The sequence below is a fragment of the Silurus meridionalis genome, chromosome 6, assembly GCF_014805685.1.
Source record: "Silurus meridionalis isolate SWU-2019-XX chromosome 6, ASM1480568v1, whole genome shotgun sequence".
In the NCBI taxonomy this organism is placed as follows: domain Eukaryota; kingdom Metazoa; phylum Chordata; class Actinopteri; order Siluriformes; family Siluridae; genus Silurus; species Silurus meridionalis.
Window position 1 is genome coordinate 3,058,903 of NC_060889.1, and position 144,179 is coordinate 3,203,081.

At 40.0% G+C, this 144,179-nt stretch overlaps 2 protein-coding genes across 3 annotated transcripts in view; both read right to left on the bottom strand.

The window, feature by feature from the left end:
- The window catches only part of uggt1 (UDP-glucose glycoprotein glucosyltransferase 1), a 17,809-nt gene extending 16,714 nt beyond the window's left edge, over positions 1 to 1,095 (bottom strand). For both annotated transcript variants that reach the window (XM_046851730.1, XM_046851729.1), the window contains exon 1: positions 988 to 1,095. In XM_046851730.1, coding sequence (XP_046707686.1) covers positions 988 to 1,024 — 37 coding nt within the window. In that variant the 5' untranslated portion in view covers positions 1,025 to 1,095. The remainder of the gene's footprint in view (positions 1 to 987) is intronic.
- A 5,223-nt stretch (positions 1,096 to 6,318) lies between these two features.
- On the bottom strand, positions 6,319 to 99,299 carry hs6st1a (heparan sulfate 6-O-sulfotransferase 1a). The gene is made up of 2 exons (XM_046851625.1): positions 98,418 to 99,299; positions 6,319 to 9,317 (listed from the first exon to the last, which is right to left on the bottom strand). The coding sequence occupies exons 1-2, from the start codon at positions 98,927 to 98,929 to the stop codon at positions 8,606 to 8,608; spliced, it is 1,224 nt and encodes a 407-aa protein (XP_046707581.1). The 5' UTR covers positions 98,930 to 99,299; the 3' UTR covers positions 6,319 to 8,605.
- Between the last annotated feature and the right edge of the window lie 44,880 nt (positions 99,300 to 144,179).

The following is a 144,179-nucleotide window of genomic DNA, read 5'->3' on the forward strand; positions in this document are numbered from 1 at the left end:
ACTTTTTGGTCTGAAGAGTGCAAATTTAAGAGGTTTGGTTCTCCGCCATGTTCTTGAATTTGTGCTTCCCAGTGTAAATCATGAAGGAGAAGGAGGTGTGATGGTGTAGATGTTTTTTTTGCTGGTGACACTGTTGGTATCATATCAGGTTCGCACAACAGGACAACAACCCCAAACACCTCTGGGCCCTGTAACAGCTGTTCGTCCATGAAGGAGTGTAATAACGTGCTAGGCCTCCACGATCACCCAATCTAAATCCAGCTGAAATGGTTGGAATGAGTTGAACTGGAAAGTTAAGGAAAAGCTGCAAACACGTACTCATCTCCTCTGGGAACTGCTCAATAAATATAAAACCTATTCTGGGTTATTTTTAACACGTTTTAACTACCCGGATGTCTTCAATGTTCATTTCAGAAAGTAGGGAAAATAAAGAACCACTGGAGGAGACGGTGTGTCCAGATGTTTGACTATGTTGAAACACAATACAGAAACCCAGCTACTGTCATTTTCGAGAAGAAGAAGAAAGAGGAGGAGGGAAGCACGAGTCTGACGGCTCAGCCAATCGCGCGCCTCGGCGTGGCCCCTCGGACAGCCAATCATCATCAAGAACACGCACACTTCCGGGTTTGTTAACCAATCATCCGGGACTCAACCAGGATGCTAGCCTAGCCGCTGCCATGCAACCCAATTCTATCGAAACATTTCGGAAAATAATAAAAATGACTCGAGAAATACAAAACAAAAAGTATTTCTCATGCTAATATAATTGTTTATAAACCGCGTTTTATTCTAAACCTAGATAGATAGATACCCGTATTAGCCTGCAATTGCTAATTAATTATATTAAAAAATATATATATATATATATATATAATCCGAGTAAAACGTAAACACATGGCATTCCCTGCACCATAATATAATAACGCAGCCGAGTTTGTGTTTGTGTTCATATGCAAGCGAGCAAGAAGCGAAAACACCAGCTCATACCTCCACCGGCTTCTGAACTTCCTGCTAAAGCAGCCATGGTTCAATCCCAAATAGCATCTTCACTACCTCAATAAGTTCACTACGTAGGCAGCAAAACCGCGCCTTCTAAACCTATTATAGTGCACTCGGTTATCTGTTTGGAACTCCGCCCGAGTTTGGATGGGCTTCTCCGTTTAATAGGGCGTCCTTTGTTTTGCCGATTCAAAAATGCCACATTAGCTGTCAAATTGCTGTGAGAACTAAATAGGTATTTTGAAAGAAATTATATCTCTCAAATATATTTTACCTGTTAAGGTTTTAAAATAGAAAAGGATAATTTTTATTTTTAATCAGGCAGTTGTTCAGCCTAATAAAATATAGCCCTGTGCTTTAAAATAGTGTAGTCCCAGGCTGTAATTATTGAATTAGTACTAAATTATAATAAGTATAATAATTCTTATTATAAATAGTAATACAATGACAAAGTGACGTTCTTTTTAACTCCCAGTTTGTCAGGACCATCGTTAGGTAAAGGGGTTAAAGGCCTTCCGTAAGAGCCCAAAAGAACCAGGTTAGGCCTTGAACCCAAAACCCTTAAGCGTTAAGCCATGCCTTGTATCAAAATCTATGATATGAGACAGTATTTGCTGTAAATACCACCTTTAGAAGGTGTTATCAAATAGTTTCGAGACTAAATTTGTAACACACCAACAGATGGCAGCACCAGGCTGCACTCACAGTTACAGGGAGCACCGAACTTGTGCCAAAAGACATTGTCCTGTGTACATCTGGAGCTGTGCAACTGGTGATGAGTGACACTGACCGTTTCAAAAAGGCTGACAAAAAAGTGGCAACAAGGTACACTTGGCTGGCAGATTTGAATCCTGGCTGGTTGTGGAATCTGGCCCAAGGCCCTTCCTCTTAGCAGCTTGCTGGCCATCAACACCCAGATCTGGCGATGGCCAACAAGCCCAGCCAAAAGCCTGGAAAATCATTTGAAGGAGCGTATAGACAAATAAACGACTTGGCAGTGCACACCAAAGGGGCATATCACTTGTTATATAGTGAGTACTTTACTGGCCCAGGGCCTTTCATGTAAAAAAAAAGGACACCAATTTCAGGTCGATTTTTGACAAGAGAGGCTTTCTAAAGACTGCAGCGTTTCTAGGCATAGGTAAACTAGACGATTGCCTAGGGCGCAACCAGCTCAGGGATGCCAGTGGGTACCTCCTGCCCTGCCACCACCATAAGACAGTTAAATAGTGTACCTGTTTTTCTGCTGAAGTTTGGTGAAGCCATTGGGGGAAGCCATTATGGGGTGGCAATAGGAATTTTACCTGTAGTTCCAGCCATGCTTCAGGGCTGTTTAAGTCCTAATTTTTGTTTTAATTACCTGAGAATACACTTGTTTCTTATGGATGTCCCTCTACCAAGAACCAAAGGTACCCGTGGATGTCTGTGCTGCATGGGAATCAGGGAAGTGGTAGCTTAATAGTTAAGGCTCTTGGTTACTGTTTGGATGGACAGGAGTTCAAGCCCCAGTACTACCAAGGTGCCTCTTGAGCAAGGCCCTTAACCCACTTTGCTCCAGTGGTGCTGTATCATGGATACATGTGCATATACCCTGTGTTTTGACCACAGCTTCCTAATAAGCTGGGAAATGTGAAGTAAGAATTTCACTGCGATTTTTGCCCATGAAGGTCGTCTGTTTCTAAAATACAATAAAACTCTGCAGCAGTGCAAGGATTTCTTTCCGTTCAGGACCAGTGTTGCCTTGGTAAGTAGGTCTTTGGGAATCAGATTTTGCCCCAACACGGGTAGTTGTAAGTATTCCAGCCCTATTGCACAAGAACATTGGTTCTATTTCAGAGGGATGCAGTGCAGCTGCAATAAAGAAAGTAGCTGAGTCTGGTGATTGTACTTTAGATGTGCTGGGTCTTACAATGTCTTATGATTTCCCAAAGGTCCTGTAATGCCATAATGCAGCTGTACTTGCAAGAAGATGGAAAAGCACACCATGCAGCCCAAACCAGATATTTTGCACCGAGTTTAGGGGTTCTGCAAATGGAAATAAAGAACAGTCTATGTCATTTATAACTGCCACTTTGCACAGATGCACTGGTCAAAAATTAACTGATGCCCTTCTAACAAAACCATAGATCATGTAGTCCCTACAAGTATCCCCATACTCTTACTATTTCTTTTTTAAGGGAAACTTATTATCACCGTTAAAATTTCCAATTTCTTTTCAATTTTATCTCCAAGCCATAAAACACCAACGTCAAAGCATACATATAAGGTATGTATGACTCTTTCTGTATTCTCAAGGTTGTTCAAAATATAAAAAATTGTTATGTTTCCTCATCGGTTGTAATCCACGTACCACTGATGATAGGAAGCACAACTAGGCACCCAGGATCTATCTTGGATCTTACGACCCCCAACTTGAACCTAAAGGAGCATGGTGGATGTTTATACCTACCTGTGCAGGCCAGCTAGGGATGGCTAGGACACAAATTGCATGCTCAAGGATTAAATTAAAACGGTATATCAAGCATGACAGCACAGCCTATACTGGTTTATAGCATCCTGCTTTCATTTGTTTCGGGGATATAACCTCTGGGAAAGGTCTGAGGTAACAATTATCTGTCTTTGAGGAATTTGTTCCTTTTGTGTTAATTTAGCAATTCGTTTGAGTTTGACTTCCAAAAGAAGTAAGTTTGACTTACTATACAATCCATGATCAAGCCTGAGCTCATGTCCGAGTAATAAAATCAATGTCCGAAGTTAGGAGTTAATTTTAAGAGCACAATGCGGGGAAACATCAGCTTAGCTTCAAAACCACACAAATTGTCCAAGACATCATTAAATATTGTTTCTGTGAGTTCATTGTGTAACTTCAAAATGGTCTTCAGCTTGATTTAGCCGTTACAGGGAATTTGGTTTCATGGAATATCAAACAGTTCCGGGCCAATTCCAGCTTTTTATCCCATAGTGTTGGTTAATTACTAGATTGTAATCATGCCATCCAGAACAGAACAAATCCTCAGGAGAACTCATTTGCAGAATTGCAGGTTTGTGTCTGTATTTGTGGGCAAATTGTGTGATGGGCTACGTTAGGTAAAGGAAGAGGGTCCAAGCTCAATCCATATTGAAGATCAGTTCTAGTTGTACTTATTGGCCAAAGTATTATCTATTTATTGATTTACTTCAAGATTCTAGAAAAATATCGTCCTCAAAAGAAAGAGGCTTGTAATGGTCTGAATACAGTGAAATTCTTTCTTAACCTTTCCCAGCTTATTAAGAACCTGGGGTCAGAGTATATGTTCAGCCATGATACAGCACCCTTGAATCAAGGACAGTTCTCAAGGGCCCAACAGTAGCAGGTAGGCGATGCTGGAACCCTCGATCTTCCAATCAGTAATCCTTAACCACAGAGATACCACTGTTCCAATCAAGGTACTGACCGTAACTCTGAAAATAATTGTTGATGCTTTTCCTATACCCCAATCTCCCAAGTGTTTTGTTTAGCCATAGCCGTATCCAAACTAATTACTCTTGCTGGTAATCAATATTGTTTGATCTCCTAGTATGAGTACAGTAGCTTTTAATTAAATGCAAAAAACAGCAAGATCAATTGAAAAATAAATGACTGATTTAATATCTATCCTTATTACCCATCATCCATTTTATTTGGAAGCCATTATTTTGCAGATTCATTTATATTGACAACAGTATCGACTGGAAAATACTCTGCTTTCCTTAGAGATTTGCAATTACTTGGCGATCAAATTTCTCTTCCTTGTCCTTGCAGTTATTCAACTACTTCAGCTCAGTGTACCATTTGCTTTTTGTTCGATGTATAGCAATGCTCATTCTCACCGTACCTGCTTTATCTTCTCTGCTCGATGCTATTGGGCATACCGTTCTAATCACATGGGACTAAACTTATAAGCCCGAGTCTTGCTTCCTGTTGTCCAGGGAGAAATTAGAACGATGGCCCTCCTCTGCTTCTCTGCTGATGCTGGACTTTTCTCGGCCTTCCACTTCAACAGGATAAAAAAAAATATATAAGAGTGAGGATCCATTTTGTAATTACAGCGGAGAGTGCACTTGTCTGAGTCAGCCGCATTTGTGGCTTCGGGCTTGGTTCCAGATTCTGCTGGTGGGAGATGTGTGTGAAAATCTCCGGTAATGTGTCTGTCCCAATGTGCTTTCTGGTTACTCAACAAATGAGTTCAGTTGTACAGTGTATGTATAGACAGAGGGAGAATATGCATAATATTAAAATGTTATGCTCGCTTACGTTATTCCCACAGAGGGAAAGTCAGAGGGGGACATTGCTGGGGCATTTATTTATAGCTTAATAATGTGTCGGTCCCCCTTTTGCTACCAAAACAGTCCTGACTCGTTGAGCATCAACAACATTACCTTCTTTAGCAATTTGAGCTACAGGAGCTCGTCTGTTGGATTGGACCACAAGGGCCAGCCGTCGCTCCCCACGTGCATCAATGAGCCTTGGCTGCCCACTATCCTGTCACCGGTTCACCACCGTTACTTCTTTGGACCACTTTTAATATATACTGACCACTGCATACCAGGAACAGCCCACAAGAGCTGCAGTTTTGGAGATGCTCTTACTCAGTTAGACTCAGTGTCCAGCTATCATAATTTGGCCCTTTGTCAAATCCTTTATGCTTGCCCATTCTTTTCTGCTTCTAACACATCAACTTTGAAGACAAAATGTTCACTTGCTGCCGAATATATCGCACCCACTGACAGGTGCCATGATCGGGGTATATTAAAAAATCGTTATATATATATATATATATATCAGTGTTTCCCTGCACTCTTGTTTTACCTGTTAATATTAATGCAGACAAATAGGGTCCCAAGTGGTCCAGCGTGAGTATTCGGTCTACCGTCCAGACTTCAAATGCCAATGATACCATCCATGGCTGGTAGACAAAAGAGTTGTGTTGTTTAAGTTATACTCTTTCTCCCCCTGCCAATCCCAGCAAGTCTGGCCAATCCCAGGTGTCTGTAAACTCATGTAGGAGAAATAGTGGATAGTTCTGAGAGACCTGCCCCCCTTGATGCTTCTATGCATCTATGAATAAAATGAACGTAATAATTCATAAGCCCTAATTTAGTGCTGGTGCCAACAGTAATTACATATTAAGGTATATGGAGCCAATTTCAATGGAATACACATGTATAATTAATGTGATATGTGCTATTAATAGAAATACAACCGTTCCCAAGAGTTTGTTCCTCTTTCAAGGACTGTGTGGAATGTGAATTTTGTATGATTCAGACTTTTGTAGGACACAGACAACGAACTTATTTATATATAAAAAAATGGAATTTATTGAATTTGTGGCTTTCAGTGAAACATTTGTGCAATGCGAAAAACCAAAAGATTTCAGCCAATGGAATGCGATCAACAAAACAACCCGGAAACGAATGTTAACGTTCAGTGCCATCGTAGGGGACATTTTTAAGAAGGTGTGTAATTAGTCTTCATTTTTGACTTTAATATATGGGCTGTGGACCCCAGATTGCCAGACTTTAAAAGTAAAAGACATTAATCAAGAGAATGACTTAAAAAAAAGTTACTTTCCGAACACTCCACGCCAAGCTTCTTTTGCAGGATAAAGTATTATGCGTTTGGTTAAATATGCATTTTTGTCAAAGCAGTAGTTTTTATTGTCGGGCGGAATAACCAGACATACAGTTGTGGTTTTTTTTCCTAGCTTGACGATGGTTAGATTTCCAGTGTGCCAGCTTACATTTCTTTGTCGTTTTTTTTATCATTCCTCAAGCTTGGTTGGGTTTAGTTGTCAAGTGCAGTTGTTGATAGAATGAGAGCATTTAGCAGGGGTGGGAGGAGGAGATTATTTGATACTGATTTCAGTTTCAGTCCCCACAGACTATGGCAAAGACATGACACAAACAAAAGAAAATCCACAGTGTGCACATTTGAACTATATAGAATGTATAAATAACAGACACATCCGTACTGTTACCCATACGAAAACAGGTAGTCAAGGGGAACTGAGAGCAATAATGACATTTTGAATGGTTTTGTCCTCTTTTTCACTTCCCTGACACAGTCTGCAGTGCTACCATAAAGCCTAAGATGATGTGTTGACATTCTGTTCCGTTTCCACTCTACATGCAAACCATATTACTGGTTAAAATCAGATCACGCATACAGATTTCCTTTTTAAATCTATTTTAAGTCTGTATAGGCATTAGCCCGTATCCATGAACCCTGCATTCACACTGTCCATTTCACTAGTAGGTTCACATCCTGAGTTACTGACAATTGCTATGTTTTCCCTGCTATTGCCTAGCTAGTGTGCGCTATGACTTACACAAACTACATCAATAGTTACAAAAAGTATGCAAAAAAACTACTCATTTAGAGACAAAAAAGAAATCTGAAGGACTCTTCTGGACTCCACCAAATTGTCTGGGGGTCACCCAGAAGAGCCTGGGTTCCCTTTCAAGAATTGTTCCTTGTTAAAGGTGGTCTTACTGAGTTGTTCTTGACACATTCACCTCTGCTCTGCCCTGTCTATAGATCCAGAGCAAAATTTCTACCTGTTCAAAGCACTACACTAATAAAATGTAAGTGAGCATCACTGGCTAGTTCACGAACTGGAACCCAATCTCTGTAACCACAAAACGTGGATAACTGTGGGGCATATATAGATCGATCCCCTGATCCCATCGCTGCTTTGCCTCCTACTTGCATAATATTTTGCGCTGCTTGCTCCTCCTCGCCCCACTCCAATCTGAAAGTGGTCGCTTAATTTTCTTGCTACTATAATTGCTATCTGTCATTGAAAATGATGACTGCTTTAGTAAGGCATTCTGTGGCCAGTGTGAACACAGGGTAGTACTTGGAACTGTGCTGTTCTTACCTTACACCCACATTTTCCCTGGTTGTTATAAAATGATATAAGACATTTGACAACCTGAAAGACCAGATTTAGCTCTCAACTTTAACTTTATACACATTGATGTAGGTTTAAATAAATGGCTATGGTCCACACATACCTGGTCATAAAAATGAACATAATGACAAAAATAAAATTCAACAATTCTCGATTTTTTGAAACAATGACAAAGCAGAGAAATTGCATACAATAGACTTTAGGCAGCATAGTTGGTCTCAGTGCTTTCAAAACACCTCTTGTGGGAGGTGGGAACAAAATCATTTAAAAGAACCCTAAAAAAAAAAAAACGAAACTAAAAACCCAAAAATATGATATGGAACATAGTTGATTTAAATCCATGGCTGAAATGGCAGCAGACATTTAGGCAAATTATTATACAACGTTGAATTGATCATTCTTGTAAAGTATTCCTTGCACAGAATTTCTATAGTCTTTAGCATTGGAGTTTTTTTACCCACAGAACTCAATTCTGTTTAGACTGAGTGCATTGAGTCATTAAAGTTTTCAGCCTCATATCATTCTAGGCATGATAGAGACAGAAAGAGCTTACTGGTAGTCTTCCAGGTGAGGTTCAGTAGCTCAGAATCTAGGGGGCTGAGAATACCAGTCACCGACTCAGAGGTAGGCACTACCTTTCTCATTTCTCCACTCCTATTTTATCCTTAATTCTGCTACCAGCGATTAATAATATGGTTCATGTAGTCTTCTGTGGACAGCCGTGAGGACTCAGAGTCTCCTGCCTCATCCCGGGACTGGGGAAAAGCTATGGAGCCAGATGAGCGGCGAAGGTTTTTTAGCCTCTGTTCACGCCTTTCCAATTGCCTTTTATACATATATCGCTGCTGAAATAGGTCTCGGGCATAGTCGTAGAGCTGCATGTCCAGCTCATTAAGTTCCTCAATGCGCTGGATGGTGTCGTTGTCAAGGTCGACACCGGCCGCACGCGTGCTGTTGTACTGCACAAATGGTCGGATGAACTTGAGGTGGAATGTACGCTCAAAAAGGTACTGCGTTTTGCGTTGAAACTCGGTCAACCCGAAGAAGGCCATGTCACGCAAGTTTTTCTTGGCTGACTCCAGGAGGATCTGAGCACGTTTCTTCTCTGGGATGAAAGACATGTTGTAGCAGCCCACCAGGCTAAGGTCGGCCAGCATGCGCACTTGCCGGTTGTTGGCCAGGTTGTAGGGGCACTCCATAAACTGCTCCAAGGTACAGCCTGACCAGTCTGTGCCTTCGTAACAGGGTGGGAGCTCCTCCGGGGTTGGCGTTCGTCCATCACACATGTGCAAAGAAGTCTTCCAGGTGGCACCCCGCTGGACATGTCGCCACTCGCTGAGGTAGCGTGACACAGGGTCCCTCAGTAGGGTGATGTAGTAAAACTTCCTGTAAGAAGAAAAGAAAGAAAGGGGTCAGTGGGGACTATTTTTAAAACATTCATTAGCAAACTCATTACTAATTTAATACTAAAATTTGTTGCTAAGTTGCAACATTTTCTTTTAAGAGTCACATTGAAATAGAACCAATGAGAATTAGGTTTAAAGAGTAGCTCTTTGTTCCTATCTTGTGCCATTTTCAGTTTTTTATTCACCACACAAACTGACGAGGGCCACTCAGCCTACATTCTTCTGCAGTCTCCCATTATTAAATTAACCACAGAAACCACTCCATTTGGCAAGGCCTTGCATGAGAAAGCCAGCTCCGCACTGACAGGATACTTTTTTCCCCCCAAATTATTTCCGAAAGTAATTATACTGCTAACAATGTGAAGCTAATACAGACTATTATCGTAGTACTTTCTAATAAGTGCCTACACACTGCTGAATTCTTAAATCTGATCGGTCAGGAGGTTTACTTCTAGGTAGAGGAAAAATCAGTCCGCAGGTCCAGTCCGCATGTTTACGGGGAATCCAGATTCCATTTGGAAACTCGGATTTGTTTTATGCGTTCTTGAGTAATACGAATCAGAAATAGCTACTGGTTGGTTCCTTTAAAGTAACACAACGTACAAATTCCATCTTCATTCAGAAATAAGAAACCGCCTCAAGATTAGCGATTTTCTGCTTTTTTTTCCATGTTACGAGCAACAGAGCCACGGCTTTTGCGCAGTCCCTGGCCGGGTCGTCCTGTGACGATAATCGCAATAAAACCGAGTCTCAGTTGTGCTAGCGCTTTATTAGAGGTGGGCTTTAGGGCATACTAGATGAACAGACAAACTGACAGCAGCCAGCCTGCCGCCAGCTCCCTTGACACACACATAGACAAACTACAAAGATCAAAAGATAGACACTCGGGTCCACCGAGGAAAACAAAGGCAACACCTCGGAAAGTAATCTCTTTCTCTGATTTTACAAACATCCTCAGAGTCAGGCCTGACTTTAATACCATAAATATTACAAAAAAGGTTTTTTGTTATTTTAGATTCTAAAATTGAGAAAGCGCCTCCAAGGGCCTGGTTGAAAGAAAGGTAAAGACATTTTTGTTTGACTTGTTAATTGTTTTGTGTTGATATGCTTCAGCCTTCCTCATGCATGACATAGAGCTAGGGGGTGATGGTTAAAGGGGACACAACAAACAACTTGTTCTGAGAATAGTCATTAAAATCACCAGCATGTCCTTCAACATCACTGTTTACATTCATTGTATTTTGTTTCTATATTTAATTTGGATTCATGAACATTTGTTTTTCTAAATTTCCTGAGGTAAAATCTAAGCAGAAACAAATAAAAAATTAATACACTATATTGACAAAGTTTTGTGGACAGCTTAAGAATGGTGTGTGTGTGTTTTTTTTTTGAGGGTCCTATTCCACCACAAGTCCCACATTTGCTGTTGTAATACATCCACTCTTTTGGGAAGATTTTCCACTATTTTTTGTAGTATGTTCATTAAGATTTAGCCAAAAGATTAAGTAAAGTCCGGGATTGATGTAGGTGAGGTCAGGAGGCCTGGGGTGCAGTCAGTTTTCCAATTCATCACAAAGGTGTTTAATAGGTTTTGATATACAGGCATGTCTGTTCCAGCATGATATATTCATGTCATGCTGGAACAGGTTTGGGTCTCCTAGTTCACGTGAAGGGAAAATTTCATGCTACCGCATACAAAGAAATCCTATACAACGTTGTGCCTCCAACTTTGTGGTAAAATTTTGCAGAAGAACCACAAATTGCTGGAAAAATCAGGTGTCCTGATATTTTTCTCCATATACAGTAGGGTATAAAAAAAGAAAAAAAAAGAAAAATCGATACAAAGGAGTCTGTAGAAACACACACACTTACACATATACTTTCCTTGTGAGGGCCTTTGATTGAATAAATGATAAATATAAAAACTACTACAGCTAATTCATTATATCCTACCCCTTATTTGTACCTCTGTCCTTAACTTCAGTGACCAATGGCTCTTTTTATGTCCTCACAATGTCAGAACTGGCATTTATATATTTTCTGTCTTTGTGGGGACTCGTAGTCCAGAGAAAGATATAATAAGAAAGCACTCTCTTTCTTTCTCTCTCTCTCTCTCTCTCTCTCTCTCTCTCTCTCTCACACACACACACACACACACACACACACACACACACACACACACAAAACCACAATGCCGTGATCAAAGATTTGCAGAGCATGATGGATTTAGGCAGATAAAGCGTGCTGCAGTTAATGTTCTCCAAGCCCCGGCCCAGCAGCGACAAGGAGAGGCTGGTTAATGTCACACACACACACACACACACACACACACACACACACACACACACACACACACATGCAGAACTTTGACTGATGACTCTTATCAAAGCCCATATGATGAGAGCAGCTCTGATATACACCAGCACCCCGAGTACAGACAGCCCGCTGATCGTTAATCTGCTAATGACAGTACACGTGATTGAGAACGTTCTCTCAGTCACTACACCCTCAATCTCGCTCTCTCCCTCTTTCTCTCTCTCTTTCCTAAACGATTTTTTCCGTGTATGAATTCTCATCCTGCGTTATTAGATGCTTAATGGCATCCGACGAAACGAGCTTTCGGATCTGACCATGTGGCGGCGCTATATACTTACAGAACAGACAGGTATGTCGCTCCTGAGCTGCACTTAGACACTACAGTCGAAACACAGAGAGAAGTACACATGGCCTGTAACGTGGGTACGATGCGCAGTGTGTGGGCGTGGTTAAGTGAAGAAATATAGGATGGCGTGATGAGAGGAAGAAATGAAGGTATGAGAATCGTTTTGCTGGGTGGCGTACTCACACACACACACACACACACACACACACACACACACACGCACACTATTTTGCAAGCATTTTTAGGTATTCGGGAACCGCTTGTTATGCCTGTGTATGAGAGCATTGTGGGTAATAAAAAAAAAAATTTGAGCCAGCAGTTTGTGCGTGCATTAAAGGAAAACTTTAAAACCGACATATAAAATATTGAACACATTGCTATATTTCTTTAGCGATTCTGCAGCAAATCTCTTTTTTTGCATAATAGGGTTGACTTGATTCAGATCAAAGTTGAAACCTTAGACTTCTGAGTACAGATGAAAGCGAGCTGGACAACTAAATCTGCATCGCATCGCAAAGTATTGCCAAATAATGCCTTCGTCGATAGGTCAGGAAATTGTTAACCGAAGCCCCCTTGGATATCTCCATTACCACGTTCATTGGAGGACTAGTGTAACTGCCAAAAAGGGCCTTACTCAGGGGCCCAGGATTGTCAGCTTGGTGTGGCTGATATTTGAATTCCAATGTCTTAACCACTAAGCTATCACCTTTTTTATTATGTTATACTTTATTACTATATTATACTATAATAAATATACATATATAATAAAATTGTACCATAACATTTCAGGCAATATCTATTGTCCGAAACACCATACAACTCTAAAAGGACCTGACAACCCATGGGCATTTTTTTTTTTTTTTTTTTTATGTGTTTGTTTGGGTTCAACTTTCTTTTCAGCACCTTTTAAAAACAATCCTTCAGCTCCATATACAGTTCACTAACTCCCCTGTCTGGCACTTGGCCCGAAGATGATTCTGCAGGTCTTAAACAGAAGTACATTCGGAGGCTCTTATTGGGATAAACAGCCTGAGCACACAGGCATGTCTGTAATTACATTAAGCGAAGAGACAGGCTGAAGAATTGCATGGCTTGCACTGCATTAGGAAATGGAACGGCGCATTAGCATTAGCTCAGGGATGAACGAGTCCCGCTCCGGTTAATGGTCAGCGTCAGTCAAATGGAAGTATCCTGCAGGGGGCAAAAGGGGTAGCGGGCGATTCACTTGTTACTGATGTGCCTGCCGTTCTTCACTCAGACTCATATAAACCTCTTTCCAGGCCATGGTTAGGGGGTATTCTTCCTCAAAAGTGTTATGCCAAAAAAAAAAAAAAAAAATTCTTGACTTCAACAGAAAAGCTTCCTGATTTTATTATCTTAGAACAACAGATTTGAGTAAAAATAACAATTTCTACTCTTTTCACCTTGGAGGACCATAACCTTTAGAGATCTGTTCTTTTTGCTGTGATACTGACTGACAAGGTCACTTTTTTACTGTTTTATTGATTGAAAGCTAATTAAAACATCTGTAATGTTTATTATAGAATAGAATAATATAATAAATGTCTATAATATAAAGTTATTCCCATTTCAACCCATTTTAAAATCAAAATTTTGCCATTATCAGCAAAGAAACCTTTGAAAAACAAATTGATGTTGTTTGTGGTTGGTTAAATTCTTCAAGTTGGTAATTGAATGCTCACAATGGCTAATCTAAGAACAATAAAAAGAATCATTAAAATAGAAAATTTACTCTAAATCTAGTAGGATGTTTTTCCTACAGCATGTCTGATCGAATTAGCTATGTACAAAATTATAACATACACCGGCTGATCTACTACTACTACCACTATCTTCTACTACATTCAATCATAATTTAAAGCTAAGGTCTCCCTATAGACATTTCTAACAGACTTTAATGAAATATAAACCATTTGGGAAAGGTGGATTCCACAGAATTAGCAAAAAAAAAAAAACTGGTTATAAATGTGAACATCACAGGTAGAATAATAAGGAGAAAGCTAGTCACACTAATGAGACTCCTAGTGAACATTTCTAAAGTGAAATATTAAGTACAATTAATTGGACTATTATAACATGTATGCTCAAAAGTAAACAGAATTATCGTGTGTCCAAGCTAAGTCGCTTGCTAGCTTTAAGCCTTGATGTCAGTCGCTTAAGCTAGCTCGCCTGCCATTACATTCGGATCAGGATTTATAACTAAGGTCTCCATGCAGACCTTGTCAGTTCTTTATGAAATTAAAACCATTTGTAGCTTACCTAAAATTAGTAAAAAAAAAAATCATTCAATAGTACACAAATAAAACAATTCAGAGCAAATCCACATTTATAAAGTAACAATTATAACCATTTGTAAAAGCGGTTCTCATAAACTTAGGGAAAAAACATTCATTATAACACTTAGAAAACAATACTGAGTGAAAACGTGGTCAAAATACACAGATCCAAACATGCTAACAACATGGATATAGAATTATCAAGAAGCTAATAATTCTACCGAAGCTTCCTAGTTCAAATTCAGTCAAATCAGCTGATTTCTGAGGTAAAGTATAACCTTAACAAGTACGGTACTTGCTGAGGTAAGACTTCACCTCAGAAATCAGCTTACTTGGCTAAATCCAAACAGAACACTTCAAGTATTCAAGTGTGTCCTGGCTAAGTCACTTGCTAAAGAAACCTCCTGCTAACATTGCTGTCGAAAGCTGAAGTAAGCTCAACTGGCACTGTGCTTTGAAACGGTGCTTGATGGAAGAACTCTGAGAGAAGGTAGGCTTTAAAAACTCTTAATGAAACCTGTGGCACTCGATTTGCAGGGGGGGACACTTGTCTCCAGAGACGAACGTCGGGTAATCAATTTCAACCCGATGGGAGTTTCATCTACATAACAAAAGCTAATTACTGCAGCCTAATCAATCACCACATCCTAATTAGCTCTGGGCTCTGAGCTTGCGATGAAGCGCCTCGGAGAGATGCAACATGAACGCAACCGTGCGCACGCACACACACAAACACCCTACAGCATAGACGAACACACACACATTCACACCTGGTATTGTTTACACATCTAAACACGCCTGAGGTATTACAAGCATTAATATGATTACTTATACCCAGTACTCCTATCCTTACTCAGACTTCCCACATAGCCTGCCATAACTTTACCATGAAGTATAATCATTCAAAAACTTCAATAATGTGATTTATTGAATCCTTTTAATAAGCAATCCTTTATTTTTCGGAAACAAATCAAACTTTCTGACTGAATACAACCTTCAGCAGTTCCCTCGTCACATTCTCACCTTCTACAACAGAAAGTTGAATCCTTCAAATGTTCTGAGGATTACTGGAAGAAGAAAAGTTCATTTCAAATCATTCACTTTATTATTCTATTGTCCTTATCTGTCTCTATGTGATTAGCATCAAATAAGTTTAGCATATTTGTTTATTTTGTGTTGCTACGAGTGCTAAGTGTGCTAACTGACTTTTCCGGCCATGGAGTGCAAATTAGAACAAAGAACAAATGTGGAATTCTGCCTGAAACCAGGGCAATCTGCCACAGATACGTTAGAGATATGGCGATCCTGTGATGAGTCGTTTGAGGTGTTTCGAGTGGCACGTGCCACATCACCAGAAGACGACGAGAGTTCAGGAAGACCTTCAACGAGCTTAGCCCCTGAAAATGTCGAAACCATTCGGCAACTTGTGCATGATGATCGTCAGAGAACAATCTCACTTTTGCACCCACCCTACTCACCAGATTTGCCTTTTGCCGACTTCCCCGTCTTCCCGAAGATGAAGATCCAGCTCGAAGGTTGGCGTTTTGACACTATTCCAAGATCCAGTGTGAATCGCAGAAGGTGCTTGACACGCTTCGAAAAGAAGACTTTCAGGACATATTCCAGAAGTGGTAGGAACACTGGGGGCGCTGTATTGTTGGGTAAGGGGACTATTGGAACGTGATAGTGTGTAAACGTCCACAACATCCGAAGGATTCGACCATTTCTGTCCATACAGGCTGCCCAGTTGCTTGTTCAGTCTCTTGTCATTTCAAGACTGGACTACTGCAACTCTCTGCTGGCAGGTCTTCCCCTGAACGCTATTCGTCCACTGCAAATGATCCAAAACGCAGCTGCACGACTTGTGTTCAATCAGCCCAAGTTTTCCCACACCACCCCACTGCTGCGCTCCCTTCACTGGCTTCCAGTAGCTGCACGTATCAGATTCAAAACACTGATGCTTGCCTACAAGGCCAAAAATGGACCAGCACCATCTTACCTCAGTGACCTCATCACATCTCGCACTGCACCACGCTGTCTGAGATCCTCCAGCACTGCTCGACTGGTACCACCTTCTCTCAGAATGAGAGGTAAGTACAATTCAAGGCTCTTCTCTGTTCTGGCACCGAGGTGGTGGAATGATTTTCCCCTAGATGTCCGTACAGCAGAGTCCCTGATTATCTTTAAGCGACGACTGAAGACCTACCTCTTCCTGAAATACCTAAATTAGCACTTTCCAAGTTTGTAGAATTCGAGTTATATTTATATTGAGTTTGTATTCTTGCGTACCAGTGTAGATTTATTCACTACTAGAGATTTAAAGCACGTTTGTACGTCGCTCTGGATAAGGGCGTCTGCTAAATGCCGCAAATGTAAATGTAAATGTAAATGTAAACGTAGATAAAGTACTTTCTTGGAAACAGGGCTAGTCTGAAAAGTTTTTGATACCACCTCGTTAATCCATCTTGCTCAAGTTGCTATGGTAACAAAGTAGCTAAGTTGCCACAAAAAAGACTACAATGCATTCTAAACATGGAATCAGAAACTACTTCTGGGATTTTTGTCCATCTTCAAGTACAGCGTTTTCTAAGACAACGCCTCTTTTTTTGTGACCCCCTGACACACTCAACCTCCCATGATTAATCAGCGTATTTTTCTTTTTGGTGGGGATTTGGTGAGGATGTTTCACTAGGTAACACCTGCCTGACTCTAATCAGCAACTATTCCCACTCATTTACAGCTTGAAAATCTGTTCTGGGTTGACTGATGCAAGGCTGTTTTATATCGGATATAAATATGTTTTGTTTGCGGAGAGGAAAACTATTAATCATTACCCCTGCTTGTTTGCGTTCTACTTTCAAGGGCATCATTCAGTGCTGGAAGACTGCCCCCCCAAAAAAATAGTAATTTGCTCTGAATATGACTTGAATTCTAAGTGCATCCCTGCACACGATTAAAACCACTATAATAAACATGAACAGGCAGTATGCATAGGACACCTCCAAGACACGTCCCCCCTCCCCTCGCCGTTCTCGAAGCATCACAACGTCTAACTATGGTATCATCATTACCCACACGCGTTATTGATAGCGCAATGATGGCAGCGGTCCGCCAATCCTCCGTTCCTCTGCACAATAACAAGCTCCATCCAGTTCATAAATAACTTTAACGATGGTATTCGGGAAAGGCGAGCTTTTGACAGCTAGCGTGTTAGCTGTGGGAGGATGATGGAACCTGCAGGTCTTTTGGCCCCTCCAGCAGGTGTCTTATTAAAGTGAAAGCTGAAATGCCTGCTGCTAAGATGCCCACTGCTGCCTCTTTAGAGTAATTGGCTGGGCCAGCACAGGGCATGTCAGCGCCTCATCGGAGCAGGTAAATATCCCACTCATTTTTTTTCTCCTCCTTGCACCACACACATGCCCGCAGCTCGCCAGACGGCACTGAAGCACATAATGAGAAGAGATAATGAACCAAGGAGGAGGAATGTTATGTAAGCTTAAAGGTACACACAGACACACACATGTACAGTGTATACCATATACACAGACAGGTCTTGAGAGTCAAATAAGTTCAGCAGATGGTGACCCGACAATGCTGATCTTTCTAAATTAAGTGAAAAACACAAACACATTTTTCCAAGGGTCAAGTGGCCTCCAACTAACACCTTCAGAATGTTTTTTTTACTGCTGCAATACTTTCAATTGGAAAAATTTGTACCCACCTTCAACTGGAAGGTACGTCCTTCGTTTTTGCACTCTCACTCTTAGCCAAATGTCGTCAACCAATTAAAATAGTGCTCCAAAATAATTTCAACTCTATGAAGACTCTCTCCAATGAAAACGACCTTTAACATAAAAATTGTGCATACTGGTATTTAGGCTATGGACAATGATACTATCAGGAATTCCTTCCTGTGACGGAAGCTTGCCATATTCCTGCCATTTTCAGTTTTCTATCCCCTGATGTGTTTAAAATTGTGGTCTAGGGGCTACTGACAAACCATCTTTGATTTAAAAAAAAAATCTGCCAACCTCAAAAGCAGGTAATTTGCATACTCTGAACGAGATGTTGAAAAAATCAAGTCGAGCAGGTGTGCAAGCCCATTCTGTATACACACAAATTTCCCTTGAGGAAATATTGATGTAACTTATTTTGACTAGCGAAACTGTTTTATGGTCTCTGTACTCGCAAAGTTTGGCAGAAATATTACATCATATAAAGCAAATTGAGCTTCTGCTCAGAGCTTTCTGCATGTGCAACTCATGCTCAGCTGCTGTAGCTGATCTTGCAAAAAACATTTTTATGTCAGAAACTGATCCTTCATTTTGAGGCTTCTTTCCCTTATCGTCCCTTGCCACTGTTGCCTCTGGCTCAGGGATCTACATCTGAATTTCTGCAAAACTGCTTTGTTCCAATGTCTATTGGGGAAAGTGCTGCATGAACAAAATTGGACTGTAGAAGAGGACGTCGGAGTTTGAAAGCATAGATGGTGGTCTTCCTCACTTAGTCTCTGCTTCCTCTCCTCTCCTGCTGTTTCACCCACTGCCTCTAAGACTTTTACCCCAAGCTACTATTTTCTGCACATGCCACAAGCAACAGACCAAACCCCCTGGCTGTGTATTAGTCACCTTTAATGGCTAACAAGGTCTCTTAAAAGCCTGTCCATTGTGGCCTCTGAAAAGTGATGTGGACCATTTGCTCAAAGTCTGGCTGTTTTGAGGTCGAAAAGAATGGGTAAAGTGCTGCCCCACACAGATCCCATTTTCGAAAATGAGCCTGCAGTCAATAGCCCCTTTGCCATTGTGGGCCAAACCTAGTGCTTGAACCCTCTTACAGGGATACCGGTCCCTTTCCGTTTGGCTATTACATGCTTGATATACTTTTCAATCAGGATTGAGCCACAGTACAAGCCTTCGACAAACGTTAAGATGAAATCTGTAATTCTGTATGCTTACAGGTACATGCATACATAATGGCTATTAGGATGAAGTATATACCTTTATATGATATAGCATATAACTTTAATGATATAGCAGAATATTTAACCAGACTTTGCATTATCCTAATTTTCCCTCCTGGAAATCATCACACTACACCTAAACTCTGACCCTCTAGGACAAGACTGACTTCTCAAATTTCCACAATCAGGAATTTGCAATATTTGCTATAATGATACCATCAAGCATACGGAAAAATAGATCGTTCAATAGATTACATGTCTCAACTGATTTCTCAGCTACAGTAGCTAACCATGCCAGCTAATGCAAAATGCGAAATGAACGGTGCGCTAGTTTGGCATGCTAATACCAGATCGGGAAAGCAACGAGTGTACAAGAGAATAAGATACCAAAAAAGAAAAAAATGCCAAGGTTGGGAGCTGAGCTTTGTTAGCTTTCACATCAAACACCAGAAAAAGTTTATTCTGGCAAGCGCTGCTTATTTCCACTCACTGCTCCAGGCTAATGATTTGTCCAAACCTACTACAGTTCGTTTGTAATTAATGTTTTGAGGAATAGGTAATACTTCTTTCTTCCTCAAGTGGTACCTCCTGCAGGATTTGACATAACTTTTATGAATTTGCCCTGAATGGACAGAACACTGCTTCAATGCTTTACAGACTTATAAACGGGTATCTTTACAAGAAGCAGAAGCCTTTATGACGGCTATACAGGGAGCACTCGCCCTCGCAGTACCTGATTCACTGTTCTTGTGTACATTTTTATACATATATTTTCCTTTGCTAAAGACAAAATGACACCAGATTGTTTCTAGGCATTTGACGTACAAAAAACAATTGACATTACTCTTATCGTGTACTCGTATATTTTCAATAATCCTGAATCCAGGGTGGATCTGGAGCCTCTGCTCAGAATTCTGTAAATATAACTCAACGATATTAGGTGTGTTATTACAGATGCTGACATTTTTTACACTTCCCGCTGATGGACTGCCCGGTTTGTTCACTTTGTCTATTGATTTTCCTCCTAATCTAATTGATCTAATGGGTAAATAGATCAGAAATTTGGCGGAAGAAATCGAGTAAAAGCCCTTAGGAAAAAGCAGAGTGAGGCTCAAAACAGAAACCAACACAGCCATGAACACACTGAATGGCCAAGTTCTTGACAGGAAGGGAACTCTACACTCTTTACAAATGTGGTGACCAGAAAAGTAGCTCCGGTTGCGCAAGTTGCTTCTTAGACACTACGATGCACAACCACAACCCGGCATCCATTTTTGGCAACACAGGGGGTGTTCTGAATTTTCTGCTTTTCCTCCAAAAGGCAGGATGACATGGTATCACATCTGAGATCTGATCTATTAGTCAAAAAGTGTATGTTTCCTGTCTCGCTGACAGCAAAGAGCATCCCGTAAACATGCACGTGAAGAAGCACAAACACATGCCGACGTGCGAGGAAATCATTTTAAGGTGTGAAAATGACGTATTGTCAACCTTGAACACAAGGACAGACGTTTCTCTCCCTCTCTTTTTCTGTCTCACCTTTGCATACATGGCTGGGTTTGCCTGCCTATTCTCATTTTTCAGTCTTCCAGAGTTAAATAAATAAAAAAATCATGGGATAAGTTTGTGGACACCTGACCATAAGATTAATATGTGCTTTTTAAACATCCCGTTCCACATTTAGTTCCCAAGATGTTTCACTAGATTTTTGAGTGGGCTTGTAGAGATTTGTAATATTTTATTCAGCCACAAGGGTGTTAGTAAAGTCAGGTACTGATATGATTGTGTGCCTCCAACTTTGTGGTATCAGTTTGGGAAGAAGCAAATATGGCTGCTTTCTTTTTGTTGCACTATTAACAATAAAGATGAGTTCAAGAGTGTATCATATCAGAGTAATTGAGGGTTTGTGGCATTGAATCATATATCTCTCCATTGACTTTCCTTGTTTGAATGGAGAATGCCACATGTACAGCAGTGTATAGGAGGTTTTAGCAGGAAGATAATGAAGACAATGCACGGTTGGCAGGCTCCAACCAGTGGCATTGTTCAGAAAATAATGTGTTGTTTGTTTGTTTTTTATTTAGCTTTAGCAAAAGACAATTAAATGTCAAGCAAATTATTTGTAGGAAGTGATAGCCTACTGGTTGAGACAGTGGACTGATCAGAAGAACATGAAATCTATTTATACCACCACCAATCTGCCACTGCTGGGCCCTTGAGCAAGGACCTTAACCTTCAACTGCCCAGTTGTATAAGTCGCTCTGGATAAGATTTTTGCCAAATGCCATAAATGCAACTGCACTACAGAAACCCAGATGTAGCTGTTGATGGTTTTTACACTAGGAATGTGCTCCAAATGGGAGTACAGTTGTTTTTCACACCCCCAGCAGAGTTGCCCTGGTTTCAGACTTAATTCTATCAAATTATATATATTTATTAGTATAATATTTGGATTGGATTGCATTGAGAAGCCACTCAGAAACAGTTAGAATGCAGCCGATTGCAATGAATTCATGGTATACATGCAACTAATGGTTTCGTCATAAGCAGAAACACGTGTAAGTTACTTTACCACCTGAACAAGTGTGCATCTGGGTCCGAGTTGTGTTTGCATTTATGGGAATTGTTTCACAGAGGAAGAAGAGCATTTATTTGTTACATACATTACAGCAATTTGAAATTCTCCACATATTCTAGCCATTTTATTATGCTGGTGTTACAGTGAAGGGTCAACTCTGATACTGGGCTCCTGAAGCATGTAGGGCTAAGGGCCTTGCTCAAGAGCCCAAGAGTGGCAGCTTAACAATACTGAGGTTTAAACCCCTGACCTTCTAACTAGTATGCCAGAGCCTTAACCACTGAGCAACCACCTCCCAAATCCAGTGCCGCGGTTACTTCCTGGTCCGCATGACCGTACTGATGTTACCAATTTCTCATGCGCACCATGGTTGGTTTTGTGCAGTATAAAAGCCTCGTGTGATGAATCTAATGAACAAGCCAGAAAAGCAAGTACTCCCTGGCACCATATCAGGAAAAAACCTTGAAGCTATCAATCCTCTTTTCTATCTGCCCCAGTGGGTGTATCCTTTCCCTAATCTATGCAAACCCTTGGTATACACATGGTCTACACTAGTGGTACCCAACCCCCGGCTGGGGATCAGCACCAGTCCGTGGGTCAGTTGGTACCGGGCCGCACAGAAAGAATACATAACTTACATTATTTCAGTTTTATTTATTATCGGATTCTATTATCTGATGAACGGTGTTTTATTTTGGAAAATTACCGGATTCTCTCCGCCACATCTGTCTATGACTCACTCTTGATGCAAGTCAAGATGTCTCGGTCACATGTCGTACCTCCATCCGCTACCTTCTTAAAGGGGCTGCTCCGCCCACTAAAACATAATACATTACCGCAAAATTCAAACCCCCAAGCTAGCGAAATGAACAAAAAACATCACAGTGGATTCACATTTATTATTATATTTAGAAAATACCAGTTTTTATGGTCGTATCTTTTTATTTTGTTGTATTTATCCGCCACACCTTAAAGGCCGGTCCGTGAAAAAATTGTCCGCCATTAAACCGGTCCTTGGCGCAAAAAAGGTTGGGGACCGCTGGTCTATGCTATGGCCTTGATTGCAATGATAGGCCTTTGTTGCCATGAAGGTGTGAGCGATACAACACTGTCAATCTAATAACGACCTGCTAAATCGTTCACGTTTTGTCTCCCCTGCACAGCCTCACGTGTACAAACACATGAATGCACACAGGAATTTCCATGGTTAGATCACTTAACTCAGTTAGATCACTTTATTCAGCAGGAATGGCAAACAGCACAGCAGTAGGCAGCAAATTCATGGAGAGAAGCATCGAGTGAGGAAGAGAACGACAGAGAGAGAAAGAGAGAGAGATTTCAATGAGCTTTTGTAATAACAGAAAGGGCGGGCTGGCAGCCGGAATGATTTATCAAAGTTATTGCTTCTCCTAATGAGAAAACATGTCACACTCCCGGCTTTATAGAAATGACAAGCAAAAACAAAACTGAACGTGTATAGGGAAAAGAGAGGAGAGAGAGAGAGAGAGAGAGAGAGAGCCTTTGTCTCGTGGGCGAAAAAGAAAACAAGCTGCCGGCTGAAACTTTATTGTAATAAAATGCCTCGAGGCAAAACTAAACATCGTCTCGGCCCGCTCAATCTTCACTTCGGGCACGCATTTTCATAATTCACCTGACACTTCGAATAGGGATATTAAAAGTGCTTTAAACGTATTCGGCTCGCGTTGGAATAGTGCTCGGCTCAAGCCTACAACATCCCTGTTGACTTGCATGGGGGTGGAATACTTTTTTTTTTAGAAACGAAATAAATAAAATGAATCTAAAATTCGCTATGCAAAAGGGACGTTTTCAATAGACGTAAATATGCAATTATTCTGCATCTTCATGGTTCCATTTGAACCAACCTACTGAGAGTCCTGACTTTTCAAGCCATATGTGGTTCTTTCTAAAACAAAAATTTAAGGCACACAATTGTAGAAGACGTCTTTGGATGCTACAGACTCAGTAGCTGACTTTACTTATGCCCTTGTGGCTGAATGGAATATCGCAAATCTTCACAAAAATCTTGAGGAACATCAACAGAAAAGTGGACTGTGTTGAGTAACAGTTGTACTGCTGCAGGAATTAAGTTGTCTGAAGAGTCAGTGCTCTAGAAAGTTCTAAAGAGAAAGTCTTCAAAAGTTGTATGGTTTAGAGACAGTGGCAATGAGTAAAGGCAGGAGGTGGAGCTGGAGGTAGCAGAGCTGAATATGTTGAGGTTTTCGTTGGGAGTGACGACGATGGACAGGATTAGAAATGAGTTTATTAGAGGGACAGCTCATGTAGGACGTTTTGGAGACAAGGTGAGGGAGGTGAGATTGAGATGGTTTGGACATGTGCAGAGGAGAAACATGGGGTATATCGGTGGGAGAATGCTGAGTTTAAATCCACCAGGAAGGAGGAAAAGAGGAAGACCAAGGAGGAGGTTTATGGATGTGGTGAGGGAAGACATGCAGGTGGTCGGGGTGAAAGAGGCAGATATAGAGAACAGGGGGGTATGGAGACGGATGATCTGCTGTGGCACCCCCTAATGGGAGAAGGCGAAAGAAGAAGAAGAAGAAGAGAAAGTCTTCCAAAGTAATGAATGCATAGTTTGTTTTTAGGCTCCGAGTAATAAAAATAAATAAATAGACGTTCCTGAATCATAAATAGATAAAAACGATGTCGTCGTGTAATAAATAAAAACTATAATTGTTTTAGAATGACTAAGGATTAAAAATGAATCTCAAAGACAGTAAACATTTCGCCTGGCCTGCTAATCGCTAAAGACTTGCTCTGCGTGAACAATGCAACGAAGTTACAGGTGCAATTACTGCTCCTGTCAATAACTGGACTCATGAAAGAACCGAGGAGCTAAAAGCAATCTTCCTCTGTAAACCTGGGCGAATATGAATTAGGAAACCTGTTTGCTCCTGTTGTTTTGATCCTATTATTGTGTTGCACCTAGCATTGTCAGCTTTCCATTCCTTATATTATTTATTTATTATTGTTATCATAAAAACACCAAGAAATTATTGCTTGGAAAGATTTTTTTTCTTCCCCTTTCCATATTTCAGCGGATAAAAAGTCCTCCCTGGTCAGCCAAGCATCTGACGAGCATACGACTGAGTGATGAAGTCTGGACGAGGTATTTAACATGCCACGGACAATAACGTCTTCATGCTTCATTACATTACATAGTGAGAACAAAAGCTGGTAAAACAGCACCTGAGCGGCTCTGCATTTCCAAATCCTTTCCTCCCGACTGCCCTTACCTCATGTCTTTTGCTCACATGCGGACTATGCCGGAGCGGACAGAAGCCTTGCCCCGGCTTGGGTATTGATTTCCAGACAGGCTTGTGGAGACTTGCCTGCCCTGGTACCCCCCGAGGCCCTCAACATGCACAGAGAGCCCGTCATGCCCCCTTGTTAGCATCTCGAAACAACAATGCAGGATAAAAAAGATAAAAACATGGCAGAATACTGCAGTATGTGGTTTTCTTGATTACTGAGGTGTTACTGCGAGAAAGGTAAAGCACTGATGGGAATACCTGACAGAAGTACAGTGTTGTTGTTGTTTTTTGTTACAGTTTCTGCCATAAAATATTTCCAATTTATGTCAAAATGTATTGTCTACTTATGTCTTTACAATCTAGTTCTAATACAATGGATCCATGGTATTAAATGATACAGATACATAGATAGCATACATTAATATGAAATGCATTCTGCGGGGTTAATAATTAGGTATATTTCAAATATTTATATATTTCAAAATGATATTTCAAAATGATATTCAAATATTCATGCATTTGGAGACAAAGAAATGAAATAAAATTATTACTATTTTACATATTATTTATTACTATACCTCAACATTATAATTCAATTGTATTAAAAATTTTATGTATTCAGACGAAAAAAATCAAAGTCGAAATGAATGGATTTATAGAATTCAGGCTACACACTCTGACACTTGCCCATCTTACCGATTTTATTTCCATTCAACATCACAAATAGCCTATAGTTAACTATCCCTTGTATACAAACAAAAACAACTGGTGTTTTCAGTTGCTGGACCGAGGGTCTTGAACGAGTTGATGTACCACATCAAGTCCTCATTGAATCTCACTGAAATCACATCTTAAAACATATTTATTAATTGTTGTTTATACTTTTTTCAGCACTTTGACCAACAGTTGCTGTTTTTTTTATTTTTAAATGTACGTAATAAATCAATTTTTTAAAAAAGTGTTATTGAGACCAACTTAAAGTCATTTAGTAATAAAGATATTAACGACTTAAGACAGTTCAATCTTATATGAAACTAGCATTTTGGGGGAAAATTCGGAAGGTTGTGAGTTCAAATTGTAGTTCTATGAAGCCCCAATTTGAAAAAAAATAAAAATAAAAAATCAATCATGATTAATACAATAGATACCAAATATACTTCACATGATAATGATAATGACATTTCAATTAGGTTCTAATATACAATTTTACCACCAGTGAATGGAAGTCGACAATCTAAATATTTGAAGACCACCCTGAACCTTTCATCAAGCTCACTGCCCTTCTTGGTCGAGTGTCCAGGAGTCCCCATGTCCCTTCCTGGCCTATGCCTCTGGGTTTATTGATGGATCTGTCAGACTCTGCTTAATCAAGTGTTGAAACGCAGTGGAGCTCAGAACACAGCGTTTGACTTGGTGAAGCAGAAAAGAATTGCCTGGCCTGAGCTGTAGCACAGTACTTTTACTCTTTACTTCTTAGATTCCTGTTGCTTCTCAGTCCTTTGCATCGCTCTCATATTTGGTTTGAACAGATAAATTGAAAATTTACTACACTTCTTATCAATGTTCTCTTCCCATTATAGTACTGTTTGATGCACAAATCAAGATTCATATTAAAAGGTACAAAGGCTGTTTGGTCCCCATAAGTATATTACCCCAGTTACAAGGAAACGCTATTTGTACGCCGTATTCCGAGAGTCTTCTGCTTTCGCAATTTATCAGAAAAGGGCATGAACTTATATTTTCAGCCAGACTAATTTGTAATTTCCTTATCTGGGGTGACTAAGGCATTGGACTGTGGATCGGAAGTTCACAAGTTCAAACACAAGCACCACTAAGTTGTAACTGCTGAGCCCTTGAGTAAGGACCCATGAGTCCTTAATCCTCAACTGCTAAGTTGTAAGTCGCTTTGGATAAGTGCATCTGCCAAATCCCATAAATATAAATGTAATGGGACACTGTACTGGTGAGAACTTTTCACTGATGTTTCACCATCAAATTTATAAAGTTGAGCAGAAGAGTGGAACTGTAGGTAGCTGAAAAGTTCAAGGGTCTAGAGTTATTGTGCATCAATAGTTGTTTAGTGACCTAAAGAACTTGTCTGTTTTCAGCAAGCTTTTAACCTTAGAGGTCTGCAAGCCATGATATCTTTACCAGCAAATGTTTCACAGACGGCATGATGTAGATGTAGATGCCTCAAGACCTTGAGTCATTGCCGATATTTTCACACTGCATATTGCGAATACCTGCAAGCACCTGGGCATGGGGACAGCGGGAGGCCAGAGCAATTTTAACAGAGACCTTAATGACAGATTGTGTGTGTGTGTGCCCGCCTTAATAAGAAAGCAGCTTATTGCTGCGTGACTCATGCTAGGCAACATGTCCGACTGATGAAGGAACAAAATGAAAACGGCTCTGAAATCCCGCTGGAGAATCGTCATTTCTAGTCGAATAAAAAAAAAAAAAAAAAGAGAGAGAAAAAGGAAGAAGAAATAATAGAAGAAACATGCTGTCATTCCTGAAATGAAATAGAAAACTTTGTATCAAGTCAGACTTGCAAGAAAGAAAAGAACAAGCATGAAATCATTAGATAATAGTTTGTGTGTGTGTGTGTGTGGTGGTGGTGGTGGTGGTGGTGGTGGTGGTGGGGGGGAGTATTGAAGCAGTATGATAAGAAACGACATTGCAGTGCAAGGAACTGGCTGCGGCAACCCATGGCTGGCAAAGCAATCAGGGCGAGAGCGCATGAGCAACTGAAGCAAAGGAAATCAGGCTTTCAATTCTGTTTCAATTCTGTGTCTAAATGACTTCCACACTAGCGCTGTTGAATAAGAGCCATAGCAACAAAAATGTACATTTGAGCAAACATAAGCAGGGCTAAAACCATTTTAGTTTGATGCTAATAAAGTGATCTTTTGCTGGTGCGCTCACGGAGTGATCGCATAACCTTGGGCTAGTAAGATAATCTGACCCATGTCAGGGTCACTCAAGAGCTGAGAGACTGTAATAAACACCAAATCAAAAATATTTAAAGAACATGATGATAAGGAGACATGCTAAGATATGGTAAGAAGGAAAAGAACAGGCAGACAGAACCCTAAAACGGGGAAAATATATTTCCCTATGGAAAGATAATTGATAACAAAAGGGAGCAGGTTAACCAGGGAAGAACGGGGGGGAGGTCGGATTTTTGATGCTGACAGAAACATCACCTTCTGTTGCTCGAGGAGGTGACAGCTGTGACCTATATTCTGTGTTTAATCCTAGCATAGCACTATAAGCCTACCTTACCAAAACTCATTTCACACTGAGACAAGAGATGCATAGTATTTGCACCTTCTCTGTGCATAATTTGACGGTCTGATGAACTGTACCCCAAAGGGTCCATTACTTGAAAGTGTCCTCAAAAACCCTAATAACCTAATGGCACCACGACTCTGGCCTGAAAGACTCCCCAATGCTCCCCAATTAAGCCATTCCCAGATGCAACAATGGCTTGGAGATCTTGAAGAAGCTAGCCCTAAAAAGTCCACAACTCATAAGTCAAAGAGCAAATCTCCAAGTAACAAAAGGGTGTATGATTTCTCAAAAAAAACCCTAACGGAACCATGACTCAGTGGTCTGGAAATAATTGCCCAAAGCTTGCAAGTCTCCCCAAAAAATCCATGCCTCAAGAAAACCAAGATCCAACACTTCATGGAACATTTAGAAAGAAAATATGACTCGATATCCAAGGAAAGTTGCCCCAAAGGAACCATGACTTGGCAACTTGTGGCACTTAACAATCCTAGCAAAAAGCTGTAAGAGATGTCCATGGTTCTACGATAAAATTGCAGAAGAATCTACATATCTTTTGTAGTTTTGTGACATTTTAAGCAGATAAAATCAATTCCAAGACACAAATCTTTGAATGTAAAATGCTTCTTCTGCCTAAGGACCCTCCTAATTGCCTCTCCTATGCTAAGCAACAGAGCAAAATAGGTGCGAGAGAAAATAGACAAGTTTATACTTGTGGACTGAGAACTCCATCAGAAGGTCAAAGACTCGTTATTTTTCCCATTAGTCTTGACTGCTGTCAGTTTCCACGGCAATAAACAACCTCCGTCCACCCCGCACACGGGTAGAAAGCCGCACAAGTTGGACTTTAAAAGAGCACAAAGCCTTGTAAAAGGGCAAGATGACAAAACCAGATCCTCATATCTCCAGGGGCAACGTAATTTTCCTAAAAATTCCGTAACTTGACCCATTCTCCTTGCTCTCTCTAAGTAATTACACCTTTTCTTTCATTCTGGGTTAAAGCCGCTATTCTCAACTGCAAATGGCCCTCTTAAAACTTGCATTCCTGCAATTTACCAGCGGTAAACGTGTTGTGGGTTGCACTTTCCTTAAATGTTTTATCACCTGCTTGTCAAAAAAAAAATAGACACGTCCCTCTGATGGATTAAAAGAGAGAAAAAAAAATGCTTTCCCCTTTTACGGGACGAGAATTGCTTTTGGCTGCATGGTCCCGGTTTTCTCTTTCAATCCCTTCATTTGTCATTGGCTTATCGTTCTCAAGGTATGGGACGGTGCGTCATGTTCACTAAATCCACAGCGGAGGATGGAAAAACACACACACACACACACACACACACACACACACACACACACACACACACACACAGCCATACGGACACACTGTTGAGTAAGTGATGTAATTAGTGAAGGTCCCCCTGAGCGGCAGGTGGCCTGGGTTCCTCCTGCCGAGCGATTAGATAATTGGTCTCCAGGAACTCATCAGGAGAGCCTCAAGCCGTAGGCTTTAATAATCAAATCCTGGTCTCTTTATGCTGACGTCCCCAGGCTTTATTACTCTAAAATCCAAGGAAACATAAAAACTAAAGGGAATTAATGCCAAAATGTCCTCTCTAGTTCGTAAATGGATTTTAAAGCTAGAGGGCTGACTGAGACAAATCTGCCATCTCTCGATGATAAGTAACATGACCACTGCCAGTGGGAAATAAAGGCAGACTAATAGGAGACACCCGTTTTCTATAACGTAGGGTCTGAGATGGAGCTACTTCAAACCAAATAAGCGAATTGGATAGTGGGCATTGGGAAACGACCCACATGTGCAGATGAACAGGGCTAAGTGGTGTTTTCCTGCCCCTTAGTGTTTGCAAGGAACAAAAAGGTAGACACAGGCGGGCCACACACATGCTGCTTTTCAGACCCCATCAATCTCGCCATCTCGTGTGACAGACCGTGAGATGATTAATCGGCTACAGGACTTGTCCCGGATGTGCAAATGCACATATTTTCAGTTGGTGTGACGTCTAAACAGCTATTAGACTATATATATTTGACCATAGCTGGGACCACTGTATTGCTGTGTAAGGGGACTATTTTGAAGGTGACAGTGTGTAAACCTGGATAAAGTACTTTCTTGTAAACAGAGAGTGATATCTTTTTTGATACCACCTCGTATACTACGCTGAAGTAGTATTTTGTTTTGCAATGTGGTCTATTTCATTTGAAGATGATGTCAAGTTATGTAGAGTAATGACAAGAATTACCTGAAAGAAAAGATCTCAGTGGTGCCAACACTTTGAATAGGAACCTTCTAGAAACATAATTTTACCACATACACTGTGTTGGTTGTGCTTTTTATGCAAAAGCAACAGTTTTAGGTGTCAAAGCTAAAACTCCCGGCGATCCTCAAGCACTTTTTGACGCAGAAAAACAATTCCCATTCATATTCGTTATGTGAAATTATATCCGTTTCTCATAAACTGAATGAAGATACATTTGAACCAAATATCCAAACAAAGCAGCTCCTTTAGAGGAAACTGGTGGTATGTAACAAAAAAATATTTTCCGAAGCAGAAACTTAATCAAATTCAGACACAACACAAAGTGACACACAGCGATTTATCTACAAGGACAGAGACGACTGACTATTTATCTTTCTTAGAGTCTGGTCTCTAATATTACATTGCCATCGTTCATACTGAAAGTCAAGCTGTGTGGTGTGAACGAGATAATTCGTCTTACATGAAGGAGGTGGATGGAGCGGTGCAAGACAATAATGGGTGGAATTTGTAGAAAGGTGTAACGTGTATGGGATAAAACACTACAGGGAGTTAGGCAAGGACGGTGTTTACATTTACATTTATAGCATTTGGCAGATGCCCTTTATCCAGAGCGACCTTACATTCATCTCATTCAACTGAGCAGCTATGGGTCCTTGCCCAAAATGTCTGACTCAGATTAGAGACCCCTGCCAATGTACAGAACGATACTATATTGTAGTATGTAAATAGTCTAATGTACATGTATATATTTATATTTACTGTATATATTTTAGCTATTCTTTCTAGCAACACTAGTTTCTGCTTTAGCACCAGGCAATGGTTTGAGATCCCCAATCCTTTAACATCCAAAGAAGTGAGTTCCAGATAGACCTTGTCTGTGAAAAAGATGATGATATTTCAAAGGCAGAGTAGGCTGGATTAAAAGTAAGATTTCTCTTTTTTCATTTTTTTTTTTATCCAAAATGATGAAAATGTCACCCATGTCTGCCTGGCTTGCTCTCATAAAGCTATCTCCAGACACAGCCAGATGGAGGTACTCGTTCTGCCCACACCCTGGTGTCAAGCACCCTTCAGGGAACCATGTGGCGTCCACCAACATGCCTGTTTCAAACCAATTAATGGCAAATTATTTACCCCTGAGACTGGTGTGCCAAAGCGGTGCCTCGCTCGCTCTGATATGCGACAGCTCCGATATCAACATTTAAGCAGACGCGCAACAAATGTCACCTTTGTCCCTTCCTGCAAGGAGTGGCAGGAACTCTCTGCATGTTTCTCTCTCTCACACACACACAAACTACACTAACACACACTTACATTAGTCCCGTTAAGCCGCTTATTCATTTGGCAGAAGCGATAAGCTAATCCGAAAACCATATTTACACATGTGGAAGAGAGAAAGTAAAGTTAAACACAGAGAATCTTCTTCGGGGGGGGGGGACTCCCTGTAAAATATCGCAAATCTGTCCCACTGCGCTGTTCTGCTGTCGCATTATCTTCACATAACCCGAACGGACTGCCAATCTGCCAATTAATGTCCTGAAAGAACCTGAACCTAAATCGTTTCCCATCTCTGCCTCCGTGTCTCACTGAGTCTTATCAGGAAGAAAGTGGATGTAGCACTGATGTCAGCGTACAATGCTGACAGGATCTGATTCGAATCTCCTTTCGGAAGGTGGTAAACAGGTGCACTGTGGGAAGGTGAGTTCTTCATTCCAAGGGTGAGCATTATGGCTGCATTCCCATTTTTTTTTTAATTTTATATCTAATATCTGATTTTGAAGCATCATTCCTTTTTATCGCTTTGTGATTACGTTGGAGCTTACAAAAGAGTGACGTCAGGCTCGGTTTGAACTTCTGACACATCAGGTCGCACCGTAAGGGGCCAAGCAAGAAATAAACTAAATTGATGAGTGTCGGTTGAAAAAGAATGAGCCCTACTTGCTGGGGTAATAACATATATTTGGTTAGATTATAAACTGTTTGCTCATCACCTTGTTTTTATACACAACAAAACACTAAAACAGAGAACTCGTTTCCACGTGGAAAACGTAGAAGACTAAACCATACCAATGATTACACAGTCATTAAGGGGCTGCCAAGCAAGTCAGGCTAGGTAAAGTAAAACAGTGGTCCCCAACCCCCGGACTGGCACCGGTCTGTGGGTCAATTGGTACCGGGCCACACAGAAAGAATACATACTGTAACTTACATTATTTCCATTTTATTAATTATCTGATTCTGAACGTTGTTTTATTTTGGAAAATTACCGGGTTCTCTCCACCACATTTGTCTATGATTCTCTCTTGATGCATGTCAAGATGCCTTGCCTTAGTCACGTCTTACCTCCATCCGCTACCTTCTTAAAGCGGCTCCTCCGGCCGCTAACACATAATACATTACCGTTAAATTAAGACCATCAAGCTAGCAAAATGAACAAACAACAACACAGTGGATTCACGATTATTATTATATTTATAAAATATCAGTTTTTATGCCGGTCGTATCATTTTAATTTGTTGTATTTATAACCTTCCCCCAACCCCAGTCCGTGAAAAAGGTTGGGGACTACTGACTTAAAACACTGGACTTCTAAGTAATGGTGTGAAATAGTGTGAGTTCAAAAACCAAACTGCCTCTTCTGGGCCACTGAGCGAGGTCCTTAAGCCTCAACTGGTCAGTGCCATAAATCTTAAAGTAAATGTCCCTATGTAAGTATATAATATATCAGTGATATTATAGAACTAGGACATTGATAAAAAATAAAAAAAAACACCAATTAATCAATCAATACCATACAATGCAAATATCTAAACCTTTTGACTAAACCAGTTAGTTGTATAAAAATGGGGCAAATTCAAATCCAAACATCTGGTCAAATATGTTTTTATAATGTTTATTATAGCAGCTCAAGACCCATAGACAACTAGCCACTTAGTTGTAAAAACTTTGTCTGGTAAATTCCCTGTAATTTAGGCCTCGATGTCCTGGGCAAAGCAAACCAAGCATCCTTGTCTTGTGAAAAAAAATGCACCATTGAGTGGAATAGAATGCGTTCATAAAAAACAATATAACCAAGCATGCCTGGCATACTACATCACACAAAAACAGTTTCCAATGACAGTTTGCCCAGTTTGAACCTCAACAATTCAATATGCTCGGGCAGTATTGTCTAAAGGCTGCGATGTGAAATGGAGACAGATTTGTGCTTGTATTCCAAACAGCATAAAGCAGGTATCCACACAGCGGTAACTCAAATCTGAGAGATAAAGCCAAGTGTTTACTGCAGAACACCACTGCCTGACTACAGGATGTCAACAGAAGCCCGGCTTCCATTACTGAGAGGAGTGCAAATTTGCGGAGGTCATCTCCTATGCAGCTCAGGACTGGCTGGTCTTATTGGGAGACCGGTATGTAATTTCAAGTCCTGCACATTTCTTTTAAATGTTTGACAATGCTTTATTCCTATAGTCCATTTAGATGCTCAGTACAGACCTAACCATGTGTTGTTGAGGAACTCGTCAAAGCCTCTGTATTTATTTTTCTATATTTTGTATAGTTAATAATTAGAAAATGATCCAGGAACAGTCTATAGACTGTGGGGGGGGCAAACAACTAGTGGTCAGGATGAGGAGCCAGCAATGTAAAGTAAAATGCTGCAGCAATCTAGGTTGACTTGGGTACATTTTCTTTTGCCAAAGTTAGCTCATTAATAAAGAGAAGGACAGACATTCAGTTTTCTTTAAACTTCATTTGCCTGATTAGACAGATATATTTATATAAAGTTTGTCGAATGCTTGCCTTGCGATGTACTACGACTTTTACTTGGATTCCCCTTTAAGCACACTCAGACTGCAGAGATTACCTCATGTCTTATGATATGAGCCACAGGGAAACACCTCTACAATATGTGGTACTGAAAGTACTGAAAGTTCACGTGTACTGTAAACACAATTACCAAAAGAGGGAACTAAACAGATTCCACTCCCCTGATCCCGTCCTGTCTGACCTCTGTATGGCACTCACTTTGAGAAGTGTAAAAGGCGAAAAATAAATAAATAAATAAACCTGACTGCAGGCTGTTTCATGCTGTCAGATATTTTGGAGCTCTGTCGTTAAGGGAGCATTACAGACAGATTGTTTTTTTAGTAATCTCTGCACCATCTTTTTTTTCACTGACTTCCTGTGGCCATTAAATCAATGTGGGGGAGTCCAGGCTGGAACTTGAGTAACTTAGATTTTGAGCTAAAGTTGAATAAGGCTTGAGAAGTTGAAAGGTCGTGAAAAGAACTGAGACAACTTTATGACTTACGGTTTCTAACCTGCGAGGGAAAATACACTGTCAAAAAAGCACCTTTGAACAAATCCTAAAATAGATTTAGATCCCTAATGAGTCGGTCGAAGGCAACAGTGGAAAGTAGGAAACTCCCGATATTTGGGTGACACCAGAACATTAAGTTATAGGTTCACCAAAAAGATAGTAGCTTAGTGGTTAAAGCTTTTGGATCTGAAGGTCATAAGTTCAAATCCCAGCCACTCCTGGACCTCTAAACAAGTCTTAACCCCTTAGCCAGCCCCTGAGCAAGGCTTAACCCCTTAACCTCAGAGCTGCTCAGTTGTATCAATTAGATAAATGTTGCTCTGGAAACAGGCACCTGACTAATGCCATAAACGTTATGTCAGTTGCTAATGCTAAGTATGAGCAAATTATAAATTCAAGTCCTGGGAGGAAAACAGGAGAGTCTTATTCGTCAAAATAAGGAATCCTATGGCTTGACTTCTGGCTCAATCCTTACCACTGTGGGCCTTTGAAACACTGTCACCACTGTTAAAGAACTAGTCCCAGCCATATCATTGCCTCCCGCCTGAGCTTATGGCCAACATAGTCCTGTTCTATAGCTGCAGGAGCATAAATAACTCTCCCGACTTGCATGTGCCAAGCATTCCTAATTCCTAATAAAAAAAAACAGAAAACCCAGTATGTTTAGGTAGGTGGTACCTCGGTGGTTAAGACATTGGACTCTAAACACAAATTCGAACCTAGCACCATCAAGGTACCACTGCTGGGCCCTTGATCCTTATCTGCTAGGTTGTAAGTCGCTCTACAGAAGGGCATCTGCCAAATGCCATAAATGTAAATCCAAGCCTGTGAATAAACAGACCTCTTCGGACTGTTGGTCAAAAAGGTCCTCAGTACATCTGTCAAGGATCTATGCGGACAACAAAAACAAACCATCTGCATTGTTTTTTTTTTCTATTGTTTCCAATGGTACAAGTGGTTGTTTTAGGGTACACCTGTTTTTAATCCAGTGTCAATTCAACACCACCGATAGCTTTGAGAGCAACAGCTAAAATATAGAGACCAATGTTGATGCGCCTTAAAATCTACAGGGAGGTGGTGGTTAAGTTTTGATTGACTAGATAAAGGGGTACTTCTCGGCTTTAAATTTGGTTTGAAATCAAACTTCGCTCAGAATGCTCCATGAGCTGGCATATACTTGTTTACCAGATCCAATTCAATGAGCATAATTAGGCCTCATGCACACCCATCATTTCTCCTCTCCCCTTACACCTTTCTCTCCCTGACTTCTCCTCTCTCAGCAGCTAATGAGACGGACCAGAATAGCACGGAATGGTGCATTCTCTCGAGAAAGGAAAACAGGCATGCCAGTGTTGAAGAGACAGGTCCTTTCTCACTCCCTCCTTAAGGAAGTATTGACATGGGCTCTCACCTCCTGCACCTGTTTCCCTCGACCACCATGGAGTCTGCGATAGCAGATCGATAGCCTGCCTTCAGCAGCAGACAGACAGGTTAACAGGCACAGCCGAACAAAAGGAAGGAATGGATGAATGAGGGCGAAGAAAAAAAACAAGTGGGATGTGGTATAAAAATAATGCAATGGAAGAGAAAAAAAAGACAGGGAGGGGTGAGAGAATAAAGATAAGGAGTGGATCTGGAGAACACTGTAAGAAGTAAACAAAAGTTTCGAGAGAAACTGAAGGTCAGGAGAAAAGGCTGGAGGGAAAAAGTTAAGTGAAAATAATAAACGAAATATAAGACAGAGGATACAGGGAAGAATGTGGACAGGCAGAAGAGAACTAAATCAGAAAGTAAAACGGGAGTCCCTCAAGGGAATACGCTTGGTCCGTTCTGACTTTAGAACACTCTGCAGCAAAAGAAAAGGAGAAAAAGGAAGAGCGGGAAGACTTCTCTTCATCATGCCACCTATTCAGCATAAGACCACCAACAAGGACCTGGTCTCTCACACCTCAATATAGCTGACCTTTAGCACTTTAGAAGCAGTTTCCAGCTCAAAGTGTGGTACCCCTGAAAAATCTAACTAATGGACAAGGTGTTGATGGGAAGCCATAATTCTTCTTTTAGTGGTCGAAAGAAAGATGTGTGTGAAACCTAATCTCGCAGCCCTTCAAGGCCTGAAAAAAAAAGCATTTTATTTTTGCCTAAATTTCTGTGACGGCAACCGACACTAAATATCACCTCATATGGCATTCAGAGTCCACTGTTAGCAATCATTTAGAGAGAAGCCTGTCATGTCTAATTAGGCTTGGGAATGTGAGGTTGGGGTGTCTTGAAAGGCGTTTGCCATTTTAGCAGGGTCATGTAGTAAGACTAGATGACTAGTTTTCATACAAGCTGATTGTTAAAGTCATGATGGAGCGAAATGTTTGGCCTAAAGCTAGCAAATAAGACAGTCAGGGAATAAAAACACTAAAGGTAGTCCTTGACTTATGAAGGAGATGCATTCTTATGATTCCTTCGTAACTTACAAATATCATAAATCGAGACATGGCCTAGCCTTCCCAGAAGTCTTAAAGAATGGTGACCATTAAGAGGTAGTATACTGTAATTTGTATATAGTATATTACAGAGTAATTTATTGTATTGTACTGTATACAGTATATAGGTATATGGCAGTGGGAGCATGGACTGTTTAATGAGTGAAAGGTGGAGCATAAGTTGCTACATTTGAAACTTTCAATATCATAAAAGCAAGATTTAAGTTGTAATTTCAGAGCCAACAGTATTCCATGCACTATATCGACATTCTCAAATTTTCCGGATATTATGGGAATGCACAATGTGATGCTGATTGGTTGTGATCCCTTTTCTTAGCCCCAGTAAGTATTCTGTGCTAGCTGTAACCATGAGGGCTTAACACCTATTGCACGTGTAAAGCATTAACGTTATTACCAAGATGAAACAAAAACAGATATATATTTCTCTTGGTCATGAAAAACATAGTTGCCCAATGACCAACTGATGTTGTCAAATCTGAGGTCTGGATCAAATATGAAATCTCATGTCAGGGGCATTTAGAGCAATATATTGTGTCCTTTAATAAATGGAAAACATGTTTTCCATCCGTCTTTCACAATTTACAGTCAACCCCTGAGACACTTTATTGAGCACAAGCCATTTAAGTTCAAAGGGAGATACATACGAGAAATGTGTCATTAGGATATCTGTGGAATAAAACAATGTATCTCCAGATGATATCTCTTATGGATATATATTAAGGAAAATATTAAACCTGGTGGTACTCATCCTTAGGATATTCCATACCAAAGATAGAAAAGAAGTGTGTTAACTGTGAAAGACCTGTGACTAAGATAGACCTTGTCAGTACTTGTAACCAGTACTGCCAGGCTTACCATGTGCACAAGGTACCCAAAAAGGATCTAGCAAACCATGTTGTAAAAGGTTGCACAGTTCACTGTACCACATCTTTTTTTTTTTTAACAAACTCTTATCTTTCATTGGCTCAGAGGTCTAAATTCACCAAAATGAAGTCAGGCAAAAATAACCATTGCCAGGAGCAAAGGCACACTGTTGACATCTAGTTCCTTTTGACATTTACCAGACGCCCTTATCCTAATTGAAATAATGAATTGTAAGTGAAATTACAATAATCTGACTTATTTATACTGAGCACTCAAGGGTTATAGGTGTTGCTCAAGCCCCCAGCAGTATCAGCTTGGTGGTACCGAGATTTGACATCACACCTTTCCAATCAGAAGTCCATCCTTTTTACCTGTGAGCTACCACTTTTCCTATATTGATATCTTTTCCAACAAAATGTAATTTTTTTTGGAAAATGCAGAATGAATAGTTTTTCTGGGTCTCTTATATAGTAGGTGCAATACATGTTACAGCATTGTAAATGCTAGAGCTAAATAGAAGATATTTGCACTATGGATTATTATGAAAAGCTTGCATTTTAAGTGCATAGTAGCCCCCTAGAGTTCCTTGTGATGCGATCACTTCTTCTTTGGTTTGCTTTCTTGAAAACCTTGTTCAGAAATGTCTAAATGGAACTCTATTCTGCCCAAAATGGTGGAAAACCCTTTCCTTTCACCCACAATATAAAGATCTATGATTTGCTTCAAAACAGGTATTTCCTCCTGTCGGCAGCATTTGCCAAAGAACAAGCCTCCAAATAAGAAAATGACAGAACCCACAGTGGATGGAGAAGTGCTGCTCCATAAAAAAATCTATATTCCATAAAGGCCTCTCTCTTCACATATGCCACGCAGTGCTTGCCTTTTCACTGCCACAACTGCCTAGCAGCCAAAGTAATGGTGATGGGTGGCCGGAGTGCGTAATAATGTCAGAAATCAATACACACCAGCATTCAAGTTGCTGGAGGAAAAAAATGAGAGCTTTTCTCCTAGTTATTGACTGGAGAAGCAAAGGAAGGCAGGCTGTTTTCATGTAAACGAATGATTAAACCGGGGTGGTATGGCAAACTGAGCTGCCATTACAATACTCCTGAGATATTGACCATAGGTCATTTGAGCAGTATACAGCAATTAAGTGTTTAAGTGCGTCAGCTTTTAGGAGTGGTGCATTTTTCCAAGACTAGAGAGGAGGAAAAATGAGGCGGAAATGCATTTTCTGAGCATTTGTGGACCATTCAGAAATTTTGAACGAGTTTATGATCTGATTATAACACCATTTATCACCAGAAGTTCTCTTGAAGCTATTCCACACTGTCAGCAAGTTCGAACACGGACTGCTGCCAAGCGTTACATTTATTTCCCTGCATTAACCTTTCAACTGAAAAAAAATTTATGCCATTATACTGGAAAAAAAAACAACCACTCCTATTTCCGATCAAGCAAATAACACTGTGCGACAAATTGCCATAATGCTGGATGATAGATGTATGAGAAGAAGATGCTGACAAGTGATAGTTGAGATTGAAAAGCAGCAGAGGAAGTACTTAAGCCCATTTAAGCCTTTAGACAAAGTCAAGACAGGGTTCGACTGTTCCTGTGATGCCTATTGTGATCAGGTATGCGCTGTTTACCAGCTGCAAAAGGAAGTGACAACGGAAGCATTCTTGGCTTCAATAGGAAACAATACAAAAGGTGTGTGAAAGAAAGGGTGTGGGTGACCCTGTTGTACCAACTCAACTGACATCAAGTGCTTTAGACGGTTGCAAACAGTAAAATCCACCACAAGCAGTTTTATATATGTTGTTGAACAAGTTCGCCAATAAGTAATAACTTTATGGCCACCGATTAGACATGATTTATGACCACGTGCTTTATATTGTGTTGGTCCCCTTTTTGCTGCCAAAATAGTCCTGACCCATCGAGCATCAACAGCATGAACGTCTTCAGCAATTTGTGGCTATGGGAGCTCGTCTGTTGGATCGGACCACATGACCCAGCCTTCGCTTCCCATGTGCATCAATGAGCCCTGTCTCTGGTTCACCACTGTTCCTTCCTTGGAGCACCTTTGATAGATACTGACCACTGCAGACCAGGAACATCCCACAAGAGCTGCAGTTTTGGAGGTGCTCTGACCCAGTCGTCTAGCCAACACAATTTGGCCCTCGTCAAACTCGCTCAAATCTGTACACTTGCCCATTTTTCCTGCTTCAAACATGTTGAATTTGAGGACAAAATGTCCCCTTGCTGCCTAATATATCCCAACCACTAACAGGTGCCACGAAGAAGAGATACTCAGCTGTTATTCAATCTACCTGTCAGTGATCATAAATTTATGCCTGATCAGTGTATTATCTACTACAAACTATATAATGTTGGGGTGCCATTTTACATTAATGGCATGTGGTTTATCTCATTCATACCTGCTTGAATGTCCTGCAACGATCCTGCAACTCATTCTCAGTGAATATATTAGGGACACCAAATACACCCCAGGCTTCCTTACCCATCATTAGTGCCTGACCTGACTAACTCCCATGAGCAAAATGCCCCAAAATGTAATGGAAAGCCTTCCCAGAAGCAAGAAGTTCATTGACAGCAAACTTGGCCTAAATCTCAAACAACCAACAACCATATATAAATGTGCACAATTTTATCCACATTTTTCTCAATCGCTTCAAGGGTTTCTTAGGGGATCTTATGTCTACATTGTACATGTTCTCAATTCTGACAGCTGATTGAACCTTCAGAAATTGACAAAAGAGCAACCTGAGAACCTTCAACCCCTCACATCCAAAGAGGAACCTGAGCAGTCGGTAAGCCTTATTATGTCTACAGTGAGGGATTACAATTGATGACACTAGGCTTCAACCAATTCCTTTCTTTTTATTTAAGCCTCTCGTATCATATACATTACAATGTACATCGACCACCCTGAATTACTATCAAGACATTGAATTCTCGTTGAATGCTTTTTGCCTGGAGCTGGGTAATGTGAGTGAGTTTTATTTAGTCATCTGTCATCGTAGTGATTTGCTTTTCCAGACTCTTACCTGGCAGACGGTGGTGTGACGGGAGGAATGAGGTGGAGGTGCACAGGCAGTAACATGAAAAAGAAAAAAAGAGAGATTCATTAGACTTGCACTGGGAGTAGAACAGACCAAACCGCTGTACATGATAAAAACTGTTATGGTTGGACTGAATGAGAATAACTTTTGCTCGATATAAGTGCTGAATCACGGAACAACCCAGTGCTTTGAGAAGCTTCACTGTGTTATATTAGATAATCCAAACTGATGCTGAGAACCAGCAACACTGATTTTGTCTTATTTACAGATTAATATGCTTTTAACAACCCTTAGCACAGATATGATGTATGCATTATGGATTGAACCCCTCTTTCTCCCTTTTAAAACTTGGATTTTAAGTCCCTTTATGCTCCTTGCAGAGTCAGAACATAAGCCCTGGAGGTGATGAATCTGTGCCAGACATTGCCCTCACAGGAATGTTCAACCTGTTGTCTCTCGCATTGCACTCTGGCAGCAAACCAGAGAACTGCCCGATGGAGGAGGGAAAAAGAAAAAGAAAAGAAAGCACAATGATGGATTTTGGAAAGAAGGATAGGAGGGGGGGATATTCGCCTCCTGTGTTTTTGTGAACTGAAGCATAAGCCAAAAAAAATTAATAATTAATTCGAAAGACAGACAGAGAAATAGACAGACAGGCAGGCAGATATAGCAGCAGGCAGGCAGAATAGTAGATAGACAGATGGATAGACAGATGTATGGGAAGACCGGCAGAAAGATAGGTACATATACGAATGGATGTACAGAATGAAAGATATATATTTAGATAAATGGAGGAACATATAGACAGAGATAGACAATATACAAAAAAAAAAGTAAGCAGACAGACAGAAAAATTGATGAATGGACGGATAAATAGAGAGGAACATTTCGATGTACAGAAGGCTAGACTAAAAGATGGATAGATGGATAAACAAACAGTTAGAGAGATATATTATACAGGCAGACAGATAGATAGACAGACTGTCTAATAGATATATTTATTTGCAGTCATATGGACACAGATGATCTGTTGATAGATACATAAGACAGACAGACAGACAGATCATTGGGCAATGGACAAGCAGGCAGACATTCAGAAAGACTTTTTCCTGGCAAAGCAGAAGCCCAAGATTTAGCACAGTTGCCATTGTATAAGCTGAATTCAACTGAGGTAGATTTCCCAAGCTGCGCTTCATTACAGCAACAGCAGAGCCTCACCACGGAGCTTTCCCGATCCGTACCAGAACGAGTTAAGTCATGTCAGTGTTTTCTTTACTGACTAAACCCCTTAAGGCTTGCTTTCTTGAAAACAGATTACACCTAGTTAATTTGCAGTGCTGAATGCCCATTTTAAGTATAATTTAGCCCAATAGGGTTTATGTGAGTCGGAGGCGCTCTTAACCGACTTAATAGGCCCTGAATACACAATGAAAATCGGAACGTGCTCTTCAGATACTTAAATGCAATTTGGTAAATAGACTCCGCATCTGTTTCTGCTGGTATGTGGGCTTCATCTGAATGCACAACCTTTGAAAGGACAATTGCCCTCTATAAATAAAGGAGCTCAATGTGCATCACGCATCGCAGTTAAACAGTCTTCGTCCTCGACAAGGCAGAGGTTGAAACACGAATGGAACGTGACAGAGACAAATGGGCTTCTTGGGAAAGGGATGGGCCGAGACAGCATGTGCCCGGTTCTTGGTGGCCTGTGTGAGTCTTGATATTAAGAGGTGCTTAATGATGCTAATCATGAGACAGATGGTGCTGTTTGAGAAAGGGACCAGTGCCGTGGATACCTTTCTGACAAGGAGCAAGCTTTAATTCCAAAAGCCAGAGGCATTTAAGGTACAAATAAAAGGCTTGAACTCAACCCACCAAACACAATTTCTTATTCAATTATTTCTACCTTCTGATAAAGCAATGTCGGTAACATCAAATTTAGTCTCGTCGCATTAGGGTCAGGGGGGACAAAAAAAAGAAATAACAGGAGTTCTCAGTCTTCAAACAATTCCGTTTCCCCCAAAAGGCCAGATACTGCTTCTTTTTGATACATGAATCAAAGCAGTAAATGGTGTAGGTTCTCTTAGTCACACTGTTGCTGGAGCTGTATTGCTCCCATCAAGAGACACGCCACCTGAAATTACCTCTCAGGTTGATTCCGAGGACTACATTTTCGACAGATCAAAAAGCACACGGGGAAAAGAATCAATTTGCACTCCGAAAGCCTTCTGTTAAATGGTTGGGTCCTTGAGAGAGCTGGCAAAATTGAACTTTTTTTTCCTTTTCTTTTCTTTTATTCTTTACTCACATCAACACAGAGAGACTTCCATATACAAGAAAGCCCGAAAGCAGCCATATATGTACGAATGCAAAGCAACAAGAGTAATAGATAGGAATAGATCACAGTGGCATTTTTCTTTGAGTGGAAAAAAAAAAACAATCAACCGTGGCATAAAGAGAACCGTCCTGAATTTAGTGGTCTTGCTATTGTCGGAAATGTTTTTTTGCCCTTATGTATTATAAAAAAAATAGCAAAAAAATACAGTACTTTGTTTGAAGCTTTATGTGTAGTTTAAGTCTTGTTTTCTAAAGTTGCTAAAAAAAAAAAAAAATCAACAGTGCTGTGGTGAAGAAGCAGTTCATCTGGAAATTTGCGAACAAAGGCTGTCATACAAAAACAACAACAAAGAAAAATGGTCTTTCAGAAACTTGTTGATAATATTCTCCATAGACTTGTAGAAGCTATTTTACAAGGCTGCAACTGTTGAACAAAAAAATAATTTCCCAAACCCAACCATCTTGGTACATTAATTATCTCCTTATTGGATTTGCTACAGGCCCAAGATGGCCTTCTCTGGATTTGGCCAGAACAGGTTATGAGGCCAGCTTGTAGAAATGGCAAGCTGTGCCCTTAAGCTTTCCAGGCAGGGGGAAGCTAAGGATTTTGGGGGGTTGTGGTTGGTAGGATTGCATACAACCCCTGCAGCACAAAAGCCAACAGTACCACAAAACTTGAGCTGGCAATATATGAATGTAAGAAGAGAATGCTTCAATCTAAATATACTACAGCATATTTAGACACTCTAATGAAAAAAGATGGGGAAAGCTTCCCATTGCTGTTTCTTGGCGTAATCAATTGCCTAGATATTTCCCTTGGGGTCGCTAAAGTGGATAGAAAAGGAGGTGGAGTGTTTCCCGCTACCATGTAAGAATCTTTTCTACATGCTCAATTAGTCCTGAATTGGCAAGGAGGGGCCCCTGCCAAACATGTCTCTGTTGTACAAAAGAGGGCCACTGGGTTAATGAACAGGGCAACAAGAGCTCTGGAATGGGGAAACTGCCCCTCGATCTTTGGGGAACACCTCTGAAAGAGGGCAAGTGCCCTGACCACAGCCTTTCTGGAATGTCCCCTTTTGCTAGTTTTATGCAACATCTGGCCAGTTTTATTGCAGTTGCTACAGTCAGTGTCAATTACATTGGGAATGCTACAGGATCATGTGTCAGCCATGATATTTAGCCAAAAAAGTATTAGTAATAGTGCATATCTCAAAGAAATTAAGCCACTGTTTAGAAATGCACGATGAATAGATGGGAATTTCCCTACAGTCCAACCAATCTGAACAATAGATACCATTCTATGGTATTCGGCATGGTGTTTTAGAGAAAGGCTTTGTAATACCACACTCCCAACTCATTACACGCTTGACTGAGTACTAGGCTGTATGGGCTTGTTCAATCTCTCTTTACTGTGATTTTTTTTTTTTTTTTTTGAGGGAAATGTTTGTGGGGTGATGGGCATCCCATGGTGCAAATTAGCATATGTAATTTTGAATAGTGAGATCAAACCATTGTAAGAAAACAGGGTAAAAAAAAAAGCCTCCAGGATGACATCATGAATAGATCGGTTTGGAATTCCCAGCACCTTGTGAGCTTGGCCGAGCTGCAGTTATCTGCAGGCAAACAGGCGAAGCAAATGCACATGCGTGTCTCCATCCCATTTTCAACCCTCGTTTCCATCAGGAAAATGCAAAGATATGGGCCAAATATTGTGTAACCCAGCAAAAATGTCACACACATAGCAGGCCCACCGGGAGTGTGTGAATGTGCTCCCATAAGGCCACGGGTGAAAAGGGCCTATTGTTGATGAGTTGCAGAAACCAGAGTGCTGCTCAGCCTGAGGCTGAGTGAACGAATCCATCCTCCAGGACCACAGCCTGGGTCCGTGACAACCCAGTTCCGCTGACCTCTTCATGGCTTTATATGCCAGACTGCAGGAAAGCCACTAGCTCATTTATTCAAAAGCCACTAGCATGCTTTCATCTACAGTCTGCTTTTCAAGCTCGCAAATTTACAGGAAATTGGTCTGTGGGAACATCTTCTCAGACGTCATGCAGCCCATGGCTTTTTTTCAACAGTTTGCCCATCACTCCTGCTGTCACTCTATTCATTTTTCTCTAAAACAGCGAAGCACTCTCTGAACTCATAATTTCTTGCCTTTACCCGGGACTATGGCAACTGAGAGCCTAATGTGATCCCGTGGGTCTAAATCCTTTAGCTTACCACAGTAACCGGATTTGAGGCGCTTAAAGTTAAGGTGCTGACCTGCAGATTACAGAGTTTGTCACATGCTTCTTCACAATCGCTTAATTAAGGCATTTGAGAACGTCAGAATCCTGGAAAGTACGGCTTACTTTCTACATTAGCTGTAAAAGTGGTGAAATTTTCTACTGACGAGGCGCATATCATAAAGCTGTCGTTATCAATTTGGTGTGCCTATCCGTTTCCGAGTTACGGGAAATGAACAAAATGACATTTTGACAAACAAACAGTATTGGGAAAGATGGATACTCTATTAAGATTTGAGAAACAAGACTTACGAAAAAGACAACATCATCCTTTGTTGTGAAAGTGTCACATTTGATGCCATAATGTGCCAGTCACTAGACAATATTGGTCAGGTTGTCTTTATCAACTATTGACAATAAATCTAGCCATGGTGGGCCGTAAGATCACGTTTTAATATAATTTTTTGTTAATATGTATTAAAAGATTGCCAATAGTCCATTCTCTTCATTTCAAAAATGTTCTCTCTTCTCCTAGGAATGCATGTTTACAGAAGAGTTTTCATCCAATCATATTTCAGTCATCCCATCTTGCTAGGGTCATAGAACTCTGTCTTGACTTGTATTTTTAAATACATAACAATGAAGCTGTTGCTTCAACCAATGAGATTTCAAGTTGGGACACCATGGCCATCTAGCAGGTGTACAATAATGTCGCCAATTTCCTGTCCTTTGATTGGATGGTCAGAGAGCGCACTAGTATAAGCTCAAATATATTAATGTGGATTAAAAAGCTGTTTTTTTTTTTTCATTTTACATTAGCTGACAAAAGATTTCATTGTGAGAATATGCACAAAACTCACAATTTGTCCATATGTCAATTTATCCATTTGTCATTTCAATTTTGCTTATTTCAAATCTCAACAAAAACCGTAATGCATGGAAAACCCAGGGTCATTTGATGAGGCTAATATCGAAGCTGCTGCTAGAGATGAGGTATGCGGGTGGTGCAGTTGAGGCTACAGTGAAAGGAGACTTGTTGAATGGTGTTCATTGTTTTTCTTGCTTTAGGAATGACATTCATTCTCGCTATATGAAATACCCGTCTGTGATGCAAAGCTCTGTGATGCAAAGCTCTGTTTTACTGCATTTCTCTATAATACTGATGGTCATAATGATGGTATTAAGCAGTGGATTGATTCAGGCAACACACCATTAAAGGCCTAGGTGTGAGCTTTAGTAAGCACCGGGAGAAAAGACAATGATCCAAATGTAATGGATGCATTTTCCAAACCTCAAAATGCACGAATGTGTCTGAAAAGAAGGTTTAATGCGCTAAAGCCAGCTGCTATTATCTGCCTTTTGTTTTGCACTCACAGGCAAAAACTCCACTTCGTGGAAAAGAAAATGAATTCTTTGTTCGTGAATTGAGAACAAGTTCGGTCTAGCGCCACTGCCACCAAATCCGAAAGAAAAATCATGAGTTCAAAGTGTGATTACTAATTACCCAATTCTTAAGTAGAGCTGAATGAATCTGAATGTGTGATTAGTAGCATTTTCTGATACTCGCACTTTTTATGCTAACCTCCTGATTGCTGAGCCATTTTTATGTAAAGTCAAATTTCACTTCTTCTTCTTTCGGCTGCTCCCTTTAGGGGTTGCCCCAGCAGATCATCTGTCTCCATACACCCCTGTCCTCTACATCTGCTTCTTTTACATCATCTTTTTTCCTGACCACATCCATAAACTTCCCTCACCACATCCATAAACCTCCTCCTTGGCCTTCCTCTTTTCCTCCTGCCTGGCGGATCCATCCTCTGCATTCTTTTACTGATATACCCCATGTCCCTTTTCTATATTTGACCAAACCATGCCTCCCTCACTTGTCTCCAAAATGCCCTACATGCCCAGTCCCTGAATAAAGGCATGTACAGGGCAGTGAAATGCAGAAGTAAGAAGTGTCTCAGATTAACACCAAAGTGATGAACAGGCCACAGTGCTGAAGACTTAAGCGAAAGCCTACAGGGGAGATGCCCGATAAGGAAGCCTTGGAATTGAGACCATGTCTTTACCTTATTCGCTGCAATATAAGTGTTCATGCAAATGACTGCGTCGCGTAGTCATAGTACGAATTTGAGGAGTTCGAGACACTTAGACAGGATGGTTCTTTTTTTATGAATCCATTTTGAAATTAAAATGTCTGGATTTTTTTTTCACCCGACAAACACAGGCCTCTTTCTCCCCAGTGGGAGTCAGAGACAGGAGATAAAAGCACAGAAATGCCGCCGCGACTTGACACGACAATCACCGTGATCTGAGGAAAAGTGACAGACAGATTCCCTTCGCTGAGACGCAAAACAGCTTGGGGGGGGGCATTTCCTTTAAACCTTGTAACCTCTATTCTCAACCATGACAGCAACACACACACATACACAAGCTGACGTTTCTCTGTGCAGCTCGCTCAATCCCTGATCAGTCGCCGAGGAATTCCAGCTGTTAACTTGGCTTTTTTCCCCTCATACACACTCCATTATTGCAAGAGAAAGCAAGATCTTGTATTAAGGAATAAAACCCTTAGTGGTTTGTTGTTATGGAGAATTAAACAGTAACAAGGTGGTATGGGGGTGGCCTGACATGACTCCCACCCCTGGACATTATTCGTTTTATACATCTACACATTTTAGTGAAAATAGAAATAGACAACTGGAAGACTTGTAGCGGAAAAACTGATGTTACAAAACGCTTGAGACTCCATCTACAAACAAATGTGATCTTGAAAGTTTTTTATCATAAGTACTGTCTGCTGTACAAGCCCCTTTATATCAAGTTTTAGAGATAAACAAATCTACCTGCCATGTGTCATCAAGAAGGAACTTTTTTCAGAGCTGCTGTTATAGAAAACGAATCGACCTCTTCTGTCAGATTGGAAAAGCGCTGTGTTGATCGTGAAAAGTCAAATCAACGTCCTTTAGATTTATAGAAGCTACTGCTTGGAGCTTGTACACTGCACGGTTTGATTACTTCTTATTAAAAATTCAACTCATTCAATACCTAGGCCTTTCCCACTCACAGATACTGTGGCATTTGACATTTTATATATATATAATACAGAGAACTACAATTGGAGTGGAAGATCTCCTGCGATAGACTGAGATCTTTGATGAGAGAGATCCCCTTTGGGATGAATGTGAACACTGGCTCCAACCCAGGCTTCCTCACATCACCTACATCAGTACCAGACTTTATTAACACCACTCCAAAATCTAGAACATTTACCCAGAAGAGTGGAGGTCCTTATACCAGCCAGTGGGAAGTTAATGTGGATGTTCGAAAAACTTTCCAACAGCATTAAAAACACTCTAATTTATGGCTAACTTTATGTAAGCTAGCTTAACACATTCATAACAAACAAAACCTCAGTAAGAACATGACCTAAGACCTATTGTAAGAAAATCAGCTAGCGAAATTCTTGAGGGTTCTGCTTTTTGGTTAGCAAGCCAACTTCGCTGATAGCTAGCTAATCAGCTAAGGTAAAATGTATTCTTTTTAACTCGCAAAACTAGCATGAAAATGTGAGAGGATTTGAACAAGCTAGACGTCCTCCTTTGACAGAATGTGTTTTGGAAACATTGTGTGTGTGTGTGTGTGTGTGTGTGTGTGTGTGTGTGTGTGTGTGTGGCATTGTGTATTACTAGTCCCCTACAAATCTGGATAATGTAATAGCAATCTATTGATCTGTTTGAGTCAGCAGTGTGTTTAAGGTGTATTGATTTAATGGCAATCCTCTGAACATTTTTTCCCCGAAAGGAGATTCAGCTAATTAGCACTGAGAGCAAGATATTCGAAGAATGTGTGTGTGTGTGTGTGTGTCTGTGTGTATACTGTTTTAAACGCTTCAGCAAACACCTCTCCCAGGCACTTCGCTGCGGAACCTCCTCTTTCACTGGATAATATTAACATGCAAATGATTTGCAAAGTGCGAAGTGCAGCCAAGCATTCTGTGTTTTCAAAATCACACCGCGTTCTCCATTTTCATGCTAAATTTGCGCCGCCGTGTATACATCTGTTTTTTAGCCGTGTCTGAGGGGAGGAAAGGAGACGAGGGAGAAGAGGATATTTTTTGGGGCTTATTTGTATTAAGAGAAAAGGCAGAGAGGTCGGGCACGACTCAGGAAAAAAAAAACAAAAGCGAGGTGCTAAAAGCATGGAAATGAATGCGTTTCGAACGTGAGCTGATGTACCACGGTCGTACTCTTCTCGAGCAAAACTTTCAAGTCAGAGATGGTTTGCCCCTTATAACCGTGCCTGCTTGCATTATTATTCCAAAAGCATCTCAGCCTGACATATTTGGAACAGACGACAAGTAATATAGTGATGCATGCAGCACTCCTATAAAAATAATAATAAAATATATATATATATATATATATATATATATATATATATATATATATACAAATTTATAATATATAAAGTAATTATATTATATTATGTTTTCAATTATGTAAATCATCTGGACAGGTTTTATTTGCTGGATGTGCGCATCATGGCCGATTTAGTAGCTTGATTTGAGCAGCAGTAAAACAAATGTTTACAGATTAAAAAAATTAGTGGCGTTTATTTTTATTCTATCTGAGTAAAGAAATTACATAAATGTATGTTGCGCTGAAGGTTTTAATTTCGCCTCTTTTATATTTATTCCTATTTTTAATATAAAATTTTGAACGGATCTGCGCGCTGCATTAATCGCGTGTTAATAAAAAGAATTCAGCGATACTTCGTGAGTACTGCTGAATGAAATAACAGTATATCATATCATATTGGAATCATGAAAAATCTAATGAAAACATTTATATATATGTATGTATAACATGTTCATGTATATGGGCAAAGAAAAGTTTTGGGACACCTGAATTTTCCTACTAGTCTTGGAGGCACACAATTGTGTAGAATAATGTCTTGTGTTGTGAAGATACACTGGTTGGAAGTCTCGTGGAAGATCTTGAGTGGCCTGCTATAGAGCCTTGACCTCAACCCTATTGAGCTTTGTGATAAATTGGAACACAGGGCTCCTTACCTCACCTATATCAGTACCTGACTTTACTAACATCCTTGTTCCTGAAATCTACAAAAGCACACTCTAAAATCTAGTGGAACTTCTTTTCACAAGTGTGAAGGTTATTATAACAGCAAATCAGGATTAAATGTGGAATACGCTCTTTAAAAAGCAAATAGTACAGTGCTTAAGGTTTTTGATGTTAAATCTAAAAGTCCTGAGTTCAAATCCCAGCCACACCAAGCGCCAACTCTTTGGCCCCTGTGCAAGGCCCCTAACCCAATGGCTACTTTGTTCTTTTTCATGTACAAGATTTATATAAATAATGACTTTGGTGCTATGCGTATGAAATTTTTTGTACACAATAAAATCTAATTATGTTGAAAGGTTTGTTTTTTAATTGATCACTGCGGTGTCGTCAGTATGGCTATGTTTAAGTATCATATCATAAAACATGCAATGGAAGAAATGGAAAGCAGATTGGATCTTTCAAGCTTATATGGCTTGGTTAAGGATTCGGATCTAAGAGTGAGAGCTACAGCTCAAACCCGGTGACTGCTACCGAGTTCTGTGGGAGGGAGAAGAAAAAGAAATGCGATTTAAAATGCATAAAGCCTCTGCAAAACCTTTAGATCAGTCCAGACAAGACCAGAGACTAGACTAGGCACCAGGGAAGAGTCATGGAAGTGAAGCTGTCATGACAGGCATGCTATACTTCACTTCATTCCTCTTAAGTGCCTGTATTCTCTTCCCTTTTCGTCTTTTCTCTTTTCTTTCTACCTTCCAGTCAAGTGCTGTACCACCAAATGTCTCCAAAGGCTTGTCGGGATGAGAATGCCAGGTTTGGGGTTTTTTCGAGGGATTGCTTCCGTTCTTGGTTTGAATTAACGCCGTTAGGATACATGTAGAGTGAAGATGCAGCCAAATTTTTTTCAACATGATGTCTACTGATATGATGATGTTGTTTATTGTGAAAAACAAATGAAGACACATTTCTGAATGCTAACGCCAGCAAAACTCCTAACGCATAAAGGCGGCAGGTTTATTTGTCAGAAAACCTTAACCTTTTTTAGCCCTTTTTGTTTTGTCAGGTAGTTTTCACAACGTTACCGCATGACTCACTCATATTTATCGCAAAATAAAGCCGTCAGACTGGGAAAAAAATCCACGTCATGCATCCCATGCTGTCACCTAATGTTCAATTTACTGAGCGATCAAAACTTTTTTCTGGTTTCCAAGAAAGCAGCAAGAGTCAAATTGAACAAATCAGAATAAAAGCTTGGCAAGAAAAAAGAAAAATACTCTTCCCCTTTTGTGAACACTCGAAAAGAAGGCTTGGGTGTACACAACGAATCAAGAGCAGGTGCTCTTAATTCCTCACGGCAGATGGTGAGCAAAGGGAAACTTTACCCATGTCAAACGTTCGACTGTGTACCAGCTGAGGAAATGCGTATGTAACGTAGGATCTAATGATTAGAGGCGCTTTCAAGCCAAAACCAAAGAAAGAAAAGAAAGAAAGGGAAATGGCTGAATTGTGTGGCCATTCATTTTTTTCAGCTGATCTGAATGCAGAAAAAAGTCAAAATCTTAAATTCCACATATAATCAGTGCCCTGAAGTGCATATTGGGTGAATATTTCCAAATCCAACAATCCCAACCTGGAAGTCAAAGGAAATTTGGTGGGAGGGGGGTAGTGATAAATTTTTACTTCTCAGAGCAAAGCCAGAATCTTTAATGATGCCACTGATGGATTAAATGTATTATAAGAACACAGTATGAACAAATATATATGGATACATATGTGACTCTTCTGGGAAGATGTTCTAGATTTTGGAGTGTGCTTGTGGAGACTTTTGTGATTGTACAGTCAGCCACAAGAACTTTACTAAAGTCTGATTGGAACTGATGTAGGTGAGGTGAGGAGGTCTGGTGTGCAGTCAGCGTTCCTATTCATCCCAAAAGTGTTTAATAGGATTGCGGTCAGAGCAACAGCAGGAGATCTTCCACTCCAAAACATGTAAAGCATATGCTCATGGTGCTGGCTTTGTGCACTGGGACATTGTCATGTTAGAACTGGTTCAAATTGTGTGCTTCCAACTTTGTGGTAACAGTTTGTAAAAAGTAAAAAAGGGCTTGGATTTGTAACACTCAACAGGACAGTGTATTCGTCAAGTCAAGTCAAGTCAAGTTTATTTGTATAGCGCTTTTCACAACAGACATTGTCAAAGCAGCTTTACAGAAATCAACAGTCAAGGTGAATGGTGTGTATTTATCCCTGATGAGCAGCCATGGCGACTGTGTCAAGGAAAAACTCCCTTAGATGTTATGAGGAAGAAACCTTGAGAGGAACCAGACTCAAAAGGGAACCCATCCTCATTTGGGTGACGTCAAGAGTTTGATCATAAATCTTTCAACAATACAGAACACTGGAGAGAGAGAACTAACATGAGTACAGGAGTATAAGATTATAAGTAAATGTTCTTTCAACAGTCTTTGGTATAAAAGTAGGAGCTACTGAGCTCAACATTTGCAATCATCATAGATCCAGCATCAGCTTCTCCATGCCAGAGCCTTTAAACACTCCAGGAGGTCCAATGTCAAAATTTGGCGCTATTTATTTATCAGATGAACAGGGGACAAGTTAACCGTTTAACACTCACTGCTTCCTGAGACAAGAACTAGGCCTGAGGACAGAGCAACATCTATTCTAACCGATCGAAATAAGTGTGCGAGGTCCTGGGTGTCTTGAGTTCGCTTCAGAGATCTAGAGATTGTAGAAATATAGGAACTGAGGCAAGTGTGGGAAATGCGGATGCCGTCTCCAGGAATGCGGGCACGTTTCACACAAAAGAGGAGATCATCAGGATGGACAATAGCCCAAGTGTCTGTTTGCTGCATGGCGCCAGTTCATACGCTTAAAGCCAGAGACACAGAGCAAAGGCTGACCTCTGACCCGCTGTCTCGAACCAGGCGAAGGCTCTGAGCTCTGGTTACGCAGATTAAAGTGACAGCTTTCACAACTGATCTTTTCTTACTAGATGGATTCAACCGCGCCAACAATCCACAAAATCCAACATTCCACTCATTACGCTACGTTTCGATAATAATGCTTCTGTCTAGCGGGTCCTTTTTAAAGCCGAACCGATGCTGCGAGCGCTCCAATGAAAAGAAAACCCTCAAAGACTAACTAACTAAACCTGTTCCTCCATATAGCCAAAAAATAAGTTCTAAATTTGACCAACACTCCTAAATATGAGATGTCCAAAAAGTCAGGAACCAGTAGGAACATGCTGAACGAATACACTGAGCTGCATTAATTGGGCAAAATACATAGATGCATGACACAACGACTTATAAACATTGTAAATAAATGAAAAAAAATCACTAATTCTATTGGATTTTCAATTCTTTTGTAATACTGAGAAATATATTGATATAGCAAAATTTACACAAGCTTTCTTTTTTCTACAACATCCCATGACAGATTAAGTCCCCATTTGCTCTTATAATAACCTCCACTCTTCTGGGAAAATGTTCCACTAGATTTTGAGGAGATTTGTGAGATTTCATTCTGCCACAAGGGTGTTGGTAAAGTCAGGTACTGATGTAGGTTAGGTTAGGATGCCTGGAGTGCAGTCATTGTTCACATTCATCCCAATAGGTTTGGAGCTCTATAGAAGGAGATCTTCCACTCCAAACCATGTAAAGCATATCTTTATAGAGCTGACTTCATGCACAGGGGCATTGTAAAGCGGAAACGGGTTTGAGTTCAAATAAAGGTAGAATTTTAATTTGGGAAGGATTACAAAAGGGATCCTGATGAGGGATTACAAAAGAATAGCAATTTGGTGTAAATTGGACAATGTCATTTTTAGCCAAAAAAATGGAATTGGTATGAGAAGTCATTTGATGCCTTTTTTTATTATTATTCCTTCGTGATGACTGTTATATAACTAATGAGGGATTTTATGGATCTGGTCCAAGGGCGTAGTGAGTAACGATCAATCAAACAATTTCGCTTCCGGTGGACTTCCGACTAATGAGACGATCGCTCCCTCTCCCTCCTTTTGGCTCCCTCTCGCTCCCCAAGCTAAACAGCAGAAGTTGGGTCCTGCTGCAAAACGAACTGCTCAAACAGCACAGACGATGTAGGTCGTTTATTAAAATTCCCGGTGGGCAGCCGACATCGACGCGCCACCTGCGCTGATCAACCTTGCTCAAAGGCTGCAAACCTGAAACTGAAACTGGAGACTCCTACCACAAACCTCCGTACATAATCACATATGATTTGATCAATGCTTGTGTTTTGACATGCGCCTCTGTTTTTTCATTCTAGTCAGGATCTGCTCATGTTTGCTTTGTTATCCAGCTGTGTTCACCTGTAGATTGTTTAGCCTTTAATTAGTGTTTATATACTGTGTAGTTTCTTCGTTGCAAAGTTTCACCATGTATGACTTGTGTAACTAATTGCTTCCTAGCTCCATGTTTCCTCCACACTACAGACAACAATGATGATTATTACTCGACTGGCACTTGATGATAAACCAGTTTCTCCTCAGATTGCTCAGTTGACCAATCCCTTACCTCTACTAAGTCAGCCAAAGGCAAGGCCTGACACAAAGCAGAAAAAGGGTTTCCAACAACCAAAACAGAAAAAACAATTTGCCAACCACAAAGACGGAGCAGATTCATCAAAGGCTGCTTTGACTTCTCTTTGTATGAATCAGAAAACCGGTCCCCTTCACAAGGCAGAGGACGAACACCAGAGGGAAAACAAGCCTGTCCTCGGACATCGCACACCCACCGACCTTTGAGAGGGAAGGCTAATTTATGACCGTCTACACCGCAGATACACATCAAATAGCGGTGCAAAAGGATTCGCTGACACTTAAATGAGGGGCCTCGGGGGAAGGAGAAACCTGTGGCTCAATTTCAATTACTGCGCAGAGATCAGAGGAGGGTTTATGGGTATGTTTAAAAAATACAGGGCTAAGAGGCATCGTCAATATCTACACCGAGAACACACATGCTGCCAGACATAATAAAAGATACGTAAATTTATTCTCCAGACTGTGTTCAACAAACCTGGATATGAAAAAAAGTTTATGTTGACTAAACAGCTAACAAGAGAAGTCTACAAAGTTTGAGCATTGAGGTGATTCTGCTAATTTTTTCCCAATGACCAGGAGTTCACACTTGCACTGTCTTGTTTCATGGTAACCCAGTGGTCAAAATGTTGGACTTCCGATGGAAAGCTTGTGAGTTCAAATCGCAGAGCCAATATGCTGCCACTGCTGGGATCATGAGCAACTCATAAACTGCTCGCTGTTAGATAATTGTGTCACTTTTTGGATAAGGCTGCCTGCTAAATCTTGTAATCTTTACGTCCTCCTGAGTAGCTGCATCAATGCCTGGTTCTGGGAATTGCGACAGCGCTTAGTGAGATCAGCTGAGAAGATCATTAGAATCTCTCTTTTTTCCATCACAAAATTTTCACAAAATCCTCATCCACAAAGCCACCGGTTTTGTCATTGACCACACACACAGCCACACACTCTTTCCCATGTTTGGAAAAAGGTACCGAACAACTCAGGCTCCCGCGGCCAGACTGTGTAACAGTTTCTTCCCATAGGCAATCAGGTACTTCAGTAAGAGATTGGACAGATACACATACACACTCAAACACACTGATTGCAATTTATCTTTGGACAAACTTCTATTGAACATTTACATGTACAGTATTTATTACAGTGTACAGTGAGCTAGCATTTTACAGCCAGGCCTTCAGTAATGTCCTACCTTAAACAATTAACCTCTTAATACCATCATTATGATACCACGGCTACAGAAACCACAGAGCGCTGCATCACACACAGGAATCTCATACAGCGAGAATGAACTAAAGCAAAAACCCAATGAACACAATTCAACAAGTCTCCTTTCACTGCAGCCACAGCCACACTGACCGCATACGTCATATCTAGCAGAAGCATCGATATTAACCCCGTAAAGACTCATGAAGAGAATGGACTATTGGGAATAATTTAATTTGTGGAAAAAAAAATGTATAAAAATGTAGGTCAGTGTTTGTAAGGATGAGTAGGCCATTCTGGATCTGATGGCCTGCCACGAGTGTGTAATATATTGTATAGTGATGAAATGCAATACAACCATTTGACCAAAAATGGTAAATTTGGAAATGTTTTGGTTTGCATTTAAACTCAGGAGAACATGATTTGCATCGAAGTCACATAACGCGTTGCTGTTCTGTCCTCCGGTAGTAACAAACCCGTAAAATTAACAGCTGACAGTGAAAAGTTCATTAAAATAATAAGTTAAACAGGGGATTCAGGACTGGAGCGTGAATCCTCAAGGCCCCACGGACGCAAGGCAAAACCTGTTAACAGCTGTAAACAAATTATTGCGGAGCGGTTACCCAGCAACGTGCTAAATTCGACAATACGGCAATAGCGTCATCGATAAAAGGGGAGCAGACGCCTAATTTGTGGCTTCTTAATTAGCGAAATTAGGTTCGACGGAACGCAATCTGTGCTGGCCGACAAGTACGCGTCGCAATAAACAGAGTAGAGATAAAGGCTTTCTGAAAGCCCCGAGTGGCTTGCGTTCCTCTCGAATCTGTGTAGTGCGACCTGCTGTAGAGCGCTTGATTTGTGAGGACTTGACAGCCACAGGCTCATTTCACGCAAAAGATCACCCAATTCCTTTTATAACTCGGGACACGTAAGCCTCCTGACATTCCGTTCATGCATTACACACACACACACACACACACACGGTATATATCAAAATCCAGCTTCACACACTCTGAATGCAGCACCTGGATAGCCATCGTCCCTTCATCCTTTCATCTTTTTTCATTTCCTGTGTGCCTCTAAGCTCCGGGTTTGGATAAGCACGTCCTGAGCATATACATTATGGAATCATCATCCTGCAACTTCCTCTGGGCTACATCTGCAAGAAAGCTATTCCACGGCCCATGTGCTTATTTTAAAGCCATTTCTTCGTGCGGGAAAGAGATAAATCAAGAGGAACCAGAGACGCTTTAACCAGGCGGAGATGTGAATGGAAAAGAAATGCTAAGTAATTGCACTTGCGCTTGTGTTGACTTGTTTATTTTTTTGTTTATTTATTCTGTAATTAAAAATGTCCAAACGTTTGAAATCCACCACATAGTCCACATAGTCTCGCCTTCAATCCAGTTGAATGGATCACCAGTTGAAGGACAAGACTCTGTTTTCTTCCTGTTTCTTGAGTGCATATTCGTGGGTGTTAAACACCAACGAGGAGTCCTTCATGTACCATTACGCTTGCCGCACCCTCGGCCTCGTAACGTCCTGGAATAGCACTTCGTATGCCCTAATATAGATTTGCTCCCTGCTTTAACGCTGTCCACAACCCCAGCCTTCTCCCCCCCCCTTGCTGCAATGCACAATGAAACCTGAATAATACATGAGGCTGTAAACAAAAGGATGCAAGATCTCAAGTCTGCTGCAATATATCCACCTACGCACACGTGCAAGAGTAATTACACGGGCACATAGGCGTGTTTTCATATAGCAAAACTCATATTCATAGCGCTGCGTGAAAACAGAGAGGCTGGGAGTTGCTTCGCATCGCTGCAGGAATAGACACAGACTCATGGAATGCATACAAACTATCACGCAATGCTGTGTGTGTCTATCTAAAGCAACAAAGTGTCCTGAAGGCTAAACCCTGTGCATATCCAGCTACATATATACATACATACATACATACATACAGTTAACCCTCAATAATTTGCGGTTCTCGTTTGGAAACTAACCAACAGCAAGTTGCAGATTATCTTAAAATTCGCAGGAATCTGCAGCGGGACCGAATGGTCAGGAACGTTAGAAATAACATTTTAAACTATGTTTTCACAAACAAATTTCATAAAAATTGTAAAACACATTATTGTATTGAATTAACAATGTCTGGATGAATTCACTAAGGTACCATAGGGGCTGCGTCCAAAATCCGGAGATTTTCAGTACTTGCGAGTTCCGGGGGACCGCTGTATAGTATATATAACTACAGGTGGGTGGTACCAAGCTCAGGGCTGCCATTTGTGTCCGACTAATCCAACATTTACATGAAATGAAAGGTTACAGGAAAGGTTCAATGAAGTTCCTGAATGTCCTCATGTCATCCACTTTGTTATATGCTGTATTATTAAATGTACAGATATCAACCCTTTCCCCAAAAAAAAGGCTTTTCCCACAACAAAGGCAAATATATACGATGTTACAAACTTCATGTTACACAATTCTCTCAGCCAAAATAGGGATATTTCATTGAGCCACAAGAAAGATCTACCAGTTGTTTAACAGAATAAGGAAGAGGGCACTTTTGGGAATCTAGCCAATCCCTCTGGACCTTGCTTTGTGAAACAATCTGACCAAAAGGTCACATAGTCCGGCAAACAACAACAATGACATTTTGCATCCATTCCCCGCGGAGGGATCCTCAAGGAACCTTGGAAATGAAACGGTAAGCATCTGGAAAAATCTTTCAACAAAATAAAAGGTTCTTTTTCTACCAATTCTCCGGGCACAAGATAACAGCGGGTGTTTGTAGGTGTCCGTGGCATGGCAAGTGAAGTGCATTTATTAACTTAGCCATCTTGGAGGCTTCCTTCGAGGATGGGCCTTGATTAATTTTTTATGAAGAAGGTAGCACAGCTGCGGAGGCCGAGGCTGAGGCCTTCTGGACAAACCTCTTCATACTAGAAAAATAATAAAAGTTTTGCTTATCCAGACTGTAGGCTGGTACTGATTGACTTCTTTAGTCTATAGAAAAGAAACACCATCGGAAGTCCTGGTGAAGGGTTATCACTTAATAGCAGCTTGTTTCTTGTGCTTTGTACAGTATATGCTCGTTTCCAGGTCATAATAATGAAGAAACAATCAACCTCTTGCCTCCCAAGCATTCTTTAATATGATATAGATTTAGCTAAATGGTCTGAGTAAACCACCCCATATTCTAACCCTTAGGTGTCCAAACTTATCTACAAAAAAGTCAGAGTATTTGCCCCTTATTCCTTCCATTGAGCTTCACTCCTAATTGACTATCAGGTAGGCCCTCCTACTAGTCCTTTTTCAGAGAACATTTGCATCCAATTTCATCTAAAAACAAAATGAGTAGGGGGTTCAGGTTTTTTCCTGCTTGGTAAAAATAAAAACCTATACCCTTACAAGCCATTTTTTTTTTCAAATCAGATTAGATGCCCATAACTGTTCACCCAATCAATGTACCTGGAAAAATAAACAAACCTAGCTAACTGATATTTTATTGAAGCATGGTGGTGGTAGCCCCAGTGATATTAGTTCTGTTAGTTCTCTGACTAATCTCCTCTTTACCTCTTTATGACTTTTGTTGGAAGATTAACTCTTAGTGTCACGGATACACCAGACGTCGGAAACCGGGAGCAATTGGTTAAAATGTCGTTTATTGATCTTTAACCAAATAAGCACAGGAGAATAAGAAATCGGACGGCGAGTGAAGGGGGACCTTTTAAAGGGGACGGGTTAATGGGAAACAGGTGCAAGTAATTAATAGGCAGGAGAGGCTGAGTGAGAGTGTTGAGCGTTGGAGGGAGGCTTGACTGGTGTTTCTTTGACACTTTGATTTATGTGTTTCAAATAGTACAATATTTGTTCCAGTTTCAGTTTTATTTAATACACTGCAGGATGGTAGGCATGTTTTAATGATCATTTGTACATACCCAAAACTTTCTACACACATTGTTTTGGTACTGTCTTGTTTTTTTTTGCTAGTTGGTTTGGGTACATCATGGGATTTTGAAATAACAGCTGTATTTAATTTGAGATCATGAGACACTGTTGTGGCCCACAAATTCCTCCAATGGTGAACTGGACCCCAAGCCTTTTGCTCATCTAATTTCTTTCTTAGAAGCTATAACAAGCTAAGTTGTATATAGATTACAATACAATAATGAAATATTGTCAGGTTTAAGTGAACGAGCCGAATCTACAACCAAAGCTACCATTGAACCAGCAGGTAATTAGCCATTCCTTAATGCTATTCCTTTGGACTTTTTTCAGGGGTCACGTTCAGGTAAGCAGACTCCAGACTCATTTTTGCCTTCGCCTAATCTCGTTATCTGAATTCTTAATGACCCATCAAACAAAACACAGTGGGACTGATTAGGTCCAACGTCATACAGCGAAGTGCTTGAGCACGTTAGCAAACAAGTGGCACTGGAATTGCTGGATTTGTAATGATTAACCTGGTTGAACTTGAAAATCTCGGTGGTCATTCGGGGTAAAAGTCATTCCCAGACTGCAGTGTTTACAGACAACAATAATAAGCTAGGAGAAGATATCCTTGTGGGACTAGCCTAGCCTTGTATTATTATTATTAGTACAGCTAAAAAAAGACAAAGGCTTATTAGCTTGCCTTTCTTGACTTTCACCCAGCCTTGCTGGTGTAATTCAGGTGGACGTCTATCGTCTCACCGTTTTCTACTTCTTTCCGCCCTCAATTCAGCACACACACACGGTATATTTCAGTCACTGCAAGTGGACAACCCTGTCTACAAAGACAGAGGAGGGAGGCATCTGTCAAATTAGTGAGTTTCGTTCCATCAGCGTTCATCACTATTTTATATCGCACTGAATTTTTCATGGATGGCTCGAGGCGGCGGGAACATTAAGTATTAACGGCGTTCGGGGGGCGAGAGGCGGCTGTTATGAGGCGCATTGCTCTTCAAGTGCATGGCTTAGCCCCCTTTCCATGACAACTGATGCTTAAAGGAAGCGGAGAGGCTAACGTGACATTTTTTCTGTTCTTTTCCTCTAGCTATTTAGATTTTGTTTCCAGTTTCTTTCACTTCTTTCACTAACTTGCCAATGCTGTTGATTTCTTTCTTGGGATCCAGTTCATCCCAGAGCTGTTCAATGGGATTTAGGTGCGGTGACTGGGCAGGATAGACATCACTCCTGGCGACTGTTTTGTCTCTAAATAACGCTAACAGAACTTGTTGTACGTATAAAATGGTTGCCATGTTGGTTCCTTTCACCTGAATAATCTCCAACCTATCCTTCTCTAAAACAACCCCCAAACCATTAAGCCTCCACCTCCATGTTTGACTGTCTTCACTGACTCCTCGTCTCGGTCCTACATAAGATCTTCTGTTGGAGACAAAAAATGTTAGGACTCATCTGTCCATAAAACTTTCCTCCAGTCATTGACTGTCCAATTCTTAAAAAAGATGATGCCTCATAAATCGTAAAAGACTGTTTCCAAACTTTTACAAAATTAATATTTTTTTTATAAATTTGATATAATATTTATGATAAAACAATCATGTTTCAGAATGGATGAAAAAGACTTGTCGATGCAAATGGATGCAAAAAAAAAATAGATGCGACTCATGGCCATCGTACATTACTCACTCCATCTGATCCGCAAAGCATGGAGTGAGCTGTGTGTGTGGGCGTGTAACTCGGTAAACGTTGTTTATATTAGTGCGACTCGATATAAAAAAGAGATTATTATCGGCTTTCAGCGTCAGAACATCTGCTGCAAAGTAGTGAATAGTACGTGCAGGTTAAACATAATAACACGTGATCTGTCAACAGATGCAAAGTAATAATGAGCTCGCCTTTTGTCCTCGTTGTTTACCTTTGTGTGTGTGTGTGTGTGTGTGCGGCGTGTCAGTTGTGTTTGCAGTCTATTACTTAGCAGTCGCCCTCGATCGGGCTTGTTTGCTCCTACCCAGGTTCAGAGGTAAAAAAAAATGTCTTAAACCTTATCGTTTACTCAAACCGGCTTCATCAGTCATCATCCATTCCACACGATGATCCGGTGAACATGATGCCTCTCTGTGCAGACGAAAACATGTCTACAGGTCTCTATAGCAGGAGATCTTCCACTCCAACCCATGTGAAACAGATCTTCATGGAGCTGGATTTGTGATGGTTGATGGAAAAATCTCATGCTAATTTCCAACTTTGTGGTAAGGAAGGAAGGTAGAAGGAAAAAATTATATGTAGGAAGAAAGAAAGAAAGAAAGAAAGAAAGAAAGAAAGAAAGAAAGAAAGAAAGAAAGAAAGAAAGAAAAAAAAAGAAGATAATCAGAAATGAGGACAAGCAAGAAGGAAGGAAGGAAGGAAGATTAAAACAAAAGTAAGAAAGAAAGAAAAAGAAAGAAAGAAAGTAAATGAGAAGGAGGAAAAAGACAAAAGGAAGGCAGAAAGGAAGGAAGGAAGGAACACATTAAAAGAAAGAAATCAAGAAAGCAAAAGGAACAAAAGAAAGAAAGAAAGAAAGAAAGAAAGAAAGAAAGAAAGAAGATAATCAGAAATGAGGACAAGCAAGGAGGAAGGAAGGAAGGAAGGAAGATTAAACACAAAAGAAAAAAAAGAAAGAAAGAAAGAAAGAAAGAAAGAAAGAAAGAAAGAAAGAAAGAAAGAAAGAAAGAAGATAATCAGAAATGAGGACAAGCAAGGAGGAAGGAAGGAAGGAAGATTAAACACAAAAGAAAAAAAAGAAAGAAAGAAAGAAAGAAAGAAAGAAAGAAAGAAAGAAGAAAGAAAGAAAGAAAGAAAGAAAGAAAGAAGATAATCAGAAATGAGGACAAGCAACAAGGAAGGAAGGAAGGAAGGAAGATTAAAACGAAAGAAAAAGAAAGAAAGAAAGAAAGAAAGAAAGTAGATGAGAAGGACGAGAAAAAGACAAAAGGAAGACAGAAAGGAAGGAAGGAAGAAAGAAAGGAAGGAGGGAACACAAATTAAAAGAAAGAAAGCAAGAAGGAAAGAAAGAAAGAAAGAAATAACCAGAAATGAGGACAAGCAAGTAGGAAGGAGGGAAGATTAAAAACAAAAGAAAAAAGAAAAACGTTTTCCACGCATTACCAATTAGCAATAGCGATTAGCATAGCGGCTATTAAAGCGGCACAAATCACTGCAAGACTGTACATTTAGTTTAAAAAAAGGAAAAGGAAGCACTTGCTATGCGCCAGTTTCCAAACCAAAATGATATTTCAAGGTGTTGTTTATTTCAAAATGGGGTCCTCTTCTGTGTGGGCAAGATAAGGGAGGAAAGTGGGAGGGGGGTTTGGTTGGTATATGGGGGAAGAAAAAGCAGAAAAAAAAAGGAAAAAGAATTTACTATTGAGGGAAAACCGATAGGCAGAAACATGGGAGGAAGAGAGATACCAGCATTATCACCAAAAATACTGCAGGAATGCAGTGATGCAATGGTTGTGAAGAGAAACACACACACACACACACACACACACAAATAGGAGTTAGAGCATAGATATTCTCTCAGATAGGTTCTCTCCGGCTCCTTTCTTCCTCACTTCCTTTATATTCCCCTTGTCTTCCTCTCCCTTTTCTCTCCCTTTTCCCTTCGTTTTCACCCCACACACAGCGCTTTCTTCGCTCTTACACAATCACACACAGGCCCCGGCGTTCCTTATCCAGCCGTATCAGGCGGACGGGTGGCTGAGGATGACTCACGGTCTTATCCTCCTTTTCTCTCGGCGAGAACGACAGATCAAAGGCGGTGCTAATTAAACCCACTAACGCCACAGTTAAGCTCGAACAATTACAAAAAATAATAACGTGCCTTCGAACAGCATTAAGCCTGCGATCCTGATGAGCTTTTTCGCGTCCGATTGTGCGCTCGTTCAACCTCCGACAGCGGATGGAAAAAAGGATGAACACTGAGGGATTGAAGTGTCCAGTTATATTATAGATATTAATATTAAAGAAAGTGTTCAGCTCACCGTCATTACACCTAATAATATTACTTTCTGCTGAGAAAAAGTCAGACGGAGGGTGAGAGTTCAAACCATGAGCAAGGACGCTTACAAAACAGATAAACAGAAAGAAAGAAAGCAACTGAGAAGGTTAGTGAGGAAAAAAATAGGAAAATTTAAAGGAAGGAAATAACAAACAAATGAAGGGAGGTTCAAAAAGAAAGAAAGAAAGAAAGAAAGAAGAGAAAAGGAGGAAAAAATTGAAGGAAGGAAGGAAGGAACACAAATGAAAGTGAGAAATCAAGGCGATGAGAAGGATGGAAGGAAGGAAAGAACATTTTAGAAAGAAAAAAATTTTAGAAAGAAAGAAATAAAGAAAGAAGATAAGCAGGAATGAGGACAAGCAAGAAGGAAGAAAGGAAGGAAGATTAAAACAGAAAGAAAGAGAGAGAGAAAGAAAGAGAAAGAATGAAAAAAGAATTGAGGAGGTTATGGTGGAGGTAAGTGAGGAGTGTCACTAAGAAAGAAAATTGGAAGGAAGGAATAAAGAAAGAAAGAGCGAGAGAGAGAGAGAGAGAGAGAGAGAGAGAGAGAGAGAGAGAAAGAAAGAAAGAAAGAATTGAGGAGGTTATGGTGGAGGTTAGTGTGGAGTGTCACTAAGAAAGAAAATTGGAAGAAAGGAATAAACAAAGAAAGAAAGAGAGAGAGAGAGAGAGAGAGAGAGAGAGAGAGAGAGAGAAAGAGAAAGAATTGAGGAGGTTATGGTGGAGGTAAGTGAGGAGTGTCACTAAGAAAGAAAATTGGAAGGAAGGAATAAAGAAAGAAAGAGCGAGAGAGAGAGAGAGAGAGAGAGAGAGAGAGAGAGAGAAAGAAAGAAAGAAAGAAAGAATTGAGGAGGTTATGGTGGAGGTTAGTGGAGTGTCACTAAGAGAAAATTGGAAGAAAGGAATAAACAAAGAAAGAAAGAAAGAGAGAGAGAGAGAGAGAGAGAGAGAGAGAGAGAGAGAGAAGAGAAAGAATTGAGGAGGTTATGGTGGAGGTAAGTGAGGAGTGTCACTAAGAAAGAAAATTGGAAGAGAGAGAGAGAGAGAGAGAGAGAGAGAGAGAAAGAAAGAAAGGATTGATTAGGTTATGGTGGAGGTAAGTGAGGAGTGTCGCTAAGAAAGAAAATTGGAAGAAAGAGAGAGAGAGAGAGAGAGAGAGAGAGAGAGAGAGAAAGAAAGAAAGAAAGGATTGATTAGGTTATGGTGGAGGTAAGTGAGGAGTGTCGCTAAGAAAGAAAATTGGAAGAAAGAGAGAGAGAGAGAGAGAGAGAGAAAGAAAGAAAGGATTGATTAGGTTATGGTGGAGGTAAGTGAGGAGTGTTTGGAGAAAGGTGCAGTGAAACGATGGCACTCGAGAGGAAGTAGCAGCTTTGCGCTAACTATCCTTTACCTTTTTTGTCGTTTTAAATCTTTTTTTTTTACTCTTCCGCTGTGCAGCGTTCCACATTAACATGCTGCCGGAGTAAAACATGTCGACACACAGACGTGCACAACAACCACAACACTTCAAACATCTCTGATAAAAGGGCGTAGGCGAAATGTTCATACTTCAAAGTGATTTCTTTAAGACTCCCTGCCCTTGTTCATCAGATCGAATTTCATTTTTCCCCATAAAGGGATGAAAAGACTAATTATACCACCGAGTTCTCCAAAATACCCAGCACTTTCAACTCAATTTACACACGGAGACCAGACGAATTTACTGACCAAAACACACTGCCATAGCGAACAAACGAACGAAAGAAAGAAAGAAAGAAAGAAAGAAAGAAAGAAAGAAAGAAAGAAAGAAAGAAAGGATAATAATCAATGGGATGTTGAAAGAAATGGGGAAATAAAGGAAGGAAGGAAGGAAGAAAGGAGTGAAGAAAAATGGCAAAAATTAAAGAAATGAAGAAAATGAAAACGAAAGAAAGAAAAGAATGTTTAGGAATAGAACCAAGGAATTAAGGAAAGATGGATGAAGGAAAATTGAATGTGGAAAGAGAGGATGTCAGGCAAGAAGGAAAGAGAACAGAAAGAAAGGAACAAGAAAGGAAATAAAACTGAAGAAAGAAAGAAAGAAAGAAAGAAAGAAAGAAAGAAAGAAAGAAAGAAAGAAAGAAAGAAAAGAATGTTTAGAAATAGAAGGAAGGAAGGAAGGATGTAGAAAAAGAGGATGTCAGGCAAGAAGGAGAGAGGAACAAAGAAACAATGAAGGAAATAAAAATTGAAGGTAGGATGAAAGAAAGAAAGAAAGAAAGAAAGAAAGAAAGAAAGAAAGAAAGAAAGAAAAGATAATAATGGGATGTTGAAAGAAAGGGTGAAATGCAGGAAGGAAGGAGGGAGGAAGGAAGGAACAAAAACAAGAAAGAAAGAAAAGTGAAAAAGGAAAAACAAAATTTACAAATTAATGTTTAGGAAGAAAAGGAAGGAAGGAACAAAATGTGGCAAAAATTTAAAATAGGAAGAAAATGAAAACAAAAGAAAGACAAGAATGTTTAGGAATAGAAGGAAGGAAGATAAGAAGGAAGGAAGGATGAAAATGGAATGTAGAAAAGAGAATGTCAGGCAAGAAGGAGAGAGGGAACAAAGAAACAAGGAAGAAAAAAATTTAAGGTAGAAAGAAAGAGAGAAAGAAAGAAAGAAAGAAAGAAAGAAAGAAGGTTACACACACACACACACACACACAGACACACACACATACACTATGTTCGGTTTTCTGAGACCCTGATATCATACGCCAGCTCGGGACCCCCAGGCCTGTCAGCACTTAAAACACCCACACGTGAGCGCCGCATTCCACGTCACAACTACGACTATAACCTTGTCTCTTGTGTTTGCGTGTCCAATCGAGCATAGCGAATTAGCATTCGCCTCCGTCTCGGCCCAGGACTCGGACCGCTCACGTCGGCTGCCAATAACGCTGAAAGGAATTTGCAGGGACGATCGAAACGCTGAAGATCGATTGGGCAGAGGCGTCTGTTCACTGATCACGCGTCCTCTTGTGAGCAGATCAATATGACTCTGTCCACACGCAAAAAAAAAAAAAACAGATTCAAACTCGGAGATCTTTCATCATATCATTACACCAGAAAGGGAACCAGAAACAGCTGTACGTTATATTGTATACTTTTTGGACAAGGAATTAAAAAAGTTGGCAAATATCAGAAGGGAGAGAAGGCTGAAAAAGGAGGAAGGAAGGAAGGAAGGAAGGAAGGAAGAAAGAAAGATGAATTGGAAAGACAGGAAGGAAGATGAGATGGAAAGGAAGGAAGGAAGGAAGGAAGGAAGGAAGGAAGGAAGAAGAAAGAAAGAAAGAAAGAAAGAAAGAAAGAAAGAAAGAAAGAAAGAAAGAAAGAAAGAAAGAAAGAAAGAAAGAAAGAAAGAAAGAAAGAAAGAAAGAAAATGGCAAAGCAGAAAGAAAAGGAAAGTGAAAAAGAAGAACAAAATTAACAAAATAATGTTTAGGAATAAAGGAAGGAAGGAAGGAAGGAAGGAAGGAAGGAAGGAACAAAAATGTGGCAAAAATTTAAAAAGAAAGAAAATGAAAACAAAAGAAAGACAAGAATGTTTAGGAATAGAAGGAAAAAAGAATGAAGGAAGGATGTAGAAAGAGAGGCTGTCAGGCAAGAAGGTGAGAGGGAACAAAGAAGGAAATAAAATTGAAGGTAGAAAGAAAGAAAGAAAGAAAGAAAGAAAGAAAGAAAGAAAGAAAAGGAAGGAAGGAAGGAAGGAAGGTTACACACACCCACTATGTTCAGTTTTCTGAGACCTTGATATCATATGCCAGCTCGGGACCCCCAGGCCTGTCAGCAGGAAGGAGGGAAGGAAAGGAAAAGACAGGAAGGAAGGAAGGAAAGAGAAAGACAGGAAGGAAGAAAGGAAGGAAAGAGGAAAGGGAAAAAGACAGGAAGGAAGGAAGGAAGGAGAAAAAGGAAGGAAGGAAGGAAGGAAGGAACGAAGGAAGAAAGGAAGGAAGGAAAGTGAAAAAGACAGGAAGAAAGGAAAAACCCATGATTCGAATGAGTACTTGAGGGACTTTTATAATAAAAAGAATAAAATAATAAAACATCGTTTACATCGTTGTTCTTGAATTCTTTATTATTATTGGTCAGAATGTGAATTGTTTTCCACCTCGACAGCTCTGACGCTCTTGTGGCAAATGTTCCAAATGAACAAAAGATTTTTTTTATTTGGAACATCAATAACTGATGTAGATTTAATGCACAAGGTTCATCTTATCCCTGATGATGTTTTGTATTTGTTTTAGCCCCATTTTCTAGTTGGAATTTCACCCTAGACTATTACATTCTGAGGAATCTCAGCGGTAAAAATCCCCATTTACAGGGTATTTCTTCACTTCGAAACAAATAAAAGGCAGAAATCTTCGATATTATCTACAGCCTAAAATTTATACCAAAATCCACACATGACAAGAGGACAATCGCATCATTGCGACATGCAAATGAGTACATTTTCCAATTATACTTATTTTTATTGTTTGCTGATTTTTTGGTGCACAATGACACCAATCCATGAATTATCAAATTATCATCTACAAGTGAAAAGGAGATTTCAATGCATTGTTTTATGAGCAAAAAAAAGGGAAAGGAAATGTTTGTTGTTTGTGCATAGACTTGAACGAGTTTCATTTATCATACTTTTGTAGCGAATTTGATTTTCGGGTGCGTTTTTTTTATTTAGCTTGTTTTGCTTGCAGCTATAAAGGCACCCGGTGGAACGTGTTTGAGGGGAAAACTCGACCATGCTACCTTCCTCTCTGTTTCTTATCGGTTCTTTGCTTCGCTAAATAAACCAGCCGGCACGTCTTGCTGCATTTCCACCTCTTTGATCACTGCTGGTTTACCCCCACGGACAATGTTGCCAGGTGCATCTCAACTCCCACCGCAAAATGAGACAAATACTAAAACCACCTGAAAAGCTCAGCAGGTTTTTTTCTTTTCGCATTAAGCGTTTTTTTTAGTTAAGATTGGACCCTGAACCTACCCTATGAACAGCAGACGCTAAGTGGAAATACACCCTGAATGTAACAAACACTCCCAACATGGCTACAAATTAATATATCAAAACCACCAACTATCCACACCAACTATGTGGAACCTGAAGAAAAAGAAACTTGACTACCCAAGCACCAAAAGTTGACAAATTACCAATCAACAAAAAAATCTAATTGGACATCAATGCACAGAGCTAATCTTATTCTTCTTTCTACTACTTCCAATGGGGGGCACCACAGCAGATCATAATACTCCCCTGTCCTCTACAACTACCTCTTTCAAACCAACCATCTGCATGTCTTCCCTCACCATATCCATAAACCTCCTACTTGGCTTTCCTCTTTTCCACCTGCCTGGTAGGTCCATCCTCAGCATTCATCCACCGATATACCATAATCCCCTCCTCTAAACAACTTCATCATCTTGTCTTCAAAACACCCTACCTGCACGGTCTCTCTGATTAACTCAATAAAATCTCAGCATCTTTATCTCTGCCACATCTAGCTCCACCTGCTGTCTTTTTATCAAAATGTACAGAGCTAGTGCTAACAGTAAATACAAGGCATGTAAGTATTACATCCTACCCGAAACCATAAACCCATTAAGAGGTGGTAGCTCAGTGGTTAGGTGCTGGATGTCTGATCAGAAGGTAATAAGTTTAAATCCCAGCACAACTGCCACAGCAAGGCCCTCAACCCTCAACTGCTTGGCTGTATAAATGAGATTATTATTAGTATTTCTGGAGAAGAGCAAAATGCTATAAATGTAATTGTAAATCCATAGTAGTAAAGAAGCAAAACCTTGGACTTGGCAACTTTGAGATCATAATGATAGCTTAAAGAACATATCCCCTAAAACCATTCCATGAAAGATGTTTTGGACCACACCAAGTTTCAGTGGTTCTATTTCATTCTTCCAGTTGCATGAAGTAGTCCACCAGCTAAAGCGCAACTGCTGTGGCGTGAATCGGTATGTAACGGATAGGGATTCTGGCAATAGGCCATCTAAGATCTAAGAATATAGATATAGATAAATTGAAACTTCTCTTTTATAAAAACTCTGACTGATGGATAAACACAAAGTACGTTTGTTTTCGCTATAAATCATTATTCCCACCATACCAAAGTCTATTTCCTTCTATCTTTAAAGTTAATAAGACCAATAAACTGCCAAGCTACAAAGAAACAATCAAGCCCCTTGTACTCAAGACTTTTCCGTGTCAGAAAAACAAAGTTGCACTGGAGACACCTTTCAAAAATACTACTGAATGTACCCCCCAAATTTCAAGTACATGAACCTGTACATTAACTGAGCTGCTATTCTAGAAAGTTAACCACCTCCTGACCAATCATTTTTGAGAATTCAGCATGGACAATAATAACCCATGACTTACTAAAGTTGGAACAAAAGCCTGGGGACACAAACAACACTGTGCAAGTCAAAACATGTTGTGAACTCCAAACAACACGGCATCTTGAGGTGAAAACGACCGGCGAGGCTCCCACAAGGAACACGTCTTATCATGCTTCCCTGAGTGCCCCCTGTTTTACAAGTACTCTAACTATGACCTGAGAAAAAAAAAAAAAACACAGCAGGCATGTTTCCCTCACACTGGATATGGATTAATTTTTAGAGAATTTCTGTTGAAAAGTCTTTTTAGTGTTTAATGAAAGCCAGGCCCCAGAGTGTTCCCTTGAAATGGATGAACAAACAGATTACCGAAATGATATGGAAAAAGAAATTCTCAACGGATTCCTCAGAAACTCTTTAGTAACCTTCTAGTGGATGTAAAAAAGAAAGTTCCTTCATGGGATCATGATTTAGATGCAGTTCATTACCAAAACAAGAGTATCACCCAACCCTTCTGGTAATGAATTGGCAGTAGTGCAGTTCTTAATATTATTAACCAGGTTAGCCCAAAAAAGCCTTGACAGCCACTAAAGCTTGACAACACTAAAGCATTTCTATACCCTTCTATACCCTAGCTTCAAATAGTGGTTAGATCTCTAAGGGGTATAGGGTGGTTTAAAACCTTCCATTTTTCAGTAACCACCAGCTATGAGCAAACCCCAAAATATACACATATATATTTGAGTAGAAAAAAATTTCACCACCAAATTTTAGGAAGGATGTCCTGAAGGGACCTTGTATGGTGGGAGGTTAAAGATCAAAGATCAGTTGCCTAAATGTGTAAGATTTTGTATATTACCATTTAGTCAAAGTTGCCTTGCAGACAAGAAAGTTCAACAATTAGAGATAGAAAAGGATACGCAAAAGACAAGTTGACAAGCAGGTTCAAATCAATATGGCACATTCATCAGAATGATTAAGAAATATCAACAATATTGAGATACATTTGTCTTGATTTGAACAGATTTGACTTAAAAGAATTGAAAACTCAAAACAGAATTCGAACAAAAGATGACAAAGATCGACAAGATGACTTGGCAAGACTAATAATAATAATAATTAATAATAATAATAATAATAATATGTTTAATTTATATAGCGCCTTTTCCAAGCTCAAGGACGCTTGAGCTAGACTAAACTAGACTCAACTAGACCTGGCAAAATAAAAAAACATAGCATCAACTAAACTCAATTTAAAATGACTACAGACTAGACCACAATTGACCTCAACAGGGTAAGGATCAATGAGACTCAGACAAAGATGATTTGACTTAACCAGACTCAAAAAGGTTTAACTTGACTCAAATAAACTCAACTAGACCTGACAAAACAACCCAGAACGATTCAGATATGACTAAAGACAACTTGACAAAACCTGACCAAGCTCAACAAAGAATCAGGTTCAACTCAAAACAAGCCTTGAGTCGATATAATACCTCAAGAAGACAAAAACTTGAGTTAACTAGACAACTCAACTTAGACTCAACCAGACACAACTCAACTTCAAAAGACTCGGCCACACTTGACTCAATCAGATTCAATGCATAATAACTTGACAGGACTCAACTGGAGCTTTGAAAGCTTTAAACAACGAGTCAACAATAACTCAACTAAGGACAAATCGGCAAAAGTCAAATAGATTTGACTCAAGATACCTCAGCAAAACAAAAATGACCAGACATTCATCAAATCTCGGTTGTAAAGATGGTATCTCAAATGTTTTTCCTCAACCTTGTCTTTTTCCGATTGCATTAGCAAGAAATGAATTTGATACCTTCTGCACAAATGTTTCTTGGGGGAGGGGGCCTCCAGATTTCTTAATATATGAATCTATTTGAGGGCTTTTTATAGCACACACATATCCCCTTGTTTTTATTAAAATAGTGGGAAGGTTTGTCTGTTTCCATGCAAATAAGCTGAGGCCTCATTAAAATGTGGAACAGACCAGAGCTTATTTTTAAATCCTTTTGTTGCTTTCCAGAAAGCATTTCCCGACCCCAGCGGATACTGGGTTTGTGAAGACTTGCCAACGCTCAGACGGCCAGCTAAGATGGCAGATGGAGAAGAAAAAATAGTGAGGGAGAGGGACCAATAAAATACAGACTTAGAAAATATATGAGTGCAAAAGAGAAACATAAGCGAAAGCTGGTGGGAATGTGTGAGGAAGATGGCGACCGATCAGTGCCACCTCGAAGTTGATTGTCTCCCAATAACAGGTTTCGAGCGTATTAAAGAACGAAACAAGCTTTTTATGTTGTCAAACAACTTCAGTCTTCCCTTTACCCGTCTTTTTTGTGTCAATTTTCTTTACAGGGAAATAGTACGCACTTACTCCGCAGCCCTGAAGACATCCTGTAGGGATTCTTTCCATTAATGTCCATAATTTTGACACCGTATGGCACCGAATGTGGTACCGAATGAAATTCAACAGTACTGTGCTACACAAAAGCATATCGTCCACTCAGTTTAAAAAAACCATACCCCTCAATATAACGTCTATCATGTAAAGACCAGACAAATGTAAATCTAGGTACAGGCGACTTTAATAAGAACAACTTCAAAACGTGGTTCAATGTTGATCTGCTAATAGCACAGCTAGACCTAGATCAAGATCCCTGCATCAAACCAGGCATTAGGGCGTCGTATCAATAGAATTAAAAGAAAAATAAGCGTATACCTCGAAAAGGTTAAAATTGAACAATTATTTTTATACTGTGGGTGAGTGTCTTACTGGGAACAGTGGTGAATAATCAATAGCTTGGAGAGTGTGTACGCTGTAGTGTGTGGGAACTGGTGACCATGTTTGAAGGCTGTGGTGTTTGCTGGTAAAAATGACTTGACAGTCTCGTATTGCATTTATAGTAGGCAAACATCTTGAGACAACAACTCTTTAGACCCTTTGCTTGTTGTATTCCCTGACTGTAAGTCACTTTGGACAAAAAAATTCCATTGGTATATTTAAAATTTCTGGTCAGTTATGTATTCTAATTGCCTGATTATGTATTCAATAATTGGTCCACTGTCATGCCAAAAAGCATGAGATAAATAGTACCGTAATTTCCGGACTATAAAGCGCACCCACTAAATTTTACAAATATTTTTAACATAATAACAGGAAAAATCCATAAATTAGCCGCTTCGTTGTTTAAGCCGCGAGGTTCAAAACGTGGGAAAAAAGTAGCGGCTTATAGTCCGGAAAATACGGTAATATTTGTCTAGTTATTATATAATAATATAGAAAGAAGTCGCTTCTGTTTGCTTCGATTTGATATGAACAAATGACTGGCTAAGCAGATTTTAGTAGCTTGGCCTCCTCAGAAAAAAAATCTTGTTCATATAATCTTTTCCAGTTTCCACAAAAAAGTTGGAGGTACACAATCGTATAAGATGCCTTTGGAAGTCAACTCTATGAAGAGTTTATGCTTTACATTAAATAGAGTAGAAGATCTTGAGTGGCCTCCTATAGCGGTCTGACCTCAACCCTAGTGAATAGCTTTGGGACAATGTAGAACGCTGACTGAATCCCTCTTCACCTCACCTACATCAGGACCTAACTTTAATAATGCCCTGGCCCAATCCAAAGTCTCATGAGTCCAGTGTATGTTTAAACAAGGCATTTAACTAGCTAACTGGCCAGGTATACAATATTAATATTACTTTCCGAGAGGTTACTAAAGCTAGCTGCAAAACAGATGACGGAAATGATTGAGTTGATTGGAAAGAGCCTCTGCGGCGAAAAAAAAAAAGATGAGAGTCACATTCTCATGGGGCGCACGCTGGACAGGAAAAGAGAAAAAGAGCGAGAAGACATCGTAATTACAATCTCGACCGGACGCATCAGCAGAGAAACGTGTGAGGAGTGAGGGCAGGTCTGTTTTCCCTTTTAGCTTTTGCGTGCGGGAGTGTGTGTGTGTGTGTGTGTGTGTGTGTGTGTGTGTAGGTGCAAAATAATAGATCTGTTAGCATTCGGTGTCAAATCAGTCTGTACACCGCGGCCATGCAAAACGCCGCCTTTCCAAGAACAGCCGTGTACGTTCAGAGAGAGAGAGCGAGCGAGCGTAATGGAAAAATTGTTAGCGCAAGTGGAACAGCTTCGCAAACATCTCATTTTCCAGCTAAATTAGGCCACGGCGTTCCGCGGCGATGTCTCCAGCAAGAGTGGGCACGGCTGCATAATTTACACGTTCAAGTCCGAAGTGAGTCAGATCGTGGCTTTGGTGTGAATTAAAACAGCAATTAAATTGAAACGGTAAAACACAAAGGGCAAACACAAAGCCGTTTAGCCTGCTGAGGAAGGATATGAAAAAAAAAGAAAATCGTAGCTTAATTCTGCATTTAACTACGCGAAAAAGTACCTGACTTTTTCCGCTATATTTGACGCCCCAAATTTGGAGGCACACAATTGTATAAGACGTCGTTGGATGACCTAACATTCTATTTTTCCTGGTGGTAGCTTAGCGGTCATACCTTTGGACTGTGGACCTGAAGGCCGTGTTTTGAAATCCCAGCCACACCAAGCTACCACTCCTGGACCCCTGAGCAAGGCCATAGCTACCCAGTTGTAAGAATAAGATAAATGTTAGTCGCTCTAGATCAGGGCATCTGCCAAATGCCATAAATGCCCAAACCTGTTCCAACGCTCCTGTGTACAAAGCCAGCTCCATGGACATATGTGTTGGTGTGGAAGATCTTCTGCTAAAGATCTTTGACCTCAACCCTATTAAACACCTTTGGGATGAATTGAAACCCTGAATGCACCCCAGGCCTCCTCACCTCACCTACATCAGTACCTGACTTTTCTTTGAGGCTGAATAAATCTCCACAAAATCTTGTGGAACATTTTCCCAGAAGAGTGAAGACTATTATAGTAGCAAATAGAAACTAAATAAGTTCCACAGAAATAATTTTATTTGTGTTTGGTCTAATTTTTTTTATCTTTTGGGGTGGAGAAACACAAGTCTAGAAGTATATTATAAATATTTGTACCTCAGAAGTAAATGACGAGCTATACCAATCTTCCATCCTGGTCTCTCCATTTTTAAAGCTAGGATTTCCTTCTGAAGGGTTGCCAGAAACACCAAAAATAAATAATCTGTCCGAGGACAAAACAGCGAGGGTTACCATTTTATTTTTAAAGATAACCCCTGCAGCTCTATTCGTCAGACCCTCAAACGCTCAAAGTGATGTGCTTTCAGGTGAGGGGGATGGATCTTCGCCTGAAGCGAGTTGCTAGGAAGGCCCCGGGCTTGTGTTTTTGCCTGTAAGTGCGGTTCAAGGAATCTGTTTGAAGTTGCTTTAAAGAGTAAAATGGGTTGGAGTGCAAGAAACTCGGGTTTTCCAAAAAAACAAAAAAATAAAAATAAATAAGGACAACATTTTCTATTCATTAAAGCTTGCAATCCTCTACAATTGTGTGCCTCCAAAGTTGTGGTAACGGTTTGGGTAACAATCACATATGGCTAAAAAAGTCAGGTTTCCCAATAGTGTACGTGGAATATATTCTTCTTATTTATATAATTAGGTACGTAACCCAACTCTGGTGCAACTTTTTCCCGTCAAATTGCTCGACCTCACCTCTAAATGCAGCAAAAAATAAAACCACACACACAATAAAGAAATATGATTATAAACTCAAGCAAAAGTTTGATTGTAAAACTCATTTCACAACAGCTACTTCAATTTGCTCCGTTTTTATTTTCCCCAATACAGTCGTTCAAACCGTATTCTTAAAAACCCTTTCTTATCTCCCCCCTCCACCCCCTCCCTCCTCTCCGAACACTTTGAGTTTCCTTTGGGAAAGTGACCGAGTGCCCTTTTCTTTATAACTAGTGGATGGGAAAAAAAAAAAAGAGAGAGAGATGGCTGTGCATCTATGGTAAAGCATTATGTTATTAAATTCTTTTCCATTTTTTGTGAACGACTGCATCAGAGCTGTCAGAAACCGCAGCATCTGCTTTGTAGTCCTCGTTTCAACTTGGAGAAAGTGAAAGTATAAAGGGAAAAAAAAGTTTTATAATAGGAAAAGGAGGCCATCTGGAATAAAATAAATATGAGAGAAGAAAAAGCTGTATGTACTGTGTGTATATATATATATATATATATATATATATATATATATATATATATATATATATATATATATATATACACACAGTGGAACCTCAATACCACTCGCAACCTCGACAGTTCGCGACTTTTCTTCGTGACAAAGTCTTTTATGTATGTTTTTGATGTGATGAAAGTCGTAAATTTCAATCTTAATGATCTTAAAAAGGACATAAAAAAGTCTTACATATGACTTAGTGAAAGCTGCAGAATCCCTGTCTACAGCAGGCCACGCGAGATCTTCCACAAACTTCCAAAAACTTCTTTCGGCTTCTCCCATTAGGAGTCGCCACAGCGGATCCTGTTTGATTTGGCACATGTTTTTACACTGGATGCCCTTCCTAATGCAACCTTCCCCATTTATCCGGGCTTGGGTGTGAGAGTGGCTGGGGTTGGTTCCCTGACCGGGGATTGAACCAGAGCCACAGCAGTGAGAGCGCCGCATCCTAACCACTAAACCACCAGGGACCCTTCCACAAACCTCCACCCCATGTAAACTATATCTTCATAGCGCCAGCTTTGTGCACAGGTGCATTGTCATGTTGGAGCAGCTTTGTGTCTTCTGTTTGAGTCAACACTTGGCTGAAAAAGTCAGGGTAGACATTATATAGACTTTTGTCCGTTACTTTATATTGCAACGTAGAAGATACCTACAAAAACTGGAGGCTGGAGATGGAAATCGTTACGCACATCGTTTGGTTGGTGTAATGGCGATGGAAAACCGTATAAAACGAAGCGTGCTAATGGAAACCAGTAAAACAAACAAAAAAACATTTTCTTTCCCTTCAAAAAACATACAGGACTCGAGATATAGTGTGTGGCGCATACCTTTAAATACTGTAAAACTGGTTTCCGAGATCAAAAGCTCACGTGTGTGTGTGTGTGTGTGTGTGTGTGTGTGAGACAGCCTCTCAATAGATGCACTGGAGCCAAGCCTTAAAAACACAGATAATTATTTTCCCTTTCCCACATGCACACACACACACACCCACATACACACACACACTTTTATAGACGTGCACATGAATTAACACAACATTCATTCCATCCCTCCATCACTTCCCTGACATATACACGAATGGAATACGGGGCTGAGTGGCGTGACGGTCCTTTTGAAAGATGCAACACGTGTGTGTATGTGTGTGTGGGTGTGTGTGGATGGATAGATGGGTGGGTGTGTGTGTGTGTCTACCTGTCACTCCCTTCCATCCATCATCATTAGCTCTCTTACGAGCAAGATGAAGAGAAAAAGAAAAAGAGATGAAAAGACTGCAAATGATGACGACAACGCTTGAGTCTGACCCTTAACCCTGAGACCACACCCACACCCACACACACACCCACACCTCTCAAATTAGCAGTGTTCCTCCACTCTAATCACACTGTCTCTAATGCTTCTTCAGGAAAAATAGAATTGACACATTTCTAATGGAAATATCTCGCGTTTTTCACGATTTGTGGCGTTTTCACTTCCCAATGCAACGTTGGTATTTTATGTCCTGGACTACGTTTTGCTTCGCTACGTGTCGCTTAAAGGTTCCCGTGGCACTAACAAGGGACAATAATAGCCTCCCTCCTTTTTTTTTTTCCTTTCGAGCCAATTAAATTTCCATTCCGCAGAGCGCTGCGGGGACGACTAAAGATGTTAGGACGCTTTCCCCTGAAGCGTAATGACATTTGCATTGTATTAGCCTTTACACGGTCTTAACAATCTTGGTATTTTTGGAAAACGTCACCAGAAAAACTAAGAAAAAATACGCGATGAACTAAAACGAACAAATAAACAAATACGCAGGTTGAATACTTCCAACCTCTGTAAATTACATTTGTTTATTAGCAAAAATATGGACAAGAAAAAAACGTTGTTTGGACTCCTGACTTTTCCAGCCATATGTGGTCCTCAAATCTTCACCACTAAATTTTCCCCTCACTTGAACTAGAAGATTCAAACCTGTTCTACCATGAAAATTCCCCTGTGTGCAAACCAGTTCCTTGAAGATCTCCAAGTTTTGGAGTGGAAGATCTCCTGCTATACAGCTCCAACCCTAAACCTTTGGGATAAATTGGAATTCTGACTGCACCCCAGGCCTCTTCACCACACCTACATCAGTGCCTGACTTGACTAACACCCTTGTGGCTCAATAAAGCCCCACAAATCTCCACAATCCCACTAGAACATCCCAGAAGTGTGGAGGTTATTAGAACATCAAATGGGGACCACATGTAGAAAGGGATGTTCAAAGACAAAAGTCCATATAGTGGGTTATAACACCTATTAGAAAGCAGATCCTGACTTGTGTCAATGTCCAAACCTGATCCAGCATGACACCCAAAACCAGCTCCATGAAGATATGGAAGTTCTCCTGCTATAGAGCTCTGACCTCAACCTTTGTGATGAGCTAGAACGACCAGGCACCCCAGGCCTCCTCACCTACATCAGTACACGACTTTACTAACACCCTTGTGGCTGAATAAAGCGCCACTAATCTCCACATTTGAAAATCAAATCTAGAACATCTTCCCAGAACAGTGGAGGGTACAAATCCTATGGGCAGGTGTCCAAATAGTGTCCATATAGTGTTCCTTGAAATTTAACACACCATTTAACACTATTTGTATAATTGCTGAGCAATTTCTGCATAATCATCAGACCAGAAGATTTTTCCGTTGTCGATTTGGACCTGATAGTAAGCAGTTTGATGACCAGCGTTGGCAGCAAAAGCATTCGAAAGACTTTGGGTTTTAGTTTCGAAAGTTTTTTATTTCCTCAGTGGAACCGAGATAAAGCTTGAAGCACATATCGACTTAGCCACGCTTCATCTCCCGGGATATGAAGTGCTGAGTGGCACTTTTTAGCTTGTGAACTGCTTCAGGCAGAGACCACCCCCTTTCTCTCTATCACTCAAGGATACACACACACATACACACACACACATAAATACATGGGGTGCTCAGCTCCACCGAAGCATAATCTCTTCTGACATTGCCAAGACCCAACACTCAACTCACTGTCAGTCCCTGTCACCTGCCGGCATTACAATATGCCCCTTCCTCACCCACCCCAACACACACACACACACACACACACACACACACACACACACACTTTCGCTCTCTGCAATGTCGAGTTACCATTACCATACTACATTGTACATCCTGAAGTGCTATATTCCTCTTATAGCACAGAAAAAAAAGCCCTGACACAAAAGACTTTCCTGTCATGGATAACCAAAACCACCACTGAATCATTCCTGGGATCGATATAAACGAGTTATTGTAAAATAAAATTAAAACAAACAAATGACCAAAGTTTGGTTTCGCATTCCCAGCTGCCTATCGCCCCTTTCCGCACTCGCTCTTAGTCTATAACGGTCATCGGCGCTCCATAATGGCTCAAGGTTAACGAGGCTACCAACGGGCCGAAACGGCTACCACGGGGCCCGTTCTGGGTTTGTAACAAAGGTCTTGCTCCAGGACCATCTCTACTTGGTGTCTGTCCGTCGACTAATGAGTGCTGGAGTAGGAGGAAATCATAAATCACTCCATCTGGCATCGTGTAGGTTCGGTTAGCTTGCGATTAATTAGTCCTCTGCTTTTTTTTTTGTGTGTTTGTTTTGATAATTTGATATGCTAATAGTCTGTAAGGGGGCTATCAGGGGTAGATTAAATTTCTGTCAAGATTATGAAAAAAGGAATGGTGTAACTTGCTAATGATGTTTGCTTCTGCTGTAGCTTTGGATACATTATTATACAAGACATACTTGGTGTGTATATACTTAGACATTGTCAAACTAGAATCTGCAGAAATCTGCATTCCAGTTGTGTGTGTTATAACACACTATATATGCACAAAACCTTTGTGGACACGTGTCCATAAGATTTGTTTGTTCATATTAAACATCTCCAAACGCATTCCCCGAACTGCAGCTCTTGTGGGATGTTCCTGGTCTGCAGTGGTCAGAACCTATCAAAAGTGCTCCAAAGAAGGAACAGTGGTGAACCGGCGACAGAGTCGTGGGCGGCCGAGACTCTGATGCACGTGGGGATTGAAGGCTGGTCCATGTGGTCCGATCCAACAGACGAGCTCATGTAGCTCAAACTGCTGAAGAAGTTAAAGCTCGACATGTTAAGTGTTTTAGCAGCAACACGGGGACCAACACAATATTAATTATAATGTTATGCCTTATCTGTATATAAACTATATGGGCAATCCAGTTTCCCCTTCCCTTGAACTACTCAGGGTCTCAAACCTGTACCAGCATTAGAATGTGCCCATCCCCAAAGCCAGCTCCATGAAAATACAGGATCGATTGGAAGATCTCCTGCTATAGAGCTATAAACACCTTGGGAATAATTGTAAACACTGACTGCAACCCAGGCCTCCTCACTTGACGTACATCAGTACCTGACTTTACTAACACCCTCATCTTAAGAAAATCCATGGGAAGACCTTCCCAGAAGACAGCAAATGGGAGCTAAATGTGGAATTGGATGTCTACAAAACTTTTAGTGAATGTAACAAGTGATAGCACGCCCCTGCAAGTGTTTTATTCTTCTGTTTGTTCCGTCACGATCTAAGCACCCTACCTCGTATTTGCTTTGGGGGTCCTTCAAAGAAAAACGCTCTCAACGCGGCATACTTCAAACTAAGCCGGAGTGAATCAGGACCTTTATCTCGCACATGATTAACAGCCAGTGTTTACACGACGACATCACAAAGAGAGACCCACGTGTACACCGGGAGACACAATGGAGGAATAAAAGACAAGAGATGGAGCCTGGGTGAGGGTGGATTGGGTGTTGATAGAGTTGGTGGGAAACACAAACACATACACAAATACACACAAATACACACGAAAAAGATCATGCCTTTAAAAAAAAAGATGAATAAAATGAAACACACCTGGTTAAAGACTGGTAAAAGAAAGAAGGAAGAAAACAAGAAAGCGATCCTGGAGGACGTGGGAACCTTTGTGATAGAACATGGACATGGAGCTGATTGATGTGGGGGAACAAATTCATACAGAATACAGATCTATCTACACTTACAGTATATGTCCCTTTTGATCTGTCTCTCCACCTGTCTTTTTGTGTCTCTCTTTTTTTACTCCTCTTTTTTCAGAATCTCTCCATTTGCATGTCCTTATCCATCCCTGCTTTTTCTCAATGTGTGTCTCGATGTCTATCTCTGTTCGGTAAGTCTGTCTGTTTTGGAGACATAAAGACATGAAAAAAGCAATGTCTTTCTGTCTGTCTCTCTCTCTTTGTGTGAGTCTCTCTCTCTGACTGTCTTCTCATCTCTCAGTGTTTCCATCTTATGTATGTCTGTCTCGTTCTCTCATCTTTTTGTCCCTCTATTTGATCTCCCCACCCATTGCTTGAGTGTCCATCTGTCTCTCTCTGACTTTCTGTCTGTCTCTGTTTATCTGGTCTGTCTCTCCCAAAGCCCCTTACCCCTACCTGTCTCCCCTTTCAAGCAGTCTGTCCGTCTTTCTCTTTTTCTATCTGAGTAAGGACCTTTAATCCTAACCGATGGCATGTGAACAGAACAGTCTGGCTCTGGCACAAGAGAAATACCACACAGATGGCAGTTTGATGCGATATAGGAAGAACGCTTTTATTAATATTTCAAACAGGGGCATGTACCTGTCACAAGAATCACACACACGTGGGCACACACACACACTAAAGAACTGTACAAGTTACACTGCCTGTAAATGGATCACGGCAGGTACTTTGGATTAAAAAGTGGCAAAGCATCTATTTGCTTTTTATACTTTTTTATTTGCAAGTCAAGCCTGACTGAACGCATTCCCAGTGATGAGTACTGTGACCGATGTGTTTTTAGTTTGAAACAAAAAGGGGTGGAGCCTCCTGTAGCACTTGGTTCAGAACGCTGGGGCGTCATTCGAGATCTTCCGAGTTCGAATGTCGATGTGATACAAAGCAAGAAATGGTCTGACAAATGAATAGGTAGTTACATCTTTAAATTGATCAGGCATAACATTATGACCACCTGCCTAATATTGTGTTGGTCCCCCTTTTGCTGCTAAAACAGTCCTGACCCATCAAGCATTACCAGCATGAACTTCTTCAGCATTCTGAACTACCGGATCTAGTCTATTGGATAGGACCACACTGGCCAGTCTTCGCTCCCCACGTTCATCAATGAGCCTCGGCGGCCGACAACCCTGTCACCGGTTTACCACTGTTCCTTCCTTGGACCACTTTTGATAGATTTATACCACAAGAGCTGCAGTTTTGGAGAGGCTCTGATCCAGACAAGTGAAACCAAAGAAAGTCTGACCGCCTAATTTATTTATTTATTTTAATTGGCCTAATTATAAAATCGACAACATTTGGAATGGGATGAAATATTTGCCTGATCACCAAAGTCATCAGAAGGAAAAAAGTAGTCAGTGTTTCATGCTCCAATTTAAAGGCGGAAGCAGAATGCTGAAAGTGCGCCCTGTGGCCATTGAAATATGGAAGGAGGTCAAGTGCTTCAACAACACCAGTCAGTTAATGTGTAGTGGGCTTGGGGAAGAGAGGGGGCGAGTGGATTTGGAGAGTGGCCCCAGGGTCAGAGCGACTGCATTACAGCAGAGCTTACAGCCCAGAGGATTAACACACCCACCCACTCACAGATACACACACACACACATACGCTTCCACAAAAGACAAGAATGAGTGCATGTAGTCCAACAAAGCAGCTCTTAGACACATTATGGTAATGGTTTGGGAGAGGGGGGGGAAAGCGGGGGTGAACGTTAATGTTTATTAAAGATGTGTATGTATGGAGGGGTAAAAAAACAACCTAGGACACACCAGGGGATTAGATGAACCAACATACGCCTAATTACACCTCGTGGGTAGAAGGAAAAACAAGGCGAAATGGAGAAAAACAGGGCAAAACAGTGCTGTTGATAGCTGGATGTTACTTTGGTGCATAGTTTATTCGTTTGTAGTCACTGCCTGCTGCAGAGCTCAACCTGAGCGGGTCAACAATACTGCCGAAGTAAAGTACATGCATCACTGCGCTTCAATAAGCAGGAATCGGGGCGCATACCAGAACTCCAGGCATCGGTTCAGACAAGTCTGAATGAAGGACAACGCGAATGGGACTAAAAAGCCAGTAACGTGTCGACTCGCTCGGGCAATGGTAATGCGGAGATCACTTCCTGCGACGAGCCACATCAATCAGCCAGCCATGGTCATAGCAGGAACGGCAATGCCATATGGAACTATCTGCTGGAGTTATGTTACACAATCTGCTGTGGGTGCGCCAGACATTCTAGCCTTTTCGCACGACAGCATGGGTGACGGAGGAGAGAATGTGTTAGAGAGAGGTGGGAGGAAAAGAGGAAAAGAGCGAGGAGAGAGCTCGAGAGCACCAGAGATAGAAAGAGGACTGTGAGGAGATGCACAGATAATTGACTGTGTAGTATTCCGTAGCATTCCGCATACATTTTGTATGTGGGCACTTCATAAACTCTGCAAAAAAAAGAAACATTCACGTCCATTCGAAGATGCAGACTTGTCATAGAAATGCCCATACCTACAAATCAGAGCCACTTTCACATCTTGTTATGGTTGCAAATCTTCTGGTACATGTCTCTACCAGCTTTGCACATTCCATGCAAATATACTCATATTTTTCTTGGCAAATTGCTAAAAAGCACTCGCGAACAGTCTTACTGCAGATTTACTGCAGATTCCCAGTCAGATTGTGCTTGGTTTAGACCATTCAGGTACTAGAATTTGTACCACTCTAGTACAACTTTGGTTCAATTGAACCCCTGCCCCAGTCTCAAATCTCTCGCGAACTGGAACAGCTTTTCTTCTAGGACTGCCCCGTCATTGGCTCCATCCACTGTACCCTCAACAATGACCTATAATGTAAAAGAACTACCATCACCATGCTTCTACAAACAACAGGGATGGTGTTATTAAAGTGATGGCCAGTGCTTGGTTTCCAACTCTTCCTCCAGTCTATGATAACTTTTCAAAGTGTCAAGTTTTTGGTTGGGGTTTGAATCGCTTATTTTATTGCGTATCTGATTGATCAAGACAAACAAGCCAGGCAACAACAACAAAAAAAACAGGCAGAGAAAAAGACAGAAGGTGAACAAAAAACAGGTGTTTCACCCTCCTTCAATTATGCCATCATTGCAGACTGTATGAGAAAGTAGAGAACGCGCATTCTGTGAAAAAGCGATGGGAGGAGGAAGACCAAAACCCCTCTAGCGAGAGCAACTGAAAAGAGAAACCAGGGTCTTTAAACCATATGAACTCACGTCCTTTTATTAGATTATTTAAGGTAAACCTTTCTTCATAAAGCCTAGCAACATAAATTTAAAGACAGAGAACAAGAGACTAATACAGGAGTAGGAATAGGAGAAAAAGAGTGGGAGAGAGAGAGAGAAAGAGAGAAAACGACGACTCAGCTCTGCATGAATGAACAGTCAGGACGTATATTTGCATTTGTGCTCCATCCTTCAAGCTGAGTTTCTTTGCAAGAAGGCAAAAAAAAACAGACACAAAGAAATAAGGAAAAAAAACCTCCTTTGCAGCCCTAGTCGAGTCCGAGCGACCTTGAGCAAAGGTCGGCAGACACATTTTCGAAGCGCAGGTCTCGGAGAAGGGGCTAATTAAGCACGATCACATGACACAATTTGAGCTTTGTATCACAGAGCGAGATCTGATCCGTTTCTGATAGCTGCTGCGCTACTTCCTAGTGGTTCTCATCCCCCACACTGCCTCAGGAAGCACACAGACTTAGACACAGCTGAGAGGGGAGAAGGACGGACAAATAAAGGGGAAGGGAAAAAAATCCTTCCCAGCATGAAAAAGATACACACACACACACACACACACACAAAGCAAATTGATTGCTGAAGGACTGTGGCAATTATCAGCTATCGTGTGTTCTGCACATCAATTTTTAAAGATAATGAAAAGGTTTATTTCAGCATGCTACCAGTCAAAAGTTCGGATGACTCAATTTATTCCATTGTTTTAATTTATTTTTATTGCTTCCAACATTGCATATTAATATTAAAGAGATATTTGAATTTTTACAACAAATATAGGATTATGTAGGCAATAAAAATCTGTATCCAGAATATGTTATTTATTTTAGATTCTACAAATTAGCCACGTTTTGATTTGAGAACAATTCTCTTTCCATTCTCTTCCTCATGAGGTCGTCACCTGGAATGGTTTTCCAACAATCTTAAGGTGAGAGGTGTTGAGTACCTGTTGGCTGCTTTGCCTTCACTCTTAGGTCCAACTCATTGCAAAATGCTGTGGTTACCTTTACCCTCAATTTTGACTAACACCAGCAAAGCAACAGCAAACCACCGCCTGCACCATCACACCTCCTCCTCCATGCTTCACAGCGGGAACCACACTTTCAAAAACCGTCCATTCACCCTCTGTTCATCTAACAAAGACAGACCAAATGTCCGAAATTTGAACTCATCAGACCAAAGCATAGTTTTCTTCAAATTTTTTATTAATTTATTTGTATATTATTTTATATGTGCAATAATTTTGACAGAACATATAGTTTTTATATTCCTATTTAGGAAAAAAAAACATTCATTTATTAGTTTAGATGCTAAAAAATTCATAAGGCATTCATAAATTTTTCACAGGAGCAGAAAAAAATTTTTTGGAAAGGTTTTACTTACTTACTAGGAATGAATTCTACTAGGAATGAATATGTGGCGCCATATAAATGGGGGAAATGTTTGAGTGTAATTGGACTGTGTAGCTGCAGTGGCTGAGCTGAATTATTGTATATATATATATATATATATATATATATATATATATATATATATATTGTATCCCTATTTTAATTTAGAATTTTATTTTGATATTCTATTTCTATTTACATCTTGGACTGTCATAAAAAGCATTCAACTAAATGTCGTGTATGTGACATAATATTTGATTTGATTATTTTGAGTTTTTATTGTTGTGTTCAGGTCTCTAGGAGCTTTGCATTTATGGTGCTACATGTGGGTATGTGGGTGTCACGACTGCGAATCACTGTTTTAGCTAGATAATGACAAGTAGAAAATCTTTGTGCTGATTGATGCCTTGATTGAAAACGAAAGAAAATGTGCCTGTAGATGGTGGGGGGCATCCGAGACCTCTGCCAACGTCTCGCGCAATTTCAAACCCCTTTTGTCAGATGAACATTTTCTGACAATTCAATTAACTCGCTTGTCAAGTCCAGGAATGCGTTTGCCGCTCGCATTTATGAAGGCATGTCTCATTACAAGGCTCACCAAACGCACTTAACGGAGGTCTGATCTGAGCCACTTTGTCTGAAAGCTGGGACAAGAGCAGAAAATGAAAAAAAAACAACAACCCTATGAGATGAGTGGCTCACAGAGTTATACAGACAGGGGGTGAACCACACAGGGTCAGTCATGTGATGTAACTGACAAATCGGTTCGATATTATATCGTCCAAACAGAGGGGGGGGCTGTGTGATTCATCGCCAAGAATGAAAGCTTTAAGAATTCTGTTTTTGTTCAATCTTTGCCACTCTCATATATATACCTTCTATTTTTCACAGTCAGTAGTATTTCAATGACAAAATCCCTCACCTTTTTGTTCTGCTGTCCACTAGCCAGCATGTTTAGCATTTCTCTCACTAACATGGCAGGAGATCATATTCAGTAATGAGGGCTCTACATGCTGACAGCCATAACTCTTCCAATCCCTGTTGTTGGGTCATCGTTGAATCTGCTGAGCACTGCTGATAGAATATTTACAAACCGGCCTAAAAGTAAATGCTCCCTTTATTCATACCTCCATTTCTTTCCGCTGGAAGAGGCCTGGAGGTGTTCGTAAAGGCCCTATTCTTTTGCAATTATGCATGCTTGAGAGCTTCCCTCGCACCCAAAGAATATCCTAGAAGTTCAACAAGAGGCAGCGCAATAAAGCAAGGTGAATTCTTCTGCATAAATTCTTCGGTGTCAGTCGAGGAATTTACCCAATCGATCAAACAACTACCGGTGCTTTTACGGTGCCGCTAATAGTCATGGCTATATTGTAATATGGTTTTGCGGACAAGGCTGCATCCTTAAGCCAATTACCATAATCACATTTGTCACGTTCTAGTCAATATCAAAGCTCGTCTTACGGAAGCACCTTCCCTTGGAGTTATAGATAGAGTGGCGAAAGAGCAATCCAGTCTTGCTAGAAGTTCTTGCGAAAATTCAGGCCAGGTGGCTGCATCAAAGAGCGTCAGCGAGAATGGGCTTTAAATGTCCTCTCCAGGGACACTCGGAGGGCTCCGCACTGCAGATTAATCTAGTTTAACATGACTGCACCGTTTGAGGGACTACTAATGGCTGGAAATCCTCTGTCCTAGAGGAATTGGAATTTGTAATCTTTATTCGATAATACAAAAGAAGACAAACAAAATGTAAAGAAAGTGGTGACATGCAATTTTCTCAATAAAAGTGCCATTTTTTTTTCAGATGAATGCAGTTTTAAATTCTCTAACTTGCTGTACATGAAATATGGTCTAAAATCTTTCTTATGTGTGCCCATTTTGTGGTGCAATTATTATGATAATATCTATCGCTTGCATTTACATGTATTAATGAGAATGCTATAATAGAAATAGGAGACTCAACTTATGGTAACTTACGATATACCTGACATGATATAGAGCATTTACAGTAAAAGTTAATGCTTTGGAAACTGATAAGTAGTTACTTCTATATAACCAAAATGACTGCAACATCAATGCATCATTCTGAAGAATCAAGGACTACTGATTGGTGTCACTATCAACAGGTAGTCAAAATGTGCATTGTGAATCATTTAGGAAACGGTTAACCAATTGATAGGGGTGATAGGCATTTTGAGAAATTGTTCTATCACTTCATTTTGGGCATCATTTATCTTTGGATGGGATTATTCAACAACAGCAATGGTACCCCAATTGTGGTCCCAATGGAATCATGTCCAAAACAACCAGAAAAATCAAAGGATTGTCAAGCCAGTCATTGGGAAATCTCCACTAAAAATGCAACTTATTTGTATAAATGAAAATCTAAACAGATGCAGAAATGAATAGGTTCTGGCTCAGGCAATGTCCACTCTGGGTTAAAATACAAATAAGAATATTTTAAGTCATAAACATATAATAGCATTATGAAAAAAGAGCTCTAAGAAGTTGTTATTCCTGTGGTAATCAAAATGCCTCTGCACACCAATAAGAACAGAACAACTGATTAGTATAAAGAAGAATCCGGCTGTCCCCCATGAAATCATTTGCAAAGGTTCTCAAGACCTTGCTTAAACAATCCTTGATGCCCAGCTTCATCAGACATCACTTGTGACAGGACACCACTTGAATTGCAATCTGAACTGACAAGCATTTGAATCTATAAGCAAATTTTCTTACAGGGTCAACTCGGGTTTCACAAAAGCGAAGATTCCGCGAAAGTTTTCCACGGCCGACTGTGGCCTCTTGCAAGAATAGCTCAGTGGGGGCTCTAGCGATGAGCCACACTTGTGTGCCTGACTACTACTTACTCATTGCTTTTTTCCCCTCTATCTCTGCCTTTCTCTTTCTCTCCGTGGTGCACCATCAGTACAACCTCATGGGGAGAAGAGTTGACAGACTGAGTGGCATTCGGGGTAATTCCCAGGGGCCGCTTGCAGGCGATCAGGAAAAAGAAATGGCAAGTTCCAAAGTGGACACAAAGAAGAGGAAAGGCAGGGTAAACCGAACAAGCATACGGAGAACGATTTGGTGGGAGCAGAAAAATAGGGATGGATGGAAGCAATGAAAAATCCTTAGAGAGGCTTATAAATGTCAGTCCTCTTCTTTTTTTTTTTCTGACCCTCAAAAACTCTTGCTTTCAAATATCTTTAGTGTTATTCTCCGCTCCGGAAAGCTTCCCTTTCTCTTTTCTCACTCCCCACCCCTTGTCTTTCCTCTGCAGAGGCAATAAATCAAGAACTGGTGCTTTCTCCTCCCTCCCTTCGACCCTCCTTTCAGGAGATAATACAGCAAAGAGCTGCCGAGGACAGCCCGACTGCATCAACAGGAAAAAACACAGACAATGTTCAAAGATATAACATGGTTGATTCTTTGTCAGCATTACCTAAGGCGGGGGTGGGTGTTTAAAGGGGGGCTAGAGGAGTCAGAATTGTGAAAAGGTCTCTATTGTTCTCTTACCTGTATTACACCTTTTTTTGTTATAAAAAAAAGACAGACAATTGGACATCTTTCTCATCTCAACAGTATATAAAGCAAAACCACTAGCCTGAAAATAGAATTGAACAACACCACAGCCGTTGTTAAATCCTTGATCCTGATTGGTCAGACAGTAGTTCTAGCTGCACTGTGATTTAAATTTACTTGTTTCAATACTGTGTATTAATATCAATTCTCTTTTTAACATCTAAGGAGCAGTGTCCAGTATCAGCAAGTTTTTCCCCATGGGAAAGTCTGCAGGAGGGAGGACATTGTGCTTTTCGGTTTCTTGGTAACATGACAAAGCCGGTGAGGCTCTGTTATCAGAAAAACAATTCACTTCAACTCAGTCAATGATTTGTATTTGATCATAAACTCAGTATAACGGCATAGAGAACTTTCCCAGTAGCTTTGCCTGGACGAGGAAATAACCTCATGAAAGCCGTTCGGAAAACGGCTCATTGCCCTTTCATACATTCTAGGCCATCGCTTACAAAGCTGCCAATGATTCTTTACCAGATGATATAATGGACCACAAGAGGCACTAAAACTGAGAGCATTCTCAAGTCAGGACTTGCTCTTTGTGTCCACATTCCCTTCATGTGAAGTGGGCCTCTTAGGCTTTGTTATTAGCTTTGCCGCTGGAATTGTTTGCGAGACACCATACAAATGGTGAAATTCAGCCAACAGATGGTGGCTGACATTCAAATTATGTGAAACACTGCATTTTTTTTCCAACCTTAAATGTAAAGTAATTATGCAGTCGCCTCAAGCCTCACCTGTTTCTGGTTTTGAAGGTCACTGAGCTAAACGTTAAGCAGTACAAACAATTGACTTTGCCAATAAGGCTTTGTTTTTCTTTGTTAAAAAAGGGAAGTTTAGCATAGTTTCGTGTAGTACGGCTGCACCTGTTTAGCTAGGAGAGAAGTGGGACCTCGGGAACCTTTCCTAATTAAAGCTTGGCTAAGGTCCATCTCCCATAGAGAGCACGGAGGCCCTAATTATGAATAATAAATATGTTTGTTAAATCAGTCAATGCATGGCAATTTGTTCTCGGCACACGAAATTAATCAGAAGTGACCATCAAGGGGCTTTCACCTGGCACAGAGTTGCCCGAAAGGACCTTTTAGGGAAAACCTCTGTTTGGGCAAAAGTCAATGAATAGCTCGATGAAGAGTCTGTCTAAAAAGAAAATTAAATAAACTTTGCTTTTCTAGGGCTGCTGCTGGGAATGCAAGGTGAGGTCAGTGCAATGTAAATAATCGAGCAAATAGTGAACTTTTAACAACATTTGGAAAAACTTATAAAAGACTTGAGGTTACTTTAAGTCAACCATAGGCAGATTAAAATAGCACTGCTCTCATTTCAGGGTCTGAATAAATGCATCGGCTGGTTAAACGGATGAAATTGGAAGTGCTTGATGTTCTGACAAATCGGAGCTGAAAGGCATTCTAATATTATAAGAAGAGCTCCAACTAAAAGCCAACAGCCGGAATACTTAATCAGATTTTTTTTGCAGTGCCAGGGATAGCTGCGGTGGGTTAACAGTGACACAGTGATCCAGAAACACACATGCTGCCTCAGACATGGCAGCCATCTGACCTGCTGATCTCTCATAGCTAAACCCAGCTATTGTGCCAGCGATGGAATGGCAATGATGACGGCGCATTGCGGAGGTGGTTCTTGAAAGATCTACTTCAAAGGTGTTGGTATTCGCTTGCCACTTTATTCACATTCTTTCAAAGCCACATTCAAGGATGTCAGAAATTGCGGAATAGACAACATGGCAAAAGTTTGTGGACACCTTTCAACAATTCATGTATTTTTTGGAAAATCCCATTCCACATTAATTTCCCATTTGCTGTTATAATAACCTCTGCTCTTTTAGAAGATATTCCACTAGATTTTGGACTGTGATTGCAAAGATAGGCCTGCTTCAGCATTCCAATTCAGTAGGGTTGATGTCAGTGTTCTATAGCAGGCCACTCAAGATCTTCCACTTCATGCCATATAAGCCATATCTTAATGGAACTCACTCTGAACCTGACTGCACACGGGGGCATTGTCATGCTGAAAACAGGTTTGGGCCTCCCAGTTCAAATGAAGGGAAAATTGAATGTCACAGCACCAAAGACTTCGTATAGAGTAGGGCACCTCCGACACTGTGGAGAAGCAGTTTGGAGAAGAACCACATAAAGATGTCAAAAGTCTGTTTCTCTATATAGTGTATTAGTATGCAACAGCAATATATAAGCGAGTTATTAGAAACCTGTTGGAAATTTTTTCAGTTCCTGTCACCTTTTTCTCATTTACAAATCAGCATACAGGATTCTGAATAAGAACTAACGTCCCTGTGTAAATATTTAACTTTTGCACTAATGTCACCAAGTCTGAAATCTATTTGAGGGGGGGTTTCTACAATCTGCACAGCCAGGAAGAAAAAAGAAAAACACATTCTTGTATAAAATAAAGATGCTCACAATGTTCGCACTGTTCATACTCCCATCAGTTGGCCAATTGCCAATTTGGCTCTCGTCAGGCAGACACATGATTCCATTGTTTCCCTGTGCAGCAAGATTTCAGTGGATACATGCAGCAAGCACAAAAAAATGATCATGAAAGTTGAAGAAAGATGCACAAGAGTGCCGATTTCTCCACTGCACGGCAGATGGGCGTGGGATCTGAATTACGGCATAACGGGTTTCAGTTGGGGCTGTGCATAATCCGTGCTAATCTGATGGGATTAACAGGCGAGTGGCAGGCTGCATCTCCAGAGGCTGGGCTTCGAATTCAAAGTCATTGTGTCATGAAGGCCTGGCCAACGGTGACTGGATCAGCCAGAGGTACGGGCAGTGGAAAACTGGCAGAGAGATACTGGCCATCTGGTGCACTCTTGAACCCAGAGAACAAAGCAACACTTTTACAGGGCTTGGTAATGCTGGACACTTGTTACATTAGAGAGATGTTTCATACAAAACTGCTAGAGGCAATACCGATTAAAAACCATTGGTGCATGATAAACCTTCCTCAAAGCCAAAATCAGCATCAAAACTTTTACTAAATCGTGACAAACTGGACGGATGAAAGATGAGGAGCAATCTCTGCAATTTACACCCACTGCTTTGGAATTATTTTGAGGCCAGGGGTCCAAGAACTCTTAACAAAGATATCTCAACAAGCCAGATGCCTCTGCCAGGAGGTTACAACTTGAGCATAGTCTTTATATTACGCCCATATGTGTTTGAATAGGATATGCATTGGCACAGATGCTATAGATAGATAGATAGATAGATAGATAGATAGATAGATAGATAGATAGATAGATAGATAGATAGATAGATAGATAGATAGATAGATAGATAGATAGATAGATAGATAGATAGATAGATATGGGTACAACATGGGTCCAAAAGAGGAATTACAGCATCTTTTCAGCAATTAAATAAAACATCTGTTGGTTATATACTATTTGGACGTATTGGGACACCTGACTTTAGGTATACACACTCTTAACACAATCATGGAAGCACACAATTGTATAGGAAAGCACTCGAAATAGTAGACCTAGACCCAAACCTGTGCCAGCATGACAGTGCCCCTGTACACAAAGCCAGCTTCAAGAAGATATGATTAGAGTGGAAGATCTTGTGTGGCCTGCTATAGAGCTCTGACCTCAGCCCTTGAGATGAATTAAAATGCCGACTGCACCCCAGGCCTCCTTGCTCTTTATCAGTACTTGAGCACCCTCCGAGATCGAGTGGAACATCTTCCCAGAAGAGTGGAGGTTATTAAGCAGCAAAATAATGTTTAAAATGCACAGAGAATAAATTATTGGAGAAAATGACAAACCTGAGAGCAGTTCAGTTCAGCGAGTACTGAGCACTGAGCCACACAGCCTTAATTTAAGAAACCTTTTAAATACAATGAACTAATCAATTAAGACAATCAGAGCAAAAGTGCCACGGTGCACTTTATTCCCTCGGCATCAGCTAGTAAAAAAGGACAGGAATAACTGCTAATATCTCCTGACTGAAGAGTCATCGAGCAGCCACGGTACAGCGATTTCCCGCTACTCCTACTTGACAAAGGCCGTCTCTCCTTTCTGCCGTATCGAGCACTTTTCAAGAGCTCTTGAACAATAGCAGGCTGCGACCCCTGATGCATTGTGTAATTCACCCACTCTTCCTGTCGACCGCCCTCGCCGATCATTTCAGTCAACCTGAAATTGCACTCTATCTAGACTCTTCTATATACAAGATACAAAGATGCTCATTTCGAACCGGTCAAATTTCGCCCTAATTACTGCCTACACAATTGAAGCTTCTAAATACCACCTTTTACATTTTACATTTATGGTATTTGGCAGATGCCCTTATCCAGAGCGACTTACAACCAATCGCTTGAGCCTTAAGGGCCTTACTCAAAGGAACCGAATGGTCACTCTGAGACATTTTGTCGCCACTGTATTCAAAGTATTTAAGGCTGCTTTTGAATTAATACGCTTGAGATTTCCAACTGAGAATTTGCTCAAATTGGTTTACCAGAATAAATGGCAACTTTACAAAGACCTGCCGGTTGACTTTGCATGATCTTAAGGAAATGTCTGAATCGATAATAATGTTGAGCATGCACCATCTGGGATACGTTTCATAAACTTGGGAGTGTTTGGCACAAAAGACGGACCTTTGTCCTGATGGTTGGACGTCTCAAAAGGCGGTTTCTAGCAGATTACAGAGCACAAGTATGTTTTTAGTATGCACATAGGTACATAGGTTGCTACATAGGCTATGTTTTAATATATATACTTTACACAGTAGTACAACCATGTACGTGAATGATATATTTATCCAGCAAAAAAAAAAAATGGGGTCAGAACATGAAGCCTGACGTGTGATGAGATCTGTTCAAAATCTCTTTACACGAATGACATGACGTGATATCGGATTTTTTGCAATAACTGGAAAAAAACCTATAGTGCTTCCATGTTGCGGACTAATTAATGCGTGGCTACGTCCGCAAGCTCGCTGCGCTGGGAGTTTCTCGTTCTGATCCTTCACACTCGTCACACTCGTGTTGCCTATTTAAAGATATTGCAGCAGATTTTTTTTTTTGTGTGTGTGTTTCAACTCCCAGGCCAATAAACCGGCAGAGAAAACTGCCGCAACACTGCTGTCATTCTTTTTAATTTTAAGAGCCTCTCGCTACCTTCCCTTTTTCTCTCTCTCTTTCTCTTTCTTTCTCTCAGGTGTCATTTTCCAATCGAAGAGTGTAGGTAGTTTTTCAGACTCGATGTAGCTTTAGGGGGAAAAGGGCTGCGCGGCAACTCCGGCGTTTCCCCTGAATGTGTTTTTACAGATTTGCCGCAATAATATATATACGTCGCATATCATTAGGGCGTGGTTTAGGAAGTTTCTACGGATAGACTAGGGCAACTCGGGAGGGGGTACCTATGTATTTAAGGCATTGGTTTCTGGATCAATATATCATTCATGTACATGGTTGTGGTACTCTCTGATATATATATATTTGAAGCATGTCCTTTGTAGCAACCTATGTACCTATTTGCATACAATAAAAACGTACTTGTGCACTGAAATCGGCTTGAAACCGCCTTTTTGAGGAGACGTCCAAACATAAGGTAGGACAAAGTTCCTTCTTTTGAGTCAAACACTTACACAATTTCCTTAAGATCATGGATGATGGGAAGAAAAATCTTTGACCAAACAGCATCTTTTCGCAAGTTACACAAGCGCCATATACAAAGTCAACTGCCAGGTCTTTTACCGCTGGCATTAATTCTAAGTCACAAAGATGTTGAGATGTTCGTTGAGAGTGATGAGGATGGACAGGATTAGAAACGAGTTTATTAAAGGGACAGCGCATGTAGGACGTTTTGGAGACAAGGTAAGAGAGGTGAGATTGAGAAGGTTTGGACATGTGCAGAGGAGGGACATGGGGTATATCGGTAGGAGAATGCTGAGGATGGAGCTGCAGGAAGGAGGAAAAGAGGAAGACCAAGGAGGAGGTTTATGGCTGTGGTGAGGGAAGACATGCAGGTAGTTGGTTTGAAAGAGGCAGATGTGGAGGACAGGGGGGTTTGGAGACGAATGATCCGCTGTGGTGGACTAATTCTGATTTACTAAAGATCTCAAGTGTTATTCATTTAAAAGTAGCTTTAGGTACTTAGTGGGATAAAAATGTCCCAAAACTGTGCCCTTGTGCATAGACCTTAATGCTCAACCAAGGGGTTATGGGTGATCAAGTTCTGTCTAGCCACTAGCACCTTGAACATAATTTTTGGAGCTTCACAATCACAGGAATGTGTTTCTAAATAGCTTCTTACTAGCACGTTGCCATCCCTCAAAAATGAATAAACAGGATGGGACCTTCAACACCTTCTAGGGACAATTAAACGATCTTTACGAGTCAATCAGACGTTCAAAGCATCAGAACAAAAATACACGTTCGATTTTAAGTACGTGGGGATTGTGTACCAACATGAAATCCTTTCCACGCAAAACAAGACAAACCGATTTTTACCGCATAAAAAAAGTGCAATACTTGAAAATCAATCAAGCAACAGTAACAATTTGCACCGACCGAGCTGAGAAAAAAGCCCCGCCCACTTGTTTTCTAACGGCCGGATTTCAAGACGTATATATTGATACTAGCTAGTTGAGTTGCTACTATTTGAGTACGAAAAGCAGAAACCTAAAAACCTGCGTCTTTTAGCCTGAAAGGTCACGACAAAGTGTTTCGTCGCGTGTAGCAAATTTGTACATAAAGTTTCACAAAATATTGTACTATTTATTTAAGAAAATAGTTTTCTTAAATGTATGCAAATTAAGTATATAATACATGCGTTTGTTTGCATCTCCTAAAGATGAAGTTTTCTTTTTTGAAGTGTTAATTAGGTTCTAATCTTTCTAAACTTGTGTATGTACAGTATATATCACATAACCTATTATGGACGCCAATTTTCAAAAGATTTACACGTCTTTGTTTTGACCTGAGGTCTGTTTTGAACCTTTCGTCCCCGACACCCAGCGTCTCCCACCACCACCCCTGTGTCCACTCTGCTGGAATGTCTCCTGTGTGTACAAGAGGGCCGTTTTTATTACGCAGTAATTTTCCACTTCTACAGCATGCTCGGGTCGTTCCTGCATCAAACCGATCCTGCATACACACATACACACACACACACACATAAACAGACAAGCACACACTCAAGGCTACTTATTGATAAGATTGATACGAGATTGATAAGCTGCCTGTACCAATGTTTATAGATAGATAGATAGATAGATAGATAGATAGATAGATAGATAGATAGATAGATAGATAGATAGATAGATAGATAGATAGATAGATATGCATGATGCACTAATTCAACCCTCGAAACTCATTCATGCAAAAATGCATTTATTTATTTATTTTTTTTAAATAACAATTTGCTTCTCAAGTACCAGAATTAAATCCTTATCGCTTCTTCTTCTTTTTGGAGTAGAAGATACATCTTAGGCAGATATGCTAAACGATGTACCAGGGATGCTGAAAGTGCCAAGAAAACTTTCCAAAAGCATGCACTCCTCCATCCAGCATTCCTTCCTTCCTTGCCATTTCTTTCTTTCTTGAGCACCTGACTTGGTGGACCTGCTCTGCAAACTTGAATGGAAGTGAGGCAGAGATATATGGATATGCATGATGAATGAAAAAAACTACTGATGCTAAAGGAGAGAGCGAGATGAAAAGATAGATAGAGAGATAGAAAAGAGATTCACCTTTGGCTTTTGAGCTTGCTCTCCTTCTTGTTGATGACCCCCGGCACGCAGTTGGTGAGTTCAGTCCAGTCGGCGTGGAGTCCGCAGCTCCAGCCGGTGGAGAAGCGCGAGAAGAGCCAGGTCTCCTTACGGTTCGGTCGGTAGCACGTGCATTTCTTCTGTCCGGGCCGGCAGTCGCAGGGCAGCTCGAGGCGCACGTTTTGCACCAGGTGCCGGCCGAACGTGGTGCCGCCGGTCTTCTGGATGTGGAGGAACACGAGCACGTCGTCGCCCTTGATCTGGAAGTCGACGGCGCGCTCGAGGTCGCGCGCGGGGAAGTAGTACTTCTTGACGTAGTGCGGGTCGGGCGTGGGGAACGTGTCGGCGGCGTCGTCCGCGTCCTCGGGCGCGTAGGCGCGCGGCAAGCCGAAGCCGGACGTGACGGCGCCGGGCGCCGCGTACTGATAGAGGATGAGCATGAAGAGCGCCGAGCCGACGACGGCGAACAGGAACTTGCCGCTCCTCTCGACCATGGCGGCGTGCGGCGGCGCGCGTTACCGTCGGCCCGCTTGGCGGCGCGGAGCGCGGCGGCGCGCGGGCCCCATCCACGGAGCGCGCGGCGCGCACCGGCTCAGGCGCGCGCCAGGTCCCAAACAAACAAACAAACAAACGAAACAACGGCACGACCCCGAGCGTGTATATATAAATATATAAATATATAAATATCCTCTATATATGAACCCTCTCCACTCGGTGCCACCGGAAAGCAACGCGGCGCGTGCGATCGCCGGGATTTAAAGTCCTCTCTCTCTCCCTTTCTCTCTCTCTTACTCTCTTTTTCTCTCTCACTCTCTCTCTCTCTCTCTCTCTCTCTCTCTCTCTTATCGACTCGGAGCTCTTCGCGCCAGCTGCGTGCACTGAGGCGCGCGCCCCACGAAACACACACACACACACGCACGCACGCACGCACGCACAGTGCACGCCTCATGCGAGCTGCAATTTAACTGTAGATAAATAATTGACAAAAATGTGTGAGATCAAATATTAAAATGTTATTAACAAGATTTGCGATTCATTTTGTTAAAAGCAATAAATTGATTTGGAAAAAAAAGAAACAATAACAACATAGTAATAATAATAATAATAATAATAATAATAATAATAATAATAGTAATAATATAGTCATCATCATCATCATTAGAAAATAATATTATTCAATAATATGATTATATATATATATATATATATATATATATATATATATATATATATATATATATATATATATATATATAATATGGCGATTGGTTACTGTTTAAAAGGTCCTGAGTTCGAGTCCCAGTATCTCCAAGCTGCCATTGTTGGGCCCTTGAGCAAGGCCCTTGACCCTCTATGCTCCAGGCACCTGTATAATGTCTGACCCTGAGCTTTGTAACATTGCTGGAAAATGCTGAGAAAGAATTTCACAATTCTTTGCATATCCAAGCGATGTTAGGAAGCTGGGGTCAGCTATGAATCGGCAAACCCTGGAAAAAAGAAAGGGTTAAGGGCCTTGCTCAAGGGCCCATCCCTATCAGTAACCCAGAGCTACGACTTCTCATCAGCATCTGCTGTGCCCTATGCACCTCGTCTTGTATATTTTGGTGAGTTTTTTGCCCCACTGGCACAACCATTTCTGAAGTGTATGCTAATGAGCTGATGAGTCAGGAGTCAGCAAGAAAACGTTCAAATGTTCAGAGACTGAAGCAGAAAAAGAGGGTGGGAATCAGTGACTCAGTTAATGAAGGACCTCATGATTTGCTGATGAGCTGAACCAAGGAGAAAAACATTTGCCAATTATTAACAACACAACCAGGATCTGTATATACAGTCGTATATCTACAGAAAGAACCTCAGGAAATGGCGCCACAGTTCAATAAAAGATCTAACAGCATGTTTTTCCAAAAACAATCTTAAATTCCCTGGGTCGAGACGAGTTCAACGCGCCCTGTGCCGTCGATTATCAGCCGAACGACATTTCGAAATCGACCAAAAATCGTTTTTCCGCTACTACATTTCCTCTTGCAAATTTGCATTAGTCATCAAATTTGCATTTATATCATCACAAAGTAATTGTCAGAAAATTATATCGAATCCTCCAAATCCATTAAGGTGCTAGGCTGTATCTCAGCATCGGCTTGGAGCACCAACTCAAAAAACTTCACTTGGAGCTTTTAGAATATGCACGAAATTTATTTGTAGTGACACCTACTGGTTAAAAGATACAATTACGTGTTAAAAATGCTTATTGCTATTTTTTGTGTCTTTGCCTAAACCTTGTTTTGGACAATCCAAGAATTCCTATCTGTGCTTGAAACCTGTACATCATGAGTGAAAATACAAAACTCCTTTGCCCTGAATGGATAATGATTTTGATTGAAAGGTTGTGAATTCAAATCCCAGCACCATCAAGCATCCAGTGCTGGGTCCTTAAGCAAGGCAATTAACCTTCTTCTGCTGTATTGTAAGTCAATCTGGATAAGGGGGTCTGCCAAATGCTGTAAATATAAAACAGCGCTTGTGGGAAGTCTTGGTGCTTGGCCCCTTGAAAATGTTTAATGCGAATTTCAATCTCTCACGTCTTTTAAAAGCAACATCGCCAAAAAATCAAGGAGGAAGAAGTAAAAGTATGTGTACTCGATTAGGTCATTGCTAGTCCTAAACACAGAGAATAAATTCCTGATTCTGACACTTTAGAAATATGTAAACGTTTGGGACTGAACAGGGAATTTACCCTGAAGGGATTATTTTCATGAATACAGCGCCCCCTAGGTTAAAAAAACCCATTACTTAGGATGAGCTGTTTGTCCTAGTTGGAATAAAACAGCTTAATCACGGCTGTGAAGCATTAACTCGACTCGAAACATAAGCCGTTTCTCCTATGCTGCTGGTTTGCTGCTGGTTTCTCATTCAGGCTTAGTCATTACCAAGCTCATTAAACCGTATCAATTATTCATGTTCTCCATCTGCGACGAGCGAGAGAGCGAGAAAGAGTTAGAGAGAGAAAAAAAAGAGAGAGAGCAAAGAAACGTCGGATGGAAAATTGGAAAACACCAACGATAAGCCAGTGGAGCGTGCCCTGCTAGGTCATATTTATTTAGTCATTATATAAAAAAGTGTCACATTATGAGATTTACATTTTTTTATGACTAGGTAGTGAGCGCTTCAAGGCTGGATGTTTCTGACAGCCCAGTGACTCACAAATCAGCTGTCCAATTTAAAGAAGGACACTTGTCTGGCAGTCTCACTGTTCGGGAAGGTATAATATTAAATAGTAATAATAATAATTTGTCCCTGGTGGTCTAGTGGTTAGGATGCAGTGCTCTCACCGCTGCGGCCCGGATTCAATCCCTGGTCAGGGAACCAACCCTAGCCATTAGGGTTGCACAAGCCTTAGTGCCGGTCCCAAGCCAGGATAAATGGGGAGGGTTGCGTTGGGAAGGGCATCCAGCGTAAAAACATGTGCCAAATCAAACATGCGGATGATCCGCTGTGGCGACCCCTAATGGGAGAAGCCGAAAGAAAGTTTTAATAATAACAATTTGTGGTCCTAAAACTATGGTCCAAGACAGCGATCTCGCTCAGGCCTTCGACGCCGTTAAGTTACGAAACGTAACGAAATGCTCTTCATTTTTCTGATTATAAATTATTCATGATAATGCTGTAGTCAAGACTACCATTGTCAAGACCAAGACCAGGGGTCCATTTTAGGTAACAAGCTTGTTTGATGTGAACAACGGCTCATTGGACATCTTTTATCAATTATCTCAAACCACTCAATCTTGCTATACTAATCATGTTAGTATATGTCAGGGACCCACCAGTCACACCCCTGACGCACCACACGCTCCCAGTAACTCCCCATCATACCGAATACCCGCACCTGGCACTCATTACCACGCCACGCTACTTAAGCTCCGCTCTTCCCTCGAGTCACTGTCCGTTCTACAGTTTAGGTTGGAGAACACTCACGGACTACTCTCTCTACGGATTTTCCGTCATTGGGATCATTACCTTTACTAAGGATTTCTCGGATTCCATGGACTTTACCTTTCCAAGGGATTACCTGGATTCGCTAGACTTGTATGTACTTTATTGTTTGCGGTTTCCCCTTTTTTCCGTGTTGTCTTTAAAACCTCGTTTCTGGCGAGTTCTTCCGACCTGACGGTGTACTAGAACTTAATAAGCATGAGAAGCTGATATTGAAAGTAGCCAGCAAAGTACTAAGAACTATAGGGCTAGCTAAGATCAAGCAATGACTGAGTCCTATGGGGTGGATAAGGCCAAGTTGAGATTGCCTTCAAAAAAAGAGGTAAAAAGAAAAGTATTTATTGTTAAAAGAAAATAAATATTTCTGGTCATACATTGCTCATATTGAAAGAAAAGACAATATCTGACCATATTAATCCAGAACAATGCCTAATATTGAGACAGGTCCAAATAAAAAATGCCTATAAATTTGAGACAAGACTCCCACTTTAGTTAAGAATTAAACTACAAATAAATGTAATATAAACCTCTTGTAGCATGACAAGACAATCTCCAGAAACACATGGTCTACATGGGTTGCAGTGGAAGATCTTGGGTGGCCTGCTATAGAGCATTAACCTCAATACTAACACTGAACACCTTTGGGGTGAATTGTGAATTGGAACTCTGCACCCCAGATCTCCAAACCTTACCTACACCAATATCTGACTTTACTATGAGCACAACTCTCTGCAGAATCTAGTGGAACATCTTTTCAGAAGGGTTATTATAAGAACAAATGGTGACTAAATGTGGAATGGGATGCTTAAAAAAAGCACAAAATTCCCATATATATGAAGGGATTTAGTTTTCCAGGGTTATCTGGCATGATGAGATGATTATACAAACTTCTTCAAAGTTCATTTGACGTTTTTGTTGCTGTCTCTACCTTCTACAACAAAGGATGTCATAAAGGCATTCAAGCAGCAGCTAAAAAAAAAACGGTTCCAGGCGCCCTTGAGAAACCTTTATCTAGGTATTTAATTTTTGCAATAATTACTGATTAAGTCTACTTTAAACCAGTGCAGCATGTCATGGAGGACATCACTGTCAGTGGCCTGGAGCACAGAAAGGGATGTAGTTAAACCAGAAGGCATAATGCAATACTCATAATGCTCATCTTCTGCGTATATCAGATTGTACTCTCATCCTAAATTGAATGAATTGTGTGTGTCTGTGCATCACAGTTGGTTGACAACATGGATTAAGGCAAGATGAATTGGACCAAGCACTCAAAATTTGTAGCGGAAGCATAGATGAAAAAAATAGTCAAAGTTTGGACCTGATCCAGATTTTCCTTCCTGGTTGGTATAGAGCCAAACTTTCAGGCAAGCTAGTCAGAGACGGGCTTATAAAAAGAGCTAGAGATGTACAAAACTGTTCAAGAATTCCATTGATCAGCCACAGGTATATATTTGCCGATCCTGGAAATCTGCTGATTTGTGCCCCCCGCAGTCACTGCAGGACAAGAGAGACAAGGTGGTGAGGGGAACTCACACGACTAGATGCAATTTTTCTTCCATTTCTTGGATTCTTGAGACGAAAAGTCAGGCTAGGTGGATTCCCATCAGGATATTAAGTCAGAGCTCTAGAGCAGAGGTCACCAACCTTTTTGAAACTGAGAGCTACTTCTTGGGTACCGATTAATGTGAAGGTCTACCAGTTTGATACACACTTCTGAAATAACAAATTTGCTCAATTTACTGTAAATTATATGTTATTATTAATAATTCATGATATTTATCTATGTGAAGACACAGATCATGTTAATGATTTCTCACAATAATTATCAACAACGTAGGAAGCAGATAGATGTAGCTCACTGGTAAGTGGCGCTATGGTGAGCTTTTTTTAGAAAAGGCCCACGGGCCACTCATGTGATCCTTGCGAGCGACCTGGTGCCAGCGGGCACCATGTTGGTGACCCCTGCTCTAAAGTATTACTAGGACCAGTGCTCGAATTGAGTCAACTCTTAGTTGGGGGTCCCCAGTTGTTGTGTAATTCATATATTTTTTACTAAAATAATATTGGGGACCCCCCTAAGTCTATTTTTTACTTGTCATGGGGGGTCCTTAATGCCTTATAGGGGCCCCGGATCCCCCCAGCCCTTCCTCAATTCATGCACTGACTAGGACTCCTAACAGTGCTGGGTGTATAGCTTCTTTTATGGTGATAACTTGCTATAGCTTGGAGGACACCATTTTAGAACAAACAAATGTAATAAGGGACATGAAGAAAGTACATTTGAAGGCAAAAACTTTTACTCATATGAAAATTACTAGTAATATTTTACAGTATAGAGATACTGCCTGGTTTGTTTACCTCCGTCCATCACGGCTAACAACCAATCCAAGATTAAAACCACAGATATCAAATTATTTCTCATTCCAACGATTGACCTAAATGAATATTTATTTAGGCAGCGATGGTATTTAAGTTGCATTACAGAATCACATGCTCATGAATTATGGCTGACCTTTTCAATTCGTATGATATTTCCTGACTAGGTGATTACAGGATTAGTTCAATAGCACACATAAAAGTTTAATAGTATCCAATTTCATGTTTAGTAACATAATAAGGAATAAAGGCGTTTTTTTTTCAGCCTGATTTTTAAGGTCGAACACGATTATCATTTTAAAGCTCAAAGACAAATTTGGACAGCAGATCCAGGGCCCACTCTGAAAATCCACCATTTTTGCAAGTTTTCCAATAAAGTCAAAGACATAAACGGCATCATTAAAAAACTATATCACTAGTGAAAACTTCAAAAGGTAAACCAAAAAAAAAAAAAAAAAACAGCTTTTGCTGAGGTGTGAGATTCTATAATCAACCCTATTTAGCGAGCACTTTCCAGGAGTTCGAGAGTTGGAGGGCTTTGTTTAATGCTTAACTGCTAAATGAGGGTTTCACTTTCTGAAAAGGAAACAAGCAAAGTAGCTAAGTAGCACTTAGCCTCTGACGGAAATCAGTGTACAAGGCATAGGTAAGGCTGCAATTAGCAACAGAACACCACATCAAAACATTGCGTCTCACACCAAAATACTGTTGTTCTACAGTATGAGTTTAACCCCAACAAATTAGCTGCTAAAACCCTTTTATTAGAAAAACGTTAATTTTTATATTAGCTCTGTGTTCTAGCCCTGGTTTGTTTAAAAAGTGGCAGGTTAGAGACAGTGGTAGTTAAAAGCAATTGACAAGAATTACACTAGTTTGTTTTTGCTTTAGTAAGCAAATTATTCTGGTCTACGTCTCTATGTAAATACCAGGAACTCCAGGAAATGCAGGAATTCACTTAATGGGATGTTAGGCAATTGTCAGGCACACCTATATACATACCTAGGGGAAATTTTTTATGCAGTTCACCCAAGTAAAGAAAACCTGAGAACCCAGAGGAAACCCCAAAAGATATGGAAAAAACCATTAGTAAGCACTTGATTTTGCTCTAGGTCTCCATGAATCTGGGGCAAATCCAAAAAACTCAATGGAATTCACACTAGATGGGATGTCAGGCTGTTGTCAGGCCCACCCATATACATACCTAGGGGCAATTTAGAGCATCTGGCCAGTCCTCCCAAATGAAGGAAATTTGAAAACCCAAAGGAAACCCAAACAGATATCGGGAAAACATTCATCATTAGTAAACACTTGATTATGGTCTGGGTATCCATAAATCTGGTGCAAAAAAAAGTCCATCCAAGTGAAGAAAACCAAAAAAAATCTTTCTGTGAATCTGGAACAACACTTAGGAACTCGAGAAATACACATTAGATGAGATGTCAGGCAATTGTCAGGTACACCTACAGTTGTGTTCAAAATTATTCAACCCCCAATGCTGTAAATGGTTTTAGGGAATTTAGTGTACATTTGTAATTGTATTTAGAATGAAATCCTACAAGGACTTCTTAAAGAACCATATGCAACTAAAATGACATCAATTAGTTTTGTAATACAGTAGTAAATGTTTCTTTTGTGAATTCTTCATTGACATAATTATTCAACCCCTTAAAGACTACCACTCTGAAGAACAGAGGTTCAATGAAGTGTTTTCAATCAGGTATTGAAAACACCTGTGGATATCAGGGAGCAGCAATAAAGCCTAATAAGCACCAATTAGGCAGCTTTAAAATGACTGTGATACTCAGCTCCTTCTAGACATTTACTGGTGTGGTTACAAACATGGTGAGGTCAAGAGAATGGTCCAGGAAGACAAGAGAACAGGTGATTACTCTTCACAGGAAGGGCAATGGCTATAAGAAGATTGCAAAGATGTTAAACATACCAAGAGACACCATAGGAAGCATCATTCGCAAATTCAAGGCAAAGGGCACTGTTGAAACGCTACCTGGTCGTGGCAGAAAGAAGATGCTGACTTCGACTGCTGTGCGCTACCTGAAGCGTAGAGTGGAGAAAAGTCCCGTGTGACTGCTGAGGAACTGAGAAAAGATTTGTCAGATGTGGGTACTGAAGTTTCTGCTCAGACAATACGGCGCACCCTGCGTAATGAAGGCCTCCATGCCAGAACTCCCAGGCGCACCCCCTTGCTGTCCCCAAAGAATAAGAAGAGTCGACTGCAGTATGCCAAAAGTCATGTGGACAAACCACAGAAGTTTTGGGATAGTGTTCTGTGGACTGATGAAACAAAATTAGAACTGTTTGGGCCCATGGATCAACGCTATGTTTGGAGGAGGAAGAACAAGGCCTATGAAGAAAAGAACACCTTGCCTACTGTGAAGCATGGCGGGGGGTCAATCATGCTTGGGGCTGTTTTGCTTCTGCAGGTACTGGGAAGCTTCAGCGTGTGCAAGGTACCATGAATTCTCTTCAGTACCAGGAGATATTGGATGACAATGTGATGCAGTCCGTCACAAACCTGAGGCTTGGAAGACGTTGGACCTTTCAACAGGACAATGATCCCAAGCATACCTCCAAGTCCACTAGAGCATGGTTGCAGATTAAAGGCTGGAACATTTTGAAGTGGCCATCGCAGTCACCAGACTTAAATCCGATTGAGAACCTCTGGTGGGACTTAAAGAAAGCAGTTGCAGTGCGCAAGCCTAAGAATGTGACTGAACTGGAGGCTTTTGCCCATGATGAATGGGCGAAGATACCCGTAGATCGCTGCAAGACACTTGTGTCAAGCTATGCTTCACGTTTAAAAGCTGTTATAACTGTAAAAGGATGTTGTACTAAGTACTAAGATTGAATGTCACTTGGGGGTTGAATAAAACTGATAATGATGTGAGCTCAGAAAAGACATTTGTGGTTATTTTATTATAAATGTTATGTTATATTTGTCTGACCTACACGTGCCTCTTTGATTTAATTGTAAGCAAGATGACTGAATGATCATAATCAATGTCAAACCGACCAAAACAATCAATTTCAGTGGGGGTTGAATAATTTTGAACACAACTGTATATACATACCTAATGGCCAATTTTTTATGCAGCTGGCCAGTCTATCCAAGTAAAGAAAAAACCTAAGAACCCAGAGGAAACCCCAACAAATATTGAGAAAACATTCATCATTAGTAATCACTTTATTCTGGTCTAGGAGTAAATCACAGGAACTGGATACACCAAATGGATACACTGGATGGAATGTTAGGCAGTTGTGAGGCAATTTTTTATGCAGTCCACCCAAGTTAAGGAAACCCGAGAACCCAGAGGAAACCCAGACAACCATGCAGGAAACATTGAAATCTTTGTATTTAACCGATGATTTGTAAGATACTGTCTGTGCCACTATGTATTTTAATGTGTAAAAGAAGAACCTGTTCTATTATTATCAACTCTTTTTAGCTACTTGGTTAATAAAAGCATTTGCCTAAATGGATTTAGTTTGCATTTCTCAAACGATTTTAACTGAGCAAATGCTGCGCTTGGAAGCATCACCAATGTTCATCAAGTAAAGAAATAAAGCCTGAGGATCAGCTTTGACAAAACGTCCTTTCGCAAAACACAGGGTTAAAGGTCTAATAACAGGGATCACACGGAAGCTCATCTCGTTTGGAGTGTCAATCTTGCTCGGTCCGTCGAGATCTGCCCTCATTTAATCAACACGTGATGACCGAGGCTGTCTTGGTTTGACCTTCTCACCGCCAGATCAAAGATAAGAAGAATACGCCTCAAGGATCTGAATGTTTTTTTTTTTCTTTTCTCTTTAACCAAAGCATCATGGCCTAGAGAAGGTTAGAACCTCATATTTCAAAGCTTGACAGCTTTATTGTGAAAAGACAGCTACTCCTGACATACAGCGTAATTAGCATTCTTGCGCTGGCAAAATATATAGCGGTTTCTGCTTACCGGTGCGTATTTGCTTGACGTCCGCTAAATGAATTTTGGATTAGTAGGAAAACATGGCGTCTTTCGCTTAGTAGGTAACATTTGAGATTCTCAGTGGATAAAACTTTATCAAGTTTGTGAGGGATAGAAATCTATGGTTATGGCTATGGTTTTATTAGACAAGAATTGAAAAATATTTCATTTATATTTATGCTAGCTATTGAATATGTCTGTTAGCTCTCATATGAGAAAAAGCTATCTGTTAACTAGTAATCTAACTAGCTAAATCTAAGTACTACCTAGTAATCCAAACTAGCTATCTAGCTAACTGTTGTTTGTCCACTGGTCATCAAGTGGCTAAATTGAAACCTTGCCTATGAACACCTTCTGACCAATCGGAATTGCTACGATCGCACCATAGCATGATTAGCCTGTGATTCAATTTTTTTTAAAAGCCATTTATCATCCCAACTTGATTTTCGTTCTCATTTTCTATAGTTATCAGTAAATTTGATGAAAAGAAAAGGCCTTCTCTTTCTTTTAAGGTACAATAACAGGTTGAGAAAAAGACCCCCTTGAACATTACGTTTGCGGTTCTTCAAAAAAAAGACCTTTGTTTTTTTTTTCAAAAAGTCCCAGGCGCTTGAAGTCTCTTTGGGAAAAAAACAAAGATAAGGCTTTTATCGCTGTGAATAAGAGATTATTTTCTTTGACAGGGAGAAAAATTGTGTCAGGATCTAAACTATAAAGGGAACCTTGAACCTCCTGGCTATCAATCAGGTTCATGCATATATTCTTTTGCATTATGGAGAATAAAAGTCAAAATAGCTGTTTTTATTTGTTTTTACAGAGATGTGACAATGTACAGACAAAAGTTTGTGGACACCACAAAATTGCTGTGTGCTTTTTAAACATCCCATTCAACAGTTAGCCTTCATTTGCAACATTCACATTTCTGAGATGTTTCAGTAGATGTTCAATCAACAACATGGGTGTTAGTAAAGTCGGGTACTGATGTAGGAGGCCTGGGGTGCAGTCAGCATTCATATTCAGCCTAAAGGCATTCGATAGGGTTGAGTTTAGAGTTCTATAGCAGGAGATCTTCCACTCCAACTGTAAAGCATATCTTTATGGAGCTGGCTTTGTGCACATGAGCATTGCCATTGCTGGAACAGGTTTGGGTCTCCTAGTTCAAGAAAATTGGAAGTTTAATACTACCACATTCATAGTCATCCTCTAGAATTGTGTATTGCTGTAAAACCACATATGGCTGTAAAAGTCAATACTTTTGTCCACAAGATATATTTTTTTCCTGTAATTTTTTTTCCCTCCACTAACACAGCAGGTGACCTTTTGATCGTACATTATACGACTGAAGCTCGGTTGTAACGCGCCCCATTTAAGTACCTCAACGTCGGTATAATAACACGTCAAAATTCAATACAAAATGTCTTCTGTTTCACATTCGGGCCGTAATGCTACCTGTTTGCTACAGCTGAGGTGAGCAAATATGCCACAGGAATGAAACAAGAGAAATTTACATCACACCTATAAAAAAAAAAAAAAAGAACAGCCTGCTCTCATATTAGTTCTGCAGAAATTAGCCGTCTGGGTGGCTGCGTTTCAGCCGTCTCATTATGCCCTCGACAGCAGCATAGTTACAGTACAACAGCTGCACAAGTCAACCTTAATGAGACTTTATGAGTTGTTGGTTTTTTTGGGGGCATGTTATGAGCTCAGGACAAAAATGAAACCAGAGGGCAAGCGATAGAAAGGAAGAGTAATAATAATAATAATAATAACAGAAGCCCAATCCCATGTCATGTCATGTCCCATGGCAGTTATATATGTTAAAAATGAGGGTTTCTAGCATTTAGGAAAGAAGTCGTCAGCATCAGAGCTCTCTAGCAGCCATGTAAAAAGCTGTAACTATAAGATCCATTACCAGCCAGAATTTGTTGACAGAAGCTTCCAGTTGAACATTGAAAAAAAAAAAATTCTCAATAAAATAATAAGTGTTATTCCACATTTGTGACATTAAGCCAAACCAATTTACCATATGTGTTTTATTAAAAGCACACAGGTAAAAATATTCAAAGAATACAAGGGTTAATCCAAATGCAGTGTCATGAAACAGACAAGGTAACCAAAAGGACAAGCAGTAAGCAAAAAGCCAAAAGTACACAATAAACAAAAGTCGTAGAAATGTGCCAGTGGTCATAACACAAGGAAAACAAATAACAACGACGATCCGGTAAGCAAGGGAACTGCAACAGTTTGCATGGCTACTAGTGTTAGCATTGTTTATACAGGGAGTGCAGAATTATTAGGCAAGTTGTATTTTTGAGGATTCATTTTATTTGAGGATTTAATTTGAACAACAACCATGTTCTCAATGAACACAAAAAACTCATTAATATCAAAGCTGAATATTTTTGGAAGTAGTTTTTAGTTTTAGCTATTTTAGGGGGATATCTGTGTGTGCAGGTGACTATTACTGTGCATAATTATTAGGCAACTTAACAAAAAACAAATTTATACCCATTTCAATTATTTATTTTTACCAGTGAAACCAATATAACATCTCAACATTCACAAATATACATTTCTGACATTCAAAACCAAACAAAACAAATCAGTGACCAATATAGCCACCTTTCTTTGCAAGGACACTCAAAAGCCTGCCATCCATGGATTCTGTCAGTGTTTTGATCTGTTCACCATCAACATTGCAGCAGCAACCACAGCCTCCCAGACACTGTTCAGAGAGGTGTACTGTTTTCCTCCTTGTAAATCGACATTTGATGATGGACCACAGGTTCTCAATGGGGTTCAGATCAGGTGAACAAGGAGGCCATATCATTAGATTTTCTTCTTTATACCCTTTCTTGCCAGCCACGCTGTGGAGTACTTGGACGTGTGTGATGGAGCATTGTCCTGCATGAAAATCATGTTTTTCTTGAAGGATGCAGACTTCTTCCTGTACCACTGCTTGAAGAAGGTGTCTTCCAGAAACTGGCAGTAGGACTGGGAGTTCAGCTTGACTCCATCCTCAACCCGAAAAGGCCCCACAAGCTCATCTTTGATGATACCAGCCCAAACCAGTACTCCACCTCCACCTTGCTGGCGCCTGAGTCGGACTGGAGCTCTCTGCCCTTTACCAATCCAGCCACGGGCCCATCCATCTGGCCCATCAAGACTCACTCTCATTTCATCAGTCCATAAAACCTTAGAAAATCAGTCTTGAGATATTTCTTGGCCCAGTCTTGACGTTTCAGCTTGTGTGTCTTGTTCAGTGGTGGTCGACTTTCTGCCTTTCTTACCTTGGCCATGTCTCTGAGTATTGCACACCTTGTGCTTTTGGGCACCCAGTGATGTTGCAGCTCTGAAATATGGCCAAACTGGTGGCAAGTGGCATCTTGGCAGCTGCACGCTTGACTTTTCTCAGTTCACGGGCAGTTATTTTGCGCCTTGGTTTTTCCACACGCTTCTTGCGACCCTGTTGACTATTTTGAATGAAACGCTTGATTGTTCGATGATCACGCTCAGAAGCTTGGCTATTTTAAGACTGCTGCATCCTCTGCAATATATCTCACTATTTTTGAATTTTCTGAGCCTGTCAAGTCCTTCTTTTGACCCATTTTGCCAAAGGAAAGGAAGTTGCCTAATAATTATGCACACCTGATATAGGGTGTTGATGTCATTAGACCACACCCCTTCTCATTACAGAGATGCACATCACCTAATATGCTTAATTGGTAGTAGGCTTTCCAGCCTATACAGCTTGGAGTAAGACAACATGCATAACGAGGATGATGTGGTCAAAATACTCATTTGCCTAATAATTCTGCACTCCCTGTAAAGGCTAATATCGGAAGTGTCCCTTGATCCGGAAGTGTTCAAAATTCGGGCGTCGGCTCCCTCTGGTGTGGCAGTAGGGGTATTGTTACAGAATTTGCCCTTTTACAAACACCTCCAGGTGTTCATCTGAGGTGGGGTCGCCCCCCACATTCAGGGTGCAAGTTTATTGGGGTGCGTTCTGTGGAATTCCTCAGTGAGGAAGGGATCCAAGATGTCAGGAAAATTGACTAAGCATTGTTCCTCCTTCTGTATCCCTCCCAGGCAACCAGATATTGGAGCTGTCCCCTTCTTGTATGTATGCTGGTGCCCTATCAATCTCCAAGGGGGGAGGGGGGGCCTGCTCTGTTTCATTGGCACATGGAGTGAGCAGGCTTGAGCAGAGAGACCTGGAAAAAGGGTGAAATTGTGTAGTGAGTGTAAAGTTGCAGACGGTTTGTGACTTAGTTGATTTGCGGGATTGTGTTAAATGGCTCTTTGTAGCATGGGCTTAGTTTTCTACTTGGCAGCTTGAGTTTGATATTTCGAGTAGATAACCACACCATCTGACACAGTTGATAGTGTGAATGTGTGTGTCTTCGGCGGTTTGCCTGGAGTTCTTGGCACCAGGCAGTTCGCTGGAGGGGCACATGGGCCCGCTCCCACACTTCTCTGCTACACTTGACCCAGTCATTCACTGCTGGGATGTCTGATGTTTCACCCGACTATGGAAACAGTATCCCAGGATACACTGAATTGGAGTGAGATTAGTGAATGAGTGAATTAGGGAGTTCTGGGCACATTCTACCCAGGTGACGAACTCGCTCCAGCGGTGCTGCTCGCGACTGCAGTATGTTTGCAAGAAGCATCCCAACTCCTGATTCACTCGTTTGGCTTCGCCATTGGCATGTGGATGGTACCCGCATGCGAGGCTGACATTGATCAGCAGCAAGGTACAAAATGATCCCCACACATGAGGTGAACTGGGTGCCCTTGTTTAATATTACATATTTAGGTTAGCTATAGTTCCTGAAAATGTTTTTATTATTAACTTGGCAGTTTCCATGGAGGTACAGTTGGTAGACCTTTCAGAAGCATGAATTTACAAGATTTTGAAAACAGGTCGACAGCGATCAAAATGTGGGTGTGACTCTGTGAGGTACATCAGTGATGTAATCCAATGCAGTCTATGACCAGGGTCGTTGTGGTACAGGGAGTGGTTCCAGCAGCCTATAGGGAAGATGATGTGGGGCTCTTACTTTGGCACATACTGTGCAACCATCAACAGACCGTTTAATATAGCTTACTAGTAATGGCCACCAGAATAAATCCTAGATGAGTTTCGTAGTGCACTGAATCCCTGGGTGTCCTGTGTCAAAGGCTTCTGGCTGATTTGATAGGCAAACATCACATTGTCTGAGAAATCCGAGGCAGTGTTCGGCAGAACTATCAAATTTTAAGGAAGAGCCATCCTCTGTGATTTTGGTTGGCTTGCCGGCATTGTGTGAAGGGCTTGCAGTAGATGAGCAGTAGCAGTCTGGGGGGTTTAAAGATGCTCAAGGTAAACCATTAGCATTTTTGTCTGGTGGCTGACTACTGACTCCAACTGCTTAATATCCACAGGAGGAGTATTCTGTGACATTGAGGTAAAATCGTGTCTTTTAGAATCCATATGTGTTTTATATATTTTTTTAAAACATGCTGGATCTCCACAATGGTATCAAAATGGCGATGTTTGAGGTGGAACTTCATGTTCAAATCTGATGAGAACGGTGGGTGCGGAAATGAGATCGTGTTTCCTGCAATTAACTCACGTGTGTACACAGGATGATGTCGCTTGGCACTCTGACTTATGAAGGACAGTTCTTCCTGAGACCAGCTTTACAGAATGTAAGCTCTTGTAGAATGTAATTCACTTATATTCAAATGTATGTGTATTTATTCCTGATGAATACCCTTGGGCGACTGGGGCAAGGAAAAATTCCCTTCGATGGTATGATTAACAAACCTTGATAGGAAACAGACAAAATGGGAACCAATCCTCTTTTGGGTGACACCAAGAGTGTAATTATAAACCATTAAAACATTACAAACAAAGAAAGGTGACAAAATATCATGAGCACCAAAGTGTGTGATTATGAATAATGACCTTTTTGCAGTTTTATACAGTCAGTTGGAGTTGTGGAACCAGGAGCTCCTGAGCAACTCATAAATTAGTTCAACATCTGAGATCATTATAGATTTAATATAAATCCCTCAATGCCAGAGCCTGTAATTGTTGTTTTTTTAGTATTGATTAAGAGGTGGTTTATCCTCAAATGTCTGAAAACTTCATGAAGTGGGGTCCAACTGGCTCTGGTATGTCTCTAGATGGTTCAGGATCCTTGCGGGGTTGGCATTTTCTAATTACTTTGTTGCAATAAAACATTTCCCCTTTGACTCTTCATCCTGTACAAAAAGCATGCTCTGGCTACTTTCTGTCCCACTTTCCTTCCACTGATGCAAGCAATATCTGTCCTTATCTCCAAATCCAATCACTCCACATGGTAGCTCAACCATTTCCTAACCTTCCATCTTTATATTTGTTCTGTGATTAGCTCATGTCTCAGCTCTCACCTAAACTCTTCCCATGGGGCATTGATTTGGTCCCTTTGTCAAAATCCTCAACTCAGAAGGTGACTAATGAAAGCAGCTAAGAAAGTGCTAAGCTGGTCACTACTGTCGCATAATTAAGATAACTGCTTACATTTCCAAGAATTAAATGCTGGGTACATATGAAGCATGCACATGTCTACAACAAACCACAACTCGACATAGACTTGAGTAGCCACCATGGGCCAAGGTTGAAAAATACGTGTATATTGAACCGTCGGTTGATGGTACCTTGGGACTCTAAAATGTTTTTCTTTGAATGTTCTCCCCATCTGACCTGTTGGTATCAAGTGTTGGCAATATTTTTAGTTAATCAGATCATTAGACAGTAAGAGTCGACTCATTTTCATTTACATTTGTGCCATTTGGTATCCGGAATGGCTTACAGTTTTGATTTATATAACTGAACAATTAAGGGTTGAGGGCCTTCTCAAGGGCCCAGCAGTGGTAGCTTGGATTTGAGAACTCATGCCCTTGTTATCATATGATCACAACATCTTCTTGGCTCTTAAATACCTTATTCTAATTCAGTCACTGTTCAGCTATAATCTTCTGCCAGATCGCTATTATGAGAAGGAAACCCTGGAGGAAGTATCAGAAAATTCAACAACTAAGCTTACATCTATTTTGACATACCGTTTTATTAATGGAAACAACATCATTAGTCACTTAAAATCATGTGCACCAGCTGCTTACACCAGATTCCTGATCTCTAATGATTGTAAAATGACAATTTTTGATATCTAGTATCATTTTCACTACATTGACAATACAAACAAACAACAACAAAAAAAAGCAACATGAAGTCAATCTACTTTTAATGGATGTGTCAAATTAGCAGGACGACAGATATCGGAATGCTGATTGTAATTTGGGTATATCGACTGTTTTAATCCCGACGGAGCTGTGAGGTTGGATGCAGATCAATATTCATTTAAAAACCCAGAAACAACACAAACAAGCAAGGAAGATGGACATGGAGGGAGGGGTGGGCATTTGGTCGGGGGCTTTTAGCAAATAAGGCCAAAATGTAGCTGCATGCCGAATCGGAACGTATGATATTACTGGTTTTGAATACATGTTGGAGTATAACACAGAGTCAAAAATATGACATTATAGTTTATGCAGATTCGAAAAAACTTACCATCCAGACACTTACAAGTGAGACAAGCAGGACATCAGACTGCTGTACAGCAAAACTAAAAAGAAAATGCAAAAAATCTAAAGTAAGCAGTTGATTAAAAATAAGTGCTTATTATTACTGAGGAAAACAAAGATTTCATGCAATCAGTTGATTAGACCAAAAATCGAATCAATTTTATTGGCCAGAAAAAGCATTTAGAGCAATGTCTCCAGAATGAAGCATGGTGGTGGTAGCCTTGTGTTCTGGGGAAGCTTGATTCTACCAAGTAATGACCCTGGGGGTGGGGGCTCAGACAAGAAATTTGTTTTTTTTCCTTTTTTTGTCATTTGATTCATTGAAATCTTATTCGATTTGGGGTGACCCAGGCAATGTCCACACTAATACGCTTTTGTATAAAAAAACGTTTGGAAATTTTCTCTCCGTTTTTCGCCTTCCGTTCACACTGAACAAATGCAATTGAAAGTGAACGAAAACTTTTTAGACGTTTCAGTGTGGATAAAATTTTGAGAAATGACTGAAAACTTATACTGCTAGCCACATATGACTGCTAGTCTAATATAATATTCTACTGGTTTGTTTTAAAAGATTTATCAACCTGAGCTAATGATGAACATAATTACTAAGGATCCTTGTATGAAATGTTGGTGGCCATGGCTTTTTTTATTAATTCTTACATCTCACACACAAGCTTTCACACAGACCGCGTTCACGTCCCACCAGCATGCCATCATCTCCGTTGTCTTATCTATTGGAAAAAGCGACAGATCGTTGCCCTCCTGAAGACAACAAGGATGCGTCTCCACGAGCACCTTTGTCGCTCCACTGAAATGCCCTTGTCGTCCAACTGTGCACTCTCTCCCTCATCCCTCTTCACTGTGTATTAGCCATCTGTTATCAGAGTAAAGCGAGTCCCTCAGGCAGGAGACACTTCAAAACAAACTAGTTTCTCACAACACGTGTCACTACATGGATTCTGTTGGTTTTTTTTTATTTTTTTATTAGCATTTTGCACCTCAGGAGAAGAAGTGCTGTTGATGAGGATATAGAATTTCCACATGGTTGTGGTCCGTACACAAGCAGAGATTCCTTTAATTAATGATTGAGTTTCCTAGCAAATACTTATGCAATCACAATAATGTTTTTACATGGAAGTCCTAAGAGGCCAAGCATTGTAATATGTTTTGTTTCTTGTTTTCTCGTGATCTCAACCTAATTTACCTCGTGATTAGTACTTGCGCATGTTCTAGAGGCAGCATCATGGACGATCGCATTCGCTTTTACTTTGATCAGAAATTCTCTAGAGAGAACTTATTCCATATTCCTTACTCCATACTCCACAATATACACCAAAAACGTTCAGAAGGCATGAGATACAATCTTTTACAATACAATACAATACATTTTTTATGTATATGACATTTAGTCTCCATTTGCTGTTACAATAACAAATTCTGAGAAGATGTTCTACTAGATTTTGGAGTGTTCTTCTGAAGATTTGTGCTCATTCTGCCACCAGGACATTGGTACCTGATGGTAGGTGTAGAGGTGAGGAGGCCTGGGGTTCAGTCAGCATTCCAATTCATCATAAAGACGTTCAACCGCGTTAAAGTCAGAGTTCTATAGCAGAAGATATTTTACTACAAACCACAAAAAACATACAGCATCTTCATGAAGCTGGTTTTGTGCACAGGAGCATTGTCATTGGCTACTGCATCCATAGACATCCTAAAGATGGAAAGCTGTCCTTCAATATACTGATCTTTTTTCCTAGTCAAGAATTAGCAGATGCATTACACTGAACTAATCTGGAGACTGAACACTTTCTTGCTTTTCAAAGCACACCTGAGCTACATTTATCTAGATAGATTCAGCTAGATTTATCTTCTCCTCGTATTCTCTATTCCCAGCCCTTTCCGGCAATCTCAGCTTCTTTCCAACTCACCTTCACTCTAAGTAATAGCCAAAGAACTTTATTTATGTTTCAATCCCAGATCAGAAGATTTTTCCCCTGGACACGGTGTCATGGCCACGGCTGTGCTTCAGGACACCAATAAATTTCTCTGACGACCTGCAAGACACCATCTATAGTCTGTGTTAATCCTCCAACAACACCAACAACACCATCCCCCCACCCATTGATTCTCACATGCATACACGGTGTGTTTATTCAAAATGTGCAGAATTATGCATTCGCATTACAGTGATAGATTATATGTGAACGTATTGACAAAACACAGGAGGCGGAGCTGGAGGTGGAAGAGTTGAAGATGCTGCGATTTGCGTTGGGAGTGACGACGATGGACAGGATTAGAAATGAGTTGATTATTGGGACTATGTAGGTTAGGATGTTTTAGAGACGTTGTGAGAACAGTGTGATTGAGATTGGTGAGGTCATGTGCAGAGGAGGGACATGGGGTATATCAGTAGAAAAATGCTAAGGATGGATCTGCTAGGAAGGAGGAAAAGAGGAAGGCCAAGGAGGAGGTTTATGGATGTGGTGAGGGAAGACATGCAGGTGCTGGTTTTAAAAGAAGGAGATGTAGTTTAGAGGATGGAGTGATATAAAGACAAATGATCAGCCAAAAGAAGATGAAGAAAAAGACAACCTGGGAATCCCAGCTGGAGGTTGCTGTGGCTAAACTCCAGAAACCTTCTTGGATCATTGGAACCATTTTGTGGTTTAAGAATTTTCATACACTATATGAGCCAATCACCATTCCGTCCTCGTCAAGTGAACTAGAAGACAATTGTATGCCTCCAACTTTGTTTGAACCAGATATGGCTGGAAAAGTCTGGTGTCCCAATACTTAAATCTATATAATGTATAATTTGAATAATTTCCCCAGATCAACACAAAAATACACAAATAAATGTGACGAATATGAAACTCTAAACAGTTATACGGCTGAGAAAAACAGAAAAAAGTCTCATTTCTGTGTAATAAATAAGTGTGGTTTCAGTGCACGTGAAATGCTTCGGTTACAACACACATGATATTAACGACCCATGCTGCAGAATGATTGATGGGGTGCGGCATGTGCGGTTGAATTAAAGCGGCCTTTGTGTTTTCGTTTCTATTGCACCGCTTCAAAAAAATCTCATTTGTTCTTTTGAAAAAAAAAAAAAAATAGCCATCCGTCATCAACTTTTTCATTGAGACTGTACCTCCAAGACGTATTATAGCTGCAACGAATAAAAAAGGATGTGGGTTTTGGGAGTTTTTTAGGGACTTTTGCCAGGTTTTGTTGTTATTTTGTGTTTGTTTAGTCTTTTCCATTGTGTTTTTTGTTGTATTTTTGCATTTATGGTTTTTATGTTACTCCAATTGTGTTTTTTCGTTTCGCTGTTGGGTTGTTGAGTCTCCTGATTCGCTGATATGTGATGGCATTGTTGTTACATTTGCTGTCTTTTTTCTAGGTTTGTTGTTGTGGTTTTGGTTTGTTGTGTTGTTGCGTCTTCTAAATTGTCTTCTTAAAGCCGGGAGTGTGGTTTTTCTCTCCATGGATGTTTATACCAGAAATGACAGAACATCTAAACACATGCATCGAGTAACCATTCATAAAATGCATCAACCCATTGTCTGAGAACAATTCACAAATGTTTGTGAACCCCTGACTGTGCTTTTTGAACATCCCATTCCATATTGAGTCCTCATTTGCTATTATAAAAACCTCCACCCTTCTAAAAAAAGAAGTTCCACTAGATGTTGGATTGTGTTTGTGGAGATTTGTGATCATTCAGCTTAGTAAAGTCAATTACTGATTTAACTAAGAGGCCTGGGGTGCGTTCCAATTCATCCCAAAGGTTGAGGTCAGATCTCTATAGCAGGCCAAGATCTTCCATACACCCAATGTAAACCATATCGTAATGGAGCTGACTTTGTGTCAGTCTCTTCCTAATTCAAGTGAAAGGAAAATCTCAAAATCTGTTAATGAGATCCAATCATGTAACAGCTTCCCTGTTATGTTACCATTAAAAAGCTTGTGTACACCCGACAATAAGATTTTTAGGTGCTTTTTGAACATTCCATTCCACAATTTGTTCTCATTTGCTGTTTTAACAACCTTCACTCTTCTGGGAAGATGTTCCTCTAGATTTTGGAGTGTGCTTCTAGAGATTTGTGAAGATTCCTTTAGCCACAAGTGTGTTAGGTCCTGATGTAGGTGAGGTAAAGAGTCCTGGGGTGCAGTCAGCGTTCCAATTCATCCCAAAGGTGTTTATTAGGGTTGAGGTCAGATCTCTATACCAGGCCAAGGTCTTCCATACATCCAATGTAAACCATATCTTAATGGAGCTGGCTTTGTGCCAGTCTCTTCCTAATTCAAGTGAAAGGAAAATCTCACATTACTACATCCAAAATACATTCTATACAATTGTGCACCTTCAAATTTTATGGTAAAATGTTACTTGTGGCCATATTGCATATCAGGGTTTATTTACTGAGAGGAGCTCCTTTTAAATCATTGAAAATAAAGACAAAAGAATGAGAGGAATTACTTTCCTCCCATGATCATCAAGAAATTCGACACTGTAACTTTCTGGAAGGTTCCAAATATTTCCATATGGATGTTTTATGATGTTGTCGTGAAGAACACATGTACCTGCATTTAAAATGTCTTTTAGATTTAATGTACATATTACATATTTGTAAAGGTTGTAGTAAATCAGCACAACACAATTAAAATGGCACCCAGCTAATAGATAGAATAACGTAGATACCAGGCATCTGGTATATCAAAAAATTCTCTTTGTACCCCCGACTTGCTGTCAGAAATGACTGTAACTCATACGCTCCGATGAGCTAGCAGGCGGCGTACTGGCCACACGCAGACTTTCCCAATCTGCCTGACATACGATACTGTACTTGCAGCACGGGAGGTGTAATTTTATAATACAAGCATGCTAATTTGATGCCTTGCCAGATGCCTTTGTCTCTTGTGCTGAAAAACAAGTGGGGGGAAAGAAACGACTACCATCGGCTTGTCAAAACCGCTATCATACTTGAAAGCACATTAGTCATACATAAAAAGAATTCCTGAGAAATGTTACCATAGCTAAAGCAAGTCTTTAAAACTATGTTAAATTCGCTAAATCCCTTATAAGCATCGTTAACATTGAGTTACAACAAATTATTTCTAGCAAGAATGGGTGAATTCAAAAAGCCAAAAATCTTTTCCTCAGAATTGTGACTTTAAACAAAAGCTAGCTAGACAAGGTGGAATGGGGAGGGGGTAAACAGTTATTTATGATATATATTTATATAGATGTTTATATCTTTTACATGTATAAACAAATATTTTCCAAGAAATGTTAAATTAGCTAAATAAAGCTAAGTAAACTGGTGTTTTAATTAACGGCAAAACGATCCTGGGATAGCTAAGAACAATCATTTTACTGAAAATTTCCTGAATTAAATGTTACCAATCAAAAATTACAAATTACAACCAACATAAACCGGTGCAAATAATTCATTAGTCATAAAACATTTCCTCAGAAATATGATTCCAATCAATCCATAGCTAGGATAAACTGGTGAAAATGAACTTGTGCTAAATATTTGCCAAAAATGTTAAATGTTTACCTAAAAGATACCTAAGAAACAGATTATACTGTAGCTATGAAATTCTATATTAAATGAAGTTAGCACTGCCAAAGCATTTTTAAGAAATGCTAGTGTAGTTAAAAAGATATGAGCCATCAAGGATACTTAGCATGGATTGACAACTGAACTAAAGCTGACTTGTCACCAAAACATTTTATATAAATGTTATCATAGTTAGAAAGTAATTAAAGCTAGCAAAAGATTGTGCTAATAATGTACTAAATCACCAAAACTTTTCACAGAAATATAACTTGAAACAAAACATAGCTGAGATTAAAAGGTAGCTAATTAGAGCTAGCAAACACTATACAAGCTGAACTAAGAGCTACCAATGCTTTGTTTAAAAATGGCTACATATCCTAGCAAAAAATGATGCAACTGCGTTGATCTTAAGAGTCCACCAAATTTCGGTCTTTTTTGAAGATAAATTACCATAGAAACAAATCATGCTAACTTGTCACCAAAACTTTCCTGTTAACATGACAAAGAGAAGCTCTAATTAACAAAGAATACATTTTGGAGCATCAGCTCCAGCCCTTTTGTTCTTTTATTTTTTGCCAGTGATTGATGGCAGTCAGCTCTTTTTATTCTCAGGGAATAACAGTGAGAGCTAGCGAGAGTGATGCGTTTGTGTGTGTGTGTGAATTCCAGACCATCTGGTGTATTAGCTCTACATTTACAGAGCATAGAACATGCTTTGAATAAGATCTTAGTTCGTCAGAAGAAACAATGCATTTCACCCCATTCACAGTCTGCAAGTTAAAATATTTTCCTTGGAAATTTCGATGCAATAAGTGTTCTTTGTAGTAAATTTATTAGCTAGCTAATTTTCAGTAGAACCTGGAAAGCTAATGGCCTCAGATTTAAAAAGTGTGGTGGTGTTAGTAAAATTGTTAGCCAATATTTGGTTACAAGCTCCATGTTTTCTCAACTGTGCCATATCACAAGCTTAATATAGATAACACTTATAGTCAGCCCACTTTTTGTTAACCATTTGCTATACATACTTTAGATCTGAAGTTTTGGCTCTGATTTCAAAAGGTAGCCTAAACTTTCCACGTAAAACACAAATTTGCTAGTAATCTAGGTAACAATAAACGTACAGTGTATATACACATACTGAGCAGTTTTGTAGGAATACATGACTGCTTGAAGCTGAAAGAATGCATAAAGAACACTCAAATGGTTGCTTAATACAACTGTGGGGAGCAGAAAAGCATGTCAAAGCATGCAGAGCCTTGATGACGAAGTACCAATGTAGAAAACCAGATCAAGACCAAGGGATACTAATTGGGGATACTAATTTTGCTAATATTTATAGATTTGTGAATTCAAGCCCCATTATCGCCAAGCTGCCACCCTTGAGCAAGACCCACTCTGCAGTGTAGCGCTGTAGCATGCTATTCTGAACAACCGGGGATATTCATAGAAAGAATTTTACTCTGCTGTAATGTATTTGTGACAAGTGAATGCCTCTTTCCCTGGCCTTGTTAGAAACCTGGGACAAAACAGGAGAATGCAGAAGAAATGATCATGGACGCTGGGAGAACCAACATTAAAACCAACCACAAGGAGAAACTGGTAGCAATGAGCTATGAATAAGAAATTAATGACATTACAAATTTCAATGAGCAGTTTAATTTTTTACAGACAAAACCATCCACTGTTTCATTAAGGAAGAACTGTGACATTTTCTTTTTTTTCTTCTCCTATCATTGGGTGTGTGTACACTTTCAATTTCGGCTAAATGTCATTAATCAACTAAGCGGTAAATGTCACAGGATTTTTTTTTTGTCTCAGGGAATTCGATGCTGTTGTCAGTTCTGCGTGATTTTCCTTTAACAATCCTCATCTTCGTTTATTTATTCATTATTTTTTTCCCCCAGTGGTTTCTGTAATGACATAACTTGCTTTCTTCACACCCCTTGCCTGAGATTATTCATTTCCCTAGCTGTCCAGGTCCTTTATACCTAACGAAAGAAAAAGGACACAACATTGTCTCATTCCCTGAAACCTAAACTCAAATTTTTTTGAATAACGCTTATCAATTCCATGCTAACTGCTTGTCTTTTTAGAAAAAATAAATGGCCAGGTTTTTATATGATATGAAAATGTACCTTGTGCCAAATTTTTATATTACATAATAGGTAAGGATTAAAACAAGGTAGCTGTTGAAAAATATTCAATTCAGTTTGTGGCCTGGGTAGTTTACATTAATATCCAGTTACAGCACGTTTCTGCGTGTTTTCTTCGACTTATTCTATAGCAATCTGCCAAACGATTATGATTCTTTATTTAGCAACATTTTCATTTGTCCATTTATAGATGTGGATTATCCAGGCAGCACCGTTTCTAGATGTAGGCAAACTATGTGGTCACATAGGGTGCAACCAGCTGGGGGCGCCAGTGAGCACGATTGTTTTTAGTCCCCATTTGCTCTTATAATAACCTCCAATCTACTGGGAAAATGTTTCACCAAATTTTTTAGTGTGCTTGTGGAGATTTGTGCCATTCAGCGACAAGGGTGTCAGTAAAGGGTGTCAGGTACTGATGTAGGTGATGTGAGAAGGCCTGGGGTTTAGTCCATGTTCCAACTCATCCCAAAAGTGTTTAATAGGAAAATAGTCAGAGTAGGCCACTCAAGATCTTCCACTTTAAACATATCTTCATGGAGCTGACTTTGTGCACAGGTTACAGTTTTGGGTCTCCGAGTTCAAGTGAAGGGAAAATCCCAAAACACCCAATACACTTATGTGCCTTCAGCTTGGTGAGGAACCCACATATGGCTGGTCAAGTCAGGTGTCCCAATAACTTTTGTCTAAATAGTCTACATTATGATTGTGTGTCTTAACCAATTGTAATGTTAGGACATAACCTCGCATCTTGCATCATGACCCATAGGTTTAAACAAGAATTCATGTGTTTATTGTTGCACACGATGGCAACATGCGTTATTATTTTGATTGACACAAAGGCCTATTTTGATGTCTTATTCAATAAATGTAAAAGACTTCCTGCTGCTTCGTTGTTATTTTATTGCCCGTTTCCACCACTAAATGATACGTCCAAAATAATGCATGAGCCATCACTCCAGAGAAAAGTATTCCATCATTACAGGGAGCTCATACACAATATAGGACAAATTGCAAAGAGCCAGGCAAGGGTTTAAACGATCGTGTGTGGATACAAGTCATTTTTTTTGTCTGTTTTTTTTTGTCTTTTCGTTTCACCACACTAAATTGCCACTCGGATTCTCGGAACTCCTGGGAAATTAAGACAGAGCGATATATATATATATATATATATATATATATATATAGAGAGAGAGAGAGAGAGAGAGAGAGAGAGAAAGTAAATAAAGCTTGTTGAACTGAGACACACTCTCAGATAACAACTTTGCTATTTGTGATTAAGAAGAAGAACATGTTCATTTGTTCGAAATCAGAACTTGATTGAGTGCCCGTACAAGCAGGCAAATGGGGAAATTACGTGTGTATATAAAAACGTTGCGTTATGGAAGCGAAACCTATTACCGACACTTCGTTCAACATGATCACGTCCATACATTTTGTTTCGATAATAAAAATCGACTGCATGTCATAGACTATATAGACAAAATGTTTGTGGAAACATGAGCATAAGATTCCTATGTGTTTCTTAAGCATTTGATTATAATAACCTCCACTCTTCTGGGAAGATTTTCCTCTAGATTTTGGAGTGTGATTGTGGAGATATTTGAGATTTTGAGACAGCCACAAGGGTGTTAGTAAATCATGCAGTCATCATTCCAATTAATCCCAAAGGTGTTCAATAGGGTTTGACCTTTATAGTTGGAGAACTTTCACTTCAACCCATGTAAAGTATATCTTCATAGAGTTGTGCACATGTTGGAACAGTTTTGGGTTCGGGAAAATCGATGCTACTAAAATTGTATCCTATACAATTGTGTGCCTCAATTTTGTGGCGATGATTTGGTTGGTTGAGTACAACAAAGTTGACCTTGTTGACGTAGGATGGGCAAAGGTCACAGATTCGGCTTTGAATAATTTATTTTACTCTTGGAAATTTTTCTACAACCCACCTTCGATGTATCTACAGACTTTAGTGCTACTCTGCCCTTTGCTTGGGAATTGTTAATGCTAAAAATGAAGGCATGTCTTAGTTATGTGAGAATAAACATCAATTGCTATCATTTGCTGGATCCAGCATGTTATGAATGACCCGGAGATTAGAGCGTAAATCGTCCACATTGTCAGGACATTGTCAGGACATTTCCTTTTTGGTTGCTTATTTGATACTGCAATAGAATGCGGCATTAGCCGGATCCAAATAGCAAATACCTCAGAGTTAATTTTATTCCAAAACACGCTTGAATTTACAAACTAAAATTGGCCTTATACTGTACTGTACTGAACAATTACACCCCACACCACCAGAGGTCCTCGTCATGATCGTGTTCCTGAACCTCTATATAGACCATGGCAGTTGTGGTCTATATAAGGAAAGAAGGAAATAAAAATAAGTGAGAGATTTCAGACCCTCGCATAAATATGTCAGAGTATTCAGACTTTTTTAAATACTAGCTTTTGACTCATAAATTTTTTTTCTATGCTAGTTTTTTTTCGGACTTTGTAAAATACAAAATCATGCTGATTCTTAGCTCTGTGCTAACATTTCAAATTTGCACAATGCTGAGTTTTGCTAGATATTTTTTGTTTAACTATTTTTAGCTCTGTGCTAGCATTTGTGCTAGCAATTTTTATATAACACTGTGTTATGCTAGCTTTTGTATTTAGTTGATTCTAGCATTTTGCTAGTTCTTTTTTAAAAAAATACTGAGTTTATGCTAGCCTTTTTTTCCCCCTTAGCTGTGTGTTAACGATCGGACTAGCTTTTTAACTTTTTTCTTTGTTGTGTTTTAGCGTATGCTACCTTAAGACGCAGATTCTAGTGCTATGCCAGCTTTCAGCTAATTACCTGAAAGAGAACAACGCTTCACATGGCCATACAAAACCTCAGAGATGATAACATTGTTTACAAGTTACCCTCGATGGCTTCGTAATTTATTCTGCCTGTATTAATCTCTCGACTCATTTTCCACCTTGATATGCACACACTTCTTCACCATTTTATTATAGTTCATATGCAGAGAGAGAGAGAGAGAGAGAGAGAGTTGGCCCATCATGCCTTCCGGAGGTAAAAATGGAGTCATCCTTCAATCTGAAAAGGTCATTGGTGCAATGCTTTCCCGGATAATCCATTAATCTCCAAATTCAAATTGTCAGTCTTCATCCTTAATACGGCCAGCTGAGGGCTCCTCTTCCCGACCTCCCTCATTTTCATAACCACAGGCTCACAAGTGGAAGAGCAAGAGATGATAAAGAATAGAAAAACCACAGACTGTGTATGATTAGCCATGGACAGGGACTTATAAAGATTTCTGACGGTGATTACGGGAATTGGCCAACGATAGAAAAGGCGTATGAGCGGAAAGCTCTTGAGTTATAAAAAGCTTATCACGGATTCACACAGCACCGTTGTAACACCTGTCGCTGAGGCTGCATAGCGCTTAAATCTGAGTCCATGATCTTTTTTTTTACAGAGATAGACTAAAGATGTCAACTGGAGTCTAAGGTAACAAAGGTAACCACTCTTTACAAATGATGTGAACAGAAAAGCATCCAAGAAAACATATGATACATGTATGTTAAAAGGGGCTTTTTCTTGTTACATGTATATTAGAGCACATATAGAAGCAACGTTAGGAAGCTGGGGTCAGCCATGATACAGTACCTCTGGAGCACAGAGGATTAAGGGTCTTGCTCAAGGGCCTGAGAGTGGCAGCTTGGCAATAATGGGGCTTGAACCCCTGATTTTCCAATCAGTTACCCAGAACCTTAATCACTGAGCAGGAAAGAGCAATGGTGCTGGAGCCCAACAATGGCAATGCTGGGGATTGAACCCCCAATATTTTGATCAAGAACTCAGAGCCTTAACCACTGAACCACCACTGCTTAGGTTCTCTTGGTCGAGTTAAACATGCTCCTGAGGTTCCAGTGACCACTGTTCCCCTACTTCCCTTTGTGGATCTTTCCACTTCGTCGAGGCCTGTCTCTGGATAGTGTTTTCTTCGATTGGAGGCCACTCCATTCCGGAGTAAGAACGGGCGCTTTGAGGATGGATTTGGACTGTAGTTAATGTCAACAGACTGCTACATTAAATCAGGACTACGGTTTGCTTCTGATTAACATAACTGTACCCCGCAACATTGTATATCTGCAATAAATGGACATTCGGTGCAACCCAGATGAGGACTGGTTCGCTCTTGAGTCTGGTTCCTCTCAAGGTTTCTTCCTTATGCCGTCTCGGGGAGTTTTTCCTTGCCACAGTTGCCACCGGCTCGCTCATCAGGGACAAACTTACTTAAAAAGAACATATTGATTATTTATCACCACATTATCTCTGTAAAGCTACTTTGAGACAATGTTCATTGTTAAAAGCGCTATACAAATAAAAATGAAATGAATTGAACAGGTTCACAACCTTTGCATGTATAAAAAAAATTACGGAATTTTTGCCAAATAATCCGTCAATTGAATATTTTTTAATATTCACTGTTCTTCGTATCAAGACAGAGATGAGAACATTTTTTTACCAGAGGAACAGGGGATAAAACACTTTTAAATGACAAAAAAAGCTATCAAAGGGGTCCAAAGTGTTTCATTTTGTTTTGTCCCAATTCCAGCATGGTGTGTGAATCTTATATCCTACACAAGAGATTGGATTTCAAGAGCAACCTTCTAAAGAGTTTTCTTTTATCCCTTTCTTTATATTTAAATACTCTACTATTATTACAGCCTATTTATTTTCACTGCCCCTCATGACTGTGCCACTGCAGTACTATGTCATTGAAAGGTCCTACACCACTCTGCTGGTGGTGCAACATTGTTCTATAGTATTAGTGTTTTTCTTTTTCTATTACAGCTCTCTAGTGGGCTACAAAACAACAATAACAAGTTTACTTTGTTTTTTGTGGATTTTTTCTTTTTTTTTTCTTTCAGGTACATTAGGACTTCCATGCCCGTTTTTTTGTTAACAGGAGTGGAGCTTGATTTGGTTAAAAGTGTTTAGAGATGGCTTACTCATCAGGGATAAATGCACACCATTCACCTTAACTCTTAAAATTCTGTAAAGCTGATTTAAGACAATGTCTGTTGTGAAAAGCGCTATAGAAATAAACTTGACTTTTCTGCTCAGCATGACTGCCAATTGTGGTGGTGTGTTTTAAAATGCATCGAAGGGTTCGTACAATAAAACTACTGACAGGATGAAATATATTAGGCAGCAAGTTGCTGTGTTGGGAGGTGAAAAATGGAGAGTGTGGAGTGATTCAGAGTTTTAGAGATACAGGACAAATATTGCATGCCTCAGTGGGAGGAAAGTGGGTCAGGAAGTGCAAGAGCAGGCTTGCTGAACAGGATGAAGAATCAGATGGGGAATGTTCCACTTTTTTAGGATTGAGGTAATGAGAAGGTGACATACATCGGTTCAGACAGTTGAGAAATATATATTCACACACTGCCCAGGCATATCTTAGTGGCCACTGATCAGGCACCTGCCTGATTTTGTGTTGGTCCCCCTTTTGCTGCCAAAACAGTCATGTCCTGTCAAGCATTAACAGCATAAGTAACATAGCTCATCTGTTGGACCACTTTTGATAGATACCAACAACTACAGCACTGGAACATCCCCCATAAGCTGTAGTTTTGGAGATGCTCTGACCCAGTCGTCTAGCCATCACAATTTGGCCCACGTCAACTTTGAGGACAAAATGTTCACTTGCTGCCCAATATATCTAACTAATTAACAAGTGCCATGATGAAGAGATAATCAGTGTTATTCACTTCACCAATCATAATGTTATAATGCCATAATGTTATGCCTGATGTTTCAAGCAAGAAAAATGGCCAAGCATATGATTGTGACTAGACTGAATGTTTTTTAAAAAGCCTAAAATAATTATTTTTTATTAATTTCCATCTATGTGATCTAAATGCAGAAGGACAGCTTTGAATATCAAATATGAATCTTAATTCGTCCCAGTGCATATCTTATAAAGGTCAAACCAATTCCTATTGATTTATATATCGACAATGCGTCTTCCGAAATACCCAGAACTTGCTCTACGATGTCTTCCAGTCCTCCAGTGTGTCTTGATGTCTCCTTAGCCACAGTTTGTGGATTCGACGCTGATTTAGCCGCCTAACATGCATCCCAATGAAGGAGTTATGTGTACTCCCAGGCCGTTGACCATAACGTCCATAACGAGTCCTCAGTGGTTGCATATGATGTGGACATTCGCTGCTGCGAGCGAAACGGAAAAGATGTGTGCTTGCCTTCAGCGAATCGTTTCCTTTGAACTACATGAAAGAAACAAAGCAGCTTTAACCTGCAGGTAAGGAAATCTCGAGACGGAAAAAAGAAAGGCAGTATTACTAGCATAAAATCGTATTTATCACGCTACGGTAGGAGGCAGTTAGGACGCATTCGTAATACATCCTGTACCCTTCTGAATTTGTATTCCATCAGCGAAATTCAAAGCCTAATTTATGGAAGATCAATTGTGTTTACACTGTACAATAGCAGGCTCTTTTTTAATTATAATATCCCTACATTATTAATGATCGTATCAAAGCTCCGTAATTGGAAAAGCGGAAAAGGGCGGCGCGCGATAAAAAAAACGTCGCTCGGCAAGACGGCATGCGAAAGAGGCCCTGTGAGAGAGAGAGAGAGAGAGAAAATAAGAAAGAGAAAAGGCTTAAACGAAATGGACAGTCTTAAACGAGATCAAACGAAATGTACAGTTTTCTAATTACTTTAAATTGATTCGTCTCACCCACCGTGGGACGTTTAATTGTGAGAGATGGATACTAAAAGGAGTTTTTAACGACTGTGACTCAGCGCCTCTGCCTCTGTTTTGAAGTAAAGCCTCTTCTGAAGTGGTTTAATTCAGGGATCACAAGTTGGTCATCGACGCTATTCCGAATCATAAAAATCAGTCACTTTTGTTGTCTTGATTAGCTGTAATGGTGATGGTGGTAGTTCAGTGGTTAAGGCTGTGGGTTACTCTCCGGAAGATTGGGGTTCAGGCATCAGTATCACCAAGCTGCCATGCTTGGGCCCTTGAGCAAGGCCCCTTAGCTATTTGAGTAAGGGGCACTGTATCATTAATGACTTTACATTCTGTAAAGAATTTGAAAGAAGGACCATTTTTGGTTAGCTCAAGGGACAGACTTCAGGATTTTTATTAAATCCAAACCTCACTTGTTAGCGCAGCTATAAATGCTGGGGATTAGGCTGAAAATGATCACGCATCTTTTGCAAGATAAAAGGTTCGCCCAGCTTAATACTTTCGCAGTCAGCAAAGATAGTGGAATGTGTTGACATCATGTCTTATTCATTTAAACCTTTTTTTTTTTTTGTACAATGATGCAGACTATGACCTAGCACAAAGCACAGTTATAGTTATTACCTCACAGACTGTTTTACTAAAACAAACTTGTCAAGACAAGTATAGTTTTTGACTTTGACACATCTATTCTATAAGTCGCTTTTATCGTATGTCCTTTAAACTTGTCATATACCACCTAGAGACAAAGATTTCTTTTAAATAGTCTGATTAATGGAATGTGTTATTCCTACTGGTGCAATTCAAACAAAGGCAAACAAAGACTAGCCGTCTCAATGGCTTTGTGTAATTTGGAGCATTTTTCTTTTTTCTTACCAAATGCAATTTGGCAGACATTATGATTTTTTTTTTTTTTTTTTTTTTTTGCCAGGGCTTTCAGACATGAAACTCAATCCAGATATTGTTTCTGGGATTATGCAGTAATTAAGCTCTATCTCACCACCAGCACCATTGATTCCTCGTGGCTTTCCGGCTGTAACTCAACTCAGCCGAGTGGTGTTCTTAATGGTCGTGATAAGGTTTCCCTCTCCGGGTTTTTATCATAGCTGGGCCATGTCTGGATCAGTCTAAATGCTACGCCTTAAAGTTGACTAAGCACTGGCAAATTTTTTTTTTTTTCAAAAATTGCTGATGCGAATCATGTTTCAGCTATCGAGAGGATGGAGATGCGAGAGGTAGAGAGTCAGACATCCTTTCCACCCACGCCGGCTCCAAGGTTTCCTATGTTTATAAGGACCGATTGGAGATAAAGCAGAGCAGGCTGTCGATAGCAGGCTGAGGATATGGTGCAAATTGAATTTGATCTACACAGGTATGAGGGTTCGTGGACATCTTATTACCCTTGCAGTTCCGCATGTAGATGTAATCCAGGGGTCATTGCCAAGGGACTGGTCATAACATTTCTGCAATGTCTATGTTTTTTTTGTTAGTTTTTTACCGGTTTTGGCACTGTACAGCTTTTAAAACTCACATTAAACGCTTAAAACACACAAGTATGCATTAGATGTTATTGCCCAGAGCTAGTCAGGCTAGAAAACTGATGAGGCATGAAAATGAAAGTGGTTAAACCCTGAAATAGAAACCGCACACACATTCTCACTCCCCCAACATAGTCTTTCAATATTTTTCTATCTCCATCATGATGTCAGGTGATAAGTAATAAATATATTGTGTATATATATATATATATATATATATATATAATATACACACACACCAATTTTTTCACACATTTTCTTTTACAGCACATCTTGAAATATTTTCTATATAAAAACCACACATAAAAAGTTATAGCCAGTCATTTCCTCACCAGTGTGAGGTCACAGCACAATTCCAACTCCTTTTTCCAACTTTAACAGACATCTTCGAACAAGGCCACCATGAAGTCCACAGCCGCACTAAAAGTGACGCTTTGTCTTTCATCATATTGCAAAGTGTTCGCTTAGTAGCACGTTCGGTCTACGCCGCCACCGAGCTCCACGCTCTTTCTGACCTATTTCAAATTTTATTTTTGATTCTTACTTGCTCTAATGTTCTTTTCTCTTTGCTGGTACACGGTTTTTGGATTTTGAGTGTGCTTTTTTAACTACCCATTTACATTTGCAGCATTTGCCGGAAGCCCTTTGCGACTTTAGCGACTTTAGCGCATTCATACAACTAAACAGGTGGACACTGGAGACTCCTTTCCGAAATGTTAAATAATCCCTGTCGAGTGACCATCTCGATCATCTTCGGCGCTCTATAATAAGGTTTTTGCCTGCAGGCAAGTCAAAGGATATACACCCAAATTTGAACTTACTTTCTCATGCTCACTAAGAATTTATATATCCTTTCAACCATGGACTTCAAGGACCGACCCAGACTTCCTGTTAGAGTCCGGTTATTTCCTTTGTTTGTCCCGGTGCGGAATAAAACAGAAAAACAAAAACGTACCCAGCAGTGAACCAGGAATTGAGAAACTTAAACTGGCTCAGTCCTTTGCTCTGCATTGCCATGCTTAGCCTTAATCTTAAATTGAAATGCAGAGTAATGAAGAGCCAAAACAAAACACTTGGTCAGTGTTTAATTATGTCTGCCCTTCACTTTATATGTAAATGAATTTAAATGTATTATATAATATATATATATATATATATATATATATATATATATATATATATATATATATATATATATATAAGAAAGCAGATACACTGGGTATACAGTCTGCAAATAAGCCTACTGTAATTAATACTTTACTAATGTATTTTTATGTAAATATTTATCCACATATACCCCTATTAAGACGTAACACTTAGTTTTACTAAACAAGGTGGTTTCAAACAGTTACAAGACTAGTTTTGTAAAATGCCAACAGAACAGCACAAGTCTGCATGCACAGTCACAGGAAGCACCGACCTTCAAAACAGCAAAATTGAAATTCTGTTCAAATCTGCCACAGTGACGTTTGACATGATTCGACGAAAATTGGTTGTACAGGTATGAAACTTTAGACGAAGCAACAGTGGAAGAGCTGATCATCTCCCGAAAAAGGAAAGTTAGGTCTACAACTTGACCAATTGTATGCTTTTTTTTTTAAACATTGGTGGCATTGTGCATCGAGAATTCGTCCCCAGGGGCGAGTTCTACTTCCTGGTTGTAAGGTGTCGGAGGAAGGACATTTGACGAAAGCAACTTGATCTGGACAAAGCTAGTCTCAAAACCTTTTGATACCACCTTGTAAATATAAATTATGACAGGTACTGTAACAATAGATATCTATTAGAAGATCATCTATATTGGTATCTTGGACCTCCCCACAACCTCCTTCTATATTAGTATGGCTTGAAGATTTCATCATCTTTTTAAAACTTGAAAAAAATCAAGTATAGTATCAGAGGCAGGAGGGAATGCTTTTTTGAAAAATGGCAACAATTTATTACTTACTTTAATGATGTACGTATCCTGGAGGTAGATTGAGGGGAGGTATAAATCTTTTTTCTCCTTCTACAAAAACTACTTTGAGAGGTAGTTTTTGTATTATTATTTGTTTAATTTATGTATTCCCCTTTGGGTTTTTTTGGTTTTTTTTCCATCTTCTTTTAATTATGTAGTTGAACCCTCTTCATATGTCCCTTTGTTCTGTTTTGTGATTATTGGGTTATTGGGATGGGATTGTTATAAAATGTAAAAGTGCAATTTTGCAATAAAAATTCTTAGACAAAAAAAAAAAACAAATCTATGTACAGGATGTATGATGCTTTTGTGGCCCTCTGGATATCAATGCTGCACAATGTTTTTACAGCTGGTTCTTTACAGCTTCAGTAAACGGTTCTTTAACTAATGAGATGAGAGTGGGCAACCTTGGCAGCGATCTTTTCCCGCTGAGAATGTATTACAAAATAAAAACCCATTGGTATTGACTACAGCCATAAGAGTATGGGGTGGACCATGAAAAATTGGTACCAGAACTGCAAACATAAACCCATTTTAGCCAGTTAAAGATACAATAATGGCACTATTTAAGTGATTTACAGTAAAACCTTAAATACCACTACCATATCTAGACCAGCCTGGTCTGGTATGGATTGATAACACAAAGCAAAAAAAAAGAAATGCTGTTTCGAGCTAAGAAAAATCCACATTCTAATCCACGTTAAGCAAACTCATTGGGTGATTGGAAGAACAAATTCCTGGGTCTTTATCTTTTTTACTTTCAACAGCAGACTAAGAGCAGCTATTGACCAAGATTTCTGGCATTGAACTTGTTTTCAAGAGTCTATTTATTACAGGCATTAATGTTACACAATGCTCAGGCCAGAACTGTTTATAAAATTCGACAGGGAACCCATCCGGACTGGGAGTTTTGCCAGAAAGCATGGGCTGGATGGCTTCCCAAATTTCTTCCTTGGTTAGAGGCGCATTTTAAACCCTTGGCTGTCTGATTTTGATGAAACACTCGAAAGAAAAATCCCATACAAGTATTGCAGCAAATCCTCACTTGGCACCAATGACCTCAAATGTAAAAATGAAGTAAACAAACATGGTACGTATATAAGGAAATGACCAAACACATATTATTCAGCATGATCTGGTTAAACCTTGCCTCGGTTGGTGACACTTTGATAGACTCAATTTTTGTATATTTTTTCCCAGTAGCATCGATATGGTCACGCAGTATCGCTTTGGCAGCATCCCCTTTTAGACGCCAAGGACACAAGCAAATTCTGGTTGCCTTGCCAAAACAACTCTTTTGTCCTAAAATAGATGAACTAAATGTATTGCAGGTCAAGAAAGTGTTTAGTGTTCAGAAAGTTGACATTAGAATTAATACACTGATATTTACATTTATGCCATATTGGCAGACACACTTATCCAGGGGGACTTGCAATTATCTTATTTTATATAACTAAGCAATTGAGGGTCTTGCTAAAGGGCTGCTTGGTGGTGCTGGGATTTAAATAACTGTATGACCAGGAGTCATAAATCTTCAAAAAATTCATACTTCTGTAAAAATATACCAGCATCCAAATATTAAAGCCCATGATATGGCAGGCCAATAGGGCCAGTCTAACAGGAATATACAGTTTTATATGCTATAGGCTTTTTGGTTTTGTTATTGAGATACCTACTTACAGTCCATCCAATTTGTATTTCTCTTTTGCACATTTAAATAGATTTTTATAAAAATTTAAACGAGCACTTTATCTTTATCTAATACATTTAATCTTATTTTATATTTGAGGCTTTTATTTAATGCACAATTTTCTTAGCTGACGATCAGGTTTAGATTTCACTCTAAGTTGTATTCTGTATATAACTATGTTTGTGACAAAAAAAATATTGCATCTTGAATAAACTGTGCTGTTAAAAAGTATTTGCCCCTGCCTGATTTTCTCACAATAACTGAACTCATGAAACAAAGTTTAATATCATACAAAGATCACCCAAGTAAATACAAAATGCAGATTTTTTTTTGTAATGATTTCATTTATTTAGAATAAAAAGCTTTTCAAACCTGAATTGCCCTTTGTGAAAAAGTAATTGCCCCCAAACGTAATAACTGTTAGTGTCACTCTTGGCAGTAACAACTGCAATCAAGCGTTTGCGATAACTGGGACTGTACTGCGAATTACTGCAGAAAAATTTATTTTCACTCTTCTTTGCAGAATTGTTTTAATTCTAAAGCCAAATGCTTTCAAACAGATTTAAAAATGGCACAAAAAAAATCAGGAACATCTTTCAGGAAGGGTACACTTCCTGGGTAAAAAAGTCACTTCCTAGATTTAATGGTGAAGCAAAAATTGGACAGGATTAGTAAGGATGATGTGAGAGCAGCCTTTAAGAGGATGAAGAGTGTGAAGTCATTTGGAACAAATGACATACCAGTAGAAGCGTGGAGATGTTTAGGAGAGATGCAGTGGAGTTTTTAACCAGATTATTTAACAAGATTTTGGAAGGTGAGAAGATGCCTGAGGAATGGAGAAGGAGTGTGTTGGTACCGGCTTTTAAGAATAAGGGAGATGTGCAGTAACTACAGGGGAATTAAGTTGATCAGTCACACCATGAAGTTATGGGAAAGAGTAGTGGAAGTCAGGCTGAGAGAAGAGGTGACCATCTGTGAGCAGCAGTACGGTTTCATGCCGAGAAAGAGCACCACAGACGCATTATTTGCTTTTAGTATGTTGATGGAAAAGTATAGAGAAGGTCAGAAGGAGTTGCATTGTGTGTTTGTGGATTTAGAGAAAGCGTACGACAGGGTGGAGAGAGGAGTTGTGGTATTGTATGAGGAAGTCTGGTGTGTCAGAGAAGTATGTGAGGGTGGTGCAGGACATGTATGAGAACAGTGTGACAGCAGTGAAGTGAGCAGTAGGATGTGGAGACGGATGATCTGCTGTGGAGGCCCCTAACGGGAGAAGCCGAAAGAAGAATAAAAAGAGGAAATAGGTAAGAGCCTTCCATTGGCTAATTCCTGCTATTATTAATATGCATCAAGCAAGGAAAACCACTAGGGACATTTATAACGACAAAAAATTGGGTTAAGGACTGTCCAACGCATTCTTAAAATCTTATAGGATGGTAGTAATCCTTCATTTTAAGTGAAAAAATGATCATTAAAGAAACAAACTGAATGATCGTGATTGGAGAGCTCTTAAACACTCATGAAATCAAATTTGAAAGAACTCACGCCTATGTTAAATAATGAAAGTACGAGCATTTTAACATGTGATGAGAACTTAAGTGATTGGGGCTAAACAGCCCTCAAGAAAACCACTTATCAGCGAGGCTAATCGGAAAAATCGGCTATACAATGGGTTGAACAGCGTCGTAAATCTGGTCTTCATTTGGAGCGTTTATCCTCATTATAGTCATGTACGTCCCAAGAATAAAGCCAAAAATTTTTTCAGTTCATTGGAGAAAAATCCAACAGATTATCCATTTACTTTTAAATTCCATTTGTTCTTAACTACTTTTGATTAAAAAAAACGCTGCTATATTAGACACCGGTCTCTGGCGTAGTCACTCTTCTATATTCAGACCAAGAGGCGTGTCATGACTAATATCCAGGAAGTGTCTACCCGCATAAGACTGAACAGATGAGCATTTCAAGGTCATTAAAAGCCAAGGGGGAAACGCATGGTCTGATTAGAGCTATTAAATTGCACTCAAGGGAACAATACAAGACTTTTGTGTCCTCTGCAATGTTAACAAGACAAAGTATCATTACAATGCAGCACCACAGTGTAAATACACCACCAGGCTGCCCTTGAAGAACATCACCATTTTTTTTATCTCAAGATTTCAAAATTTTCTCTTAATGCTAGCAGTAATGAAACACAAGTGGGAATCAATAGTAAATTACCCTGAGACATTACAAAAAGTAACCATTTTAGAATAGACATTTAGGTCTAAAGTGAAATCCTGGAAAATCTCAATAGCTTTCTTTTCTTTTTCAAATTTCAAACATTATTGGCGAGTGGGGAAAATATTGGAATCTAATACAAATTCAAAAAAATTGGAGATCAAATAGAAAAACTTGAAACGCCTTAATTGAATCTGTCTCCAGCCGAGGTTCTTCTGAATGAGATACGATCCCCAGTGACAATGAACTGCTTTGACTGGGAACTGGTTTTAAAAAGGGGCGTTTGTGATCATTTGGACATTGGGAAAATGGACCATGTACGTTTCATTCAATTGAGATGAAATGTATATCAGGGACGCCGAATTGCTTGTGTTTGTCGCCGATGAGAATTCGGGAATGTTGTGATTTGTGCCGCACATGTTCTTCTTCGGGGAAACGTCGCAAAAACAGCTGGCCAGATTGCACACCTGTGACTCCTGTATTTCTTCTGGGAGACTATAACCTTTTGTAAATTGAAAAAGTCCCTCTTTAGACAACACTGTAAAAAATTGCGTCCTTGAGAAATGGTTCTGGGAGTGACATGAACACTTACAGTATGTTCCTTATAATCTAAACCTCCATTCTTCAGAGAGAATTTAAGGTTGTGTCCCAAACCATACAAATCAAAAAATGCCAAAATAATAGCTGCTTTAGTGTTCGCTTGATCTCTACCAAAAGGCTATAAAGCAGTGCTTTAGTCTTTCAAGATCTATATTGAATACTTATCTCTTCTGCTCAACTTCAAAGCAGCAGCATTAATAACATGAGTCACATCTCTACTTTCACCCAAAGTTTGCTATTGCTATAGTTAGCAAAATAGCAAAGAGGGCATCATTTATGGCTTCTTTAAGGTTGAATATAAGTTCACTCAGGTCATGTTCTTGGTCCATTTCTTTTTCTCCAGAGAAGGTAGTACGTAGTTCTTTATAGTAGTCATCAAGGATACACTGCCAAACCACTATAACCATCATCTCTTCAATCATCAGTTTTCTTTCAAAGACATTCATGTTCCTGATTTATAAAGCAGTACACTTGCTGCTTGTCCTTGAGAGCACTTGGACCACTCAAGAAAGGCAAAGGCAACAGTAGCTTGACCAAATCTGTGGCGCATTTATCCGTCAATGTGTCTGATCTTTTCTTTTCCTTTTTCCAAACAAGTTCCTGACAGCAAAAACGCCTCAAACTCTAAAGCAAAGGTTATCAACCCATGGTCACGTGACTTATTGAAATGCTTCCATCTGCAGAACAAAGACGTTACTGCCATATATCATGGAATCAAACCGCCACATGCTAAAACTGCATCTGCTTGCAATCAAGCCAAATGTAATACTGAGCTGTGCCATCCATTATTCATTATGTCATTAACGGCTTAGGCAACTGTGCTGCGGAGCAGCATATCAATGAATCACATGGGAACAGAGGAAGACATATTAATTCTTGACTCCTGACTGCCGCAAAAGGGTGACTTAATCTCATTAGACCCGAGAGCTGATTAGCAAAGGCAAACTTTGCTCTATGATTCCAAAGCCAGGGGAAATGACAGAACGAGGCTAAAGAGTGTTCCCTTTGCTGAAGGACTTTTTAAAAGGGCCCTACCCTCAACCTGGCCTTATGCCAAATCTGTAGGAATCCTAAGAGAAGAAGGAAGTTGTAGCTAATGATTACAATGACACCTCATGCCTTTTATCCATTTATAAATACACTAAATCTTGTCAAACATCCAGGAAACAGCCAGCAGCTATTAACATTGTCATGTTGATCTTGAGATCTTGAGTATATCTCCTAATCACTGAACTTGCATGTACTCTTTGGTAGCCTCTGGTTCATAACAGCCTCATGCACAGCTGAAAAAAGAGAGCTGGAAAATCAATTTCAGAACCTCAACTATATTGCAAGTGTATACTGCAAGTGGCAAGTGCCACATCAACCACATTTTGAGCTGGAACAACCATACGTAAAAAAAAATAAACAAAAATACTTAGTAGTAATTACCTATAACACAAACCTCCACAAGTATATCATAACCCCCATCAGTGTCTCAATCAGAGTTATTGTACTCTGTGCCATTTCATATAACCTCCATGAAACCTTTATGGCAATGCCGAAACAGGATTCATAGCAAATGCTTTCTAGTGTCTTTCTTTCAAGCGTGAATCAATCAGAGCACCGTCATCAGAGCAGTGAAAGTGGCAGGATGTAAACAGAGGCTCGGCTTTCCATTACTTACATGCAGGTAAATATAGACTTGGGAGTATTGACCGAGTCGGGATAGAAAGCAATTATGGAGTGGTGCAGGCCAAGAACTTTAGTCGTCACTGTGCATTAAAGGTCACGACAGTTTTATTGAAGACAAGGTAATGCATTAAAGGGCAAATGGCAGATGGAAAATTAGAAGTCTATTCTTCCAAAAGATAAAATATCTCTGCTGTTGGTGTTCTGATATTGGTAATGGAAAGCACTAAGCTGCCACTCCAAAATCTCTATAGGTGTTCAATGGGGGGATGAGATCTGGTGTTTGGGAGATCAGGTGCTTCAACTTTGTTGTTGCCTTCAATTTCAACTTTGGAGTTTGCTTTGAGAGCCTGCTTTTGGCTGCATTGCTGGACTTCCAAGAGGCTACATTAGAGGCAGAATATGTATAAAAAAAATTCATTTGCTGATGGTAATTTCTATATTTGCTCTTTTGTATATTTGTATATATATTTTGTATATTAGATCTTGTCAAATTGGGGTCGTTTAAAATACTCTGCAGCCGCCTACAGTTATGTTTATAGTAGGAATTGGAAATAAATCTATATCTTTTTGCAGCACCATTTGTATCCTAGGAATTATGATACACAGCAAAGATAGAAGGAGTTACTAGAAAGATATTTAACCATCCATTAGAAATGTGGGTATGCTGTAGTGAAATTGATTTTTTTTTTCTTCTTTTGTGTAAGTTTTTTACATGGAATTTCACATGGGATTTCACAATCACAGCTGGACAAAGGCAGCAAAACTGCCTGGATGATTGTCAGGTCTCAACTTCCTATTGTCTGTTACTGTACAAATTCATGAAATAGTGTAATAGACTCTTAAATGTATTATTGGGTTTTTTTTTATATCCAGCACCAACAAACTTTATGGTCAGTCTGGGGTGTTCGTCCTGCATGTAGACATTTATTAGCCATTTTGGATTGCGTTTTTTTTTTCCCGGTAAGTGGAAGCACAATGACATTCAGCTGACTGTCTTCAGGCTCCAAACTTTTGCCATCCTGTAGAGCTCCTAATGAGCTCTCCTTCTTTTGCTATGCCGCCATTTTGACATTAATTGCACAAAAGTACTCCGTCCACTCAGGTCGCAAAGCAACTTTCTTTTTCATTAAAGGCGCTCGCTATCAGTATTATTCAAACGAACAGTGCCACTAATGAAATGGTTGACATTTGGTTATAGCACATAGTGACATTCCCATGCCATGTTTGCATGCTTATTTATTAATATAGTTAGCTTTGGGGGCTTATGACCAGTCATTAGAAGTTTTTTTTTCTTACATTCTCCAGGCCGGTCTGTTCGTATATCATCGGTGTAGCATTTAGAGGGAGGAAGGAAAAGGATTTTGGAGAAAATGGTGGTAAAATTAAATACAACATTGATACAAGAATCAATAGAAGAATTAAACCTTCAGATGGGTCCAGGAACAAGTGAAATTGGGATCTTGGACCAGAAATTAAGTTTAATATAGTGGTTAGTTGGTTTAAATTATTAAAAAGAGACAGACAAAATTAATAGGAAACCTGACTTTACCTGCCATTTGTGTTTTTTTTCTCCTAACTGAACAACAAACTTTTTTTTTTAAATCGCATACGAATCTTATGGTCAGATGTTAAATCTTTGTGCATTTTGGGTAATCGTGTTCGTGTTTAACAATTATATTCATATCATATTTTTAATTAAATTTTGAAAATTATTTTTTTGAAAACCTAATTAATATAAATCCCTATCTGTATTTTCATTTTCAGAAAAAAAGATTGATGATTGAATGGATATTGTTTACAGTGGTGAAAAGTATTTGCGTAAATGTACTTCATTACTGTATTAACGTATTTTTTTGGGCTACTTTCTAGTTTTTTGAAAGTAGTATCAAAGATTTATGCAACTTTTTTTATTGAGGATGAGCGTTACCAATTACATTTTGCAATAATTTAGTCAGCCCTCAATATTTGGTTTAATTTGATGTAAAATGATTGTAAAAATGATGTAAAATTCATTGTATTTGTCCATTGAATGGTTCTTTTACTTTGTCACATAACGCCTTTTTTGAAAGATTGCTATACTACTTTGTCTTTTTTCTTGACTGACTTTTTCAATCTTTGTTTCTTTCTGGCATGTCCTGTGCGGTGTTTATGAGGTGTGCAATTTGTTTTGTATTTTCGGAAATAAAACCTCACAAATCAACTGTATTTTTTTGGCTTTTCACTAACGTGTTTTGGGGTTGAAGACATCTAGTGCAGCTTTGAGCCTTTGTTCAATCCGAGTAAATACTTAAGTACTGTTTAAATCGGATACTCAAAGATTTTACTCGAGTCATATTGGAATTTTAACTTGGAATGTAATTTTTAGGCAAAGTTAGACAATACTGCTAGATCTGATGCTGACTGCTCACTTTCTTCTCATGAGGACGAAGACGCCATTCTTAATCCAGAGCAGACGTCCAGATCACTCAATGGAGAGACAGAGAGAGCAGTGCAAAGTCTTATTTTCTGCCATAATCCTTTTGCATGCTGTTTTGTTTTTGTTCACAAGACTTCGCCTACTACATCTAATGAGTGCAGTGCTAATGAGTGAAGTCTGACATTTTGAATCAAAGTGAGGGGTCAATCTAACATTGAAAAAAAAGATTAAAGAGTCAAAAGTCTTTATTTGCAAAGTGCAAAATTTTCTGAAAAAAGAATAAAGGGCTGTGTGAAGTGATGAGGGACCGACATTGTACGTCGAAAGAAATGACCTCTCCTACTGACTACATGACTCATTTCCTTACCAAATGCGATATAATATTCCGAACAACTTGTGTGTTGTATAGGAGTACCTCCTACAGCTATGGAGAAGTTTCAAGGTTCTTATCAATTAATGTGGCAACATTTAATGCATATATTTACTTTTGAAATAGCCAAAGAATAAAGATATTGCCTTGGGTTCGAATTGGAGGATGTGGACTGTATCTTCAGTTTAATACATTTGCACTTTAACACAGTTAGTTCTTCAAAAAGAAGATGCCGAACCCCTTGAGGATCCCAAACCATCTAGAGATGCAACAGCTCCAGTTGGATCCCACTTCAGATTTTAGACGTTAAGGCTTGATCAACACTTTAAACAACATTCTTCATATGCTGTTTCTCCATCATTGAACATTTGAAGGTTCTGGAATGGTTGTGCTCATGTTGAATCTATAATGATCTCAGATGTTAAGCTAATTTATTGCTCAGGAGCACCTGGTTCCACAACTGCAACTGACTGTATAAAATTGTAGAAAGGAAATTACTCATAATGACACCATTTGGTGCTCATGATATTTCACACTCTCTGGTGTTTTGTAATGTTTAAGATATATATAATCAGACTCTTGATGTCACTCAATTGAGGATGGATTCCCCATTTCCTCTCAAGGTTTCTTCTTCATTCAAATATAAGTAGTTTTTCCTTGCCCTGCTCATCAAAAAAAAAAAAAAAACACACATTTAAATATAAGTACATTTTGATCTATGATTCCTACATTCTGTAACGCTGCTCTAAGACAATGTCTATTGCGAAAGTGCTATAAAAATAAAATTGATAATAAATAAATAATATATATCATGGGGATATTT

What these genes read in the sequence shown, in the direction of transcription:
- hs6st1a (XM_046851625.1), bottom strand. Translation starts at nt 98,929, where the DNA reads ATGGTCGAGAGGAGCGGCAAGTTCCTGTTCGCCGTCGTCGGCTCGGCG. An exon ending in AGCAAGCTCAAAAGCCAAAG is followed by an intron (nt 9,318 to 98,417) that starts GTGAATCTCTTT and finishes TTCTTCTTACAG; the next exon opens with GAAGTTTTACTACATCACCC.